Below are 144,179 nucleotides of genomic sequence, written 5' to 3' on the forward strand. Positions count from 1 at the left end.
TCTCAAATATTTAGACTTTTATATCTAACTTTTTTTTTTAAATTAACCCATACATGGGTCTCACAACTAGTATAAGATTAAACAAAATATAATTAAATTGTTTTATCAACTAAAGTGAATAAGTGATCATAGACTCATATTTTCAGTTCTAACCAAAATTTCTTCTTATATAACAAAAGTAGGCATATGTGTTCACATATAAACACCGAATAGTTTTTTATGAAACAGATGTTTCAACGAACTCTTCTTTATAGACGATGTGGGTGTGTGTGTGTTTGTGTTTTTTTTTTGCCAAAGCCTCATTTATTCAATCTTCACCTTCAATTAGAATGACCATACTGTTTTTTCTTATTATATAAAATGAGTATTTCTTAAACTATATAATGGTTTAGTAAAATATGTAGGAAGGAAAAATACCCACGATGCTAGAAGAATATATAAACGAAATATCGTTTTTATATTGAAAGTGATTATCAACTAAAAAGAAACGAATAGCGACTGTGATGTCCACATTGATAGCTTCGTGTTCTCAAATCTCAATTTGATTCTAGGTGGCCAGGTGGGTGGTCTCAAATAAACCTTAAATATCTTCAAGACTAAATTGCATAAATGGTCTGCATGGTTCGTTGAAAATCACAACTTGAGTCCATATTTTTTTCTTACACTAATCGTCCTTTAGGTTTGTTTTTCTACCACACTAGTACAAAAATGACCTACGTCCACATGTGGACTTCATAAGAACTTCTAAAAACTTTACATTTTTGTTGTTTTAGCATATTAACTTGATTTTTAAAAATTTATAACATACATTATGTTATTTTGAGTTAAGAACTTCATAAATACAGTAAAAACCAACATACATATAAATACATACATATATATATATATATATATATATATATATATATATATATATATATATATATATATATAATTTCATTTTCATGCATACAAATATACATATACATAAATATACACATACCAAATACACTTTTTACATATATATACACATACCAAATACCAAATATACATATACACATACCAAATACATATTTTACGTACTGTTTGATCCATTCACTACCAAATACACACAAATATATACTTTGACCACAATTAAGCACAACATATACATATTTATACATTCACAGATTCACACATATATATAAACTAATCAGTTTCAATATATATATATATATATATATATATATATATATATATATATATATATATATATATATACCAAATACAAACACATACATGTACACTACATATTTAACAACAAAGGGTGGCCGGAAAAGTTTACTAGTGGCCAGAGAAATGCAAAATCCACCGGTGATGATGTGGTGGTGGTGGTCACTGGAAAACAACTCTGATGTGGCGGTGGCTGTAATGGTCCTTGTAACATAATAAGCCATGAAATTAGGTTCGAAATTGTAACATCCCGATGTTGAGGTAATTTCAATTTTAACCCTCTGTATGAAGAAATATTGCATTTTGGCCATTATGCATGAGAAAGAGTGCAAAATGGCCCATAGTGGCATTTTGGAAATTTCTAGATGGAACTTAGTACGTTGGGCGTACGCTTCGTAAGCAAGGCTTACATGCAAGAGCTTAATACGTTGGGCATACATCGCGTAGACAGGGCGTACGTGTGGGGGTTTCAAACCCTAACATTTAGGGTTTGGACCATATTTAAACAAGTTTATTGCCCCAAGACCTTCACCCTAATCAGCCTCCACCTGAAAATGGTCCCTCTAGCTAAATCTAAGTGAGGAGACTGCATTTTGAGCTCGTTTGTGTGTTTTGGTGGTGTTCTGGAAGAAGAAGGTGGTAGAAGGACTTTGGAGCTTGAGAGAAGCTTGGATCTGGGATTCTCTACTTGCTAGCAACCTCTAGGAGGTAAAAAGCTCCTAGCTTGATCATATTTTCTTATGCATCTAGTTATTGCTTAATCTAGGGCATTTTTGGTCCCAACCTTTGTGATTCTTGATTATGGCATGCTCTTGACCCAGTAAGTCGTCCTTTTAGACTCAATGAGGGGTCTTGAGTCATAAAAATGAGGTCTCGATGCCTAGTTCCTCCCCATGCATGCTCTAGAAGGTCTTTAAGTGTTAAGAAGTTAAGTTTGTTGGTATTAAGCACTTAATGGGCACGCAAAGTCATAAAGTCGGAAACTTTATGACTCTAAATGATATTTTAGCCTTGGATCTGCATTTGGACGTAATAAGTCATGACATTAAGCTCTTAAGTGATTAAGAAAGAAATATGTGCGTACGCTGGGCGTACCAGATGGTACGCTGCACGTACGTAGTTTGAGCCCCGTCGTCTTGGACCACGAGTACGCCTTGCGTACAAGCCCTGAGTTAACTCAGCTGAGTTGACTCGATTGGGTTGACTCGGTTATCTTGTTGATTTTGACCAGTTTTGACCAAGGGTATTTTGGGAAGATGTTATTAATTTAGAATGGGAAATGTTTTGATATCTAGGAGTCGGGTCAAGCTGGTTGTCAGAGCAGGGATTTATTCAGACCACATTCAGACTGAGAGGTGAGTCTTCCTCACTGTACCCGTGGGTCAAATGCACCAATGCCGGCCTACTAGATTATTTATCCTGGTTAGGATAGTATTATGCTAGTTGGTACCTGATTAGTATATCTGTATGATTATATGAAACTGTTGGTTCCGTGTTATGTTTATGTGTTTCATATGTCGACATATTGTGTTTGGTTGAGGCTGTACTGCTTTGTGCGGTAGCCAACAAACCCGGGAGCAATCCAAATATGAGCTGAAGGCCCGATTGGCATGCCAGACTCATACTGTAGGCTCGGGAGAAATCCAAATATGAGTTGGGACCCCGAATGGCATGCCAGACTCATACTGTGGGATTGAGGGTAATCCTGTCTTTTTAGCTGTGGACCTGGTATATGTTGTTATATGTATTTGAGTGTTGGTACTTTGGGGGAAATCACTAAGCTTTGGCTTATAGTTTTACTTTATAGTTTCAGTTACTTCAGAGGATCGTGGGAAGGCGAACACGTGATCGTACACAACTTCCTGTTTTGAAATAATGCTTTTGAAACAATGAATCTTTTTGTAAACAATGTTGATTAATGGTTGATTTTGAAAATTTTAAATTTATTGTGATTTTTGGAGTTTTACAAGTTGGTATCATAGCCTTGGTTTGAGAGAATTGTATGAGCATTCGTGTGAATCCAGACTCAAACTAACGAGCTACAAAAGTTATTAAACTGGTTTTCAAAAAATTGTTTTCAAAAGTAACCAAGGAAGGATGCGAAGTATACGACCAACCGGAGCAAGAAAGTTTACCCTAAGTTACCACACTGTTATTTGATGTTATGTTATGTTAGAACAACATGCTAGTGTTAGGCTAGGGATCTTCAGGAATTGCATGATAGAATTGCATGATATATGATGCATGATATCCCAGGGTTATTTGTTGTATGAAATTAACATCATTACTGTAGTTGTTTAGTATATGCATCATAACTGTACACAACTAAGATTTTATAGCCTAAGAATGTTTGGTTTGGCCTTATTTCTTGTTCCTTGTTTGGTTGTGGGCTTAGGGTAGAATCAAGTATTCGACTGTCTATGGATCCAGTGTTATGTATGATTAGCATACACGAGTGCTACAGGGTTGGTGGAAGTTTCATGAATGAGTTGTGTGCAAGCAGCCAATCAGTTGAGGAATGTCTAGCCTTTCTTTAGGGAGAGAGAATAGGATGTATGTGCATGCTGGTGTGTGCTGTTAGGGTTGTTGTGATGATCTTTGAGACAAACACAGGTAGGTGTGGAAGGTAGTATGGGCCCGTACTACCGGAAGCATAGGACCCATACGCGTAGCAGGGAAGTCACAAACCCTAGGGTTTCATTATTTGAAATAGCTCCTATGGTATAAATTGTGCATTATCTGATAGTTTCTGGTTTATTTTCAGTATGGTGTTCACGTGGGGATCAGGATCAGGAGCTGGAGCGAGTGACCAAGATAGGCCGTGGTTAACTGAGGAGGATATAAGGGCATTAACTTCTAATGAGGTTGTGACTGTCACCCGAGGGCAGATACTAGAACTATTTGGGTCTATCAAGACCGCCATGATTGAGTACTTTGATGACCGTTATGCTGCTCTCACTGAGGTTGTCGCTGCTGTAGGGATTGGCAGGGGGAGAGCCTTCCAATATCGGGACTTCGACAATACGAAGCCCCCAGTGTTTGATGGGGTTCAGGATCTGATCATTGCTATGAGGTGGCTGTTCGATGATGAGGGATGTTTCTTTACTTGCTCCTGCCCAGCTGACTAGAAGGTCAAGTGCACCCTGAACCTTCTTCGGTCTAGAGCGAAGGTGTGACATCCCCAAATTCACGGTCATTTTATAAATTTTATTTATGCTTATTTTAAAATCAGAGTATCCTTTTTGAAGAATAATATTGCGAAATTTGTTTCCAGAAAACATGATAATGATATTATCAAAGCATTTCCGAAGAAATGTATTTTATTGATATTAAAACGTTGGGATGTCATCGTCAATACATAAACATAAGCATAAGCAGACCTTACATTAATTTACACTAATGATCTGCATCTCTTTTAATCTCTTAGTGTAATGTATCTTCGCATCGATACCTGTGATACAAATAAACTGAGTGGGTCAAGTTGAGAAACCAGGTGAGTACATAGGGTTTTCAACCCACAATAATATAATTATTATGTTTAATCAATAAACAATTAACCTAATTACCCATCACCATTATCTTATTTATTCTTAAGTATCCTCCCTAGGAACCATCTATTCCTCAATAATTATTCCTAAGGATTGTCCTAAGGAATAGGCACGAAGTCCATCGCTGCCAGAGTTTATCTAACAGGCACTAAGTCCATAGTTGTCGATGTTATCTATTAGGCACAACTGCCAATATTATCCTTTAGGTGCATCTGTCAAGATTATGATGTTATCTATTAGGCACAACTGCCAATATTATCCTTTAGGCACAGCTGCCAGGATTTTTAGATACATCTGGTGAACACGTAGTTCAAAAATAACTACAGGTTGTGGTGCAACTGCCAATGTTCATCTATAGGGCACTATGTCCATAGCTGCCAATGTTCATTTATATCATCTTTCATCTCTCATCATTCATCTACCCATCTTTACCCAATATTTTTATAGGTATAAAAATACGTATACAGTTTAAATCAAGTAAAACATGTATAAATCGTTCATCTAGCATAAATATCAGGAACACATATAATAAGAATATATAGCATGTATTAATTAAATAATTCATATCTATGTATAAGATGAAAGTAACTATGCACTCACTTGTTAAAGTGATGACTCCAAACTCAGGCAACGCTTCGCTTCTAACAATTTTATTTTCCTTCGACGAAACCTAGTCTTATTACCACTAGATTTTAGTCTAATATTTATCGTGACTATTTATGATCGTTATTATTTTATAAGTGTTAAACAATACTTTTCAACCACTATGTACAGACAGGGGCCATACATGAAACACCGGAAGGCAGGACCATTTTGGCCTTATAGCACTTCTGAAATCCAACAACCCTATGCGGCCCTTCAAACCAGATTCCCCGTACCGCGAGTAGTTAAAAGATATTATAATAACACTTTATATTTTATAATACTTAGCAAATATATTGTTTATAGGTTCATAATAATGACTTATGACTATAAATATAAGTTACACTGAAAACAGAATAGTGTAGCTTAACTTACCGGGTTTTTAACGAAAACCGGGAAATTACGCCGGCAGAACTCCGACTCTAAAAACTTCTTTCGTCGGCTTTTTGATGACTCAGAGTTTCCCTATTGCACCCTAAAACTAGGAGAAATTGAACAAGAAAGAAAGAAGGATTCTAGAGAGAGTTTAGAGGAACGGAGTAAGGAAATATGAAGAATTCATCCTCTATTTATAGGGGTTTGATCATAGAGTAGACCCTAAGTTTCGTCCGTATCTTTTGCGTACGAGCTGCATTTTCTACGTTCTTTATATCCACGCGTAGGTATTTCCGAGTACTACAACTTTCATTTAGACCCCATCGGCTAACTCTCATTCTATATCAGATTTACAAATCTGTATCGAATTCATCGCGCTCGTAGAGTAGAGACTAAGTTTCGTCCATATCTTTAAAATACGAGCTCTATTATCAAGGTTATTTATATCCATGTGTTGGTATTTCCTAATGCTACAACTTTCATTTAGATTCCATCGGCTAATTCTTATTCTATCTCAGATTTACAAATCTGTATCGAATTCGCCGCGCTCGAAGAGTAGAGACTAAGTTTCGTCCATATCTTTCGCATACGAGCTTCGTTTTCGACTGTATTTTTATCGTTGAACTCCTATTAATGAGATCTTCAATTCTCATTTAGGTTGTGTCATCTAAAAATTGATCGATTTAAAATTCGATTTTCGGGCTATGTATTGCTACGCTAAATCTTAGAAAAATCATAACTTCTTCAAACGAAGTCAGATTTGGACGTTCTTTTTATGTACGTTCTTGGTTTAACATCTATTTCTATGGCTAAAACGTAATTTATCAAAAATTCACTTTTTATGTTACGGGGAGCCGTGCCGATTTAATCGCAAAACTTCGACGGGTCATAACTTCTTCGTTATAAGTCGAATTTTAGCGTTCTTTATATGTACGAAATCCTTGTGACATATTCTATACTTTGGCTAAGATTATTTATTATAAATAATCTTCTATAAAATATTCATTTCTAACGCTTATTATTTGTAAATTGACTAGCTCGAATCTGCGGGCGTTACAGAAGGATTGGTGGAGATTGGCTACTAGCTCTTACACTCCGGAGCAGAGAGCTGTTGTATCATGGGAGCAGTTCTCTAAGTTGTTCTGCTTGAGATATGTTCCACTATTTGAGAGGGAGAGATTGGCCCAGTAGTATTTGGACCTATGGTAGGGGACTGAGTCGGTGACATAGATCACTAAGATGTATACTGAGAGAGCTCTATTTTGTCTTGAGTTTGCTGCTTCCGAGCAAGCTCAGATGACTCGGTACTTGAGCATGCTCAAGAAAGATATCCACTAGTTTGTGTCAACTCAGCGGTATGGTAAACTTGTAGAGCTACAGGAGGCCGCTAGGAGGTGGGAGATTGAGTTGGAGCTCTAGGCGAGGGATCGAAGACACGCTCCGGGGCAGGCGCAACCTTTGGTGAAGCAGTTTAAGGTCAATGATGTGAGATGGGAGTCAGAGGGGCCGCACTTTTGGCAAGTGCGGCAGGGTTCATGAGGGTCCTTGCCGATATACTTTTGGGTGCCACAAATGTGACAAGGAGGGGCATTATGCTAATGACTGTCGTCAGCAGGTTCTAGTATCGACCACCATGATTTGTTTCCACTGTGATCAGGTTGGCCATGTGAGGGCTATCTGTACTTTGCTCACTGCGGTACCGGCACAGGCTCTTGAACCAACTACTTTGAGGATCACCGATGGGCGCCAGGGTCGGGCGGAGCCCTCGAGGGCTCGAGGTCGCGCTTTTCAGCTCACGGCAGAGGAGGCTAGGGCGGCGTCATACATTGTTACTGGTATGTTTCTATTTATCATTATTTCGATTATATTATGTTATTCTTATGTTTATGCTTCTGATAGGTACATTCTTAGTGAATTCTTTGCCTGCTCTTGTGTTATTAGACTCAAGCGCGAGTCGGTCCTTTGTAGCTCAGTCTTTTAGTAGGGATTTCGATATGGCCCTTGGCTAGTTGGAGAGTTTGTTGGGGGTTTCCTATCCTTATCTGATTGACCTGATCCCTATCCCTATAGGGATGTATGCGTAATAGTAGGGATGGATTGGTAGATCGGGTTTGGTGCTATGATTGACTGCAAGGGTCAGCGAGTGATAGTTCGAACCTCAAGTGGGGGATAACTGGTCATCTATGGAGAGGGTACCAGGACTGGATCACGGTTTTGTTCTGCTGCAGAGGCTCGACAGTATATTCACCATGGTTGTATGGGTTATCTTGCCTATGTGGTGGATACATGGGTTGGGGAGTGGGCGTCGGTTTAGGATGTGCTGGTTGTTAGGGAGTTTGCTGATGTGTTTCCGGAGGAGTTACCCGGTGTGCCTCCCAAGAGGCAGGTTGAGTTCAGGATTGACCTAGTGCCATGTGTAGCTCAGATTGCCAAGGCGTTGTACCGTTTGGCATCGCTTGAGATGCAGGAGTTGTCCTCTTAGCTTCAGGAGCTGTTAGGTAAACAGTTCATCCGACAGAGCAGTTTACTGTGGGGAGCACCAATATTGTTTGTCAGGAAGAAGGATGGTTCACACTGGATGTGCATTGATTACCGAGAGCTGAACAAGTTAACGTGAAGAACTGTTATCCCCTTTCGCGGATTGATGACCTCTTCGATCAGTTACAGGGTGCGTCTTGGGTATCCAAGATCGATTTGAGGTCAAGTTATCATCAAATTAGGGACAAAGAGGATGATGTGGAGAAGACCGTGTTCTAGACTCGTTATGGTCATTACGAGTTCGTGGTGATGCCATTCAAGCTCACCAATGCGCTTGCAGCTTTTATGGATTTGATGAATCGGGTATGCATGCCGATTCTTGATTGATCAGTTATTGTTTTTATTGATGAGATCTTGGTATATTCCAAGACCAGAGAGCAGAATGAAGAACACCTTCGAGAGCCTTTGGGAGTGTTGAGGCGAGAACGACTATATGCCAAGTTCTCGAAGTCTGAGTTTTGGTTACGAGAGGCCAGTTTTTGGGGCATCTTGTTAACCAAAACGGGATTTTGGTCGATCCGGCCAAGATTGAGGTTGTGATGCTGTCACACCCCCAAAGCAAGGATGGCGGAAACGTCCGGGGTGGAGGACTTCATGTATAGTATCACAACAATGAGTATAATAGTGCTCAAAGTAAATACAACCATCATAAATATAATTGAGAAAACGTTACACCATAGTATGTGTTTACAGGTTTCAAATCAGTTACACTATGATGACAAATGAAAAGTTTGACGATTTAACGTCCCATCCTCAAAAGCTGTTGATTTACTGTTTCACTGATTTCCTGAGAATACAAGTAGTTTTGAAAGAGTGTCAACAATTAAGTTGGTGAGTTCATAAGAGTTTTATTTGAGAAATAAGCCGTTTTCCTTGTAAAAGCGATAGAGTATGATTCCAGAAAATTAGATATTTTCCTTATTAAGCGTGAAATGAACGCTCCTATGTTATGCAATAATATACCCTAAAAAGACCCGTAGATTCCTTCTATGATCACACAACGTATATAAGTTATATAAAATTTAAGTTAAATAAACTGTCGAATATAATGGGTCTGCCCTAAGTCCACAACCAAACGAGGAACAGTAGTAAGGCGGGCCCACCAATTGTAAGTCGATTGTGACTAAATTATTATATAACTCTAACATGTACACTTAGCAATTATAGCCGAAGTCTAACAATTCTAGATGAAACGTAATTTTAATATCATGAAAGCCATTTAGTGTAAACCTGGTACTTTGTAAGGGATTTTTCAAGAAAAATCCCTTATTTCCTTATAAAAGTTATGTAGCCTTAAATCCCAAAACCGAGAATATGTGTGTGTTTTGTACTTATAATGTTTATAATAGTAATGCGTTTCCAAAGAAAATCCAATATTTTCCTTATAAAAGTTATGTAGCCTTAAATCCCAAGACCGAGAATATATGTGTGTTTTGTACTTATAATGTTTATAATAGTAATGCGTTTCCAAAGAAAATCCAATATTTTCCTTATAAAAGTTATGTAACCTTAAATCCCAAGACCGAGAATATGTGTGTGTTTTGTACTTATAATGCTTATAATAGTAATGTGTTTCCAAAGAAAATCCAATATTTTCTTTATAAAAGTCATGTAGTCCTAAATCCCAAGACCGAGAATATGTGTGTGTTTTGTACTTATAATGTGTTTGTAGTTTTAAATAGATAAAACCCCTTTTTAAAGTAGAATTTTCCCCGTAAACTTGAAAGATTGTTAACTCCCTATGTGAGTCGATATAACCATACTATAATGAGAATTAACCTGTAACAACGTTTTTCAGACGTCAAGATCCTATGACTTTTGTCACCCGTAGACCTGCAGGTCCGGCTGTAGCTAGCAGCGAGGTGTGGGGTGTCAATCCCAATATAGATCTATACACAATTATCACGCTCTCCCTACAAGAGACTCTGGTTATAACTTACAGGAATTTGAACCCGTACTCTAAGAGTACGATGGAAGAATTGTCTCACAACTTACGTTAACTAGTTTACATATAATTTGAGTATAAAACCTCTTCCGTGGTGGAAGTGAAATCACCTTTTATGAAAATAAATTAGTGATATGGAATCCATAAACTATTACTATTATAGTTTATCATGTAGTATATGGAAAACCCATTTGTGTTGAGAGTAAAACCTTTTTCATGTAGTATGCTTTTATCGTAAAATCCATAAACTATACTTATTTTGGTTTATTGTATGTGTTCGAAATGAATGAAAAATCCTTATCATGAATGACTAAATTTTTGTTTATGATGATAAACTAACAAGAAATACATTCAACATTCAGAAACTTATTGTTATGCACTTTTCTCAACATCCTACAAAGTGTTGTTAATATTGTAAGCTATGTAACTAGTTTTTAACCTTTCTGCACTGTTTTAAAAACATCATAGAAAAATCATAAGAAGTCAAAAACTAAATCTGTAAGCTCTGAGAGTTTAGAAAATGTGTGTAGTTTATTCATAATTTTTATTATGATTTTTAGAAGTCTCTAACGTGTGTGAAAATGTTCATATTACAGACTGGTCCGAATTCGTTTCTGAAATGATAGGCAGTTTTGTAAAAATCACCATAAATTGTAGACAAATAGTATGGAGATGTGCAAGTATTCATTTTAAAGGTGTGAAACTGAGCTATTTGCATATTAAACAGTTTTTACAGATATTAAGTTTAAGATGGTCAAAACAGTCCGTGAATGGAACTAAACTTTCCTGTTGAAAGCTGATGTTTGAGTTTAGTTAAGTTTTTAGTATTTTAACTTGTATTCTCCCCCCTAAAACTTGAAGAAAACATGAAAATGTGGGGGTATGAACTCACCTTGAGTTATTCTTTGAGATGAAGGTGGAAGAAGAGAGGTTTCCAAGTCAAGAACACTTGGGAGTTGCTTGAAGGTTTGAAGATTCTATGAACAAATATGATGATATTTGTGTAAGGATTCCATGATTTGGGTGCAAGAGTGTAAGATAATTAAGTGAAAGATGAAATTACTTACCAAAAAGTGAAGGAGAATGCTCAAGAACAACCTTGAATTTCGAGTTTAGAGAGAGTGAGTGAGAGAGAGAAATGAGTTTGTTCTTTGGTGAAGGAGTGAATAATGTGGGAGTAGTGATGAAGATCTTCAGCCCTTGAATCAAGATCTTTGATGGAGAAAGAGGGTGAAAAGACAATTAGTTGACTAGGTGGGAAGGAATAGTGACTGAGGATGGTCATAAAGTGGGTATGGGAGGTTGCTTGTGTCATAGCTTTATGGAAAAGTCAACACTCCACCTTTTGTACTTTGCCTTTGCTCTTAAGAAAAGTGTGGGTTTTAACACAAGAATCCTTAGAATATGCATACTTTATGATCTTGGAAGGTTAAAAATAATAAAATATGGATTTATACGAAAATCCCGTGTGAAATCATCGAAAACGGGCTTAAAACGAGATCGGGGTCGAAAACCGGGAAGAAAGGGTGAAATTCCGAAATCAGGCCCAAGGTTCGGTCCTTAGAGGGTTAGAACCGAGGGGAGGGTTCGGTTGATGGATTAGAACCGAGAGGAGGGCTCGGTCCGGGCAGTCTCGCAGGCGAACATGGAAGAGGGACCGAAGGTATACTGAACCGAAAGTGCTTGTTTCAGACCGAGAGGACTTAACCCGAATCGAAGGTGAGTTCGGTCCTATAAGAGGAGTTCGGTTCTAAGAGGTTTCGGGTCTAGGAGGTTTTGGTTCCTTAAGGGAGGTTTGATTCCTAAGAGGTTTCGGTTCCTAAGAGGTTTTAGTTCCTAAGAGGTTTCGACTCCTAAGAGATTTCAGTTCTATATGGCTGATTTTCCGTTTATCTTCCCGTTTCGAGTTGTTTTTGACTAAATTAAGGGTCGGGATGCCCCGAGTGATTATAAAAAGTTAAGAGAGATTTGGGAGAGATTTCATATTCTTGGAGAGATTTCACATACTTGGAGAGATTTGGGAGAGATTTCACACACTTGGAGAGATTTGGGAGAGATTTCACATACTTGGAGAGATTTGGGATAGAGAGATAAAGCGAGAGAGATTTAGAGAGGCTTTGTTTGCGACCTTTGCGAGTGTTTTAACTTCGAAATGCAAGGTTTGTAAACCCCGTTTTGCCTTGTTATGAGCGTTATACGCCCCCAAAGGGTATGTATTAATGTTTTATTGAGTTGTTCCATCAGTTACACTGATTAGGGTTTAGATTTTTTTTTGAACACATGATGACTTAGAATGATACTTGCATTACGATGGTGTGTTGTACAATAGTAAGCACGATGTAAACCCTAATATACAAAGGTTAATTGTGTTGACCGGTTTGACTTGTTGACTTTCTTTGACTTTGACTTGACCGGAAATTGACAGTTGTCACATCATCCCCCCGTTAGAAGGAATTTCGTCCCGAAATTAGCACCTTGACCGGGACTTCGAGAGTTGGGGAAAGATGCGGGTATTTTTGTTTCATCTAGGTTTTGCGTTCCCAGGTGAACTCGGGTCCTCGTTTTACGTTCCAACAGACCTTCACAACAGGGATGCGACTTTGATTTTGTTCTTTTGATCTTTCGATCCATGGTTTCTATCGGTTTTTCCACGAAGTGGAGACTCTCGTTGATTTTGGTTTCATCGGGAGGTATCACAAGAGTCTCGTCAGACATACATTTCTTTAAATTTGACGCGTGGATGGTTGGATGTACATTATTAGGTTCTTGTGGCAGTCGGAGTTTGTATGCTACCGGGCCAATCCTAGCAAGGATTTCGAATGGCCCGCTGTACCTTGGATTTAGTTTCCCAATGTTTACCGAAACATATCTTTCTTTTCAACGGTGAGGCCTTTAGTAGAACTCGGTCACCAACCCGCAATTCCGAGGGTTTGCGTCGCTTATCTGTGTAGCTCTTTTGTCGGTTTCGAGATGCTTTCAGCCTTTCTCGAATTTGTACTAAGTCATAAGTAATAACTTCACCTCGGAGTGCTGCATAGGGCCTGCTTTAGTGTTTCTCGTTTGATTAGATCGGTAGGAGCATATAGGTTTGGTTTACGCGACTAGACTTATTCGGACGGTAAAACGTTCACTTGAACTCCTGGGTAGCCTTGTCCCGCAGTTCCCGGTAGGATTCGTACCTGGTCCATCTATCTTTAACTTGCGCATAAAGGTCGTATGTAATTAAGGTTGGTAAGGCAGTTGGATGGGTGACTCTGCCCCAAGTCCACAACCAGACAAGGAACAGGAAATAGGGCGGAAACACACATCCAATGTCCGTAGAATCTTAATTATATATTGTCCTCGCGTATACACTTAGTAGTGATAGACTAACCGTATTCGTCCCAAGCTTCTGTGCTTGATCTTGTCCTGCTATACGAGTGATATTCTTGAAGGGTTTACTAGGAATAATTTGAAAAGGTTCGGAGTGTATAATACTCCTCTGGTGAGTGTTTTGGGGTTTCACAGCGAGAGATGACCCGGAGATCCGTGTCGGATTTGCGTTTATGAAAGGCGAGAGTTTCGATATTCAGTGCGTTAGGTGAAGGGTCTTTTCGTAGCCGTTTAATCGTGAAGGTGAGGACTATACCAATCGAATTCAAATGACGACAACAGATCTTTTAGGTAAAACATGTGTTAAGTTGTATTCATAAGAGATATTCGCTAGAGTGATAGTGCATCCTGTGTTTCTTTTCAGTGTGTTCCGTTTTTATTGGTGTTATTGCTACTGCAAATGATTCATATCACAACAGCTAGTACTGGTAGTAAGTGTGTTCTGATAGCTAGTAATGATACCTTATATCATGATCCCCGAAAGGTCACTCTATGATCGAGCGGTATATGCAAGTCGTATGTAATTTGGTATTGATGAAATCGTCGAGCGAGTGGCTCTATCCTAACCCCACTACTAGACATGGAACAGGAGTCAGGACAGAATTATTCTCTTTAAGTCTGTAGTATTCAATTATAATTAACCCTGATGTATACACCAAGTCATCAGAGCTCACCGGTAATGATCCTAAGGTCATATATGGGTGTCTTTGATTTGATTTGAACGGGAGAGTATTTTAACTATTTTTTGAAAGGCGGTAATTTTAGCAAACATACCAAATTCATTACAAACATATGGTACTTAAAAGTTTTTGTTGTTGGAAACATTACAAAAGTCCTAATAAGGTTCCTTGTTGCTCCTGCTGGTTTGTTTGTCACACTCCTCCTGCTCCTACATCATTCCTCTCAGTTGGACAGTCTCTCTTGAAGTGTCCCATTCCACCGCAGAGGTGGGCTACTGGACTTACACTGGTATTGGTGATTGAAGCGATGCGCTGGGTCTGGGTCCTGCAGAAGCGGGAAGTATGTCCGTTCTTGTTGCAGTTTTTACAGTGCGGCACTCGGAAAACCCCATTGTGATGGTAGCCACACTTGTTACACTTTGGGAGTGCTCCCATATATGGTCTGACCGGTGCTTGAGTGATAGGCGTTGTGGCTAGTGTCGAGGCATGATTCGTGACTGCTGTTGTAATTACAGGGGCAGCCATGGTTTGTTGTCTTTTAGCGCGTTACTGAGATAGGTTGCGCTTCTTTTTGTCCCCAAATTCTCATTTCTTGTTCTTAGGTTTGTGGCCTGAGGCGCCTTCGTTGGTGGACACCCGCTGGTGTTCTTGACTGTTACTGCGGTTAGTATAGTCGATCCCACCTTCACCTTTGATGGCGTTGTTAGCATTGAGTTGCGCCATGACGGCTGTCACGGCTGCCGTGACCGCAACTTGAAAAGTAGCAGAGTCTATCTGCAGGATTGCTGCCTTGCTTGTTGGCTGGTTACCTTCTTGTGAAGACATAACCCTGTTGCATGGGGAGAAACGATGTCGTGAGTGGGGATGCTTATCTCTAGTTATATCCTTACCATTTATATACACATATATAAATTTCGCACTTTACTGAACTATTCTTGATGTTTCTGCTAACGTTCCTGAGACGGAGTTATGGTAGTGGGTAGAAGTAGGTTTTGTACGGGCGTTAAGTTTTTCCCATCCTAGGATTATGTTTGTCCAAACACACTTAGCTGAGGAGTTTTGATGGGATCCGGTGCATTAGTGTTGGTATGATCGCACCCTATTGGCCTACGAAAAAGGCACCTCTCACTTATGAGGTTTTAAAAAGGTGAGATGATAATGAGTCTTGAATAAGGGTTTATATGTCGGGAGTTATCTCACTAAGGTTATCTTAGTTCTGAGTGTATCGTGTTCCAATTTTTATGGTGTTCTGAAAACAATTCATAATGAGAGTCTATATATAATAAACTTACGAATTTTTCGTAGTATTGCTCCCAATGAAATAATACGCATGCCCATTTCATTTGTATGATTCTAGTATATTTAGTTTTAGAGAAAATTTTGTGCCTGATGCAGGTCTACACCACATCACTGCGAGGAAAAGTTTGGACCGCAAATAAATCCCTCGACTAGTGTAATCACTAACTTGCAGGGTCGGGCCTACACGTGGAGGGGAGTAGCACCAACGCATACTCACAGACCTAATCTAAAAGGTCTTGTGAGTAAAATGAACTCTGCTCGCAACAATACGTCCCCAGTGGTGCGTGAAACGAAGCCGATGCGTCCTATAGTTCTGCCAACCTACGCTCGGCTGCGACCACTCTCTCTTTGAGTGTCGAGTGTCTATCCTGACGCTCTTTTGCCTTCGCTTGAGCGGCGATAAGGTCCTTAATGAGTTGGTCTCTGAAATAGTAGTCTCTTTCCAAGTCTCGAGTTTGTGAGATGGTAGCGCCTGTAGTAGCACGCGGTTCCCGAACTCGATTCGCAGTCTCCCTATTTTGGTCCCCGATGGTTGAGGTTACTGCAACCTTGTTGGTCCCCAAATGGCGATTTCTGTTGCTGATGGCGACTCCACCCCTCGATCAATGCTGCCCAACGGGGTACAAATTCGATGTAATCGAAATGGTTTGTGAGAGCCCTGGCTATGTAAGGGGAGTTGACGACCTCTGGCTCCACTTCCGACTCCTTTCCTAATCACCCCCTAATTCTCTGGGTTCGGAAAGTAGGGGTCTCCTGGTAAGTAAAATCTTGCCATGATGTCCGTGCGAGAATAGGGGTGAGGTAAGAGACATATAATAATCATATTCCTAGACATACTTATAGGGGTTTGATCCTCCTTAGTTACTTGTATAATGACATGGTGCATACCCGTCACATATAACAAAAGATATGATAGACCTTTGAATAAGTGATCATACTCCAAAACCACAACCAAACAAGGAACATGAAGTAAAGCAATGATCACAGATTCTAAGTCTATGATATCTAAGTTATATATAACCTTAGCATATCCACTTAGTGATTGTAGATCTACTAGCAAGAATCTGTTTAGTTTTCACATATGTTATAGTACCACAAAATACTCCTATAGTATTTTAAATGTTATATTTGGTTCTTAACGATTTTCTTATATGGGTGTCGGTAAGTTGATAGACTAGTTGTCCACTATGACTATCCCCCGGCACATACTAGTCACTTCTCGGACGAATATAGTTGATCATGCTATATTCCTCCCAGACTTGATTGCATATCCCATGGCATATTCACATTTCACAACTCCTATGTTTTTAACTTTTGTGTTTTCCTTAGACATGACACTATACCGGTATGCATGTATGTATTTTTAACAGGAAACTATTTATTTCTAAAAGTATAGTTATTTGAAAATGTTTAATCAGAGACTTTAGTCCCAATGCATTTATAGTTTGTATATCTTATGTGGTTCGATATACTTAGCTCACTATAAACAATGCTCTGATACCAATCTGTCACACCCCCAAACCAAGGATTGCAGAAACGTCCGGGGGTGGAGGACTTCATGTATAGTATCACAACAATGAGTATAATAGTGCTCAAAGTAAATACAACCATCATAAATATAATTGAAAAAAAGTACCACCATAGTATGTGTTTACAGGTTTCAAATCAATTACACTATGATGACAAATGAAAAGTTTGACGATTTAACGTCCCATCCTCAAAAGCTGTTGATTTCCTGTTTCACTGATTTCCTGAGAATACAAGTAGTTTTGAAAGAGTGTCAACAATTAAGTTGGTGAGTTCATAAGAGTTTTATTTGAGAAATAAGCCGTTTTCCTTGTAAAAGCGATAGAGTATGATTCCAGAAAATTAGATATTTTCCTTATTAAGCGTGAAATGAACGCTCCTATGTTATGCAATAATGTACCCTAGAAAGACCCGTAGATTCCTTCTATGATCACACAACGTATATAAGTTATATAAAATTTAAGTTAAATAAACCGTCGAATATAATGGGTCTGCCCTAAGTCCACAACCAAAAGAGGAACAGGAAGTAAGGCGGGCCCACCAATTCTAAGTCGATTGTAACTAAATTTTTATATAACTCTAACATGTACACTTAGCAATTATAGCCGAAGTCTAACAATTCTAGATGAAACATAATTTTAATATCCTGAAAGCCATTTAGTGTAAACGTGGTACTTCGTAATGTATTTTTCAAGAAAAATCCCTTATTTCCTTATAAAAGTTATGTAGCCTTAAATCCCAAGACCGAGAATATGTGTGTGTTTTGTACTTATAATGTTTATAATAGTAATGCGTTTCCAAAGTAAATCCAATACTTTCCTTATAAAAGTTATGTAGCCTTAAATCCCAAGACCAATAATATGTGTGTGTTTTGTACTTATAATGTTTATAATAGTAATGCGTTTCCAAAGAAAATCCAATATTTTCCTTATAAAAGTTATGTAACCTTAAATCCCAAGACCGAGAATATGTGTGTGTTTTGTACTTATAATGCTTATAATAGTAATGTGTTTCCAAAGAAAATCCAATATTTTCTTTATAAAAGTCATGTAGTCCTAAATCCCAAGACCGAGAATATGTGTGTGTTTTGTACTTATAACGTGTTTGTAGTTTTAAATAGATAAAACCCCTTTTTAAAGTAGAATTTTCCCCGTAAACTTGAAAGATTGTTAACTCCCTATGTGAGTCGATATAACCATACTATAACGAGAATTAACCTGCAACAACGTTTTTCAGACGTCAAGATCCTATGACTTTTGTCACCCGTAGACCTGCAGGTCCGACTGTAGCTAGCAGCGAGGTGTGGGGTGTCAATCCCAATATAGATCTATACACAATTATCACGCTCTCCCTACAAGAGACTCTGGTTATAACTTACAGGAATTTGAACCCGTACTCTAAGAGTACGATGGAAGAATTATCTCACAACTTACGTTAACTAGTTTACATATAGTTTGAGTATAAAACCTCTTCCGTGGTGGAAGTGAAATCACCTTTTATGAAAATAAATTAGTGATATGGAATCCATAAACTATTACTATTATAGTTTATCATGTAGTATATGGAAAACCCATTTGTGTTGAGAGTAAAACCTTTTTCATGTAGTATGCTTTTATCGTAAAATCCATAAACTATACTTATTTTGGTTTATTGTATGTGTTCGAAATGAATGAAAAATCCTTATCATGAATGACTAAATTTCTGTTTATGATGATAAACTAACAAGAAATACATTCAACATTCAGAAACTTATTGTTATGCACTTTTCTCAACATCCTACAAAGTGTTGTTAATATTGTAAGCTATGTAACTAGTTTTTAACCTTTCTGCACTGTTTTAAAAACATCATAGAAAAATCATAAGAAGTCAAAAACTAAATCCGTAAGCTCTGAGAGTTTAGAAAATGTGTGTAGTTTATTCATAATTTTTATTATGATTTTTAGAAGTCTCTAACGTGTGTGAAAATGTTCATATTACAGACTGGTCCGAATTCGTTTCTGAAATGATAGACAGTTTTGTAAAAATCACCATAAATTGTAGAAAAATATTATGGAGATGTGCAAGTAGTCATTTTAAAGGATGAAACTGAACTATTTTCATATTAAACAGTTTTGAAAGATATTAAGTTTAAGATGGTCAAAACAGTCCGTGAATGGAACTAAACTTTCCTGTTGAAAGCTGATGTTTGAGTTTAGTTAAGTTTTTAGTATTTTAACTTGTATTCTCCCCCCTAAAACTTAAAGAAAACATGAAAATGTGGGGTTATGAACTCACCTTGAGTTATTCTCTGAGATGAAGGTGGAAAAAGAGAGGTTTCCAAGTCAAGAACACTTGGGAGTTGCTTGAAGATTTGAAGATTCTATGAACAAATATGATGATATTTGTGTAAGGATTCCATGATTTGGGTGAAAGAGTGTAGGATAATCAAGTGAAAGTTGAAATTACTTACCCAAAAGTAAAGGAGAATGCTCAAGAACAGCCTTGAATTTCGAGTTTAGAGAGAGTGAGTGAGAGAGAGAAATGGGTTTGTTCTTTGGTGAAGGAGTGAATAATGTGGGAGTAGTGATGAAGATCTTCAGCCCTTGAATCCAGATCTTTGCTGGAGAAAGAGGGTGAAAGGACAATTAGTTGACTAGGTGGGAAGGAATAGTGACTAAGGATGGTCACAAAGTGGGTATGGGAGGTTGCTTGTGTCATAGCTTTATGGAAAAGTCAACACTCCACCTTTTGTACTTTGCCTTAGCTCTTAAGAAAAGTGTAGGTTTTAACACAAGAATCCTTAGAATATGCATATTTTATGATCTTGGAAGATTAAAAATAATAAAATATGGATTTATACGAAAATCCCGTGCGAAAATCATCGAAAACGGGCTTAAAACGAGATCGGGGTCGAAAACCGGGAAGAAAGGGTGAAATTCCGAAATCAGGCTGAAGGTTTGGTCCTTAGAGGGTTAGAACCAAGGGGAGGGTTTGTAACATCCAAAATTCTGGTATGTCCTGAAACCCTAAGAAATGATAATTTTGCATAATTGGTCCCTTAAGTACGCTGGGCGTACTTAAGTGTACGCTTAGCGTACCGCATGGAAGTGGTCGCGGAGGATTCAGGGTACGCCGGGCGTACCTTGAGTTACGCGGGATGTACGCGCCAGGGATGCAAAACCCTAAATTTCCGAACTTGAGGCCTATTTAAACAACTTTAAGTCCCTTGGACTAAACCCTAGAGAGCCTCCACAGTCTTATAACGTCCATATACTCCTGGAAACCTTGTGAGATCATTCTTAGGCCTTAAAGAGTGCATTTGTGGCCTTTTGTGTGTATTTCAAGAAGAAGGGGTGGTCAAGCAAGCTTGGATCAAGAGGGTGCTTCAAGATCCTGCACCAAAAGCATCTTGCAAAGCTTCTGGAGGTAAAAAGCTTGCATCTTTCCTTTCTAATCTTTGGATCTAGCTAGGGTTTTGGTGGTTTGTCCCTTTTATGGACTTTGGACCTCTTTTGTTGAGTTAAGCCTTCCCTTTTGATATGAAAGTCAGATCTGAGGTCCCCTAGTCATTTAGAAGTATAAAAATGGAAGCTTGATGAAAGTTGTGACCTCATGCTTGGGTAAAAGACCTTGAAAAGGTCTTAATGGGGTGGTTGAGGGTGTTTGAGACATGCAAGGGCATAAAGTTGCCAACTTTATGCCTTGGGACATCTTTTCAATCTTAGATATAGCTTTTGGTCGTGAGGGATTTGAGCATTAAGCACTTAATGGGAAAAGTGCTTAATACGATTGTACGCTGGGCGTAACTGTCTGTACGCAGCGCGTAGTTGCTAGACCCTCAGTACGCTGCGCGTACCAGGGAGGTACGCTGGGCGTACACAGCTCAGTTGGGCCCTAAGCTGTGTTGGGCCTTTGGGTCTTTGGGCCTCATTGGCTGATGAGCTTGCTTGGATTCTGTAAGATTGAGGCCTTTTCATCTGTTTGGGCCGAGGACTTATTGGTTGGGCCTTATTGGGCCAAGGGGCCCATTAAGGATATTGGACTTGGATTTTGGGGCCCAATTTGCAAGAAAGGAGTAATTGGGCCTTGGGGGTAGAATTTGAAGGTTGGGCCTTTCCTTGGGTAATTTAAGGTTTTATCATTGATTATATATATTTGGTATTATTTCAGCTTGGTAGGTTGCGGATTATTGGGAGGGCAGTAATTGTATTCATCGGACGGAGGTGAGTCTTCTCACCATACCTATGGGTCTACGACACCAAGGCCGGCCCATTATGTGATCATGTTATGTGTGTGTTATTCATTTATGAATTGATACGTTGTGTGATATTATGTTGGTATGGAGACCCCGGGGTGAAGCCCGTGGCATTGGATATAAGACCATGTGGGGTAGCCCATGGCTGTCCTAGGTAAAGACCATGTGGGGTAGCCCATGTCATTGGATGTAAGGCCATGTGGGGTAGCCCATGGCGGTCCTAGGTAAAGACCATGTGGGGTAGCCCATGGCACTCTTGTTGAATCGTATTGCATAGTTTCTGTGGCATGTTTATAGCTTATTTTTAGCTATCAGGATATGTGTATGTGAATGCGTATGGTATGCTCTGGGGAACTCACTAAGCATTTCGCTTACAGGTTGTTGATTTGTTTCAGGTACTTCTGAGCCTAAGGGCAAGGGCAAGGCGTGATGACGTGGCGTGCACTCTATCTCTCTTTTGATGTGTTTGGGACCCTCTGATGTTTTAAAAAGGAAAACAATGAAGTAATGAATGTTGATTTGAAAACAATTGTTTTGGAATTTTATGGTTTATGAGATTGGCTTTGGTTAATAAAAAAAATGATGATGAAAATTTTCTTTGTAAAATTGGGTTGTTACAGGGTTCGGTTGATGGATTAGAACCGAGAGGAGGGCTCGGTCCGAGCAGTCTCGCAGGCGAACATGGAAGAGGGACCGAAGGTATACTGAACCGAAAGTGCTTGTTTCGGACCGAGAGGACTTAACCCGAACCGAAGGTGAGTTCGGTCCTATAAGAGGAGTTCGGTTCTAAGAGGTTTCGGGTCTAGGAGGCTTTAGTTCCTTAAGGGAGGTTAGGTTCTTAAGAGGTTTCGGTTCCTCAGAGGTTTCAGCTCTTAAGAGGTTTCGGTTCCTAAGAGGTTTTGGTTCTATATGGCTGATTTTTCGACACAAACTCCATGAGTTTCATCTACATCTGAATTCACTTTTCAAGACAAAACAAAACTAAAAAAAACTTAGCACACAATATTTTTGGATTTCTTTTTTCATATTTTCTGAGAAAAACAGAAACAAAAATATTTTTGGATTTTTGATTTTCTGAACAAAAATTAAAACAGAAATAACACTATTTTTGGATTTTTAATTTTTCTGATTTTTGTTTGATTTTTGAATTTTTTTAATTCTCCCCCTAAATTTGTGCATAGAGGAAAACTATGAACAAATTTAACAAAAACAAAAATATTTTGGATCAAAGTTGTCAAGCAATCCAATATCGTTTATCAGCACACGCCTGCATGTCTAGATCCGGTCAATCACCGGTATTGTGGTCCACTAAAACACAAAGGATGTTGACAAATTGGACAGATTATAAGTGACAAGTCATTGTGATATATATATATATATATATATATATATATATATATATATATATATATATATATATATATATATTCCTAAATGGACATTTAGCTGACGACGACCAAGGATATTGTTGTCCACTTATATTAAGCAGCAAGATCTACAGACAACCTATTAGATGGTTCAATTTTAGATGTACTAAAACATGTTTCCCACTTCCCGATATACCCTGGTAATCAAGAACTTCCGAAGAACTCCTTACTTTAGGTGAGTATTCAATCATGAAGAAATAAGTCAGATATAGAAGTGCATATGTTGTATCCCAGGTCGGATATCTTCCAATCACACAGAGGGAACAACATATGACTAACAGAGATAGAGGGATTGAGATGTAGAATGTTGCATATGCTGTGTCCCAGGTCGGATCTTGCGATCACGTAGAGGGGACAGCATATGACTAACAGATAGAAAGAATTTCATAGATAAGGAGGCGCGTAGAAATAGAGTTGCATATTGTGACATCCCCATTTTCACGGCCAGAAAAGACCGATTTTGTTTATGCTTGTTTAAAAATCAGAGTAACATTTTACACAAAAGTGTTGCGGAATTTGTTCCCAAAATAAAAATATGATAAAGATTTATCAAAGCATTTCCGTAGAAATGTATTTCATTAAAAAGACTCGGGATGTCATGTTCGATACAGATCAAAAGCATAAACAGTACAATATAAGCCTTACTACATTATTTCATATCTACAGGCCTATATCCGTAATCCCTCATCCAAAACATCACATCTATGCTCGAACGCCACTACCTGTAATACATGAAACTGAGTGGGTCTGGCTTGGGAGCCTGGTGAGCACATAGGGTTTTCAACCCACAATAAATAAATTTATTAAATTCATCAACCAATAATAACCCGATTACCCGTTCCCGTTATCCTCACATTACGTCCCTAAACACCTATCATAAGGGAGATAGACTAAGGATCATCATCGGGATGGACACCACTGCTAAGGGGGTTCCTCAGCAATAAATGTGCTAAAGGCAACCATGAGGGGGATTGAGTACACCGGTGAACACATCGTTCACAAACACCTACAGGTTGCGAGCCTGCTAGCGTTCCACTGGACTGTCTAGAAGAGTCCGTGGTCGTCATCTATACTCCGCTAGATGACTGGATCACCAACAACATCGAGGCCTCTCATCATTTTATCACACATCGTCTTATCACATCTACCCATGTTTTACCCCAACATTTTTGTAGATATAAAATACATATACAGTTTAAATCATTTAAAACATGTATAAAAATCTTTCATCAGCATAGACAACAAGTATTCAGATAATATGCACACATAGCACGTAGTTTATATTAAATACTTCATATCTATGTGTAAGATGAAAGGGACTATGCACTCACTTGATTAGGTGGTGACTCGGCACTTGAACAGCACTTCGTTATCTCAAAACAATTTTTTTCCTTAACCAAAACCTAGTATTAATACCACTAGGGTTTAGTTTTAATGTTAACCGCGACTAATTAATAGTCTAGCTATTATTATTATTATATAAGCGTTAAATAACACTCAATATAACTCATAATAATAGCCCAAATAATTATTTTAAGGACCTAATAACATTACTATAATTATTTAAAAGTTATATTAAAAATTGCGTAGGCGTAGCTCACTTACAGCGGATTTTAAAGAAAACCGGGCTTTGCTCGGAGCAGCGTTTCCGAACCGAAAGACCCTTTTTCTCGGGACTCCGGGAACCTCGGGGCTTCCTTTGGGTGCTAGGGGTTTTATCTAGGGTTTAGGGGTGGTTTAGGGTCTTAGAGAGAGAAAGAAACTAGAGAGAGAAAGAGAATTGGTGTGAAAATGTGTGAAAAACTCGGAACCCTTTGCATGCCTTTTATAGGCGCCTGATCTCAGATTTACGCTGGGCGTCGGATTCAGCTACGCTGGGCGTAGCTCGGATAAGGCTCCAGCTCGCGTACAGCTGGCTCGCACTCGGAAGAGGATAAGGTCCGAAGGTACGCTGGGGGTACCAACCTTGGACGCGGGGCGTAGGGCGAAGCGAGGCGACGTGGCGTGATCCGAAGGGTGCTCTGCGATCAGCGATGGACGGCTGCGATGAAGCCACGTCATCTATCTCGCATCAGACTTCGTGATTTCGATTCCAAACTTCAAAAATTCGTATCTTCCTCGTAAGAGCTCCGTTTTCGACGTTCTTTATATCCACGCGTAGACGGGAACGTACTCTACAACTTTCGTTTAGATTCCGTCGGCTAATTTTGACTTTTATTTTAAAAGTTATATTTTTAACTGGCCGGGACATGATTGGTCCGTTAAAAATTCATAACTTCTTCATCTGACGTCCATTTTCGTCTGTCTTTTTATCGTTATGCTAATAATAACGAGATCTTCGATTCTCGTTTAGGTTGTGTCGGCTAAAAACCATTCGATCTAATATTCGAACTTCAGGCTGTACACTGCTAAGCCGAAACTTCGAAAAATCATAACTTCCTCATACGAAGTCAGATTTGGGCGTTCTTTTTATGGACGCTCTCGGTTTAGCGTATTCTACGACTTTTGTTTAGATCGCTAAGGCTAAAAGTCGCTTTATCGTAAATTCACTATTTACGCTTCCCGTGCCGTGCCGGTTCCGTCGCAAAACTTCGACGGGTCATAACTTCTTCGTTATAACTCGGATTTCGGCGTTCTTTATATCCCCGAAATCCTTGTTTCGACCACTACAACTTTATGTAAAGATATCGGGCTTATCGCATACTTTAATTTTGACGCTTATTTTTATTCTTTATTAATTATACATTTATAATTAAATAATAAGCATATAAATACACATAATTCACATAGTACTCAAATGTTTCATCTTTATTACATCAAAAAGAGTTGCAATAGTTGACCTAGACTATTACATCGTCTAAAATGCTTAGCCCCGAAACCCGGGCGTTACACATATGTTGCATTCTAGGTCGGATCTCTTCCAATCACGCAGAGGAAGCAACAAATGACTGACAGACAGAAAGCAAGAAAATAATTTCCTACATACCTACTTTATCAGAACCCCCCAGTCGCCCTATCAGAACCAGAATTAAGGACATAAGTCCGTACATCAAGGAAGAGTTAAGCCACAGTTCTAGATGCGTATTAATTTAGTGTATCTCGTGGGTTCCCGTTTTTATCTTACTGCTCAATCTACCCGAGCATCGTATGGTCAGTCCAAATGAAAATATCTAAGTTCATATTAGACAAGTCCTTTCAATTTTTCAAACTGAGTCTAGTCCTTTTGAATCATTTGTGCCTACCAGCACATTGAATACAGCGTCTAGACAATTCGGCTTTAGTGCATTACACACATCATAAATTGCCCTTTAGCACTATACTTCATATCACTTCCCAACAGACACCTACTAACGAAAAACTATAAGAAAATAAAATATTGTCTTCAAAACGAATCATTGTAAGATAAACTCAGGAGTATCGAGAAGAAAAATCAAACCGTAAGTCACCGATTGAATTTGCATCCAGAAGGTCTGAGAACAACATGCATAATCTCAGAACAGATCCGAAAATTCTTCATGTCATTAAGCACATAACCCCATTTGTGATCCTCTCCTTCGTTACTTCCTTTCCCGCAAAGGACACATACTCTCAAGCAAAGTTCTAAATGTTGTACAGTTGAGAGATGTCCCCTATCTTGTGCCTGGAACATCCACTACCAACAAACCGAAGTCTGATGATATGCCTCCATAGCTGCTCCGACACAGAGCGAGATCAGTTGGTCTTTGGAACCCAGTCAATTTTGAAACTGGGTTCACCTTTATCATCTTTGCAAGGTACTCTTTCCCATGACATGTCCTGTTTATCACAAACAGAAGATGAAGAAATATTAGAGTCATTGGGTGATTTGGGAGATTTAACCTTTGGTACCCATCTGTAGTCGGGTTTAACCCATTCCTTTTTCGAGCGGATGGGTGCCTCGGCACTTGTTTTTAAGCTTGATGTCGGCCGTTGAGATGAATTTGACCTAGCCGGTCTTGGTTTCACTGGAGCATCTCTTAGATTGGACTTTTTGGCCGACTTTCCCTTCTTGTCCTTGGGATTTTGATTTTTCTCCTTCTGCGCGTTCCAGTTACCATTGCGTGATTGTGACCTTGAAGGGATGCTTTTGGGGTATCCCCCTCTTGGCGCATTCTGCCAGCCTTGTGCGTAGTACGGAACATATGCACGATTTGGACAATTTCGGGCAATGTGTCCAGGTGTTCCACAGTGAAAACATGTCTTTTTCTTCACTGGGAAGTTGTTTCTGATGGGTTTGAGCCATAAGAACTTTCCTATGTGCACATACAAACCCTAATGCTTGGATCTAGGTTTCTCTAATTGAACATGCAATGTATCCAAGGCTTACAATTCTAGATCTAGTGAAAACAATTGAATTATAACATATGAAATCAGATCTAGAAGAATACCTTAAGTTGCTTGCTTGAATCTTCTTGTTCTTGGAGCTTAGAGTCACAATTGTCACTCCTCTAATGGCTTACAAACACCAACTAGCAAGAGGATGATTTGGAGAGAGGAGAGAGGTATAGAAATCGGCTCTAGGGTTCCCAAGGAAGCAAGGTGGCCGATTTCTCCAATCCTAAGGGTCTATTTATACTATGAGCTACTAGGGTTACATCCTTAACCCTAATTGAATGACTTAGGCCCTAAGCAATCCAAGGATCCTTCTAGATCAAGGCTTGGACGAATTCAAGGAGTCCATAACCCTAAATTCGGCCACCCTATAATCTATAAGGATTCATAGCCCAAAAACACGACTATCACACATTTGACAGTTTAAGCCCCTTTATTCAATTAATCTCTTTTAATCATCTAATTAATTCTTAATTAATCTATGACTAACATTAATCAAATAATATTATTATTCCTTTAATATATTATTCTCACAATATATTAATATAATAATATCTCTTCTGTCTTTATAAATCACCCTATCAAGTTGCTAAGGTGAAGGCAACCCAAAAGGACCTTGCACAACCGGGTCAAGTACTTACCAAATATAGTTACAAGCTTAGACACTAATACAACAGTCTCCCACTTGGATAAGTCTAGTAACTATAAATGCAAACCTAATCCGATTAGCAATCGTAGCTCCTAAAGACGCTGTCAAACTCTGATCTTATCAGTAACGTGTCTTTTAGATAAGGGATCGTATAATCCTCTGTTCTAGATATTGTGCGGACAATTACATGGAACATTGTCATACTTATTGTCCAACAATTGGTTTCTCGATCTCAGATTCATTTGACATAGAACTTAATTGAATACATCAATTCAGTCCTGACCGGGCCCGACACATAAGTCAAATCAAATCATCGAGGGGACCTGATATCGTTTTTACCCTCTTAGGATAAAAGGAACAGATAAACTTTGACTTATATGCATTTATTATCCACTAATCAAATCATACATAATAATGCGTTTTATAACATCAAGTTACTGATGCGTTTATGCATTATCAATGCACAACCAATTAGCAAACAATAAACCATATATCTAGGTTTTAAGACCATATGATATTACCATCTTGCGATCACTCGTGATAAATTCCATGAAGTGATTCCAGCAAATGTGGGTTTATTCCAATGCTCAAAACAAGTTCATAAGCACTCATGAACGTTGTAGCAAACCTTTTCTATGTATAATACACTTTATACAATCTACACACCAATTCATGACAGTCTTCATTCATATCTACTTCCAACATATCAACGACTGTGGACCGTTCGAATAATTCGATTATTATCAAATAATTCAATTATTCAGGAAGTCAAAACATGCAAAATGAAACAATAGGTAAATGATTAACATAAGACAGTAACTTTACTAATAAATAATACTCTTTTATTTAATCATCAAATGTTAATAACAACTTATCTATTACATGTTTCCAAACTATCTAATCTAAACTAACATCGTCCTTTAGCCCAATGCTCCTAGCGTGCTGCAAATGCTTAACCCTGCTCAGTCCCTTCGTAAGCGGATCTGCTGGGTTATCCTCTGACGATACCCTCTTCACTACGAGGAGTCCTTCTTCCACCCGATGTCGAATAAAGTGATATTTTCTGTCGATATGTCGAGATCTACCGTGATCTCTTGGTTCCTTGGTTAAGGCAACCGCTCCTTCATTATCACAGAAAATCTCCATGGGCTCCTTTATGGCTGGCACAACTCCAAGGTCTCCAATGAAGTTCTTCAACCATATTTCCTCCTTTGACGCTTCGCTTGCTGCAATGTACTCTGATTCGCACGTTAAATCAGCTACAGTTTCCTGCTTGGAACTCTTCCAAGTTACTGCTCCTCCATTGAGGGTAAAGACCCAGCCCGACTGCGAACGATAGTTGTCCCTGTCGGTCTGAAAGCTGGCGTCACTGTACCCTTGCACCTTTAAGTCATCACTCCCACCGAGGACTAGAAACCATTCCTTGGTCCTCCGAAGGTACTTAAGAATATTCTTGACTGCGATCCAATGCGCTCTGCCAGGGTTCCCTTGATATCTACTGACCATGCTCAAAGCGAAGGCCACATCAGGGCGAGTACAAGTCATAGCGTACATGATTGAGCCGACTGCGGAAGCGTAAGGTACTCGGCTCATCTCTGCTATCTCGACTTCAGTATTCGGACTCTGAGTCTTACTCAACTTGGCATTACTCTGGATTGGTAACTCCCCTTTCGTTGAATTCTCCATACTAAAACGTTTTAGTACTTTGTCCAAGTAAGTATTATGACTAAGTCCTATTAGTTTCTTACTTCTGTCTCTCACTATCCTTATTCCCAGAATATAGGAAGCCTCTCCGAGGTCCTTCATAACGAAGCACTTCCCGAGCCAGGATTTAACCTCCTGCAGGGTCGGGATGTCGTTTCCTATGAGTAGTATGTCATCGACATACAATACGAGGAAGCTTACTACACTCCCACTGGCTTTGACATATACACACGATTCATCTTCGCTTCGCAGAAAACCGAATTCTTTGACATTCTCGTCAAAACAAAGATTCCATCTGCGAGACGCTTGCTTAAGTCCATAAATGGACTTCTCAAGCTTACACACTCTATTGGGATACTTCGCATTGACAAAACCCTCTGACTGAGCCATGTAAACATCCTCAGCCAAGTTCCCATTAAGGAAAGCGGTTTTGACATCCATCTGCCATATTTCATAGTCATGAAATGCAGCAATGGCCAGCATCACCCTGATAGACTTTATCTTTGCAACTGGTGAGAAGGTTTCGTCGTAGTCAACTCCAGGAGTTTGAGTGAAACCCTTCGTAACCAATCGCGCCTTATAAGTGTGCACGTTTCCATCCACGTCAGTCTTCTTCTTGAAGATCCACTTGCACCCGACCGTCTTACTGTTGGATTAGGTGTCTAAGCCCATAACTATTATTGGTATGTATTCGACCCGAGAGTAGCATGGTCCATTTGGGTTGCATATCATCAGGACAATTTGTTAGGATGGACTTTTGAGACAAGAGGTTATATATGATTTATTAATATATTATAAGTTCTAATATATTAATATGAAATCATATGTTTTAATTAGTATTGATCAAGAATTAATTTGGAATTAATTTAGTGATCAAAAGAGACTAATTAAAACTATGGGGACTAATTATGGTAATTAGTTATATTTATATGTGTTGGGCTGATGATCCATGTTGGACCAAGTTTATGTATGGATACATAAAGAGTTGGGCCACATGAACCATGGATCATAAAACCCATGGATATGGGTTTGGGTTATACCCATGACTCTTAGAATTCAACACATATAAATACATATGTTATGACCTAAAAACGTGACCACTAGTGTGTGTGCATGTTCTTGGAGTTCATGAAGGTTTTAGAGTGCATGAAGATTCTCTCTCAAGTCCTACCTTTGTCCTTGATGTGTTGTGACTTCATTTGAGGCTTCCACACTATTGGGGCAAAGTTCTTAAGGCCAAATACATCAAGACTTCCAGCCACACAAAAAGGTATGTTACTCTATCTAGTATTTTATGTGGTTTGTATGACAATTGCATGCTAGCTATAGGTTCAATACCTTGGAAACCATTTGCATGTATAATTAGTGAAAACATAGATCCGAGGTATTTAGGGTTGTATGTGCACCATAGGATGTTGTATTATACCAAAACCCAACAGTGGTATCAGAGCCAAGGCTTGTTTTCATGTTATACTTGCTGAAATGGCTGAAAAATCGAAAATTTTGGCTGTCTGGGCACTGGACTCGCCGAGTCCACTGATGGACTCGCCGAGTCCATGAAGAAATTCATCCAACTCGTCGAGTTGGTTCATGCACTCGACGAGTAGGACCCCCTGACAGCATATTTTCGACTTTTAAGGCTGGAATTAGACTAGAAACATTACCCTAAGCTGTTTTTGGTCTTGTAAAACTGTTTTTGATGTGGTAATGTTCATGCTAAACCAATTTCAAAGATAATTGTCAATAGATTCATGTTTTGTATTAGTTTAATGGTTAGGCTAATTTCATGAAAATTGTTTGATTTGAATTATCTTGTTCTTATGAGTTAGTCTAGATTAATAGAAAAGTTATGTGATAATTTGTTTTCGATCCAAATTAATCTTGAAGTTGTTCATGAAATGTGTTTTTGTAACTTGTCCTCAAGTTATATGAAAAGTCACATTTATGATTTTTAAAACTCATAAGATTTCCATAAGTTAGGAAAAATGAAGAGTCTTATTTTCTTAAATGATTTTAAAGTCTTCCATAACTTGTCCTCAAGTTATGGAACTTGAAGAGTTTATCCATTAAACTACTTTAAACTCATAGGTTATGAAAATGAAGAGTCTTTTTCCTTAAATGTTATTTTAAAGTCTTCCATAACTTGTCCTCAAGTTATGGAACTTGAAGAGTTTTCATTAAAACTACTTTAAATTCATAAGTTATGAAATTGAAAAAGTTTTTGAATTGTTCAAAACTTGCCCTCAAGTTTTGGAATTTGTAAAGTTTCCACCCATGGATACTTTAGTTCCAAGTTAAACCCTTAGAATTTTAATAGTTTAAAATTCAACCCTTATACTATTATAATATTATAGGTTTAATATTTATATATATGTATAAGAGTAAAAGTCAGTCTTACCGTTAGTAGGCCCCATTCACGAAGCCGGTCTATAAGGTTACTGCCTATAAAATGACAGTTTAATGGGTGTCCACTCTCACCCACCGCTTCCTTGACTGGTGGAGGGTCGTTAGCCGAACGGGTTTGACAGGACTATAATTCTCCCTTCATTAAAAGTATTAATGAAAAATACTAAGTAACTAAACACTTATAAATTCCCAATCTTAGTTACTTAGGAAAATGTGAATTTGGTGCTAACCCATGAAATTTACACTTTGTACCTTACCAAGTCATTAGTGGAGCGTGTGTGGTTAACCGGCACACTAACATGGACTAGTAAGAGTGGCGAAGGGTAACTTAATGTTTATCATAGATCGGTGGAGCGTGTGTGGTTAACCGGCACATCGATTAGGTGATAATATTAAGGGTACCAAGTGAATTTGCATGGTTGTCCACACCTTGTTTTGTGATCCTCGGCATCCCAGTCACAAAATTTGAGAGGGCACAATCGAGATTGAAACATGCCATTGAAAAGTTCAATGAATCTCAAAAGATATAGGAGTTTCAAAACCAATTAAAACCTAATAAATTATTTCGTCATCCGCCTACCTTCAAATGTTTTATAGCTTGGATTACGGCATCCCTCTTCCAAGTTGTAAAATATTGTGTTGGGTCATAGCCTTAATATTTCATATTGGGTGTTATATTAAGGACTTAAATCGACTAACTTGAATATCTCCCATTTTAGATGTCTGGTTCAGACAACTATGATCTTCCCAAATCTGTTTCCTCCACCTCCTCCAATTATTCTCCCTAACCCACAAGTTCAAGGTCACTCAAGCCGTATTGGCAAGCAAAGTCTATGTGTGCTCTCGTCTTGGAGATGAAGTCACATATTGACAAGCCGGGAGAGTTGGGTGTCAAGGTCTTGAGGAAGTTGATTGTTGACTCGGTTCTTCAATCACTCTCTAAGTCACATAGTGAGTTCCTTTAGAGCTACTATATGACAGACCATGACATGACCTTAATGATCTTACCTATTTGCTTGGTGATGCTGTATCAACGATGATTTGGAGCACTGGTAAAGAAAATTTGATTGGAAGATCGACTTCCCAAACTTCCAAGGACATTGATAATGGTAACATTGGAAATCCAGAAAAGCTTTCTCTTCCCAATGAAAAGGGATCGGCCATAGTCAACTCGGTTGACCAAATGGTAAAGAGAAAGGCTAAATCTGAGATAGTCCCGTGTACCATTCCCAAAGAGTCCATAGGTTTCTATTTCCAAAGGAAGGGGCATTGGTTGCGAAGCTGGACAAATTTACCTGATAGTCTGTAAGGATGGTAAAGTCAAAGGTTTTGACTCCACTTCAGGTAAAGTCCATTATCTAACTCTATTAAGTTCCTATTTGGAGATTCTTATTACATGATGTGACTAGATCACATTTTGATGTTTTAAGAATCAAAGTGAAGAGGAAGCTTAAAGGAAGAATTTTGAGCTGTTACTTAAAGAGTTGTGATAGATTGCTTAGGAATACATAACAACATAGTTTTTCACATGCATTCGCATTGTAAGGATAAAGTTTTCCGCAAAGTTCTAAAATAAAAGGAAAGTTTTTTTTATTTTATTTATTTTAAAATATCCTTACAGTGGCATTTGTGAGAAATTGTTGTTTATATGTTTCCATTGATAGCAATATTGGAAAATGGATTTGATTCTTTCGACTGTGGTAGTGTCATAATTTACCAAATTAAGAAAGATTCTCATCACCCAAGTTTCAGTTGGGTAGAAACTTGGAATCATGCAAGTTGTATGATGAATGAGAATTTTCATCTTTGGAAAGTTAAGACTAATTCATTGATCACATGTATATGTGAGTCAAGTGAATGATTAGGGGATCGGGTACACTTGAGTGTGCGCTGGTCAGTCCACCACAGAGAACGATAAGACTATTCGCCATGATTTGCTAAAATTTAGTAAATATGGTTATGCTTACAAGTTTAAGTGTAATTCTGAAACATTGGAAAAGTTTCAATGTAAGGCAGAATGGATGAGAAGAATCAAATTAGGCAGAAAGATAAAAGTTTCTCCAATCTGAAAAGATGGGAGAGTACTTGAGTATCTTGTTTATGATTATCGTAGTTATTATGAAACCATATCACAATTTATTCTCTAAGGACATCTTAGTGCATTTGTTTGGCTAAGAAGAGGAATCGTGAATTGTTGAAATGGTTAAATCAAGAAGATGAATCATACTACGTTCCAAAACAACTCTTAGAGTGATGCTCCATGATTGTAACTTGAGTGACATAATATTTAGAAGGTTTATAACACTTGTCAAATGTAGAATAAGATGTTTTTATTATTGTACATTTGAAGTTGGTAAGTTGTGATGTCTTGGATAAGACAAAGACCAACTGAGATCAATTGTGTGAAGTGTTATCTTGATAAGAATCCGTACTAACTCTTGAATATTTGTTTGTCAAGGAATGGTTCTTGGCAAGAGAGTCTTATATGTCAAGAGGACAGTGGGAGTCTAAAAGATCCTGAAAGAGTTTCAAGATCTAATCAAGAATAAAAACTGTAGTTTTTCACTAGCACACGACTTGAGGTTTATAACCTATCGTGTTGACATATTCCTATTTCTATGACCATTCCAGTTAAAGTTGGTTTTGCATTGGTTGCATAACAACTTGGAAGACATGGTAGGCCCTTGTGCTGCCAAGTGGCAAGAAGTTAAGATTGCACAAGTTCGGTCCATATGAGTTTGGATTTGTCACTAACCTTGTCTTGTGATTATGGTTTGACAAATTCACATGGATAGGAACACATACACCATAAAAATCTAAGTGTCATAAGGTTTCTCTCCGATTCATGAAAATGATGGTAAGGAAACGCTTTCACTAAGTAGATTTTAGGTAGATAGCAATTGTGATATTTGCATTCTCAAAGTCGTTAATGGAGCGTGTGTGGTTAACCGACACACTAACATGGACTTGTGAGAAATGGAAATGGTCTAAACAGTTAAGACTATGATTACGACATCCCTTTTCATAGTTCTAAAAATTGTTTAGACACTCATATGAGTTATCTAAGGAAAGGTGTATGTTTTTTGATAAAGTTTTATCAAAAGATCTCGTATCAGAAGTCTGAACTTTGGTAAGAAAGTCAATAAAGTATTGATTTCTAGAAGTCCAACTGATTTCTGGATACATGTCAAAGCTAGTGGGAGCATAAGTGTTATGCTAATAATTATCATGTAAGTGGGAGCATGATCATTATGTTAAGTGTTAATTATAGAAAACAAAAGGTTTCAATTGGGAAAAGTTCTTTTGCTATAATTAAGGGAGAGGAAATTATACTTCATTTCAATTCTAAAAGCTTAGATTGAGATTTTGATCATCTTTAGTCAAGGATATATATATATGAATATTATGTTGGAATGGCCAAACATAAGGAAACTCTATATATATTGCGTTCTCAAACTTCGATTATGATTACGACATCCCTCTTCATAGTCAAATTTTGAAAACATGGCAAATAAAAAATATTGTAGCAAAAGACTGGTCTATGACCACGTCTTTATGTGAGACATCATGAATCGTGTCCCATATGCTTCGGATATAGGATCAATTGCATGTGCTATAATATTCATCCTTTCTAAATTTTCCAAATGCTCAGGGCATTAAGAAGGGAAAAGTCTAGAATTGGATATGACTAAAATGATTAAGCAATTGTCAAGGACAATCTAAGGTTTACCAAAGATTGGTTGCTCACGGACAGTTGGAAGTATATTGTTAATTTTGGTGGGTCCATATTAATATATTCTGAAAAGAGGCAACTCTTGTTTAGAAGTGATAGTCAAAATGGGAATCTGGAAAGGTTTCCATAGGTGGAAGTTGTTCTTCAAATCTGTGTAAGATTAGAAAGCTTAATGCAAGAAGGATGTTCAAAGTAATGTACTTTGAATTTGAGACTTCGTTTCCATGGAATTGATCTCCATTGGAATACTCTGTAATGTCTGTTGACAAGTCTTTGTGACTTTGTGCATAATCATTACGAGAGGATCAATGCATATAAGTTTAGAATCTAACAGATTTCGGTAAATGGCAGGAATTTGGAATTCTTACACTTACAATGAGGATTTGGGATTGTGAAATGAGCATCATTGGAATCATGTTCAATTGGTCTATTTCACACAGTAAGGATCATAGACAAATATAGTGTGCATGCTTGGAGCATGGCATGGCTATTGTTTTGATTCAAGTATAAAGTTGATTATTTGAAACATTATACGATGAATAATGAGTAATCAATATGGTGTTTAAATAAAAGGTGTTTTATTTACTCTCAAAGGTGCTTGGGACCATAGAGTGATTAGTATTATTCTTGTGTTTCACCTTGCATGTTTTGACTTCCAGAATAGCTAGGTTATTCTTCCCGAATGACTAATTTATTCAAACCATCCACAGTCGATAATACGTTGGAAGTAGGTATTAAGGCAACACTGTCATGAATTGGGTTTGTAGATGTCTAAGGTGTTGGACATAGCAAAAGTTGTTGCAACATTCATGAGTGCTCCTGGAATGAGATTCGAGTATTGGATTAAACCCACGCTCACTTGTATCACTTCATGGATTTTATCTCGAGTGATCGTGAGATGATAATATCTTATATTCTTCAAACCTAGAGATATGACTTGTTGCCTATGAGTTGATTATACATTGATTGCACGTAAACGCATTTGGTAACTCGATGTTATAAAACGTGCCTTTGTGTATGATTCAACAAGTAGTAGAACAAGCATATGAGTCGAAGTTTATCCATTCCTTTTACCCTTGGAGGGATAAAAGCGATATCTGTGGGCCCCTAGATGATTTAGTGATGACAAACGTAAGTGCTCGGCTGGGCCTGGACTGATTTGATTTGTTCAATTAGTCAGTCGTCATAAATCGGAAATCGGGAAACAACAGATGGACAGAGAGAATGATTATAATCCATGTCTCAGTCCATATGATATCTAGAATGGAGGAATATATGATCCCTTATCTAATGGACATGTCATTGATTTGCTCAGAGTTCGACAGCGGCTTTAAGAGCTACGATTGTTAGTCGGGTTTTGGAGTCATACACAATAATAGTTTTAGACTTATCCAAGTGGGAGACTGTTGGATTAGGTGTCTAAGCCCATAACTATTATTGGTATGTATTCGACCCGAGAGTAGCATGGTCCATTTGGGTTGGATATCATCAGGACAATTTGTTAGGATGGACTTTTGAGAGAAGAGGTTATATATGATTTATTAATATATTATAAGTTCTAATATATTAATATGAAATCATATGTTTTAATTAGTATTGATCAAGAATTAATTTGAAATTAATTTAGTGATCAAAAGAGACTAATTAAAACTATGGGGACTAATTATGGTAATTAGTTATATTTATATGTGTTGGGCTGATGATCCATGTTGGACCAAGTTTATGTATGGATACATAAAGAGTTGGGCCACATGAACCATGGATCATAAAACCCATGGATATGGGTTTGGGTTATACCCATGACTCTTAGATTTCAACACATATAAATACATATGTTATGACCTAAAAATGTGACCACTAGTGTGTGTGCATGTTCTTGGAGTTCATGAAGGTTTTAGAGTGCATGTAGATTCTCTCTCAAGTCCTACCTTTGTCCTTGATGTGTTGTGACTTCATTTGAGGCTTCCACACTATTGGGGCTAAGTTCTTAAGGCCAAATGCATCAAGACTTCCAGCCACACAAAAAGGTATGTTACTCTATCTAGTATTTTATGTGGTTTGTATGACAATTGCATGCTAGCTATAGGTTCAATACCTTGGAAACCATTTGCATGTATAATTAGTGAAAACATAGATCCAAGGTATTTAGGGCTGTATGTGCACCATAGGATGTTGTATTATACCAAAACCCAACACTTACGACCTGGTACATTGTCAACCAAATTCCAAACCTGGTTGTCATACATGGATTGGATCTCGCTATCCATAGCCTCTTTCCATTTCGCAGACTACGGGCCTGCCATGGTTTCCTTATAGCTATTAGGTTCGTCCATATTCACTAGTGTACTATCACTAATGAACGTTTCCCCTTCCATAGTAATATGAAAACCATAAAACTGGGGCAGAACACTAACCCTTTCGGAACGTCTAAGGGGTAAGGACTCGTCAATCGGTTCAACCGGAGTTTCCTCCTCGGGTTGAGCGCCAGTGTTAGAGGTTCCTTCATCGCTCGACTCTTGAAGCTCTTCAAGATCGATCTGCCTCCCACTGTCTCCTTGGCTTATGAGTTCTCGCTCTAGGAAAACCCCTCTCCTCGCAACGAAGACTACATTGTCACTCGGTCTGTAGAAGAGATATCCAAAGGATTTCTATGGATAGCCGATGAAAATACATCGCTCACTTCGAGGTTTGAGATTGTTATGAGTATCTCGTCTTACGAGAGCCTCGCAACCCCAAACCTTGATATGTGCTAACGAGGGAGCTTTCCCTGTCCACATCTCGTGAGGTGTTTTGGCAACCTTCTTCATAGGTATTAAGTTAAGGATATGGGCGACAGTCTCTAAGGCATACCCCCAGAATGAGATAGGTAGTGAAGCATGACTCATCATGGAACGAACCATGTCTAGCAAGGTTCGATTACGCCTCTCAGCTACACCATTAAATTGTGGTGTCCTAGGTGGCGTCAATTGTGAAACTATTCCACATTCCTTGAGGTAGTCGTGGAATTCAAGACTTAGGTACTCTCCACCTCGATCAGATCGAAGCATCTTGATTTTCCTGCCCAATTGATTCTCCACTTCTTGTTTAAACTCTTTGAACTTTTCAAAGGTTTCTGACTTGTGCTTGATCAGGTAGATATACCCATATCTGCTATAATCATCTGTGAAAGTCACATAGAAGCGATTCGCGTCCCTTGTGGTGGATCTAAAGGGTCCACATACATCTGTATGTATGAGATCCAATAAACCCTCACCCTTCGCATAAGTGCCAGTGAAGGGTGACTTGGTCATCTTTCCAAATAAACAAGACTCGCAAACGTCATCATCCCTAAGGTCGAATGACTCCAACACTCCATCCTTTTGGAGTTGGGTTATGCGTTTCTTGTTGACATGTCCAAGACGACAATGCCACAAGCATGCTTTATGCATACTATTGGAAGAATCCACACATAACACATCATTTCCTAAGTTGTCTACAATCATCACAGTTTCATATACTCCATTACAAGACAATGCTTCAAAATATAAAACATTATTAAAATAAGCACAAATAGAACCCTTTTCATTATCAAATGAATATCTAAAGCCTTGTTTATATAAACCATGAAATGAAATGATGTTTCTATCCATATCTGGCGAATAGCAACAATTATTCAAATTTAAATCTAAACCATTACTAAGTACTAAGGAATAAACTCCAATCTTGGTCACATGCGACGATCTTCTGTTTCCCATGATCAGATTCATCCTTCCACACTCCACATCCCTATTTCCTTTTAGTCCCTGCAAATCAGAACATATGTGAAAACCACATCCTGTATCAAGAACCCAAGAAGTAGCATGTGATAAAGTATTAGATTTAATTGTGTAAATACCTGCGAAAGATGGCTTGATCTTTCCATCCTTGATGGCTTGCAGATATTCTGGGCAGCTTCTCTTCCAATGCCCTATCTTGTGGCAGTGGTGGCACTCTGACTCTTTGGGGTTTGAGTTGGGTTTAGCATTCATAGTCGCGAGCATGATGCAATGGACTTTCGTAGCATCACGCTCGTGGGCCTCGTAGGCCGTGATCTCATCGGCAGTAGCATTTTCGATATCAATCTCCTTTAGCTTCTCGTCGAGGACATATTCTTTGTCTTCGTAGCGAGTGACCATGCGAATGTTGCGGATCCAGTTACTGAAATTGGTCCCATCGAAGATCACTTTCCCACACAAGTTCATGAGTGAGAATGAACCAGAGGAGTTTGACCCAGAAGCATTGTTGTTTGCATTCGACATCTAAAAAGGAAAAAAGAACAAAGTTGATTAGAAATGAATTTCCCAAATTAATCACCCAAATGAAAAATTAGGGCTAGGAACCAACAACATTATTCACAAATTAGAAGAGGGATGCCGTAATGTAATAAGTAAATAATTTGAAGGCAAGTGAATGTCGATTCAGTAATTCTCCACCATGAAAAACGAAAAAGAAATTAGGTTTTAAATGTATTAAAAAAACTCCTAGATCTTTTGAGATACATTGAACTATTCAATGGCATGTTTAAATCTCGATATGCCCCTCTAGTTTGTGACTGGGATGCCGAGGATCACAAAGTGGGTGTGAATAACCATGCAAATGTACATGGTGCCCTCATTGTTACAGTTACCTATTCGATGTGCTGGTTAACCACACACGCTCCATCGAACTATAACAAACAATGAGTCACCCTTTGCCACCATTTCTTAGAACCCAATTAATGTGCCGGTTAACCATACGCGCTCCATTAACGTCTTAGCAAGGGTACAAAGTGTAATTTCATTGAATTGCATCAATTCACTTTTTCCTAAAGTAACTAAGATTGGGAATTTTTGTAAAAACATTTAGTTACTTTATATAGATTCATTATACTTTTAATGAGGAAAGGTTTTCCCGATCCTACCCGTTCGGCTAACGACCCTCCACCAATCAAGGAAGCGGTGGGTGAGAATGGACACCCATTAAACGGCCATTTTATAGGCCATAACCTTATACCCCCTTATAGACTGGCTTCGTGAATGAGGCCTACTAACGGTAAGACTAGCAGTTTAAGTTATACATATATATATATATATATATATATATATATATTAATCTTATATATAAGATTAATATATATATATATATATATATATATATATATATATATATATATTAATCTTATAATATTATAAGTATAGGGTTGAATTTTAAAACTTGTAAAATTCTAAGGTTTGAAATTTAATTAGTTCAAATTAAACTTTTAATCACAAAACTTAAATTTCAAAACTTGAGGACAAGTTTTTGAACTTTTCAAAACATAGAGGATCAAATAGCAAATAATATAAAACAACTAATTAATTTAATGATTATCTAAATTTGACCTAGTCAATATTACTTGCAAGACAATTTACCAATTAATTCAAATAATCAATTATTATCAAATAAGGGAATTATTATTTAATCAAATGGTAATTATCTTTTGTTTTGTCAAGGATATATTCAAATATATGATAAAATTCGGATTTTAATGACCCAAAACAATTAAGGCAAGTATCCTCAAGCAAAACAACAAGAAATCCCGAAATCTGCTCTGACTGACGCTCGGACTCGCCGAGTTCTATTATGGACTCGCCGAGTTCATGCTACTCGCCGAGTCCACAATGGGACTCGCCGAGTCTGTCAGTCAGGGGCACAAAAAAATGATTTTTCATGTAAAAAACAATCAACCAAAGCATCAATTCAATAGAAATCAATCTAAGCTCTGATACCACTGATGGGTTTGAGCCATAAGAACTTTTCTATGTGCACATACAAACCCTAATGCTTGGATATAGGTTTCTCTAATTGAACATGGAATGTATCCAAGGCTTACAATTCTAGATCTAGTGAAAACAATTGAATTATAACATATGAAATAAGATCTAGAAGAATACCTTAAGTTGCTTGCTTGAATCTTCTTATTCTTGGAGCTTGGAGTCACAATTGTCACTCCTCTAATGGCTTACAAACACCAACTAGCAAGAGGATGATTTGGAGAGAGGAGAGAGGTATAGAAATCGGCTCTAGGGTTCCCAAGGAAGCAAGGTGGCCGATTTCTCCAACCCTAAGGGTCTATTTATACCATGAGCTACTAGGGTTACATCCTTAACCCTAATTGAATGACTTATGCCCTAAGCAATCCAAGGATCCTTCTAGATCAAGGCTTGGACGAATTCAAGGAGTCCATAACCCTAAATTCGTCCACCCTCTAATCTATAAGGATTCATAGCCCAAAAACACGACTATCACACATTTGACAGTTTAAGCCCCTTTATTCAATTAACCTCTTTTAGTCATCTAATTAATTCTTAATTAATCTATGACTAACATTAATCAAATAATATTATTATTCCTTTAATATATTATTCTTATAATATATTAATATAATAATATCTCTTCTCTCTTTATAAATCACCCTGTCAAGTTGCTAAGGTGAAGGCAACTCAAAAGGACCATGCACAACCGGGTCAAGTACTTACGAAATATAGTTACAGGCTTAGACACTAATCCAATAGTTTCTTCCTGCCCCTGGTGGCGTATCCTTGCATTGTTTTTGGTTGTTCCCACATGCACACATACAACAGGCACTCTGTTTCACTGGAATTGGTGGCCTGTATTTCTCAACCGCAGGTTTGTTAGGAGTAACAAAATTAGAAGCAACAGAGTTCGAAGCAACATATTCAGAGTTCAATGAGTCATTGGATTGTTCAATAGTTTTCTCCTTGTTCTCATCCTCTACTACTTTACCTGCACAGGAAGTAGAATCATTAGTATCTTTCATCTCAACACCCTCAGTTACCTGTTCAGCAGCTGGTTTACCGTATACCATAAATGGTTCTCGGTCAATCTCTTCCTGAGTCAAGGGATTAACATAATACGAATGATTAAATGGAGGAGGGACACTCTCATATCCTAAACCCTTGGTTTGATTATCTTTAAAACTCAATTGTTTTTCAACTAAGGACTCGACTGTCTTACTTGACGCGTATAATTTTTGAAACTAACATCTGTTTTTCCACACTTAATTTTGAAAGTGTCAATTTCTTCAGTTACAGCAGCAAGTTTGCTTTTAATATGATCATAGTTTACACACTTGTTGCTGTAATCTTCTTGCAATTTCCTGAAGTCCTTAGTTTTGGCTTCTAATTTTTCTTTTAAGGGTTTTTGTTCTTTCCTAATGGTATATCTCTCATATTTTAGATCCTCATTTTCTCTTTTAATCAACTCGATTTGATCACGCAAAAACTTAACAGTAATACAAGATTGGGAACAAGATACTTCATTGACCGGGATGTTTGAGGAACTCATGTTTAAAAATATGCCCTTTGACTTAAAAACCGAGAAAGTCAACCTTAAAAGTCAACTTTAAAAAGTCAAACTTAAAAATCAAATTTAAAAAGTCAAACTTAAAAGTTAAAACGAAAAGCTAAATTTGAAATTTTGAAAGTCAAACGAGAAAGTCAAAGTCAAAATTTGAAGTCAAAAGTCAAAAATAAAAGTCAAAAATTTAAAACTAATTTTTTTTTTGGTTGAAAATGGAATTTAAAATTAAAAGGAAATTGATTTTGGGTTTAAAAATGTCAAAAAAGCGAAACTTGGTTGCAGCAGCGAAGCCTTTTGAATTAAGTCGCGAAGGATTTGAACAAGGTGCTAGCTAGTTGAGTTGGAAAGGCGCTGAAGTGAGCAATCAGGAGACCCGGGTTCGATCCCCGGCACCCCCAAAATCGATTCTTTTTTTTTTAATGGAAGCAGGCTGCGAGGATGCTGAGATGCGAAGCGAGGACGAGAATGAAGTGAAGCCGAGCCGTAAACGTTCGAAGCGAGGCTGGGAACCAATCCGAGGCGAGGACCGCATACCCCGACCGTACACGTGCGATGCTGCTGCTGGCCGTGAACCTCGGAACGTACACGTGCGATGCTGCTGCCGGCCGTGAACCTTGGACCGTAAACTCCGGCCGTAAACTCTGCTTCAGATGCGAAGAAAAACGACGTTTTTCACACTTTTCGCTCCAAAACTCGATCCAGAACTCGTTTTTATGAAAAACACGAAGAACAAACCCCCCTTATTTTGCCAAGATCTATCCAAAAGCATAGAAATCCTTCAAAAATAAGATCAAATAAGCTCCAGATCTGACAAAAATGATTGATACAATCCAAGCTCTGATACCACTTGTAAGTCCCCAATCTGCTTGTGTATCAATCAGATCCGTTTGATGGTGCGGAATCCCGATCAAACGGATGATGCCAGATCAATAGAAGAAGAAGCAGAAGAAGAATAACTTGAATCTATGATGTATTGAATGAATATGAATGAATATCCTTACAATAGATTCACACACACTATTCTTCTCTCTAGTTTCTCTCTCTACAATATGCTCTCCCCATCTAGCCTCTCTACCTCACACATGCACTCCTCACCCTATATATAGGAGACATGGACCGTGAATGGGTTTACGCCCGTAAACCTGTTCACGGCCGTAAACACAGCCGTAAACTCATATACGACCGTAAACACCAAGCTGTTTACGGTCCTAGACATAAAAATACATTTTCCTAGAAAAGTAAAGTATAAACCATAATATGGTTTATACTTTACTTTTCTAGGAAAATGTATTTTTATGTCTAGGACCGTAAACAACTTGGTGTTTACGGCCGTATATGAGTTTACGACTGTGTTTACGGCCGTGAACAGGTTTACGGCCGTAAACCTATTCACGGTCCATGTCTCCTATATATAGGGTGAGGAGTGCATGTGTGAGGGAGTGAGGCTAGAGAGAAAGAGTGCATATTGTAGAGAGAGAGAAAGTTATAGAGAAGAACTAGAGAGTGTGTGTGTGAATCTTGTATCTGGATCATTCATTCTAATCAATTCATACAAGATTCATCATCTTATTCTTCTCCTTCTTCTTCATTTGATCTGACATCATCCGTTTGATTGGGATTCCGCACCATCAAATGGATCTGATTGATACTCAAGCAGTTTGGGGACTTACAATATCCTACTCGTGATCCAGAGTTGGGAGCGGTAGTGTTTGCTCTCAAAATTTCGCGACACTACTTGTTTGGGGTCCGGTGTATCATCTACATGGATCAAAAGAGTTTGTGATATCTTAAGGAGTAGCCGAACCTGAACATGAGGCATTGAAGGTGGCTTGACATGGTCAAGGATTATGACTGTGAGATCCTTTATCATCCGGGTAAAGCGAATGTGGTCGCAGATGCTCTGAGCCGCAAATCGGCTGGATATTCGGTTGGGGGTATGTGTATGAGGATATCCATTGATTCTCCACTTTTCGATTTGATCAGAGGGGCACAGGTAGAAGGAATTAAGAAGGAGAACTGGAAACATGAGAGAAATAGGGTCTAGATCAAAAAAATTTCACTGATTGTCGGGGATTGTTGACCCGGTGTGGTTGGTTTTGGGTTCTGGTTTCTGGCAGAGTTAGGCAGATAGTTTTGGAGGAGGCACATAAGTCTCGCTTTTCGATACACCCGGGAGCCACCAAGATGTATCGGGATTTGAGACTAAGTTACTGGTGGTCATGTATGAAGAGGGAGATAGTTTGGTACGTTGAGAGGTGCTTGACATGTAGGATGGTCAAGAACGAGCACCAGAGGCCACATGGAAAGCTACAGCCTTTGGAAGTTCCCATGTGGAAGTGGAAACATATCACCATGAATTTTATCACCAAGCTACCGAGGGCTGCCAAGGGTTTTGATGCTATATGGGTCATCGTGGATCGATTGACAAAGAGTGCCCACTTTTTAGCCATTCGGGAGAGCTCATTGGCCGAGAAATTGGCCGATGTGTATGTTCGGGAGATTGTTGTTCGACATGGGGTTCCGGTTTCCATTATTTTAGATCGAGATGTTCGGTTCACTTCACTTTCTGGCAAAGTTCCATGAGGAACTAGGTACGAGACTACATTTCATCACTGCTTATCATCCGTAGACCGACGACCATAGTGAGTGGACCATCCAGACACTTGAGGATATGTTACGGTCTTATATCATAGATTTTGGTGGGAGTTAGGATTCCTACCTACCTCTTGCAGAGTTTTCCTACAACAAAAACTATCACTCCACCATTAGTGCACCGCCTTTCGAGCGTTTGTGTGGTTGGAGATGTCGTACCCCAGTTTGTTGGGGGGAGATTCGTAACAGAGTCATGGGAAGGACTAAGGTAGTCCTCCAGACTACAAAGTTCATCCAACAGATCAAGAAGAGATTGCAGACAACTCAGAGTGGGTAGAAAAGCTATGCAAATCGGTGTCGATCAGAGTTGTAGTTTCAGGTCGGGGATATGGTGTTGCTGAAGGTGTCACCCTGGAAGGTAGTGATACACTTCAGGAAGAGGGGGAAATTGGGTCCCCGGTAAATTGGACCATTCTGTGTGATCGCACGAGTAGGAAGGGTGGCCTACCGATTGGATATGCTGAGTGAGCTTAGTCAGATCCACAACACTTTCCATGTTTCGTAGTTGCAAAAGTGTGTGTTAGATGATGAGGCAGTGGTCCCTTTGGGTGATATTCTGGTCGATGAGCACCTGAATTATATTGAGAGGCTGGTAGTGAATTTGAAGAGAAAGATGATGGTCCTCCGCAACAAGGAGATACCATTGGTAAATGTTCAGTCGCAACATCGAAAAGGCTCTGAGTGGATCTAGGAGTCGGAGACAGAGATCTAGGGGTATTATCCTGAGTTGTTCACAGTAGCGGACTTCGAGGATGAAGACTAGCTCAAGTGGGAGAGAATTGTAACATCCCTATTTTGAGGTAATTTCAATTTTAACCCTATGTATGAAGAAATATTGCATTTTGGCCCTTAAGCATGAGAAAGAGTGAAAAATGGCCCACAATGGCATTTTGGTAATTTCTGACCGAAATTTAGTATGCTGGGTGTACGCTTTGTACGCAAGGCGTACACGCGAGAGCTTAGTATGATGGGTGTACATCGCATACTCAGGACGTACGTGCGGGGGTTTCACACCCTAAAATTTGGGGTTTAGACCCCATTTAAACAACTTTATGGCCCCAAGACCTTCACCTTAATCAGCCTCCACTTGAAAATAGTCGCTCTAGCTAACCCTAAGTGAGAAGAGTGCATTTTGAGTTTATTTGTGTGTTTTGGTGGTGTTCTTGAATAAGAAGAAGAAGGTGGTAGAAGGACTTTGGATCTTGGGTGAAGCTTGGATCTAGGATTCTCTACTTGCTAGCAACCTACAGGAGGTAAAAACCTCCTAGCTTAATCATCTTTTCTTATGGATCTAGTTATTGCTTCATTTAGGACATTTTTGGTCCCAACCTTTGTGATTCTTGAGCATGGAATGCTCTTGACCCAATAAGTTGTCCTTTCAGACCCAATGAGGGGTCTTGAGTCATAAAATTGAGGTCTTGATGTCTAGTTCCTCCGCATGCACGCTCTAGAAGGTCTTTAAGTGTTAAGAAGTTAAGTTTGTTGGTATTAAGCACTTAATGGGCATGAAAAGACATAACGTCGGAAACTTTATGACTCTCAATGATATTTTAGCCTTGGATCTGCATTTTTACGTAATAAGTCGTGGCATTAAGCTCTTAAGTGATAAAGAAGGAAATCTGTGCGTACGTTGCGCCTTCACAGTTTGAGCCTCAACATCTTGGACCACGAGTGCGCCCCACGTAGATCTGGAGTACTCCCCGCATACGAGCCCTGAGTTGACTCGACTGGCTTGGCTCGGTTGACTTGTTGATTTTGACCAGTTTTGACCAAGGGTATTTTGGGAAAATTTTATTAATTTAGAATGGGAAATGTTTTGATATCTAGGAGGCGGGTCAAGCCGGTTGTTGGAGCAGGGATTTATTCAGACTCAGAGGTGAGTCTTCCTCACTATACCAGTGGGTCAAAGGCACCAACACCGGCCCAGTAGGTTATTTATCCTGGTTAGGATAATATTATGCTATTTGGTAGCTAATTATTAGATCTGCATGATTATCTGAAATTGTTGGTTCCATGTTATGTTTATCTGTTTCATATGTCGACATATTGTGTTGGGTTGAGGTTGTGCTGCTTTGTGCGGTAGCCAACAAACCCGAGAGCTGTACAGATATGAGCTGAGGGCCCGATTGGCATGTCAGACTCATACTGTGGGCTCGAGAGCAATCCAGGTTTGAGTTGAGGGCCCGAATGGCATGCCAGACTCATACTGTTGGCTCGGGGGGTAATCCAGTCTTTTTAGTTGTGAACCCAATATATGTTGTTATATTTATTTGAGTGTTGGTACTTTGGGGGAACTCACTAAGCGCTGACTTACATTTTTAGTTTATGATTTCAGGTACTTAGAGGATCGTGGGAAGGCGAAGGCGTGATCGTACACAACTTCCTATTTTATGTCACCGGGTCTTGAGAAAACTCTGATTGGAAATAAAGCTTTTGAAACAATGACTCTTTTTGTAAACATTGTTGATTAATGGTTGATTTTGAAAATTTTAAATTTAATTTGATTTTTGGAGTGTTACAGATATTAGGGCCAAAAGAGAAATATAAAGAGAAAGGTGGGATGTAGAGGACGTTACTGTCACCGGAGATGGCCGGAGGAGCTGATTTTTGGTCGTCCGGCGACATAAGTGATCGATGACAATCCAAAAAAATGAGTGAGAGTGGCACCACCGGTGAAGTGCGTGGCAGATGAATTGGTGAAAAGCGTTGCTCTTTTTTCCGGTGAATGGGTCTAGTCGCTGGAGAAATTGTAGAGAAGAAGGAAACATAGTGACCCAATTGTGGGACGAACGGGGAACAAAAGGGCTTAACCTTTTGGGGTGATGCCTTTAGTGGCGACCATAGGCAATTGTGGCGACATATTGAAGGGAATTACACGCGCCTTTTCTATGTGACTGTCGGCTGTCAGATTAGTGAAAAAACGGGGGGCCAAGATCTCTTATGTTGTTGGTCACATGGAACGATGGAATTAGCGGTACTTTGTCGTCGCAATTACCTTCGTCCCTATTTCTACATACGAGATTAAACCCTAACCAATGGATCACTCTACAAACGGACGTTCACAATGCAATGTCATGTTGGACACCCGTATCGCCGATGGGAGACTATTAGCGACGACAAAGGGTTTAGCGACGACATACACCACGTTTTTTTGGTGTCGTCGCTAAAAGCAGCGTCACTAATAGTCTTATTTCTTGTTGTGACACTTTTCCTGAAACCGCCCTGCCACACTTCAATTATTCGAGTGGCTAAAGCTGAGTAGTGAAAATTTCGCCTAGTGTTAGCCACCTTTTATTTACGATCCGTGTGAAGATTATATATACTTTCGAAAATATTAGCTACTGTTTTAGATTAAAAATGTGACAATTGCTAGCCACACTCGAAACATGTGACCGAATGTGGCCAATCGCCATGATATGTATTTGGTATTTGGAATGTGTTTGTGTGTATGTGTGACTGGTTTTATATGAGGCAATACGTAAGTATATGGTCACATGAAACAATTGTTTGTGTGTCTAAATCATAGAATTGAATTAACCACATGAACGTGATGTGGCTAAAAGCAATACATATGGCCACATAACATATTTTGTGTGATGAACAGGTGGTTTTTATTAGCCACTTAGTAAAAGAAAGTAATGTAGTGACTATAAGTAATGTATGGTGAAATATTACATTTTTATGTGTGTCTAAAAGTTTACAAAAGACACGGTAAAACAAAAAACATGACTGTTAGTATTTTAGGGTCACACTTTAATTGCTTATATGTGTTGACAAGTAAAAATTGTTAGGGTGTGAAGTCTTGTCCAACATGGAGCATTTGGGTCATGCTCATGGAGAATTTGGAGCACTTGGAACTCAATGGAGCACTTGGGGTTCATGGAGCATGTGATAAAGTAACGGATCATCCGATAAGGGAATGGATCGTCTGAAAAAGGTACATATCAAGTGCCAAAGGAACGGATCATATAGAAGGGGTTTTAGAGCACCTGGAATTTCAAGAGAGTAATCATTGTGAGGTTGAGAACACTCATTTGGAGCAGTTATTAAGCAAGAGAGATTCTTTTGTTTTGAGAGCTCAAGTGAGGTGTAACCTTTGTGTGTGATTGTACTTGTTCTTGGAAGTTAATAAAATCATCTCTCTCTCTCTCTCTCTCTCGTATGCCCGTGGATGTAGGTCACCTTGACCGAACCACGTTAAATATTGTGCTCACTTAATATACATTTTTCAGAAGTTTTATTTCTACAAGTTCACCGAAGTTTGTTTTGATATTTGTCTGGAGTGTTTAACTTGTTTTGTTGTCACCCAACACATTGGTATCAGAGCTATGTCTGAAGAAGGAAAAGTTAAGATCGAAAAATTCAATGGGCACAATTTCGATTTTCGGAAAATGCTAATTGAAGACTCCCTATACCAGAAGAATTTACATGAACCATTGTCCAAAAGTAAACCTAAAGAAATGAAGTAAGAGGATTAGGAATTGTTAGATCGCAAGGCACTTGGTGTGGTGAGATTATCCTTTGCAAAGAATGTAGCATACAATATTGTCAATGTGAATACTACTCATGAGTTGATCAAGGCACTATCTACAATGTATGAAAAACCTTCAGCAAAGAACAAGTTTCACTTAATTCGACAATTGGTAAATCTGAAGACGAAGGAGGGTGGCTCAGTGACTGATCATGTTAATGAATTTAATTCAATCATCTCAAGGTTGATGTCGGTTGATATTTGTCACACCCCCAAACCGGAACGGCGGAAACGTTCGGGGGTGGAGGACGTCATGTATAGTATCACAACAATTGAATAATAGTAATCAAAGCAACAACAACCATTATATTAATAGTATAATGTTTACATTATTTTCGAATCATAAACAACTGACACCAAAAGTAAATAACAAGTAAAGACTCGAAGCTACTATGCTCCATCTTCTTGAACCCGGCGCGTGTACCTGCCTACTAATGTCCTGAGAATACAAGTAGGCTTTGAAAGAGTATCAGCATTAAGCTGGTGAGTTCATAAGCGTTTTGTTTTAGAAAACAGGTTCTTGTTCTTTCGAAAAGTTCGTTGTGTTTCTCCAGAAAACCTTATATTTTCTGATGTAATGAATGTTAAGTAAAAATGATTCTTACTAGTTCTTCCTACGAGTACTTAGTGTATAAAAATAATATACAATCCAGATCGAACAAACAGTCGATTGTGTGGTTCTGCCCCAAGCCTACAATCAAACAAGGAACAGGAAATGAGGCGGAGGCAACACATCCCACTGGTTGTCGGATCCTCATGTATATAACCCTGATGTATTCACTAGATACTTACAAAGTTAACTATATTGATCCTTTGAAATATGTTGATGGTATTCCTCAAGAAAATCCAATATTTTCTTATTGAAAGCATGATTAAACCCATTCCTTCTATAACTACTTAGTTCATACTAGTTATGTATAAACCAATATCGAACAGACGGTTAATTGTGTGGATCTGCCTTAAACCCACAACCAAACAAGGAACAGGGAATGAGGCGGAAACCACCCATTCCACAGTCTATCAGATATTTTTCATACATAACCCGACTGCATAAACTAAGGAATTATTGAATTAATAATGAATATTTGTTAAGTGAATAATAATCCCACTGTTTGTAAAGTACTGATGTTTACCCTGGAAAATCCTATATTTTCCCTAAGTGTAAGTTATTGAATTATCTGTTCCAAATCGAAGAGTACGAGTATCTACCATACTTATGTTGTTTAAACATTGTTCTATATGAAAACCCTGGCTACCACTAGTGATGTATAGTAGTTTTATTACATAAATAAAACTAGTTGAAAACGTGTTGTTCTGTATACTGAAAGTGTTGTTAATACCCTCCGGTGATCACTTAGTACATACGAGTTATAGAAATCAAGATCGAACAGACAGTCGATTGGGTGATTCTGCCCTAAGCGCACAACCAAACAAGGAACAAGGAATGAGGAGAAAGTCACACATCTCAATGAACGTCGGATGTTAATTTCATATCACCCTGATGTATATACTAAGTAATCCTCTAGTTATTAACCCTGATGACTGATTGTTAAGTACATTATTACGTGAACGAGTTGTTGTTTCCCAAGTGAGTTCTTATAACCATACTATGGACGATAAACATTACGACGTACTTTGGACGCCGTGAACTGAATGACATTTGTCACCCTAGGTTGACTGTAGCTAATAGTCAGGGTGCGGGATTGTCACTCCCGTATAGATCTATACACAAACTCACGCTCTCCTCCAGGAGACTCTGGTTACAAGGGGTAGACTTCCCGGAAGACGTGTCTCACATTGTAGTTCTCTCAACGAATTCACGAATAATACTATGAAAACCCTTTTTGTTATTAACATGAATCCTTATAAAATAGTACCTTTTATTCCATAATTCATAAGTTTGTTTCCTTTGTTTTGAAAACCGTATTTGTAATGTTTGTATCTTAACATGTTCTGTAAAACTGATTTTAAGTCTAGTTGGAACAATGTTTACCATGTTTAGTATGTTCTACGTTCAATGTATGCTAATGATAGGAAAATATATTAAACCAAATTATATTTTCAAACACAAGATTACTTGTGATTTTACTTGTATTCCCCCCCTTTAAAAACATTAAAAACTCGGAAAAATATAGGGGTATGAACTCATCTGATTGTGAATGACTTGAACGAATAACAAAGGTAGGATGCTTGGTATACTAAGTGAAGTCACGAGCACAGTCGGATCCTATAAGGCATACATTCACATATATGTGCATTCAATTAGTGGTTATAACTACTAACAAGTATAGGAAACCACCTAAGATTGTAGAAAAACCCTAAATGAAGTGTTAGGCTCACAAATGGAAGATTGGAAGGGGTTTACGACCACCCATGGATGGGTTTGCGGTCGTAAGGAGTTCACGGCCTCATGAGGTTCACGGACTCATGAGGTGTTCACGACCCTTATGATCTATGAAGGGTTCACGACCCTTATGAAGGGTTCACAGCCATGATCCCTTCAAGCTCATGAAGATGATGATGAAAAAGTGATGAATCAAGGCTAGAATCAATGGGTTTCTAAGCATGAACAAGTAGGGAATGAAATACTTACGTTTTGAGGTCTTTAGGAGAGCTTTTGTTCGATGAGTCTTGAGAGAGTCTTGAGGAGTTTTCGGCCAAGGAGAGAAGAAATGAGGGGTAAATGAAGGAAGAACATATATATATATATATATATATATATATATATATATAGAGAGAGAGAGAGAGAGAGAGAGAGAGAGGGTGGTTCACGGCCCAAGCATGGGTTCACGGCCGTGAACCTAGTTTGCGGCCGTGAACACCCCTAGATGATGTTTCTGGCTCGAATGCATTCTTCCAATCCCGAACTGACACTTCCCAACCTTCAATCCTTAAGTATACTAGTCTTAGAGACTCTCAAACTGATCTTAAACACAATAAGACCGAAGCGAAAACAAGTGTGACTTCCTACTGATTGCGTTGACTTATAGGTACAGATTTCGGGTTGTCACATCATCCCCCCAATAGAGGGAATTTCATCCCAAAATTCGGATTCCAAGTTTTTGGTCAAGGATAAAGAAATGAGGTGGGTAATTTGGTTCCATTTAAACCTCACGTTCTTCAGTGAATTTAGATCCTCGCTGGGTGCTTCAGCGGATCTTGATTGTTGTGTCTGCTATTCTAGTCTGTGAGGGGTGTGTGGGTTTGACTTGTTTGTCTATGTTCATCCAACTGGTAGGATGTCCATTCGTAGTCCTGAGCAGCTCTTGTTCTGAAGTTCATGGTAGGAATCATACCTGGTTCATCTATCATTTGTCTTGTGTATACCAGTCGTATATAATTAAGATTGATAAGACGGTCGGATGGGTGGCTCTGTCCTAGGTCCACCACCAGACAAGGAACAGGAGATAGGACGGAAACAAACATCCTAGATCCATATAATCTTAATTATATACCACCCTCGCGTATACACTTATCATTGATAGGCTAACCGTATTCGCCCCTAGCCTTTGTGCTTGAACTTGACTTGCTGCGAAATTGGTATCTTCCAAGTGATCTGCTGGAAATACTTAGGGAAGGTTACAGGAGGATACTGTAACGCCCGTGTTTTTAGGGTAGGCATTAATATTGACATAATGGTCTAGGTTAACCTTTGTAACTGATTTGGAAGAAATGAAAGGGAATTATGTGAATATTATGTGTTTTATGCTTAATTATTAGGGTTTAATTAATTAAGAATAAAAAATGAGCGTCAAAATTAAATTTTAGATAAAGCTGATATCTATTAAGAAACTTGTAGTGGGCGTGACAAGGATTACAGATATATAAAGAATGCCGAAATCCGAGTTATAACGAAGAAGTTATGACCTGTCGAAGTTTCGCGACACAACCGGCACGGGGCCGAATGTCGTAAAAAGTGAGTTTTTGATAAACTACATTTTAGCCTTAGTGATTTAAACTAAACTCGTAGTCTTCGTTAAACCGAGAGTAGGTATAAAAAGAACGCCCAAATCTGACTTCGTATGAGGAAGTTATGATTTTTCGAAGTTTCAGCTTAGCAGTAGACAGCTAAAAACTCGAATTTTAGATCGAGCGATTTTTAGCCGACACGACCTAAACGAGAATCGAAGGTCTCGTCATTAGTAGCACAACGGTAAAAAGTCTGACGAAAACGGACGTCGGATAAAAAAGTTATGAATTTTTAACGGATTTCCTGTCCCGGTCTGTTAAAAATAATAATATAAAACTTAAAGTCAAAATTAGCCAACGAAGTCTAAACGAAAGTTGTAGAGCGTAATTTTACCTACGCGTGCATATAAATAATGTCAAAAACGGAGCTCGTGTTGTGAAAGTTATGGATTTTAGAAGTTTTGGCGCGAAAATCGAGGAATAATGCCAAAACCGGGAATTTTCGCACACGTGGACTTCGGCCACGTGTCCTCGCCTTGCATGTGCCACCTGTCCGGAATGTTGCTGAGTCATCCGACGCGTGCCCTCTTTTCTTTGTGTCCGAACCCTCGCAGAAGCCACCAGCTTCCCTCATCGGACCCGGACTTCGGTCCAATCAGATCATGCCAGCGAGGGCCTCGCATGCGCAGCCACGTGCGAGCCTATGTCCTGCGAGCTTCAGATCTTTGCCACCTGGAGGCTTCTCATCCGTCCGATCAGATGCTTCCCCCTATAAATAGAGGGTTGCGAGACTTCCCGGGTAATTTTGGGATTTTGCCCTTTTTCACCCCTAAACTCATATTTTTAGCATTTTGACCTCCCCCGATGCCCCGAGATCATTTCCAACGCCCGGAACACGTCCCGGAGTGCCCGAAGAACCGGAAAATTTATTTTTTCGGTTTCGAAGCCCGACCCTCGCAGAGCCCGGTTTCTCAATAAAACTCCCGACTTTATTAGAAACGATCGTTTTAGGCAACGAAGTGCTGCCCGGTTATCGTTAAATCAGGTGAGTGTATAGTCACTTTCACCTTACACATAGATATGAAGTATTTACCTTAAAATACGTGCTATGTGTAAATATATTAATTGTTTATTTGAGGTGACTGTTGAATTGATGTTTTATACAAGTTTTAAACTGTATATATATTTTTATCTACAAATATGTTGGGTAAAACATGGGTAGATGAATTATATGATGTGTGATGAAATAAAAGTGATGAGAGGTATCGATGTTTAAGATGATCTAGTCATCTAGCAGAGTATAGACAACGGCCACAGACTATTTTAGATAGCCCAGTGGAACGTTAGTAGACTTGTAATTGTTGGGTTTTGAGCAAACTAACACTCCTAAGGTGTTCATGCAACCCTAGAAACCTTGGATCTATGTTTGTCTAAAATACATGCAAAATAATTTTCCAAGGTTCATAACCTATCTAGCATACATGGGGTACTTTTAAACATAAAAGATACTAGAAGAATTACATACTTTTGTTAGTGAGTTGATTCCTTGGGAGTTTGAGAGCCAAGCACCAATAATGTGAATGCCTCAAATGGAAATCACAAATCACCAAAAACTTGGAAAACTTATGAGAGAGCACTCTAATACTCTAGAAATCGGCCACACCTTATGTACACACACATAGTGTCTTTTCAAGCACTATAAGCCTCTTTATATAGTGTAGATGATTAGGGTTATGAACCATGCAAACCCTAATAACCCATGTCTTTTCCTATTCCAAGGATCCATGGGTTAAAAGCTCCATGGATCATCCATAGACTCCCATTCAAGCTTAGCCTATTTCCTTATGAGTGTTAGCCCACACTATATAAGTACAATAGCCCATTATTTAATTAGTCACCTTATGATCACTAAATTAATTCATAATTAATTTAAGATCAATACTAATTAAATAATACAATTTCATATTAATATATTATAACTTATAATATATTAGTAGGCCGCAAATATACTCTTCTCATAATGTTATCCATATAAATAGTTCGGGTGAAGTGCAACCCAAATGGACCATGCCGGGTCGGGTCAAGTATATACCAAATAAGTTATGGACTTAGACACCTTATCCAACAGTCTCCCACTTAGATAAGTCTGATAACTGTATTTGCCTATATAGCTTCAGGAACCAACCGGCAATCGTAGCTCTCGAAAACTCTGTTGAACTATGAAGCGCCATTTTAGATAAGTGATCACATAATCCTCTGCTCTCATGATATCAGCCGGACAAATACATGGAACAATGTCTTACTTATTGTCCAACAGTTTGTTTCCCGATTTCCGATTTGTTTGACAAAGAACTTAATCGAACACATCAATTTAGTTCTGACCGGGCCCGGTACATAGGTCAAAACAAAATCATCGAGGGGCCCAGATATCGCTTCTATTTCTAGAAGGAACAGATAAACTTCGACTCATATGCTTGTTCTACTACTTATTGAATTGCACACAAAGGCACGTTTTATAACATCAAGTTACTGATGCGTTTACGTGCAATCAATGCACAACCAACTCATAGGTAACAACTCATATCTCTAGGTTTGAAGACTTATATGATATTACCGTCTCACGATCACTCGAGATAAATTCCATGAAGTGATACAAGTGAGCGTGGGTTTATTCCAATACTCATAACTTATGAGTACTCATGAATGTTGTAGCAACCATTGCTATGGCTAAACACCTTTAGTCATCTACAATCCCAATTCATGACAGTCTTGATTCATACCTACTTCCGACATATGACCGACTGTGGAGAGTTTGAATAAACTTATTGTTCTGGAAGTCAAAACATGCAAAGCTGAAACAATAGTAAATAATTAACAATGATAGCAACACCTTACTCATAAATAAATCACAACTTTTATTCATCATCAAACGTCGATTACATTTTACAAGTTTCAGTAATAACTATCTAATCTGTAAAACTAATATCATCCCTCAGCCCGATGCGTCTCGCATGCTGCAAATGCTTTACCCTCGTCAGTCCCTTCGTAAGGGGATCCGCAGGGTTCTCATCTGACGATACCCACTTTGCCACGAGGAGTCCCTCTTCTATCTTGTGTCTTATGAAGTGATATTTTCTGTCAATGAGTCGGGATCTGCCATGATCTCTTGGTTCCTTGGCTAAGGCAACCGCACTATTGCTGTCACAGAAAATCTCCATAGGCTCCTTAATAGCTGGTACAACTCCAAGGTCTCCGATGCAGTTCCTCAGCCATATCGCCTCCTTTGCCGCTTCACTCGCTGCTATGTACTCTGATTCACAAGTCGAATCAGCTACAGTCTCCTGTTTGGAACTCTTCCAAGTGATTGCCCCTCCATTTAAGGTAAAGACCCAGCTCGACTGAGAGCGGAAGTTATCCCTATCAGTCTGAAGGCTAGCATCACTATACCCTACTACTCTCAAGTCATCACTCCCACCAAGGGTAAGGATCCAATCCTTAGTCCTCCGCAGGTACTTGAGAATATTCTTTACCGCAGTCCAATGAGCCTTGCCAGGGTTCCCCTGATATCTGCTGACCATGCTCAAAGCGAAGGCCACATCAGGACGGGTACAAGTCATAGCATACATGATCGAGCCAACAGCGGAAGCATAAGGTAATCGACTCATCTCAGCTATCTCATCTTCTGTACTCGGGCTCTGAGCCTTGCTCAGTTTGGCATTGCTTTGGATCGGTAATTCTCCTTTCTTGGAATTCTGCATGTTGAACCTTTTCAACACCTTATCCAAGTAGATACTCTGAGTAAGTCCAATTAGTCTTTTACTCCTTTCTCTTAATATCCTTATCCCTAGGATATAGGCAGCTTCTCCAAGGTCCTTCATAGCAAAGCACTTCCCAAGCCAGGACTTAACCTCCTGCAAGGTTGGGATGTCATTTCCTATGAGCAGTATGTCATCCACATACAGTACCAAAAAGCTAACTATACTCCCACTAGCTCTGACATACACGCAAGACTCATCTTCACTTCTTGAGAAACCAAACTCTTTGACCTTCTCATCGAAACAAAGATTCCAACTTCGAGATGCTTGTTTCAATCCATAAATGGATTTCTCAAGCTTGCACACTCTATTGGGGTACTCTGCATTGACAAAACCTTCTGGCTGATTCATGTAAACATCCTCAGCCAACTTTTCGTTAAGGAAAGCGGTTTTGACATCCATTTGCCATATTTCATAATCATGAAATGCAGCAATGGCTAGCATAACCCTAATAGACTTAATCTTTGCTACTGGTGAAAAGGTTTCATCATAATCAATACCCTGAGTCTGAGTAAAACCCTTCGCAACCAGTCGAGCCTTATAAGTGTGCACCTTCCCATCCATGTCGGTCTTCTTCTTGAAGATCCATTTGCACCCGACTGTCTTACGGCCTGGTACATTGTCAACCAAGTTCCAAACTTGATTGTCATGCATGGACTGTATCTCGCTGTCCATAGCCTCCTTCCATTTAGCAGACTTTGGACCTGCCATGGCTTCCTTAACACTGTTAGGTTCATCCAGATTTACCAGTGTACTGTCACTGATAAATGTATCACCTTCCGTAGTAATATGAAATCCATAATAAAACTCAGGTGTGTTCCTAACCCTTGTGGAACGCCTCGGAAGTATAGACTCGTCAGCTGGATCAACAGGAATTTCCTCCTCAAGTTGATTGCTAGTGTCTGAGGTTCCTTCACCAATTGAGTCTTGAATTTCTTCAAGGTCAATTTTCCTCCCACTGTCTCCTTGGTTTATAAATTCTCTCTCTCGAAAGACCCCTCTCCTTGCCACAAAGACCACATTCTCACTGGGTCTGTAGAAGAGGTAACCAAAGGATTTTTGTGGGTAGCCGATGAAAATACACCTTTCACTTCGAGGTTCGAGCTTGTCATGAGTCTCGCGCCTCACGAAAGCCTCGCAACCCCAAATCTTGATATGGTCCAAATTGGGAACTTTCCTAGTCCACATTTCATGAGGTGTTTTGGCAACCTTCTTTGTAGGGACTAGATTAAGGATGTGGGCGGCAGTCTCTAAGGCATACCCCCAAAAAGAGATTGGTAGCGAAGCTCGACTCATCATAGAGCGAACCATGTCCAACAAAGTTCGATTACGCCTCTCAGCTACACCATTCAGCTGTGGTGTCCTGGGAGGTGTCAATTGTGAGACAATCCCACACTCCTTAAGATAGTCGAGGAACCCAGTACTAAGATACTCACCACCTCGATCGGATCGAAGCATCTTAAGTTCCTGCCCAATTGATTTTCTACTTCCTGTTTAAACTCTTTAAACCTTTCAAAAGTTTATGACTTATGTTTGATTAAGTAGACATAACCATATCTACTAAAATCATCAATAAAAGTCACATAATAGCGATTAGCATCCCTTGTGGCGGTTTTGAATGGTCCACATACATCAGTATGTATAAGGTCCAACAAACCCTCACCCCTTGCACAAGTACCAGTGAAGGGTGATTTTGTCATTTTTCCAAGTAGACAAGACTCACAACTATCATCCGACTTGAGGTCGAACGACTCCAAGACTCCATCCTTTTGGAGCTGGCCTATGCGTTTCTTGCTTACATGTCCAAGACGACAATGCCACAAAGATGCTTTATCCAAGCTAGTAGAAGAATCAATACATAATACATTATTTCCTAAATTATCTACAACCGATATAGCTTCATACACACCATCACAAGGTAATGCTTTAAAATAAAGAACATTATTAAAGAAAGCATTAATACTACCAACTTCATTATCAAAAGAAAAGGTAAAACCTTGTTTGTACAAAGCATGAAAGGAAATAATATTCCTCGCCATTTCAGACGAGTACACACATTTATTCAAATCTAACTTTAACCCACTATCTAGCAACAAAGTATAAACTCCAATCTTGGCAACAGGTGCAACCTTCTTGTTCCCCATGATTAAGTTTATCTTTCCGTGCTCCACATCCTCACTTCTTCTTAGGCCCTGCAAGTCACAACAGATGTGAATACCACAACCTGTATCAAGAACCCAAGAATTAGAATATGGTGAGTTATTAGACAATATAGTGTAAATACCTGCATGGGATGGTTTCACTTTCCCATCCTTGACATCCTGCAAGTACTTTGGGCAGTTTCGCTTCCAGTGCCCCTTATTTTGACAGTAGAAGCATTCAGCATCCTTAGGGATGGCAGAAGGAGTGATAAAACCACCTTTGGTTCCAGATGAGGAGCCTTCAAGGGACTTTCCCTTGGTACCCTTTGAAGGGTGCTTCCTCTTCTTCCTTTTGCCTTGCCCGATAGCCAAAACAGGGGTAGTAGTAGGAGTAGGAGTAGTAACCGACTTACTCTTAAGACCACTTTCGGCAGTCTTCAGAAGTCCTTGAAGCTTATTGAGTGTGACTTCCTCCTTATTCATGTGGTATGTCATACGAAATTGATCATAACACGAGGGCAAGGAGTGCAAAATGATATCAATTGCCAACTCCTCAGGGAAGTTCACATTCAGTTTCATTAGACGGTCCACATACCTTTGCATTTTCTGCATGTGGCTCGTGATTGGTTCGCTATCCTTCATACGGGTAGTGATCATGGAGGAGATTATTTCATACCGCTCTTGACGAGCACTCTGATGGTACCTTTCCATCAGATCCTGATGCATCTCAAAAGGGTAATAGTCCTCATAGGACTTTTGGAGTTCAGCAGTCATGGTGGCCATCATGATGCATGCCACCTTGGTGGCATCTCTTTCATGTGCCTGATACTCAGCGACCTCCTCAGGAGTAGCAGTGGACTCATCAAGCTCCTTTAGCTCCTTATCGAGGACATATTCCTTGTCCTCGTAACGAGTGACCATCCTGATGTTCCGGATCCAATCCATGAAGTTGGAACCATCAAAGATGACCCTCCCACAAAGGTTCATGAGGGAATAGGAGCTAGTAGGGTTAGAGCCCGAAGCATTGTTGTTGGAAGACATCTGAAAAGAAGAAAACAAGTTTAGATTAGATATATCGAATCCTTAATAATACACCCAAATGTAATATTATGGCTAGGATCCAACACAATATATTATAACTTAGAAGAGGGATGTCGTAATCTAAGCTATAACATATTTGAAGGTAGGTGAATGACGATTCACCAATTTCCACCATGAAAACGAAATGAATTATTAGGTTTAATTGGTTTTGAAATTCTCAGATTCTTTTGAGATTCATTGAACTTTTCAATGGCATGTTTTAATCTCGATTGTGCCCTTCAAGTTTTGTGACTGGGATGCCGAGGATCACAAAACAAGGTGTGAATAACCATGCAAATTCACTTGGTACCCTTAATATTATCACCTAATCAATGTGCCGGTTAACCACACACGCTCCACTGATCTATGATAAACATTAAGTCACCCTTCGTGATCCTTACTAGTCCAAGTTAGTGTGCCGGTTAACCACACACGCTCCACCAACGACTTGGTAAGGTACAAAGTGTGAATTTCATGGGTTAGCACCATATTCATATTTTCCTAAAGTAACTAAGATTGGGAATTTATTTAAGGTTTAGTTACTTTATAATATTCATTATACTTTTAATGAGAATTTAAAGTCATTGTTCTACCCGTTCGGCTAACGACCCTCCACCGATCAAGGAAGCGGTGGGTGAGAATGAACACCCATTAAGTTGCCATTTTATAGGCAACAACCTTATACCCCCCTTATAGACCGACTTCGTGAATGAGGCCTACTAACGGTAAAACGACTTAATCTTATACATATATATAATAATTAACCATTAATGTTATAAATAGTATAAGGGTTGAATTTTAACTTTTAAAACTCTAAGGGTTTGGAATTAAAGTATATTAAAGTGTGTGTAACTTTACAAATTCCAAAACTTGAGGACAGGTTTTGAAACTATTCAAAACTTTTCATTTCATAACTTATGAATTAAAGGTTCATAAAATGAAGACTCTTCATTTTCATGTAACTTATGTGTTTTAAGTGTGCATAAATGAAAGTGACCTTCGGAAATCCATAACTTGAGGACAAATTATAGACTCCATTAAAACACATAAATGATCAAGAATTATCAATAAACAATTTAGCAAATAATTCCTATGATCTAACAATAATTCATAAGAACATGAACATCATATCAAAAATTCCAAGAACATATGAACACATATCATCATGCAATTTTTATATAAGCCATTGTAAATGGATTAGCATAAACATTACACCATCTAAAATAGGTTTTATAACACCAAAACAGTTTAGGGTAATGTTTCTAGTCCATTTCCAGCAGCAAAACTCGAAAATCTGCATTCTGAGGCTTCTACTCGTCGAGTGCACGAACCTACTCGACGAGTAGGATGAATTTACTCATGGACTCGGCGAGTCCCCCCATGGACTCGGCGAGTTCATACTGCAAAATGCAGAAAACTTGAGTTTTTCAACAAGTTTGCATCAAGTATCAAACAAACAAGCCTAGGCTCTGACACCACTGTTGGGTTTTGAGCAAACTAACACTCCTAAGGTGTTCATGCAACCCTAGAAACCTTGGATCTATGTTTGTCTAAAATACATGCAAAATAATTTTCCAAGGTTCATAACCTATCTAGCATACATGGGGTACTTTTAAACATAAAAGATACTAGAAGAATTGCATACCTTTGTTAGTGAGTTGATTCCTTGGGAGTTTGAGAGCCAATCACCAATAATGTGAATGCCTCAAATGGAAATCACAAATCACCACAAACTTGGAAAACTTATGAGAGAGCATTCTAATACTCTAGAAATTGGCCAGACCTTATGCACACACACATAGTGTCTTTTCAAGCACTATAAGCCTCTTTATATAGTGTAGATGATTAGGGTTATGAACCATGCAAACCCTAATAACCCATGTCTTTTCCTATTCCAAGGATCCATGGGTTAAAAGCTCCATGGATCATCCATGGACTCCCATTCAAGCTTAGCCCATTTCCTTATGAGTGTTAGCCCACACTATATAAGTACAATAGCCCATTATTTAATTAGTCACCTTATGATCACTAAATTAATTCATAATTAATTTAAGATCAATACTAATTAAATAATACAATTTCATATTAATATATTATAACTTATAATATATTAGTAGGCCGCAAATATACTCTTCTCATAATGTTATCCATATAAATAGTTCGGGTGAAGTGCAACTCAAATGGACCATGCCGGGTCGGGTCAAGTATATACCAAATAAGTTATGGACTTAGACACCTTATCCAACAGTAATCGATACGTATGTTTGAACTATATGTTAATTAGGTATTTTTGAACTATGTGTTCATCCATTAGTTCTTCCTTTTGACACTATTACGTGTCGGGGTACGGGAGCGTACGGGAGTACTTTATCAGTATTTTCCCTATACTTTTATTTGGAAGAGCTTTGGAGTCTTTGTTCTTTTATGAAGTGATCGGACGAGCTTCATGAGTTAGTGATATAGATCATGAGTTGAAAGTGAGTGGTGAAATATGGGAAAAGCTTTTACCCAAATGTTGGCGTGAGTGGTGCAATATGAGAAAAGCCCTTACCCAACGTTGACCCCCGTCATTCAGCAGAGTAGGGATGACAACCATGGACTGTTCTAGACGGTCTGCGGAACACTAGCAGGCTCGCAACCTGTAGGTGTTAATGGACTTGAGTGTTCATTCGCTGTACTCTAAGACCCCCGTCATTCAGCAGAGTATGGATGACAACCATGGACTGTTTTGACGGTCTGTGGAACACTAGCAGGCTCGTAACCTGTAGGTGTTAATGGACTTAAGTGTTCATTCGCTGTACTCTATTCCCCTCATGAGTGCCTTTAGGGCATGTAAGGCTGGGGAAACCCCTTAAGTATGTTCGTCAGCTGTATGGAAAACCCATTGACATGTATTGCGGGGGGAAACTCCTGTGGGAAATACCGTCGATGAATAAGAGCTATGGACTAGCACATGGCGACGATGTGACTTCGTGCCTATTTGACATAAATTGCTGAAGGAAAGCAATGTTGTCACCCCGGTGTTTATCTTATTTGACATATATTGTAGAGGGAAGCAATGTTGTCACCTTGTTGGTTGTTTTATGTTAGGATGTCTTGTTTGACATAAATTGCTGAGGAAAGCAATGCTGTCACCCCTTGTGAAAATCATTAGGCGAGGTCCCTTGTGATAGTTGTTTTAGGGACGTAAAGTGAAGATAATGGGAATGGGTAATTAGGGTTACTTGGTTGATGAAATTAATAAATTTATTGTTGATTGAGAACTTAATAAGTTTATTATTTATTGTGGGTTGAAAACGCTATATGCTCACCAGGCTCCCAAGCCTGACCCACTCAGTTTATTTGTATCACAGGTATCGATACGAAGTTGCCTTACACTAAGAGATTAAAAGAGAAGTATATCACTAGTGTAAATGAATGTAAGTTTTGTTTATGCTTATGTTTTTGTATTGACAATGACATCCGAATGGTTTAAGTGAATAAAATTCATTTCTTCGAAAATGATTTGATAACATAGTTATCATGTTTATCTGGGAACAAATTCCGCAACACTTTTAATCAAACAAATTCTCTGAAATTATTTTAAAAGCATAAATTAAATCGGTCTTTTCTGGCCGTGAAATTGGGGATGTCACAGATACCGTACTCCTCGTATGAGTACTTTGGAGGTTTGAAGCGAGAGATAATTTCGAGGTTCGCATCTAGTTTGTTGTTATGAGTGACGAGAGTTTTGTTATTCGGTCGGTTTAAGGCGAAGGGTCTCGTCAGTGACGAGTGGGTTCGGTATAGCGTGGAATCAGTTAGAATAGGCGAGATGACGTCGTAGGATCACATGTTAAGTTAGTTCGGAAGGAGCGTTTTGACCTTGTTATTACTATCGTGAATGTTTTGTACTGCATTAAGTGTACTAAATGAAAGATTGTTCTAGTGAATGATACTTGATATTATGATCCCCTTCCGGTTCCTCTATAATCTCTTGGTGTCTACAAGTCATATATAATTACGATTGATAAGACGGTCGACTGAGTGACTCTGCCCTAAATCCACAACCAGACAAGGAACATGAAATAAGGCGGAATCATGCACTCTAAGTCTTTTGGTTCTTAATTATATATGACCCTAATGTTCACACCAAGTCATTATAGCTTACCAGAAAGAGTATTTAGTTTCTACATATACTATGTGCTTTGTTTAGACGAGGAAGAAATTTCTATAGCTGGGATTTAATTGGGAAATGTACTGCTGTTCTCAGGTGGTTCTAGGGTAGACTCTCATGCAGTGATCATTAGCACTCTTCCCTCTTCACCGAGGTTTCTGTCCAATGGAAAATCTCTCCTGTAGTGCCCCGTTTCACCACATTCGTAGCAGGTCTGACTCACTTCCTCAAATGGAACCTGAGAGATTGGTCGTGTCGGTGCCCTACAGAAGCGGATGGTGTGTCCCCTTCTGAGGCAGTTCTTACAATACAGCTTCTGACACCTTCCGGTATGATGAAAGTTGCACTTATTACATTTAGGGAGAGTTCCAGCATAACGACTGCCAGGTACTGATGTGGCTGGGGTCGTGGCAGCATAGGTCGTACCCCTCTGTTGTCTCTCGGAGGGCTCTTGTGTTGATTGCCTCTTCTTCCCGCTCTCGGACCTTTGTTTATCATCACCTCCTTTGCTTGACCCATGAACGGGGTCCATTATGCCTTGGCGGATCCCATAGTCCACCAATGTTCGAGCCAGGCGTTTGGCACTGTCAAACGTAAGAGGTTTCGCTGCTAATATGTTTCCTTGGATTGGAGAAGGTAGTCACCAAATGTATCTCTCTACCTTCTTGCTCTCCGGGGTAACCATCCCCGGGCATAGTGCAACTAAATCGCTAAATCTATCGGTGCATGTTGCAATGTCTGAGCCTTCCATGGTAAGATTCCACAGCTCATGCTCTAGTTTCTGTACTTCACCCCTCGGGCAATACTCTTCCAGCATCATCTCCTTTAGATTTTCCCAGCCCATTGTGTTTGCTATTGGAAGAGTCAATGATTTGACATGGATATTCCACCATGTAAGGGCTCTGTCAGAGAAGGTGCAGGCAGCAAACTTCACTTTGCTCCCTTCTGGGCACGCGCATAACTCAAAAATCGATTCTGTCTTCTCAAACCATCGCATTAGAGCGATAACTCCTCCACCTCCATCGAAGGTTTTGGGTCCACAAGTCATGAAGTCTTTGTACGAGCACTCCTTTGTGTGTCCGTGGTTAAAGCTGTTGGTACCACTACCCGATCCACCAGTACCACTTGTGTTGATTTGAGTCATGACAGCTATCACTGCGGCTGTTACTGCCGCTTGGAAGACAACCGGGTCATACCGAGGAGGTGGCGGTGGTGCGTTGTTCTTGTTTTTGTTCGACTTCTTTGGTGGCATCTTTCTGCCATAAGGTTTAAAAGATGAAATGAGGGTAAGTCCTTAGTGGTTACAAGTCGAGTGTTATCTGAATCGGAGTTATCTCAGTTCGGAGTGTTTCATGTTCTGGCTTTTTGAAGTAATTCATAACAGAGGTCTATGCAACATAGACTTATGAATTTGATAGTGACTAACCTCTTAATGAAGTTATGGTTTCTGGTTTACTGTTACTAGCTGACATGATAAAGGCGATAAACCTAACACATAGTTTGAGCAGTGTAATGACTAACTCACTAGATGGAATTAGTTAGTTAATTATTAGTATGACGTATATGGTGCTCTACCACCTTGCGCACCTCGGGAGGGGTTTCCTGTCCTAGTTATGATGGTCCTGAATTCAACTGTTGGAATTTGTTGTCTTTGGACTCTCTTATGGTTTTCCTATCCTCTGTAGATCATGCTTCGGGTTTTACCACAGATCTTCATCACTTCCTGATGGAAGATTTGCCTCCTCGTATGATTCCTCATTGGCTTCTCTTTTGGTGGTTGTAGTGGAGCGGCTATCTATGTCTAGGTTGTTCGCGCGAGAATGGGAATGTCTAAAGAATCTTATGAGATTAAGTAAATCATTTCTTCTGTAGCTATTGATGATCCAAATTGGGTCCTCCTATAGTCAAGCAGTGCATGCAAGCTGTATATAACCAAGATCAAATAGACCTTCGAATAGGTGATCCTACTCTAAAACCACAACCAAACAAGGAACAGGTAGTAGAGCGAAAATCACCAATTCTAAGTCTATAAGATCCCAATTATATATAACCCTGGAAGCATGCACTTCGCAACTACAGACCTGCCAGTAAAGGTCTTTTAGTTTTTCATATAAGTTTGTTATGGTGCCTAAAATACTCCTATAGTATTTTATCTTTATGTTTTGTTCTAAGGATCTTTCATTCTTTTGTATACAGAGTTAGGTAAGTTTAAGACTCGTTGCAACACCACCATCACTCCCAAACACATGTTGGTCGTATCTCAAATAAATATAGTTGATCATGTTATATTTATTTCAGATATGATTACATAACTGCTCAGGTTTGACTGTAGTATCCAACATCTAAATACTTCTGTTTGTTTTGTTCCTATTGGTTCTTATTGTGATACTTGTTCTTAGTAAGTATGCTCATTAGTATACTTCTCGTAAAATACTTATATTTTAAAAATATACTTTTAGTCAAAGCACTCCGGCCCCATTGTATTTATAGTTGTATATCTTTTACTGGTTGATATACTAAGTTCACTATAAACAATGCTATAATACCAATCTGTCACACCCCCAACCTGGAACGGCGGAAACGTTCGGGAGAGAAGGACGTCATGTATAGTATCACAACAATTGAATAATAGTAATCAAAGCAACAACAACCATTGTATTAATAGTATAATGTTTACATTGTTTTCGAATCATAAACAACTGACACCAAAAGTAAATAACAAGTAAAGACTCGAAGCTACTATGCTCCATCTTCTTGAACCCGACACGTGTAACTACCTACTAATGTCCCGAGAATACAAGTAGGTTTTGAAAGAGTATCAGCATTAAGCTGGTGAGTTCATAAGCGTTTTGTTTTAGAAAACAGGTTCTTGTTCTTTCGAAAAGTGCGTTGTGTTTCTCCAGAAAACCTTATATTTTCTGATGTAATGAATGTTAAGTAAAAATGATTCTTACTAGTTCTTCCTACGAGTACTTAGTGTATAAAAATCATATACAATCCAGATCGAACAAACAGTCGATTGTGTGGTTCTGCCCCAAGCCTACAACCAAACAAGGAACAGGAAATGAGGCGGAGGCCACACATCCCACTGGTTATCGGATCCTCATGAATATAACCCTGAAGTATTCACTAGATACTTACAAAGTTAACTATATTGATCCTTTGAAATCTGTTGATGGTATTCCTCAAGAAAATCCAATATTTTCTTATTGAAAGCATGATTAAACCCATTCCTTCTATAACTACTTAGTTCATACTAGTTATGTATAAACCAATATCGAATAGACGGTTAATTGTGTGGATCTGCCCTAAACATACAACCAAACAAGGAACATGGAATGAGGCAGAAACCACACATTCCACAGTCTATCGGATATTTTTCATACTTAACCCGGCTGCACAAACTAAGGAATTATAGAATTAATAATGAATATTTGTTAAGTGAATAATAATCCCATTGTTTGTAAAGTACTGATGTTTACCCCGGAAAATCCTATATTTTCCCTAAGTGTAAGTTATTGAATTATCTGTTCCAAATTGAAGAGTACGAGTATCTACCATACTTATGTTGTTTAAACATTGTTCTGTTTGAAAACCCTGGCTACCACCAGTGATGTATAGTAGTTTTATTACATAAATAAAACTAGTTGAAAACGTGTTGTTCTGTATACTGAAAGTGTTGTTAATACCCTACGGTGATCACTTAGTACATAAGAGTTATAGAAATCAAGATCGAACAGACAGTCGATTGGGTGATTCTGCCCTAAGCCCACAACCAAACAAGGAACAAGGAATGAGGCGGAAGTCACACATCCCACTGCATGTCGGATGTTAATTTCATATCACCCTGATGTATATACTAAGTAATCCTCTAGTTATTAACCCTGATGACTGATTGTTAAGTACATTATTACGTGAATGAGGCGTTGTTTCCCCAATGACTTCTTATAACCATACTATGGACGATAAACATTACGACGTACTTCGGACGTCGTGAACTAAACGACGTTTGTCACCCTAGGTTGACTGTAGCTAATAGTGAGGGTGCGGGATTGTCACTCCCGTATAGATCTATACACAAACTCACGCTCTCCCTCCAGGAGACTCTGGTTACTAGGGGTAGACTTCCCAGAAGACGTGTCTCACATTGTAGTTCTCTCCACGAATTCACGAATAATACTATGAAAACCCTTTTTGTTATTAACATGAATCCTTATAAAATAGTACCTTTTATTCCATAATTCATAAGTTTGTTTCCTTTGTTTTGAAAACCGTATTTGTAATGTTTGTATCTTAACATGTTCTGTAAAACTGATTTTAAGTCTAGTTGTAACAATGTTTACCATGTTTAGTACGTTCTACGTTCAATGTATGCTAATGATAGGAAAATATATTAAACCAAATTATATTTTCAAACACAAGATTACTTGTGCTTTTACTTGTATTCCCCCCCTTAAAAACATTAAAAACTCGGAAAAATATAGGGGTATGAACTCACATGATTGTGAATGACTTGAACGAATGACAAAGGTAGGATGCTTGGTATGCTAAGTGAAGTCCCGAGCATAGTTGGATCCTATAAGGCATATATTCACATATACGTGCATACAATTAGTGGTTATAACTACTAACAAGTATAGGAAACCACCTAAGATTGTAGGAAAACCCTAAATGAAGTGTTAAGCTCACAAATGGAAGCTTGGAAGGGGTTTACGGCCACCCATGAATGGTTTTGCGGCCATAAGGAGTTCATGGCCTCATGAGGTGTTCACGACCCTTATGATCTATGAAGGGTTCACGGCCATGATTCCTTCAAGCTCATGAAGATGATGATGAAAAAGTGATGAATCAAGGCTAGAATCAAGGGGTTTCTAAGCATGAACAAGTAGGGAATGAAATACTTACATTTTGAGGTCTTTAGGAGAGCTTTTGTTCAATGAGTCTTGTGAGAGTCTTAAGGAGTTTTCGGCCAAGGAGATAAGAAATGAGGGGTAAATTTAGGAAGAAAATATATATATATATATATATATATATATATATATATATATATATATATATATAGGGTGGTTCACGGCCCAAGCATGGGTCCACGGCCGTGAACCTAGTTTGTGGCCGTGAACACCCCTAGATGTTGTTTCTAGCTCGAATGCATTCTTCCAATCCCGAACTGACACTTCCCAACCTTTAATCGTTAAGTATATTTGGCTTAGAGACTCTCAAACTGATCCTAAACACAGTAAGACCGAAGCGAAAACAAGTCTGACTTCCTACTGATTGCGTTGACTTATAGGTACAGATTTTGGGTTGTCATAATATTAAATTTGAAGATGAAGTCATGACATTGCTACTATTATCATCTTTGTCTGATAGTTGATCCAGTATAGTGATAACAGTTAGCAGCTCAGCTGGGGGCGCTAACCTGACACTCGAAGGCATTCACGATCTAATCCTTGGTGAGGATGTATGCCGACGGAGTGCTGGAGAAGCTTCCAGTAGTCTTCTGAGTATGGAAGATAAAGGTAGGGGGTCCAACAGAGGGTGTGGGGGTAGTGAAAGATCGAAGTCGAGAAAGAGAGGTGGACAGAACAACAGGAGGGACGTGACATGTTGGAACTACAAAGAGAGTGGTCATGTCAAAAGTCAATGCCCAATGCTCATGGAAGATAAATGCCAAAAGGGGATGAATATGACAACATATTTTAAAGGTGACACACTCATTTGTTCCATTGAAAACTGGATAGAATCCTGGGTCTTGGATTCTGGTGCGTCATGTCATGCCAGTCATTCGAAAGAGGTGATGCAAAACTTCAAGCATTACCAAGGGAAGGCTAAGATGGCAGATAACAAGTGTCTGGATATCATGGGTGTTGGAGATGTGGTTCTCAAGACGACTCTAGGTACGGATTGGACTTTGAAGAATGTAAAGTTCATTCTAGATCTAAAGAGGATGTTGATATCAGTTGTACAACTGGATAAGAAAGTTCATCATGTTACATTTGGTGATCACAAGTTGAAAGTGAAGAAGGGAAAATTGATCATTGATAAGGGTCAGAAACATGGTACACTATATATGGTGGAGGTTTCTGAAGAGGAAGCAAACACTATTGATGGAGTTGGAACATCCACTTTATGCCACAAAATATTTGTTCATATGAGTGAGGAAAGAATGAGGAAGCATGTATCCAGTGGGAGGATACCAGATTCGATGAATGTGACAGATGCTTCTAAGCCATGTTCTATTGGCAGACAGAATAAAGTCAGCTTTGCGAAGATAGGAAATCTTCCTAAGTTTGGGAAGTCGGGTTCAGTTCATTCTGATGTTTACAATCCAACTTCAGATTCTTCAGTGGGAGGAAGCCAGAATCATGCAAAACCTATCTCTGATAAAAGGATAGGCAGATGTTCAAGAAGCAGTGGGAGCACTGATAAACCTGAAAATAGTGGAAGCTCTGGTAATAACGGTTATAAGGGTGGAGCTGTAGGCGCTTTAAAGATCAAACCACATATTATCCAGAGGACCATGAAGTAAAGTACTCTAGTGAGGTATTTTCCATCAACCAATGACATGTTGATGTGTGAGAATGGGTCAAAACCAGAGGCGTTGAGGATGAACTCCATATAGTGGGAAAAGGCTGTGGATGAAAAGTTGAGCGGACTGTGAAATAGTAAGATGTTTCAAGTTAAGGATGAGATAGATAGCGGTAAAAATTGCAAGGGAGGATTGTCGATCAAGGGAATACAACAGAAGGGAGAGGAAGATTCTCCAGTTAGGTAGATGACTACAATCACTTCTATGTTGAATGCAGTGGCCTCTAAAAATTTCCATCTAGAGCACCTAGATGTGAATACAACTGATCTCCATGATGATAAACTCAAAGGAGAAATCTTGCAGGCATAACCAAAAAGTGCTCTTATAGCTGGTAAGAAAAAGTTGGTGTCCAATAAGAAATAAAACTTCTATCGCATGAAGCAAACTTCTAGGAAGTGGTACTTAGAGTTTGATAACTTCATGAAGAGGAGTGGGTTTAGAAGACGTGAGGTTGATCACGGTTGTTACTTGATGAAGTTAAGATCCTCATACATCATCCTCGTATTAAATGTTATTGTTCGTAGATTGCTGGTTCCAACACGCAGAAGATCAATGAGCTTAAGATGCGGCATACCAGAGAGTTCAAGACAATGAACCAACGAGCTATCAAGCTGAAGAAAGTCCTTAGTAGGTAGAACTCAGCAGATGAATATACTAAGGTGTTTACCAATGAAAATTTGAAGCCAAGCATGGCTTCAACTGCCCTTCTAATATTTTGAGGACGGGGGTTTGCGTAGAGAGAGAGAGAGAGAGAGAGAGAGATTAAGAGAATGATGAAGACTTTGAATGACAGATGAAGTTGTTCAATCCTTCAAGTGGGAGATTGTTGGGTGTGAATTCTTATCCAACATAGAGTATTTGGATCATGCTCATGGAGAATTTGGAGCACTTGGAAGTCAAGGGAGCACTTGGGGTTCATGGAGCATGTGACAAAGGAACGAATCATTTGAGAAGGGAATGGATCATATGACAAAGGAACAGATCAAGTGCTAAAGGAACGGATCATATCGAAGGGGTTGTGGAGCACCTGGAAGAGATTTGGAGCAATTAGGAGTGATATGGAGAAACAAGGGGACCTTGTTGCGCTAATCTGATAAAGGGATGGGCCATGAAGGATGTTGTTGCGTTATAAGTATTCCTTCTTCCGCCATGCTGCTCGCTCTTGCGACATGAGGTATCCCTCTTGTGTCATGGGGTTTCCTCTTGCAACATGGAGTATACTGTTGCGCCAAGCATGTTCTTATTGTGCCAAGGCGGTGATGTTGCTCCAACCAAGAAGTTCTTGTGCCACACCTGAAGCCTGTTGTGCCATCCTTGCACATGTTGCGCCATCATGGTGCAAGATGGCTCATTTTGGTTCCTTGATGAGCCATGGTATCCCTGATGAGTCATGTATGCTATGAAGTCCTCTGTGATGCTCAAGATCGTTCAAGGATGCTCAAAAGTTGGTATTGCTCAATAAATACATCTGGTTGTTCCACCATGATGGATGTTAGGCCATTAGTTTTCATGATGTGCCACCTGTGCATCATGATGCTCCACTATGGTCAAGGTGGTCCATCATGTGAGTTGCTGATGCTCATGGGTTGTATGACATGGAAGAATGTTCCAAAAGATGCTGCATGGTAGGATATGATTGGCTGTCACTATTCATGGGCCTATAGGCCAATGTGCTTGGCCCATTAGGGTTTTAGGTCTGATCCCTCAAGTATAAACTGACTCATATCTCCATCATCATATGTGTGCAGAAATTTCAAGAAAGTAATCATTATGAGGTTGAGAGCACTCCTTTGGAGTAGTTAGTAAGCAAGAGAGATTCTTTTGTTTTGAGAGCTCAAGTGAGGTGTAACCTTTGTGTGTGATTGTACTTGTTCTTGGAAGTTAATAATATCAGGTCTCTCTCGTTCTCCCATGGATGTAGGTCACCTTGACCGAACCACATTAAATATTGTGTTCACTTGATAAACATTTTTCCAGAAGTTTTATTTCTGCAAGTTAACCGAAGTTTGTTTTGATATTTGTCTGAAGTGCTTAACTTGTTTTGTTGTCACCCAACAACAATATTAACCCTAAAGGAAAAAACGTGTAACTATACATAATTTATCGTCATTGTTTAATAATAATAATAATAATAATAATAATAATAATAATAATAAATGTACGAGTATAAGTAATTTATGGTGATGGTTTAAGTTTTTGTGTGTGTCTAAAAGTAAACAAACGTCGTGCTAAAACATAAAACATATGACTATTAGTAGTTTATGTCACATTTTAATTGCTTATGTGTGTCGAAAGTAAACAAAACTAATGCTAAAGGAAACATGTGACTATCAGTAATTTATGATCATTGTTTAATAATAATAAAAAGTACGGCTATAAGTAATTTATGGTGACAATTTAAGTTATTATGTACGTCTAATAGTAAACAATGATCATGGTAAAAAAAATATGTGTGACTATTAGTAGTTTATGGTCACACTTTAATTGCTTATGTGTGTCGAAATTAAAAGAAAACAATATTAGTATAAAAGGAAATAACATTTGACTATAAGTAATTTACGATCATTGTTTAATGAATAAAATACGGCTATTAATAGTTTATGGTGACAGTTTAAGTTATTACGTGCGTCTAATAGTAAACAATGATCATGGTAAAACGAAATATGTATGGCTATTAGTAGTTTATGATCACACTTTAATTGCTTATGTGTGTCGCAATTAAAAGTAAACAATACTAATGCCAAATGAAACAATACGTGACTATAACTAATTTATGCTCATTGTTTTACAACTATAAGTAATTTATGGTGACAATTTAAGTTATTATATGCGTCTAATAGTAAAAAATGGTCATGTTAAAACAATATATATATATATATATATATATATATATATATATATATATATATATATATATATATATGACTTAGTTTATGATCACACTTTAATTGCTTATGTTTGTCGAAATTAAAATCAAACAATACTGATGCTAAATGAAACAACATGTGACTATAAGTAATTTATGGTCATTGTAAAATAATAATAAATTTACGGCTATAAGTAATTTATGGCGACAATTTAAATTATTATGTGCATCTAATAGTAAACAATGGTCATGTTAAAACAAATTATATATGACTATTAGTAGTGTATGGTCACACTTTAATTTCTTATGTTTGTCGAAATTAAAAGTAAACAATACTAATTCTAAAGGATACAACATGTGACTATAAGTAATTTACGGTCATTGTTTAATAATAAAAAAATATGGCTATAAGTATTTTATAAATTGACAATTTAAGTTATTATGTGTGTCTAATAGTAAATAATAATCATGTTAAAATAAAATATATATGACTGTTAGTAGTTATGGTCACACTTTAATTGCCTATGTGTGCCGAAAAGTAAATAATACTAGTGCCAAAGGAAAAATATGTGACTATAAGTAACTTATTGTCATTGTTTTAAAAAACAACAATGTACAACTTTAGAATAAACAAATACCACATCGAAACGGTATTGATTATCCATTTTGAATTCCTTTTTGTAGTGGAAGATTGAACGAATGATTAGTTGTTGGAGTTATGACAACCGTCAAATAAACAAATACACAGAGAGTCGATTGAGCACGTGGAGTTATGACAAAGATGCATGTTTCCATGGGACATCATCAAAAATGTGTTTTGTTTATTATTTAGCATAATACATTAATGGTCCATGTTGATACTAAAATTTTATAAAATTTGTATGTTTAAAGAAATTTTTAGGAAATTGACAATTAACAATATCTAACAATTTTTCATTAAGAATTAGTAACTTACATTAGGGAAAAACGAAAGAAAACAATGCTAACGCCAAAGGAAAATTCATGTGACTATAAGTAACTTATTTTCATTGTTTGACATTGACTATCGATGTCGGTTGGGGGCGTATTTCTTGGGTTGCCACATCCTCCGCCTATTGAAGGAAATTTCGTCTCCGAAATTCAAGTCGTAGTGCTTGACGTGAAGGTACTTGGTTGGGAGTACCTTAATGGATTTTAGCTTTCGGAAATCATTCCTACGACGTAGTCTTGGAGGAGTATTCTATCCTATTTAAGGTTTCTTTTGCAATGAGGTTGGGATCCGTTTTGAGTTCTGTTGGGTATTTGTTGATTGGTGAAGAAGCTAGAAGTGTATTCCTACTTTTATTTTGTTTCACATCAAGAGGAAATCCATTCCTATTTTGTTTTACACTAAGAGGAAACCTAAAGGTTCTACCGATCAATCATGCTAAGGTTTCCTTAAACCTCTATTTTTTCGCTTCGCTATCTCGTCCTTTCTATTTTAGGAATGTTAATGTGTTTGCTTTTGATTTGGGGTTTTATGTTTCTTTTCTAAGCTGTTTTTATGCTAGACGTGGTGGTTCTACTTATTAGTTTATCTTATGCTAATGTTACATTCTGGCACTTGGCCTATCTTAGTTGGATCTTGTAGAGTTTGCTCAAGGTTTTACCCCTAACTAACTGGTGTGGGTTCTTTTGAGACTTCAGGGATGTACTTAACCTAGCAGTTTGCCGCGATCTTCCTAGTTTTTTGTTATATTGAATGACTAAATATATTTCCTGACCAACCCTACGGGTAGTAGTTATTCATGATTAGAGTTGGATTCCTATGGCTTCTAGTTGTACGGCTTTTTGCGTCATGAGTTTTTGGTTTATATCCTTGTTGTATGGTTGTGTGGGCATGAGTTTCAATGGTTTCTAGGGTTACTGTGTGTCTTAACCTAAAATGACATGTTTTATCCTAACTAGTTAGAGTCTTCTTAATCCTAAGAGATGTTCAAGTCCTTGGGTTTCTGTTTCTTTGGGTGCTTTTCTCGCTCCACAATTTCCTAGTATTGTCGAGTGGGTGACGTTTATACTTATACTGGTTTTGGCAAGTGTTTCCTATTCTTGGGCTATTTATGTGGGTAAAGTTCTACTATTATCCAATCATGCTTACTTTGCTGAAGGGTGCAATATTTATCCCTAAGATATAAATTTTAGTACTATACCATATAGGTGATCACCTTAACCTAACTCTTTCTTAACACTGTTGTGGGTTCGCAAGGTGGCTTCTATTCCTTAGTCTAAGGGTTTAAGCAAGTTCTTCCTTTGTTCTATTGGACTGATTTTGATCAGTTGCTAAATGGATTTCTGGTAGCCATTTCTTGGTTGCTACTCTGCTAAATATATCTTCCTAAAGTCTTGAGGTTGGATTTAAATGTTTGGGTTTTTATTTGTGAAAATTAAATTTCTTAGCAACCTGTCTTCTTATCACCTTCCACGTAGAATTGTTCATTCGTTTTGTTGTTCGTTTATTCCCCTTTTTGGTGCATCTAGAGCTCATTTTATATTGGGTGGATGAGCATTCTAGGTAAATTTATAGGGTTTCCAGATTGGAAGGGATCAAACTAAATACCTTACAAAAAAATTAGGTTTCTTGGATTGCGCGTCAGGCATGCGGGTGCGCCGCGCGCAAAGGGGGCCAAGTATAAAGTTTGCGCACTGGTCCCCCCTTTTTCGACGTGCACTTCCGATTATGTTCCACTTTTTGTGATTTATGGGCCCCACATAAGGTTTACACGCCACGATTTTCAGGTTTTGTCGTTTTCTCCCATCTGATTCCCCTTCCTTCCAGCTACACGTGTCCTAACTTTTAACATCTTTCCATTTATAACGGGTTCCAATTTCTCGTTTTTAGGTTTTAGAGAAATTTGGGATTTTTTTTTTCTGATTTTTGTATGATTATACGAAATTGATAGGTTAAACAACTAGTAAATGTACCGATTTTAGTAGTTATATGGTTGATTATTATTAATATTCATTAATTTTCCCCCAATTTGGTGTTTTTCAAGTTTTTGGGAAAAAATTAGGTTTTGGTTCGAATCTGTACTTGTATTGTGTTTTGAGCCAAATTGGTGTTTTATTAAGCTTGTAGAGTACCGATTATCGAACCCTCGTGTTTCCTAGACCAAAATTTGGATGAAATTGCGCCCAAATCGAATCTGTTCTTCATCGTGTTCTTGAGGCCCGCGGCGCATATGAAGCTGCCTGGGGCGCATCTTCACATGCACGCTGTACATGAAGAAATGCATGCAAGGTGTAGTTTTGCAGATTTTGTCATTTTTATTCTATTTCCCTAACATTCTTAGTTGATTATTCCGGTTTCACAATGAACAGACGACATAAGGTCAGGCCTTTTCCTCATGATTGGTTGACACGCCTATTCTTGTCTTTCCATGCTACCCTTCCTGACTGAGAGTATTATATATGGAGGGGTTCGGAGCTACTGACTAAGCATATCACTATCCCGCAGTCTCTTGACTGGCGTGTTATGGGCGATTTGGGTTTGATGTCGCTACCGGAGCGTTTCTCACGCGATCTCTTCGCGATGAGACAGGTCTCATGACTTTCGTTAGTCACGTCTAGCGTCACGTTTTGGGATTCCGGGAGATTATCTTTAGGGAGCTCGTTATAGAGTTCCTTTCTACTGTCTGGTTCAACTGGGATGTCAGGGTTTGATCGGACGACCCAACCTTGTCTTTCAAGGTGGGCGTGGTTACCCGATTTTGCAGTTTGTTAGAGTTGGGGCATCGATTAGAGATATACCTTCTCGCGGATATTGATCAACCTTTCTTGGAGGCCTTCTTAGACAGTTTTATTCTCTCGGAGCCAAGAGAATTCAATCATTTGAGCGTCTGGGCCCTTGCTATCGGAGAGTATACATCAAGGTCGGCGAAGGAAAGCAGATTCAGGTCTCCCTTGCAACGATTCATGCACCGCCTTATCGTATCCACTATTCATTATCATGAGGATCACGATAAGGTCCCTTCAGGTGACCTTTTCCTGATATGGTGTTTCCTTCATACTGACGTTCACTTCCATACCCCTTACACCATTGCTTCATTCCTTTCCTCCGGTCTAGCTCTGGGCTCTCAGCTACTAAGCAATATATGTGGCGGCCATTTAATTTTTGGCTTGGCTCGGTCCTATGGGGTTGATACTCATGGTATAAGTCATTATCCCCTTCGAGATTTGGATGGGGAGGCTCTGACGCATCTTCGAGCGGTTGTTCCTGGTCTAGATCGGGTTTTGAGGATTCCTCCTGACGATGTTGATGTGCCCATCCGTCAGGTGGATCCAAAGCACAGAGAGGAGAGAGAGTTTTAGATGGGTTATCGTCAGCAGCGTGTTCGACGTGCTCCCCTTGGTGCTTAGCGAGTTCCGCAGCCCGATATGGATATAGCTCATCTCTCTGGGCGTATGAACGAGCTGACTAGGGAGGTCCATGATGCCCGCCACTACCAGGAATGGATGTTGGGAGCCATGAGTGATTGGTTTGCTTTTCAGGGATTTTCCAATCCCCCTTATCATCGACCGAGCGATGGGGCGGGTACATCTAGGACGCGTCATGACGACGATGATGACGCTAATGATGACGACGATGGTTGCGATGGTGGTGATGAGGATGATGAGGAATATATTGGCTAGTTATGTTTATTTGTTGTTACTTTTTAGGTATGTAGATTTCTTTTATTTTTGTATATTTTAGCGGTGATGTATGGGTGTATACGCTTCATTTTTGGTAGACAACTCCATGATGTATCTCTGTAGATTTTTGGTATTGTATGTATATTTTACGTTATTATCGGTTCATCGTTGTATTTGTGTTACGCCTTTTTGGATTGCTCAAAATTTTACTTTGCTATTTACCATATTTAGGTTGAGTAGTGCATTAGACTTATCCAAAATAAAACACAGCTGATCTGTTCTATGTCTAGTCTTGGCTTGGCCAATGTACCATTAAACTTATTTAGGGCACTTAACCTAAAATTTTGATTTCCCTTGTATTTAAGTTTTGGTTTTGTACTTCAAGACTATTAAGTAAGGATCAGCCAAATGAGAAATACCGGAGGGAAGGACCATTTTAGCATATAGCTGTTCTAAAATCCAGCAACCCAAGCGATACTCCAAACTAGTCACCTCTCCCATAAGTAGTGAATCGGTAGTGTATTTTAATAATACTCTTAGTTGAAAATCTGAGTACAGATCTTTATAGAGTATATGTTCCTTGGTTATAGTCGTATTTCCTAAAGAATTACTAATTTGCTATAACCCTAAGCTCTGATACTAGTCTGTCACGCCCTCGGCCTGGTGGCGGAAAATACTGAGCGATGCAACTTTCAGAATTGTTGGCTTTTTGGAAGAGGTCTTTGTGTCGAGTCTCCATTCCATTTGATAGTATGACAGTCGTCTGTACTATGTGGTTTAATCTTTTATCTCTGTAGGTTGACCTAGGAATACATGTGATTTTGAGAGGGTCAACATAATGTTGGTGAGTTCACAGGTTTGGTAAGTGTGAAAATACTTTGTTGATGTACTTAAGTTAGCACTCGTTGTAACCTCAACTCAGGTTAGCATGTTAGCGTATCTTCAAGCGTTTTGGTAGTAAGAACCAGACAGTTTAATGACTAAATCTGAATCCTGATTTGGATAGAAGTTGTATATTTTACTTGTTACCTTATCTCAAGGTTAGTGTTTTGGATTATGTCATCCTAATATTCCTTTTTATCATATTGTAGGCACTACTTCTTAAGTTGTTCCTCAAGAAAAGTGTTTGAACTCGTTTCCTCGAGTTTATGTGGAATATAACTGCATATAAGAGTGATAGATAGTCTATTTTTAGTTGAACCTAAACTCGTTTCCCAGAGTTTGTGTAGACTATCACTACTTCCATAGGTAGGTTCCTAGTGGGAGTCTAAGACAGTTAGAAGTTGGTTGACCTAAACTCGTTTCCTCGAGTTTTTGTGTAGTATCACTACTTAAGTAATTCTTATTAGTAGTTTTTCATAGCTAGTTTTAGTTTGACAAAGTTACGGTGAGTTCCTATAATTGAGCTATAACTGGTTATCCCGAAAATATCGCGACACTTCATCGGACGTCATTGTGTTTCGAAAGTTATGCCTGCTTCGACTTGCCGTCAGGTTATAGCTAGCAACCACAGGTGGGAGTGGCAATCCCATATAGATCTATACATCTCTCTCTCTCTCTCACTTAAGAATTAATGATTATAGGTAGAGTGCTAGCTGAATATCTATCAGCGTGTTAATGAATTGTATCTCATCTAACTCTTGTGGTGGCGGCCTCCCCTTTTCGTTCGTGTTGTTATTCGTGTTATATTTTATACGATATACTTATTATATATATTATTTATCCCATACATATATATATATATATATATATATATATATGTGTGTGTGTGTGTGTGTGTATATATATATATATATATATATATATATATATATATATATATATATATATATATATGTGTGTGTGTGTGTGTGTGTGTGTGTGTGTTTAGCGTAGCCGAGAATTTGGGCATAGTAACACTAATTAGTAATCTTATCCAAAGGTGGCTATAATAACGAGTTTCAGCGTTTCCTGGAAACTGTCCAACGTGACAACTAGGTATGATCTTATCTATCATAGTGGGTCAACATAACAACTAGGCATAAAATTAGCTAAAGAGTTTGGGCAAAGTAACTACCTAATATCCTAATGCTATGGGCATAAATATCTAACTCTAATTAGTGATAACCATGTAAAGTTGTATTTTAGACATGCACCCCCACCTTCCGAAAAGAGTTGAAAATGGGGTCGTGAACTCACCTGAGAGTTATGAAAACGTTGTTGTAGGGTAGGAATCCACAAACTAGTACTTCGAGAGACATTCGGGATAGCGGCACTAGAATTAATATATAGAGAGAGAATGAATGAGAGGGGTGAGGAAAATGGTATGTCGAAGCTTGCTATTTATATAAGGTTTTAGTGTGTGCGTCGTGCAATTGCACGCGAATCGTACAATGATGCCACATGTTGTCTCCTTAGTGTGTCACGACATCCCGTATCTCGATGAAATCGTGTGTTAGTGCACACGACGTAGCGTATCTTAATAATTAAACTTCGTAAATTCGTAACTCTCGCATACAAACTCCGCTGTCGAAGACTCTTATATATTTGTGTTGATCTCTTCACACTCTACAACTTTCCTTTTGGTCGTTTTGGCTAGTTTTGACTTATGTTTTTCGACTAGTTTTTATTATCGTTAAAAATCATATCTCACTCATATGACTTCCTTCTTAGGGGTTATTTTCTCCATAACTCCTACTTTAAGTAGTACTACGTTTTTCTAGTTGGCCACTTTTCCCAAAAGTTGACCAATCTCCTCGTAGTTTTCGACGTTGTAATTTTTTAAGTACGACATACATTTATTTATTATAAATGTCGTATCTCGCTAATACTTTGTCAGATTCTTGTGAAATATATATTTTTGGAATTGCGGCATCGTGTAGAATCCAAATACGTTAACCTGCTCACAAAGTGACGCGACTTTTTGCGCACTTATTTTAGAGCCTATGGTTTGGCGTTAATAAGAGTGATGATTGAAATTTTTGGCATTTATAGGATTGTATTATGCTCTTTTGACGTTCACTATCGCTGTCGGTCGGGGGCATATTTCCAGGGTTGTCACAGACATAGGTGACCGAAGACCATAGGATCACTAAAGGAAGAAAGAAAGGACCGAAGATTCATACCAAGACCGATGTTGAAACTCGAAATTTTTGCAAGAAATGCCAAAAAACGCAGGTACATCAATAGTTCGTGAACAAGGTAGCGTCACACTTTAGTATCCTAAACTGAAAAAAAAACTACACCTCATGGTCAATCTTGGTTGAAAGTGTGTTGAGAGCACATGGCCTTGGGAAGACGGTACTTGGAGAAGATGAGGAAGAGAAGAGGAACTATACTACAAAAGCTATAATTTATCCCACTCTCCCAGAAGATATTCTTTTGCAAGTTGCTAAATACAAGGATGCACAAGATGTTTGGGACTTCATTAAGATTCGGTACTTAGGTACCGAACGGGTGAAAATGGCAAGGTTGCAAACATTAAGGGGTGAGTTGGAGAGGATAAAGATAAAGGATGGGGAAACAATCAATGACTTTTCGGGAAAGATAACTGGATAGTTGAGAAGTTTAAAAGTCTTGGTTCATGTCTCGATGAAGAAGTGATTGTTAGAAAGTTCCTTAATTATGTTCCAAAGAAGTATTTTCCAATTGTAGCTTCGATTGAGCAATACTCCGGCCTTGAAAGTATGCCATTGGAAGAAGCGATAAGAAGGTTGAAAGCCTAGCAAGATAGGCACAAAATTTGTGATGAGAAGGAAGAAAAGCGAGATCAACTCTTGATGGCAAGTGAACAAAGGTATGGTGAAAGTAATGGATGTGGAAGAGAGCATGGAAGGAATTATGAAAGAGGTGGAAAAGGCTGATGAAGAGTAAAAGGTCGAGGTGACAAAAGTGGAATTCAGTGCTATGATTGTGGAGATTTTGGGCACTTTAGCTATGAGTGCACAAAGTGGAAAGACAAAGACAATAACAAAGAACCAAACTTGATCCAAGAGGAAGAGCCAACTTTGTTGTGATGAAAAAAATGGGTCAAGATCATCAAGATTATGGGGGTGAATGTTGGGTAATCTTGATAGGTTAAGTCCATTTTGTTTCATGGGTCATGTAGTTCATTATGCATGTTATTTGAATAAAATAGATTGATAAAAGCTATGACCGAGTCTTAGGGAGTGGTAGAAGAAGTCACTTTCATTTACCAGATTTTTAGGATAGAATAGTTTAGTTTAATTGTTATCTTTTGGGGTTTCCTGTGTGATGTATGGAAGGCTATATATATAGCCTTTATTTTCATATGAATAAAACATAAGAGTAGTCCCATTTATGCCTTTTATTATCTTTTACCCACTGTGTATCCTTCATGACCTAAAAGTGAGAGTTCTAGCCATATTTAATCAAATTCACGTAAGTACAAGGACGTGATTAGTTTCTACTAATAAAGTTGTGAGGTCCTGATTTCCAACATCATCGCGGATACCGTTGCCTTGACTTATCATCCAGCAAAATCACAATATTCCGTCATGTGGTTTTGACAAAACCACGTTTCTTTTCGGTTCTATCACCGATAATGATCCATCCTCTAACATTTTTCTTGATGAAACATCTGATCCCTCACCTCTTATTCGGCCATTCCTCAACTCCAACCTCACACGACCGTATACCTCCTCTCCTAACTTTGGTCTCACGTCAAAAAACTCTTCCCTGGTGTTTATTGGTTTGCCAATATGCTACTCGCATTGGCTTTCAACATAGTCTCATAGACCTGTCTCTATTCATACTCAAACATCCATTTCCACAACTTATGTCTTAATATATGTTGATGATAATACCCTTACGACTACCTCCACATATATTTTATATTGTATTATTTCACATGTTAGCCATGAGTCTTCTATGATAGATCTTTGCGACCTACACCACTTCTTTGGTATTTATGTTGTTCGTACCACCAAAGGCCTTCTTCTATCTCAACATAAGTATGCCACATACATTTTGGAGAGAACCAACATGATGCACTGCAATCCCTGCACGAAATCCTTCTGAGCCACTTAATAAGCTAGACCCGACTGGTTCTCTAATATCCGATCTGATTCTCTATTAAAGGCTTTGAGAGGCTCTTCATTATTTAATATTCACGAGTCCTAAAATATCATTTGATGTGCAACAAATATGCATATACATGCATGACGCTAAAGAAACCCACATTCATGCTCTCAAACAGATCGTACGTGCATTCGCGACACTCTTGATCACGGACTTCAAATTCACGCTTCCCTATCCATGTTACTCATATCATATTTTGACGTTGACTGGGGTGGATACCCTGTAACACCGTAATTTTTCAAAACAATTTTTCACTTTTAAAAATATAATTTCATTCATACATATTCTCAAATCTCAATGTATCACATATCAAATCCATAAAAACACATCCCAAGATCAAAATGTGTAAAACTCCAATAGTGTGTACTGATCATGTGGGCGCCTTCCCGCGATCCTCACTGGTACCTGAAACACATAACACAAAACACTGTAAGCATAAATGCTTAGTGAGTTCCCCAAAATACCACATATAACACATATTAGCCACTCGAGGCTATAACTCTGTGGACCCTCTTGTCCTAACTCTGTGAACCTTCCGGTTCTAACTCTGTAACTCTGGAACATACACGGCATGAATCACATAGAAATAATGCAGTGTATCACAATCACATAAATAGCATACAAGATACTCTGTCACATAACTCTAATTACCACTCTAGGTAAAGTACAGTGAGAAGACTCACCTCGGGTAACTCGGTAAACCTCGAAATCTGAAATACTGCACTAGTCTTCGCCTAATCACATAATTAATTACTCTAATTAATACAACTTCTAAAGGATAGGACAACCCCTCTCTATAAGTTCTCTAAGAAGGGTAAAAGACCATTCTACCCCTCTAATGGCTCATAAGTTCAAACACTGACTAAACCCTAAAAGTCAACAAAAGTCAACGGTCAACATTGACCGGACTCGCCGAGTGCACTAGAGTGACTCGGCGAGTACATGCCTGTCCTCTTCGCCCCTGGTCCTTACTTGACTCGCTGAGTCAACCCTATACTCCACGGGTCGTCACAGGTCGCGAGTCGCGGGGCAACCCGACTCGACTCGTCGAGTCCCTTATGGGTTCGGCGAGTTCCTCCCATGACAACACTCATCTGACCTCTTGAGGTCAGATCTGCTTCTCTAATCTATAGATCTGACTTCCCCATGACCAATAAACACGTAAAGGTCGAATCTTGCTACACATGCAATGCTCCCAAGGCTTATTTTGGTGAAATCCCTTCTAACATGGCAACCTATGTCCCATTCCTCCATAGAACCACAAAAAGCAGCATGGTTCAGGCTCTCTGGACCTCAAAAGGTCCAGATCTAGAGTTTAGCACTCAATGGGACACTATACACAACTAAACAAGCCATAAAAGGGTATAGAAAACCCTAAATTCAATGCCCTTAAGCAAAACAGAAGGATAGGATCAAATAGCTACCTCAAACTTGAAGATCCAAGCTGAAAACCCACTGAAATGCTATCCTCTTGACCTCCCCTTGCTGGAAACACTTTCTCCTTTGCAAAATCACACCAAAAATGATCAAAAAGGCTCAAACTCTCTCACAACTCGCTCACAATCGCTAGGGTATCTCTCTCTGGACTGGTAGCCGCAAATGGGGGCCATAAAGGCCTTTAAATAGGGCTCAGGCCTTGAGATTTAGGGTTTCACTTTACAGCACTGACTCGTCGAGTCCACGCATCTACTCGTCGAGTCCCTCATTAATCCAGACAAGAATTCGCGATCCTACTCCGCGAGTCTGAGCGCCTACTCGCCGAGTCCCTCCCTAAAACTCAAGGTAAATACTTAAAATAAGATACCTGGGAATCCGGATGTTACAATTCTCCCCCACTAGAATCAGACTTCGCCCTCAAAGTCTTTCTCAGCAAACAACTCTGGATGCTGCTCCCGCATTTCCAACTCCGGCTCCCAAGTCAGCTCGGACCCTTTTCGATGTTGCCACTGGACCTGCACCAGGGGCACCTCCTTGTTCCTCAGAACCTTGATCTTCCGATTCTGGATCGTGATTGGCCTCTCAGCATAATTCAGGCTCGCATCCACCTGAATATCCTCCAGCGGCACTACCGCCGACTCGTCGGCTATACACTTCCTCAACTGAGACACGTGGAAGGTATCATGAATTTGGCTCAACTCTGCAGGTAGCTCCAACCGATATACTACCTTGCCAACCCTCGCGGTTACCCTGAACGGCCCGATATACCGGGGCCCCAGCTTGCCCCTCTTCCTGAATCGAATCACTGCTTTCCAAGGAGACACTTTCAGGAGCACGAAGTCTCCCACCTGGAACTCAAGCTCGGATCGTCGCCTATCCGCATAACTCTTCTGGCGACTCTGAGTCGTTGACAACCTCTGTCTAACCTGCTGTATCTGCTCGGTAGTCTAAAGCACTATCTCAGTGCTGCCCATCACGCGCTGCCCTACCTCTCCCCAGCAGATGGGAGTACGGCATCTCCTCCCGTATAACAACTCGAAGGGAGGCATACCAATACTCGAATGGTGGCTGTTGTTATAAGAAAACTCAGCCAACGGCAGATACGTGTCCCAACTTCCCTCGAAGTCCAACACACATGCTCGGAGCATGTCCTCGAACCAAACTCCTCATGGAACTTCTTCCAGAACCTGGAAGTGAAACGTACATCTCGGTCTGACACAATCGAGATCGGTACTCCATGCCGCGATACCACCTCCCTCACATACAGCTCTGCCAATCTCTCTGTAGAAGAGCTCTCACTGATAGCAAGGAAGTGAGCGCTCTTCGTCAGCCGGTCGACAATCACCCAAATCGCATCGACACCCCTCGCGGTCCTTGGCAATTTGGTGATAAAATCCATGGAAATCTGTTCCCACTTCCACTGGGGAACCTCAAGTGGCTGCAACTTGCCGTGCGGACGCTGGTGCTCAACCTTAACCCTGCGACAGGTCAAGCACCTCTCAACAAACCATGCTACATCCCTCTTCATAGAGGGCCACCAGTAATCTTTCTTCAGATCCAAATACATCTTAGTGGCCCCGGGATGGATCGAGAACCTCGATCGGTGCGCCTCCTCCATCAAAGTGGTGCGCGTCCCGCCTGCATACGACACCCAAATCCGACCCTGGAAGGTCATAAGCCCATGGCTATCGGTAACGAACTCAGGTACCTGTCCAATCACCCGCTCTCTCTTGCGGTTCTCCGGTCTAACGGCCTCTGTCTGGGCTTCCCGAATGGTGTCCAACACCGGAGTCATCACTGTCAATCTCAAACAAGCATCTCGTATCGGGGCACTCTCCGTCCTGCGACTCAGGGCATCAGCTACAACATTAGCTTTGCCCGGGTAGTACAAGATCTCATAATCGTAATCCTTTACCACGTCCAACCATCTCCTCTGGCGCATATTTAGATTGGGTTGATCCATCAAGTACTTCAACCTCTTGTGGTCCGTGTATATGGTACACCGAACCCCATATAAATAGTGACGCCAGATCTTGAGGGCGAACACCACTGCCCCCAACTCCAGATCGTGGGTGGGATACCTCGTCTCATGAGGCTTCAGCTGCCTCGATGCATACGCTATCACATGCCCCCTCTGCATAAGTACTACACCCAACCCTGATATCGATGCGTCACAATACACCACAAAATCCTCCATCCCTTCCGGGAGGGCTAACACCGGGGCTTCGCATAACCTCTGGCGAAGTGTCTCAAACGAGGTCTGCTGCTCTGGTCCCTACGAAAAAGCCACACCCTTCCGGGTCAACTTGGTGAGAGGCACAACGATCTTGGAGAAATCCCTGTTAAATCTCCGATAGTAGCCAGCCAACCCTAGAAAACTCCTGATCTCGGTGGGGGATCTCGGCACCTCCCAACTCATCACCGCCTCAATCTTGGCCGGATCGACCAATATCCCATTCTGGTTGACGAGGTGTCCTAGAACTGGACCTCTCGTAACATGAAATCGCACTTGGAGAATTTTGCGTAAAGCCTCTCCGATCTCAGAACTCCGAGGATCTCCCTCAAATGTTCCTCATGCTGCTCTCTGGACCTCTAATACACCAGTATGTCGTCGATGAATACAATCACCGATCGATCCAACATCGGTCTGCACACCCTCTTCATGAGATCCATGAACACTGTCGGTGCGTTGGTGAGCCCAAAAGGCATCACCACGAACTCGTAATGCCCATAACGAGTCCTGAACGCCGTCTTCTGGATATCCTCCTCTCGCACCCTCATCTGGTGATATCCAAACCTCAAGTCTATCTTGGAGAACCAAGATGCTCCCTGCAACTGATTGAACAGATCATCAATCCTCGGCAATGGGTAACGGTTCTTGACCGTTAACTTGTTCAACTCCCGGTAATCAATGCACATCCGGTGTGAACCATCCTTTTTCTTGACAAAAAGGATCGACGCTCCCCACGGCGAGCTACTCGGTCGAATAAACCTCTTCCCCAGCAGCTCCTGAAGCTGCAAGGATAACTCCTGCATCTCTGGCGGCGCAAGGCGATAAGGCGCCTTGGCGATAGGCACTGCCCCCGGAACTAAATCGATGCAGAACTCTACCTGCCTCTCGCGAGGCACGCCCGACAACTCCCCGGGGAAGACATCCGGGAACTCACGCACTATCGGGACCTCATCGACCGAACTCGGTCTCTCTGTATCTACTCTCGTATCCACCACATAAGCCACAAACCCACTACATCCCTGCTGTAGGCTCTGCCTCGCTCTAGCGGCCGAACAAAATGCTGACCCAGAACGGGTACCCTCGCCATAAACCGTAAGAAATCCCCCACTAGGGTCTCGTATGGTCACCAACTGTCGCTCGCAGTCGATAACCGCTCCAAACCTGCTCAACCAGTCCATGCCCACAATGACACAGACATCTCCCATCGCAATCGGGACCAAATCAATCGGAAACTCAACGCCGAAGATCTCGAGTACACATCCTCGGATCACATCAGTGGCATACACCGCTCTCTCGTCAGTTATGGAAACTCGCAAAGGTCGACTCAACGCCTCTCGACAGATACTGATGTGCTGACTAAAGGCTAACGACACAAAAGACCGACTCGCACCCGAGTCAAATAACACCAAAGCAGGTACAGAACTCACAAGAAACGTACCTACGTATATCATAATATAAGCATAACACCATAATCTCAAAATAAATAGATGAAAGAACACATACCCGCCACAACATCTGGCACTGCACGGACCTCCTCCACTGTCAACTGGAAGGCTCTCCGGCGAGCCCTTGGCGCCTCGGCCTTCGCTGGCCGACTCTCTACAGCTCGAATGGCAGCAGGGGCAGATCCCTGTGATGCTCCCTGGGCTGACCCCCGCAGCTGCGGACACTCGGCCTTCCGGTGTCCAGTCTGGTTGCAGTGGAAACAAACTGCAAACCCCTTAGGGCAATCCTTGGCCATGTGCCCTCCTTGCCATACTTGTAGCAAGACCCTGCTCTGCAAACCCCCTCATGACTCTTGCCGCACTTGTCGCAAGTGCGGATCTTCTGGTTCCCTGATCTCGAATCGGCGGGCTTGGCCCGCTTGGCTGCCGGCTGGGACTGTGCCGGTGGCCGATCTCTTCCTTGAGACTCCGCCTCCTCCCTGGCCTGAGTCTCGAGCTCAATCTCCCTCTTCCGGGCATTGGCCTGAAGCTCGGCAAATATCCGGTACGACGAGTTCGCCACGAACTCACGGATGTCTCTCCTCAAAATGCTCAAATACCGACTCATGCGTGCCTGCTCGGAAGACACGTGCTCAGGGCAGAACATCGCCCTCTCATGGAACATCTTGGTGATCACTGTAACAGACTCAGTACCCTGCTTGAGGGTCAAGAACTCCTCGGCCAAACGTTCCCTTTCCACCGGGGGAACATACTCATCACGAAACATAGCGGTGAACCTCTCCCAAGTCACCACGGCAAAATCTGCAGGAGAGTAGTGCGCTGTCACAAACTTCCACCAGTCCTTCGCTCCCAAGCGAAGCTGGTTCAGCGCGAACTGAACTCTCAGATGCTCTGGACAAGAACACGTATAGAAGCATCCCTCAATGTCAGAAATCCATCTCATCGCAGCGATCAGATCCTGCGTCCCATCAAACTCTGGTGGCTTCGTGTTGCTGAACTCTCGGTACAGCAACGAGTCACCCCCCTGTGGTCTCGCAGCAGCGATGGCTGCGGTGGCTGCAGCAACAACAGCCTCGGTAAGAGCAGCGTAACGCTCGTCAAAAGTCTCGATCAGGGTGGTCTTGATAGACCCAAACATCTCTGGTATCTCGGCTCGGATGGCAGCAGCCACCGCCTCATGAATCAACCTACAGATCTCCTCATCACTGGTACCACTGGTACCACTGCCTCCTGGGTGGTGGCGCGTCCCAACCATGATGTCTCTGAAATACAACACAAAAGAAATCAGAGACTCGCTCGAGTATACTCGCACTCGATGCCCAACCCTACTTGCCCTTTAGTACCCTAAGGATTCTTACTTGGACTGCTCACCGATCCGGTGTTTCCAGTAGTACAGGCCCTTATACTACCTTCCACCACGCATCGGTATTCACCCCAAGTCCTCCTCCTAGGATCCCAAATCACAAGTACTCTATATCTCTCTAAACTCAGGCTACTCTCCAGTAGACCACTCATAAGCTCCTCGCTGCTACCTACTTACTCTCGAAGTATCTCATAGTAGCAATAACTCCTAGGCTAAGGCATCACAAATCAGGCCCACTCTAGTCCTAACCATGAATACCTAGCCTACTCTAGCATGCATAACATATCACATAATATCTCATAACACATAATGTAACGGCATTTTGGGAAATCACCGTTCGGGCGCTGGCTGATCGTACACACTGCTCTGCTCTGCTCTTTTCAAAATCCTTTTACTCTTTTAGAAAGATTTTGTTTTAATTCGAAAAAAATTCGTCAAATCCTCAGTTTGAGTTCAAATGCGCCCGAAGGTGCATCCGAATCCCTCAAACCAAGGCTCTGATACCAACTTGTAACACCGTAATTTTTCAAAACAATTTTTCACTTTTAAAAATATAATTTCATTCATACATATTCTCAAATCTCAATTTATCACATATCAAATCCATAAAAACACGTCTCAAGATCAAAATGTGTAAAACTCCAATAGTGTGTACTGATCATGTCGGCGCCTTCCCGCGATCCTCACTAGTACCTGAAACACATAACACAAAACACTGTAAGCATAAATGCTTATTGAGTTCCCCAAAATACCACATATAACACATATTAGCCACTCGAGGCTATAACTCTGTGGACCCTCCGGTCCTAACTCTGTGGACCCTCTGGTCCTAACTCTGTGAACCTTCCGGTTCTAACTCTGTAACTCTGGAACATACACGGCATGAATCACATAGAAATAATGCAGTGTATCACAATCACATAAATAGCATACAAGATACTCTGTCACATAACTCTAATTACCACTCTAGGTAAAGTACAGTGAGAAGACTCACCTCGGGTAACTCGGTAAACCTCGAACTCTGAAATACTGCACTAGCCTTCGCCTAATCACATAATTAATTACTCTAATTAATACAACTTCTAAAGGATAGGACAACCCCTCTCTATAAGTTCTCTAAGAAGGGTAAAAGACCATTCTACCCCTCTAATGGCTCATAAGTTCAAACACTGACTAAACCCTAAAAGTCAACAAAAGTCAACGGTCAACATTGACCGGACTCGCCGAGTGCACTAGAGTGACTCGGCGAGTACATGCCTGTCCTCTTCGCCCCTGGTCCTCACTTGACTCGCTGAGTCAACCCTATACTCCACGGGTCGTCACAGGTCGCGAGTCGCGGGGCAACCCGACTCGACTTGTCGAGTCCCTTATGGGTTCGGCGAGTTCCTCCCATGACAACACTCATCTGACCTCTTGAGGTCAGATCTACTTCTCTAATCTATAGATCTGACTTCCCCATGACCAATAAACACGTAAAGGTCGAATCTTGCTACACATGCAATGCTCCCAAGGCTTATTTTGGTGAAATCCCTTCTAACATGGCAACCTATGTCCCATTCCTCCATAGAACCACAAAAAGCAGCATGGTTCAGGCTCTCTGGACCTCAAAAGGTCCATATCTAGAGTTTAGCACTCAATGGGACACTATACACAACTAAACAAGCCATAAAAGGGTATAGAAAACCCTAAATTCAATGCCCTTAAGCAAAACAGAAGGATAGGATCAAATAGCTACCTAAAACTTGAAGATCCAAGCCGAAAGCCCACTGAAATGCAATCCTCTTGACCTCCCCTTGCTGGAAACACTTTCTCCTTTGCAAAATCACACCAAAAATGATCAAAAAGGCTCAAACTCTCTCACAAATCGCTCACAATCGCTAGGGTATCTCTCTCTGGACTGGTAGCCGCAAATGGGGGCCATAAAGGCCTTTAAATAGGGCTCGGGCCCTGAGATTTAGGGTTTCATTTTACAGCGCAGACTCGCCGAGTCCACGCATCGACTCGTCGAGTCCCTCATTAATCCAGACAAGAATTCACGATCCTACTCTGCGAGTCTGAGCGCCTACTCGCCGAGTCCCTCCCTAAAACTCAAGGTAAATACTTAAAATAAGATACCTGGGAATCCGGATGTTACATACCCAGTCGCCCACATATCTACTTCCGATTATTGTGTCTTTCATGGTGATAATCTTATCTCCTGTTCATCCAAATGACAGGGCATCATTTCTCGATCTATTGTTGACACAGAATATCACGGCATAGAAAATGTCATCGCGACAACTTGTTGTATCCATAATCTTCTTCAAGAGTTGCATTGCCCCACCAACAAGGCAACTATTTTCTATTGTGATAGCCTTACTGTGGTATACATTTCCTCCGATCCGGTTCAATATCAGACAAAACATATAAAGATTGATATACACTTTGTTTGGGACAAAGTTGCACGTGATCAGGTTTGAGTATTTTTTTTCCTTCATCTGCTTAATATGAAGATATCTTCACCAAAGGCTTCCCCAAGTCTCTATTTTCTGACATCCGTTTGTCACCTCCGGATAAAACAGCAGAAGGATGTTATTTCATATTGTATAATAGCTTAACCTATTTTGTATTGAGCCGTTGTATAGGCATATGCACAATAATTAGCCAAAGTGTATCTTATATGTGTTTATACGTATTGAAACCTTGTTAATCTGTCAGTGAGAATTATCATTCCAGATAAACAAGCATACAATTTGGATTATCATAAGATCTAATGAAAAAGGACCGAAGGATGGTGAATTATTTGGAAACAAATTCTAGTAAATAAGATAAGAACGAAGATGAGATGAATTGACGATTAATAAAAGATCAACATGAACTTATAGGTCTAACTAAAGGAAGGAATGAGAAACTTAAATCATGTTACCAGAGGAAACATTTTTGTTCTATTAGTTTTAAAAAATAATCAAATGTGAATATAAGAGTGATTATTATCAATCTCCAATGAATTATTGATTGTTTAGTATATTGATATTTATAATGAATACAATAGTACAAGATATGGTTAATTCAAATACAACAATAATCCTATGTACTAGGAGTAGAAAGACTTAATCAATCTTATCGTTAATACCCTCGTCAAGCTAGAAGGTGGTGGAACAATACCTAGCTTGGACCTAAAATGCTCAAATAATGGTCGTAGAAGACTTTTAGTAAAAAGATCTACCACCATACGTGTAGTTGGAACAAAACGAGTAAGTAGCTTGCCATAGGTGACCAATTCTCTTACAAAGTGATAATCAATATCAATGTGTTTGGCACGTTTATGGGCAACAAGATTTTGACTAAAAAAGACTACATTATTGTTGTCAGAATATAGAAATTGCGTAGGGGAGATTGGAATGTGAAGCTCTCGTAAGAGATGAGTAATCCAAATGAGTTATAAAGTTGTGTTTGCCATAGCCCTATATTCTGATTCATAACTAGAACGAGACACAATAGGTTGTTTCATAGCACTCCAGGAGACAATATTACCACCAAGGAAGATAGAATAACCACAGGTTAAGCATCGTGTCTCGATACAACGTGCGCAGTCATCATCCGAGTAGGAAACCGGAGGAATAATGGAAGATCTTTTGTAATGAGGACTAAAGGATAAGGTTACTTTCACATATCGAAGAATATGCTTGACTGCCTGGAAATTAGTTGTTGTAGGTGCATGCAAGAACAGACTAACTTGATTTAATATGTAGGATATATCAGGATGAGTGATGATGACGTATTGCAAAGCACCCACCAGAGAACGATAAAGTATGGTCGTGAAACGGGTCACCATGACTAGTTAATGCCTCTGAGGTAGAAAGTGGAGTATAAATTGGTTTTCCATCCAACAAAACTAGCACTGGACATAATATCTAAGGCATATTTATATTGTGTGAGAAAAAACCCGTTAGTAGTGTAAACAACCTCCAGTCCCAAGAAATAGCTGAGTTTACCAAGGTCTTAATTGAAAATTCCTTATGTAATCTAGCAATAAATGCTACAATAACCGTCCGATTATTTCATGGTAAAATTATGTCATCGACATAAACAAAAAGAAATAGAATGCTTGAGCCTCTTTTAAACATGAACAAAGAAGGGTCTACACGACTGTAAGTGAAACCAACTTGGATTAGAAAGGAATTAAGGAGTTGAAACCAACCTCTTGGAGCTTGTTTCAAGCAATAAAGTGCCTTTTTAAGACGACACACATGATTTGGAAACTGTGAGTCAATGAAACCACGTGGCTGTTCCATGAAGACAGTTTCATTCATATACCCATTAAGAATTGCGTTATTTACATAAAGTTGATGTAAAATCCAATTTTGATGAACTGCAAGAGAAAGGATGATATGTAAAGTCGAAGCTCTCACAACCGTGCTAAAAGTATGAGAATAATCAAGACCCGATATTTGAGTGAAGCCTTGGGCGACTAATCGTGATTTGTATCGATATATAGAACCATCAGACCGATACTCTGTGCGAAAGACCCATTTGGATCCAGCAATGTTAGATGTAGTTGGTCTAGGAACCAATTCACATGTTTCATTATTTCAAGGGCTTGTATTTCAACATTCGTGGCGTTAAGCCATTTGGAATGCTTGGAGGTTGTTTTGAAATCCTTTGGTACTTTATGAGATAATAAAACCATGTGTAAAGCACTTGATGTGAGAGCTATGAAGTCTAGGAATCCATGAAGCTTGGAGATTCCAGCCTTACCTCGTGTAATCATGAGATGTGTCGAGGCAGCAAGAGGAGGAGAGTCCGTAGCAACAGGTGCATGAGAGACAGACTCAAAGTTCGTTGGAGGTACATCGCCATCAGGTGTTGAAGTGAACCTGGGAACAAAGTTGTCGAAATCAGGACACAAACGACATGGGCTTGGGCTTGTTGAGGTAGCATTGTGAGTTCGAGGAGGTGCATCGTTAGAAATTTATTGGGCCAATGGTGGTGTACTTACTTCTTCAAAAATTGATAAATACATGCTAGCATCAGACAAAGAAACATCGTTGGTGAATGGAAATCGAGTCTCATTAAACTTAGCATGCTGAGTGGTGTAGATCTTAGAAGTAGCCATATCAAGACACTGGTAACCTTTGTATTGGGTGCTATACCCAATGAAAACACATGGGATGCTACGTGGAGCAAGTTTATGATGAATACAGGGGCGGATTTAGGCCGGGTCACCGGTGGCACCGGCAACCCCTAACTTTCTGGCGGCAATGGAAATTTTTTCGAAATCTTTTAAAATTTTTATTTTTTCTATTATCGTGCAACCCCTAACTTTCCCCTGAAATCCTATGTGAAATCCTGGGTTTGAACAAATGCCAAAAAAGTTTTAAGAACCGTTGCTAAGTCATATTTGTGCTTCAAAGGGTAGAACCAAGTAAATCGGGAGAAGTCATCAACAAAAATAGCATAATAAATATAACCATCAGTAGATAAAACAGGTGCAAGACCCCATAAATCACAATGTATCATATTCAACACATGAAAATATCATTTTTCATTTAAAGGAAACAAAAGCTTATGACTTTTAGATATCTCACAAGATGAGCAAACACCAGGTTTAGGTAAAAAAGAAGTAACAAAAATGTGGCCTAGTTTATGCAATAAAGAAATAGTAGGTAACGAATCATGTCCTAGACGACTATGATAGAGCTCATAAGAAGCACGAAGCCAATTGGATTTAAGCACATAAGCCCATTATCAACTTTGCCCTTTGCTAGCACCTCCTTGGTGAGTCGTTTCTTAATTGCAAATTTTTTATTAGAGAATAACACGTCAACAGGAGAGTCAGATGTTAATTTACTTATGGAAAGAAGATTCTTGATAAGTTTTGGAACCACAAGAGCAACTGCTAGATTAATATCTTTTGTAAGAGATGCATTACCAATTTGAGATATATTGAGATTATTACCGTTTCCAAATGCGACATGTTCATTCCCATTGTATGGAGTAGATGTGGTAAGATTAGTAGTCGATGGTGTCATATGTGCAGAAGCACAAGAGTCAACATACCAATCATAGGAGTTATCATGAACATTACACTTAGCAGTGAAGGCATAGGCTAAGTTGACATCAAGTGTAGGACCTTGGGTTGCAAAAGTAGAAAGATTCGGGCATTGAGAAGCATAATGTCTGTCTTTCCGGCATAGCTGACAATGGGGAGGGCGACAACCACGCCCCGTCCACCAGAGCGACCACCACGACCACCACGAGAGAAAGAGCCATGGGTGGAGCTACTAGAGGATAAAGTTTGTAGGACATTAAAAGAAACTGGTGGTGTAGTGGTATCATGGATAGAATGAAGAAACAATGCATGCTCTTCAGCCTATAAAAGAAGATCACAAAAAGGAGGTCTCGGTTTGACATCCCTGTGTGCTGTTGAGAATGTCTCAAAGGAAGGACCAAGACCATATAGAAACCAGTGGGATTTATATGATAATTCCACCGGTTGTCCAATTGTTGCAAGATGGTCACAAATTGATTTAAATTTCTTTCGATAATCAGAGATAGTAGACGAACCTTTTTGAAGTTACCTTAAAGAATCTCCGAGGTTTTGCATTCTTTCAACTGAGTCATGGCTGTAAGTCGACTCAGAGGGTAGTCCACACTTCTCGAGCAGTCGAGAGATCTAAGATCTCTTCCATAGCCTCTTTGGTGAGTGAGGCCTGAAGAATTAGGAGTGCACGTTGATCAGCTTCATCCCAAACTGTTACGTGGGAATTAGGAGAAGGCTTGTCTTCAATCAGTCTCAGAGGGACGAATGGAAGCACCAATGACATGTGTGAATAGGTCTTGATGTTTGAGAAGGGGAATGATTTGGTTTTTCCACAAAAGATAGTTTGATGAAGAAAACTTAACAGTAAGCATGTGCAAGATAGTATTGAGGGAGAGGGTACCATCATTGGAGGTATTGCTGTTAGCCATGGTGATCAACAAGAGAAGTAAGACCGGTTTAATGAAGATGGATAGGAAAGGATCAGAATATGGAAGATACCATATAAGAGTGATTATTATCAATCTCCAATGAATTATGGAGTGTTTAGTATATATTGATATTTATAATGAATACAATAATACAAGATAAGATTAATTCAAATACAACAATAATCTTATCTACTAGGAGTAGAAAGACTTAATCAATCTTATCGTTAATAGTGAACGAAGTAAATAACTTTAAGTCTATGCAACAATAATAGAGTTTTAAGGGGTATCTTTGGATTGAAAAACTATTTTTTAGCTTATAACTTAGTTTATCAAAAAGCTAGTTTATAAGAAAATTTAAGCTAAGATAAGCTACTTTTGTGATCTTACCAAACATGATACTATGATAATATAGAAGAGGACGTCATAAGATTAACGTAAACTCTCTTGATCACATAAATTAATAAACATGTATTAATGCAGTCGTTGATGACTGGATCACATACACGAGTAAATATGAGAAATTCCATGCATTCAGGTTTCAAAAGATTTTAAAATCCAAACACTGGAGTATACTTGGTGCTAATATATAAATTGCTTAAATCTATCAGATTCGCAAGTACTGTAACTGAAACAGATCGATGGAGCAATTGTTTAATCTCCAAACACATGTATACAATTAAGCCTACACACATATACCACATATGCTATCCTAATCATTCCTTGATTCAGTAGTATTCAGATCAAGTGGTAATTCCTACTTTTCAAACTAAAAAATCGATGAAAAAGAGGGAGCTAAAGATTTATATGGAAATTGAAGCAACTGAATGAGCCCAGAATCTTAGTAGACCTTTCATCTCCACATCATTTCTACAATTGTTCATTGTCAACGCCATGAACTCATCTTTAGGTGCCTTGGGCGACGGTGTTGATCCATATTCTTCCTTATAGGCATCGGGAATCCGAATTGATGGTGGGTTTGATGTAAGAATCTGTTGTTTGTACCAGTATGAATCTAAGAGGTTGTAGATGTATTCTTCGCTTGACGTCATTTTGATGGTGTGATGTGGTGTTACGTGATATACTGATATTCCTGGTATGTCTTGTCGATGTATTCTTTGCTTCTAGATTTATAAGGATTGGTTTACGCCTAAGTCTTGATGAAGTTGTGAAACGTGGACAAATGGTTGCGTCTGGACCTTTCATCATGTTTTCATAAATATATTAAGAAAAAAAAAAGGAAAAGGAGGCGAATGGACAACAATATTGTCAAGTTGTCGACAAAGCACCTGCGTATTGTGATGTGCTGTGTGCACACTGATATTTCTGTTCTCAAATCTCAATTAGGGTAAATTAACGAAATGGTCCCCATGGCTTGGTCCATTTCGTAAGTCTCGTAAGTTCCTAGAACTTTTCTCTTGAAAGCTACTACTAAATACTTATACGGTTTTTCTTCCCTCTCACTCTTTTATTCTTCAGTTTATTTGATCGACTAGATTATCCTTATTAGCTGATTTATTTAATTGTTTCATCGACATAATTTTTTTCCCAGTTAAGAGGAGGTAGGTTTTATGGAAACCTTGAGTTTGTTTCATGAATTGCGCATTTGCAGAGCCTTTGGTTCCACCATTGATACCGTTTTCGAAATAGTATTTTGCTCTGATGATGCAAACCAACTTTGAACCTAGAAGACCATTTCTTTAATTTATTTATTTATTGTTTTATTTTTGGCATGTTAGTAATAGTGGTGGTGGCTATGGCGGTCAAGGTAATCAATATATTGGGATGGATACAGCTTCATAGCTTCGTCAAATAACGGGAGCTCAGAGTGAATTTAACATCAATTTTCATATTTTAGCTAGAAAATTTGCAGAGCGTTTCAAGAAGTAGTAGACAACATCACAAAATATGTATAAATATCATTTTTGAAAGTTAGATGGAACCTACAAAATAAACCAAACTACAGAGGACCAATTCTGTAATTTACTCTCTCAATTATTTGAATACAGATTTACAGGTGGTTGTTAGTGCGGGCAATAAATATCTTAAATTACAAAAATGGTCCTTGTATGTATGTGTTTTTTCCTGAATCAAGTCTAGTCGTTTTAATTTGGACAAGAAAGTCTTATATATGAATGTTTTCTTCATGTGAATGGCCCCTGCACCAGACGCCCTTTACTTTGCTCCGTTTAAATAATACGAAATGACGGTTATACCCTAATAAGTTTTGATATACAAACGGTTCTCATATTAATTTAGAGTTTTATGTTGAGGTAATTTGATATGCTATGTTTGATTTTATAGATATTGGGAATTTTAGAGTAAAAGATGTAACTCTATCTTGTTGTTTATAGTGAATTCAAGGGTTTTGTGGGTTTTTCTTGGTGAAGAGAAAAGAAGTAGAAAACTAGAAACATGGTTGCACTTGCACGGGTAATTGGGATGTTCACCGGAGGAAAGGGTGAGGAGAGATATCGGGTCACGAGGAAGGTGTATGGTGGTAAGATCTGTTTTAGTATATAATAGTTAAATACCAAAGTAGCCTCTCACCATAACTCTATTTATAGGCACAATTTTGGCTTTAGCCTTTGATTGGATCAAGGTTTGAGGTAAAACTAATGTAATTATGTAATTGTGATTTTGGAAAACTGGTGCCAAAGTCATGTACAAATTAGCATCTCGCTAGAGTTTTTTTAAACAGATTTTCTTGTGTCCAAAAAAAGTTAAATACCCAAGTAAGGACATAATAGTAATTTCATATGACTTTAACGAGGCATGCTTAACGGCATCCAGCGTAAGGACCATTCGCATGACAAAACAAACCTCAGAACATTAACGTTGAAATTGAAAAAACTGGACTTGATTAAAAAAATACGAACCACATGGACCATATTTTTTGTAACTTGCTCAAAATAAAATTCGCCTACTTATTTTCCATCAATTATAAGATTGAAAATAAAAACACAAAGAAACTTCAACATTTATTTGAATAAACTTACAAGATAACTCACTACATATTTCACTCGAACACTACATAAAATTGCTCTTAAATATCTAAGGAATTGTTTGGTTCAGGAATTCGAATCCAATTTCATATGTTGTTTGGTTGACAGGAAATAAAATTTTAATTAATTCCAAATTATGTTTGGTTCTCAGGAAATGCAATTGGAATTCATGTAAAATGACACAATTACCATTTTTGCATGTTTTGGTTAATTTACCTTGTTTTCTAACTTATATGTAAAGATACATTATATAAAATTATAAAAATAGTAAAATTTCGGCGATGGTGGCAGTGGTGGTGGTGGTGGCGGTGATAGTGGTTGGTGGCAGAGATGGTAGCAGCAATAAAGGTGGGTGGCGGTGACGGTAGCGACGACGATGGTCGTGATGGTGGCGGTGGCATTGATTGTGGTGGCGGTGGTGGTGGTGATGGTAGCAGTAGCGGCTGGTGGTAGCGAAGGTGGTGGTGGCAGCGATGGTGGTGGTTGTGAGTGATGGTAGTCGCAATGTTGGTGGTGGTGGTGGAAGTGGTGATGGTGGAAGTGGTGGTGGGTGGTGGTAGTGGTGATGGTGATGGTAGTGATGGTGGTGGTAGTGTTGTTAGTGGTGGTGGTGGTGGTGGTGGTGGTGGTGACGGTGATGGTGGTGGTGGCGTTGGTAGTGGTGGCGGTGGCGGTGATGGTGGTGGCAACATTTTTAGTGGTGGTGGGTGGTTGGCTGCTTTGGTAGTGGTGGTGGTGATGGCGAAAAGTGATCGGTAAGACAAGAGGATGAGTCTGAATGAAAAACTTAGGTCTGCTACCCTTTACCCTAACAACAAAACGCGCCCGCCTGTTTTTCTTCCTCTTCCTACACATCGAATATTGTCCTCCTTCATTCTCCCTCTTCAACGCCTCTCCACCTCCCCCTTCGCCGTCTCCCCCTAAGTCGGTAAGTTTTCTGCTCTTTTTCTTTTTGGTCTTTTTTCAGGCCAATATTTTTGGTTGATTTTTCCGGCCCTAAAAACTTGTCCTTCTCTATTTGTATGAAATTGGCGTTCTATCTATGTTCTTGCTCCTCGATTTTTTTAGGGTTGGTGTGAAATCAATTTTTTTTTTTTTTTTTACTTTGTTCTTGTTGCTTTGAAAAATTGAAAATAACAAATGTGTTTGTGTTTGCTTGAAAATCTGAAAGTGTGTTTGTGCTGAAAATCTGTAAATGTTCTTGATGTTTAATCTATGGACTATTGTAGATGATTATTTGTGTTTATGAAATATGAAATGTGCATTGAAATTGATATGGTATTTCTTGGGAGTGTGAGATATCACTGTGTGTTGAACGTCAAGTGTCCAACCTTGATAATCAAGAAGTCGAAAACCTCTCATGCAACATCTTGAAGTTGTATTTTATGCATCAAAGTTTTTATATGTTTATTGTTTATGTTTTATGTTTACCGCATTTGTTATTTGTATCTTTGTTGCATTTGTTATTTGTATCTTTGTTATTTATATCGACATTGAGCTCATGTATATAGTGAAACATTTTTGGCCTCAAAGCTTGAATGGTTTCAATGACATGGCACAAATGACACAAAATAGGCCTAAAATTAATTGGAAACAATTAGAAGGTTAAAACGGTCATTCTCATCATTAAGAGACTCACATGCTGATGTCCAACCAAACATCAATTTATCATTCAGATAGAGATTCATACAAAGCCTCTCATGATTTTGTCTCTACATCATTCACATATGAATCATCCAAATCTACCAAATGAACGCTAAGATTGTGAGGAAATAGACATTATTTCTAACATTAACAAAATACAATCAATATCTTTTATTTACTAAAGTGAACAAGTGATCATAGATTCATATATTCGGTTCTAACCAACATTTATTCTTCTATAACAAAAGTAGGTGTATGTCTGTGCGTATAAAGACCAAATAATTCTTTACGACGTTCTAACAAACAATAAAGAAAAGTGTTTTTTTTTTTTTGCTAAAGCTTCATTTATTATTTCTTCATCTTCATTTAAAATGATCATATCTTTATTTTCTTGTTACATAGAATCACTATTATTAAAGTATGACATGATATAGTAAAGTATATACTCGGATGCTAGAAGAATATCTTCTTAGTGATTATAATCTAAAAAGAAACCGTGTGTATATCGTGTGCAAAGTAATATTTTCTGATTCTCAAATCTGAATTATTTGATAATAGGTGGATGGTCTCAAATAAACCTTAAATATCTTGAAGATAAAATTATACAAATGTTCTCCATGGTTTGCTGAAAATCCGAAGTTGATCCCAACCTTTGTTTTTTTTGCACGAATCGTCCTTTAGGTTGGTTTTTCTACCACCAGTGGTTCGTGGGTCGTTATATCTGATAGTTCTGATAATCTTTCTTAAATGCCGAAATTATCCTCAAATCAAATCTGTAATTACTCAATAATGTTACTAAACTTTACCCTGCCCCAACCCCACCCTTTCCCCATTATCCACCGGACGGACGCCCTTTGCCCATTAAATTGCGACTCCTATTCCTCATTCTCAAATTCTTGATCGGGATGCCTATAATGCATATGTTAATTCTATTTACTTACATGCTACCCATTCCCATATGTAAACAAATTAAATTCAATATGATACAGAATGTTAGAGTGGTGGAAGCTAAAAGTTCGAGTATTGGAGGCAAATCGGAGGAATTTGGTGAATGACATTCAATTATGGGAGGTAGGGTTGAAACAATCTCCATCGCCGCCGTCAAGACTCTAGTTGGTCTCATGGAAGTGGTGGGTTTTCTGGGATTTCTGATCTAGAAATTGACGACGATGATGGAGAAGGGAAAGAGGAAGGGCGGTGTGGTCGGGTAGGTAATGGATGATACATAAAGATGTGTAGGTTCATCGACGACGAGGTTGACCTGTTGAGGTTTAGTCAATGTTACAGTCCAATTGATCTTGTTGACTGAAATTATTTATCATCTTGAAGACGAAATCTGTGTGCGCAAACAGTGTATTGTGCTCTGAACAACGCCTCCATGTCGTGAAAGTCTCAGTTGATTCTTTCCTCACTAGCTGACCTCTCACAACTGCTCAAAGCTTCACAAGCAATTTCAGTGCTTTTATGCTTCCTATATTGTTGAATCCACAAAATTTAAATCGATTTATTGGAATTCTCTATTTTTTTTTTAGATTTTTTTATGGCAAATTGTTTGTTGATAAGCGAAGCTGCCCGGGATTTTCATAAAAAAAGGCTAAGCTGAATCCACTGCTTCCATAAGCGATCAAGAACTCAAATCCTGGCACAAATTCTAAGATTTTTTATTCGGGTTCAACAGTTATCCATTGCTTCAGGCTTTGATCTGCAATCCGTCTTAAATGCGCTAGTGGCCTGTAAACTCTTAGAACACCATGGCTACAATCGACATACCTACCCATCATCCATAAAGATTAAGTAATCCTTAATCAATAAGAAAATTAAGCACATTGTTAATCGATCCGACTGCTTAGAAATCGAGAATCCATGTTCATTTAACCTTTGCTTACATGATTTTCAAATATCTTATTTTTTCAACTTCGTGAATGACATTTTCATGAAAATTTGTGTTGCAAATTTAGGGGTGTTTGTCTAAGCTTATGACTTTTCATAAGCACTTTTCAACTTATAGCTTATAATATATAAGGTAATAAGTTAGGGGGGAGTTACTTATAGATTTTGACTTATTTCCGCTATGAACATTAATAAGTTATTTCTATCAAAACACTCATTTTAACTTATACCGGTGTGAAATTGATAATAAGTTAAAAAATGAGCTTAAATAAACTTAGCCACACACCCTCTTAGTGACTTTTGATCCGCCGTGGCCATCAAAACCATCAAACACAAAAAAGGGCAAGTTAAAATAAGGGATTTGATACATTTATGGATTTTTAGAGGAAAATGACAATTATGGCCCTCAATTATATTTAGAGTTCAATTAATTATTCAAAGGCATATTTTAAATAAAACCATTCCACCAAACAACAAACAAGACTTCCCACAAATTATCACCACGTACCAGCCCATGTGTCTTCCTTGGATACCCATCCAATCATCGTGGATACCGTTGCCTTTGACTTATCATCCTGCAAAATCATAATTTCCTGTCATGTGGTTTTGATAAAACCACATTTCTTTTCGGTTCTATCACCTTTAATGATCCACCCTCTTACATTTTTCTTGACAAAACATTTGATCCCAATACAAATAATATGTTATTTAGTGGCATACAACAAGTGCCACTAAAAACCCAAATAAATGCCACTAAAGGCATCTCAAATGATCGGCGGCACACATAATAAGTGCCACTAGAAACGCTCCCACTAAAACCTTTTAGTGATACTTTTTGTTTTTGTCGTTGCAGTTTTTTAGGCTTTTAGTGACACTTTTATTTGTCACAATAGAAGAATAGTTTTTTGAAGTACATATTTTATGCCATTAAATGTTTATTTGATTCAAAAATTTGTAATATTTTTAGTGGCACATTTTAGGATTTTAATGGCACTTTTTTATTTGCCACAATAAAAAGATATTTTGTGCCACAAAAAATATGTCGGTAAATACTCATGAGATTGTATACTTTAGGCTATTTATATCTACATACATTTTATCTATAATGTAAAATAAAATAAATAACTAAATTGTAACATGTAGAAATAACAAAATACATAAAAATATTATGAAAAAATGTAATATTTCACCTAATAAGAGTAACAAAATAGAAGTCAAAATCTCACAAATAGTAATATAATATTCTTCTCTTAGATTCTTTACAATGAAAATGTGGCAGCATCAAACTTATCTTTTATAAGAACCTGATTAGTTAGCTTAAGGGAATTCCTACAAAATATAATTAAACATTAATATAACAGAATATGGAATTCAATAAATTTGTTACTGAAAGAGATTAAAAACATCTATTTGAAAGAGGAATCTGGAGATTATCCATGAATGCTTCAGGGAACCTCTCAAACTTTTTGTGGACAAAACTCAAATACTTAATATATATAAGCATTAAGAAAATATTAATTTGTTTTTAGTAAGTATGACACATACAGATTGTGAATTAGTTTTTTAATAAGTATGCATGTCTTTCTACCGAGGTTCACACATTATGTGAGTACAGAAGGACAATGTAACACCCCAATTTCAATTGTTCAATGAAGGGCCAAAAGTGTAAATTCAGGAAAGGGACTCGACGAGTAGGTCCGCTTACTCGCCGAGTCGGAGCGGGATTCTATCGCGGTTCAAGTGGCCAACTCGCCGAGTCGGCGGCTTGGACTCGACGAGTTGGTGCTGAAGAGAGAAAACCCTAATCCCGGGGGTTGTGCCCTATATAAAGCACATTATAACCCACTCTCAGCCTCTTTGCTACCCTTTTGAGATCCAGGAACCCTAGAATCGAGTGAGCTTCCATTAATAGAGAGAATAGAGCTTTGGAGGAGAAAATCTTGGAAAGGGGCTTGAAGATCAAGAGTTTTGCTGCAAAGGAGTGGTGTAGATCCGGGATCTATTTCAGTTGGAGCTTATTTTGGAGGTAATAATCTGTTGCTTGGGCTATTTTGCATCTAGATCTATTATCATTTGAGATTTGGGGCATTTTTTTGTATGATTGAGAGCTATTTCGAGTTAGAGGCTTAGATCTGAGGTTGCTACTTCAGATCTAGGCTTGTGATGGTCCTTAATGTCATAAAGTTCATGTCTAAGAGTTATTGGTGAGGCCCCTTTTTCATAAACCCTAGCCCTAGAGTGTTTTGGGCATATATCTCCTTGGTTTCACGTAAAGTTTGCAACTTTATGTGAGGGTTCGGCTGTAGAAGAGTGGATCTATGGATTGGAGCCCCTGCATGGCTCAAAAAGCCTCTGTATGGATTGAGAACTGAAGAGACTCGGCGAGTCACATGGGTGTACTCGACGAGTTGTATGTGTTGGATTAATGTCTAAGTCCATAACTATATTTGGTATGTACTTGACCCGACCCGGCATGGTCCATTTGGGTTGCACTTCACCGGCACAATTTATATGGATAGTCTTTTGAGAATAGTATATTTATGATTTATATTAATATATTATAATTTCTAATATATTAATATGGAATCATATTATTTAATTAGTATTGATCAAGAATTAATTTAGAATTAATTAAGTGATCAAAAAGAACTAATTAAATATGGACTCTTATATATATGGAATGGGTCAAGTTCATTTAGGTTGGGTTAAGCTTTCATGGATGGTCCATGGAGCTTTTAACCCATGGATCCTATGTAAATGAAAGGTCATGGGTATTAGGGTTTACATAGATGTAACCCTAATCCTCCATAATATATAAAGGGGTCCTTGGCTCACAAAATTGGCACAAGTGTGTGAAAAAAAGTGTGGGCCGATTTTAGTGTGCATACATATTCTCTCAAGTTCTTCCAAGGTGTTTTGGTGATTTGTGATTCCATTTGAGGCTTCCACACTATTGGGGCTAAGCTCTTAAAGCTTGAAGACATCAAGCTACATCAAAAGGTATGTCATCTAACTAGAACTTTGTAGTATAGGTGCTTCATAATATGCTAGTTAGGATGAAACCTTGGAATAGTTAATATTTGCATGTATAATAGAGAAAACATAGATCCAAGGTTTATAGGGTTGCATGTACACCATAGGAGTGTTAGAATGCTCAAAACCCAACAGTTGTATCAGAGCCTGGTTGTTTTCTGTTATATTGATGCAAATGTTTTATTTTTAAAGTTGGGAAAAAAAAACATGACGTTTGTCAAATTTTAAGATAATTACTTGTTTTTGTGAAAAACTAATTATTTGTAAAATTTGAATCATTTGCTATATGAGTTGAATTAGGTCAAATTTAGTAAAAGATAAAATGATATGATTATTTTATTAGTTTTAAAAGTTTGATCCAAAGAGTTTTTTGAAACCTCCATTAGTTATGGATATGAAAAGGTTTTTTAAAAAAATTGATTCAAAGTTTTTTATGGAGTTACAAAACTTGGTCTTAATGTTTTAAAGAATTCCATAACTTGTTCTTAAGTTATGGAACATGAAAAGTTTCATCATAAAACAAGTATTTAACTCCATAAGTTATGGAATCCAAAAGTTTTCAAGAGTTACAAAACTTGCCCTCAAGTTTTGGAATTTGGAAAAAGTTTTTTTATGATAAAAAAAAAGAATTGAATTCTAAAACTCTTGGGTTCATAACTTAAACAATTAATTAAATGGTTTTAATTTTGAATTTAATAATTGGAATTATGATGTTTTTATTGAATAATTCAATTAACTCTTATGGACTTTATTAATAGATAATTAAAGTGTTTAATTAAAAGAGAATTAATAATTCCATAATGACATGGTTTAAATTTAATTAAATTAAGAGTATAGTTTAATTAATAGATTAAACCACCAAGTAACCCTTATACTATTATAATATTAAAAGTTTAATATATTATATGTATAAGAGCAAGTCGTCTTACCATTAGTAGGCCTCATTCACGAAGCCGGTCTATAAGGGGGGGTATAAGGTTACTGCCTATAAAATGGCAGTTTAATGGGTGTCCACTCTCACCCACCGCTTCCTTGACTGGTGGAGGGTCGTTAGCCGAACAGGTAGGACAAGGACTATAATTCTCCCTTCATTAAAAGTATTAATGATAAATACTAAGTAACTAAACTTTTTATAAATTTCCAATCTTAGTTACTTAGGAAAATGTGAATAAGGTGCTAATCCATGAAATTACACTTTGCACTTTGTTTAAGCTGTTAGTGGAGCGTGTGTGGTTAACCGGCACACTAACCTAGACTTAACAAGGTAGGCAAAGGGTAACTTAATGTTTATCATAGTATCGTTGGAGCGTGTGTGGTTAACCGGCACATCGATTGAGGGGTAAATATTAAGGGTACCAAGTATATTTGCATGGTTACTTCACACCTTGTTTTGTGATCCTCGGCATCCCAGTCACAAAACCTGAAGGGCACACTCGAGATTGAAACATGCCATTGAAAAGTTCAATGAATCTCAAAAGAATCTCAAAAGAATCTAGGAGTTTCAAAACCAGTTAAAACCTAATAATACATTTCGTTTATCTTGGTGGAAATTGGTGAATCGTCATTCACCTACCTTCAAATATTTTATAGCTTGGATTATGGCATCCCTCTTCCAAGTTATAAAATAGTTTGTTGGGTCCTTGCCTTAATATATCATATTGGGTGTTATATTAAGGACTTAAATCAACTTTACGTGAATTTCTCCCATTGTTGATGTCTGGTTTAGACAACAATGATCTTCCCAAACCAAGCTTTCCTAATGAATATGACTTCCCGAGTTTGGCTCATGGAAATCATACTTCTCTTCCTCCACCTCCTCCAATTATTCTTCCTAAACCACAAGTTCAAGGTCACTCAAGCCCTAATGGCAAGCAAGGTCTATGTGTGATCACATCTTAGAGATGAAGTCACATATTGACAAGCCGGGAGAGTTGGGTGTCAAAGTCTTGAGAAAGTTGGATGTTCAATCACTTTCTAAGTCACATAGTGAGTTCCTTTGGGACTACTATGAAACAGACTATGACATGAACCTTAATGATCATATCTATTTGCTTGGTGCTGCTGAATCAGCAATGATTTGGAACGATAGTAAAGCAAATTTGATTAGAAGATCAACTTCCCAAAAACTTTATGGACAGTGACAATGGTGACACTGGAAATCCAGAAAAAGCATTCTCTTCCCAATTGAAAGGGATTGGCCATAGTCAACCCGGTTGACCAAATGGTAAAGAGAAAGGCTAAGTCTGAGATAGTCCCATTACCAAAGGGTCCATATGTTTATTTTGCCAAAGGAAGGGGCGTTGATGGAAAAGCTGCCAAATTTACCTAAGGATATTAAAGTCAATAAGTTTGACTGTACATCAGGTAGAGCCCATTATCTAACTATGTTAAGTTCTATTCTGAGATCCTCATTACATGATGTGACTGGGTCACATGTTGATGTTTTAAGAATCAAAGAATAGAGAGAAATCTTAAAGGAAGTATATGCTGATTCTGATCGCGAAGGTGGATTTCGATCGCATCAGAATTTTGAGCAGTTGCTTAAGAAGTTATGATATATTGCTAAGGAATAGATAACAACAATTTTCCATGTGGATTGTAAGGATAAGTTTTTCTGCAAAGTATTAAAATAAAAGAAAATTGTTTAATTTTATTTATTTGAAGTATCCTTACAATGGCATTTGTGGAAAATTGTTGCTTATATGATTCCACTGACAGCAATATTGGAAAATGGATTTGATTCTTTCATTTGTGGTAGTGTCTAAATTTACCAAATCAGGAAAGTTCCTCATCACCCAAGTTTCAATTGGACCGAAACTTGGAATCATGCAAGTTGAATAGTATGATGAATGAGAACTTTCAAGCATTGGAAAATCAAGAATAATTACTTGTTCACATGGATGTGTGAGTCAAGTGAAGGACTAAAGGGATCGAGTACACATTCTTGTGCACTGGTCATGTCCACCACAAAGCTCGTTAAGACTATTTGATTTACTAAATTTTAGTAAATATGGTTATACTTACAAGTTTAAGTATAATTCTGAAACATTGGAAAAGTCTCAATGTATGGCAGAACGAATGGGAAGAATCAAATTAGGCAGAAAGATAAAAGTTTCTCAAATCTGAAAAGATGGGAGAGTACTTTAGTATCATGTTTGTGATCATCTTAATGATTTAGAAATCATATCACAATTAGTCCTCTAAAGGTCATCTTAGTGCATTCTTATGACTAAGAAGAGGAGTCATGAATTGTTGAAATGGTTAGATCAGGAAGATGAGTCATACTTTGTTCCAAAACAATTCTTAGAGTCATACTCCAAGATTGTAACTTGAGTGACATATCTTAAAGAAAGGTTTAAAACACTTGTCAAATGTAAGAGTAAAAGTGTCCTACTCTTGTACATTTGAAATTGGTAAGTTGTGATGTTTTGGATAAAACAAAGACCAACTAAGGCCAATTGTGTGAAGTGTTTGTCTTGATAAAGAATCCGCACTATCTCTTGAATATTTGGCAAGATAGTCTTATATGTCAAGAGGATAGTGGGAGTCTTAAAGATCCTAAAAAGAATTTCAAGAACTAATCAAGAATAAAACCTGAGGTTCTTCACTAGCACACGACTTGAGGTTTATAACCTATCGTGTTGACATATTATGTGCCCATTCCAGTTAAAGTTGGCTTTGCATAGGAGTTCTGAAAGTTCTCAATTGGTTGCATAACAACTTGGAAGCAATGGCAGGCCCTGTACTGCCAGGTGGCAAGAAGTTAAGATTGCATAAGTTCAGTCCATATGAGTTTGGATTTGTCATTATCCTTGTCTTGTGACTATGGTTTTGACGATTCACATGGATAACAACACATACACCATAAAATCTAAGGGCCATAAGGTTTCTCTCCGATTCATGAAAATGATGGTGAGGAAACACTTCCACCAAGTAGATTTGAAGCAGATGGCAAAAGGTCTAAACAATTGAGACTATGATTACGGCATCCCTTTTCATAATTCTGAAATTGTTTAGATACACATGCATGCTATCTAAGGAAAGGTGTATGATTTTGATAAAGTTTTATCAAAGCATCTCGTATCAGAAATCTGAACTTTGGTAAGAAAGTCAATAAAGTATTGATTTCTAGAAGTCCAGCTGATTTCTGAGTACATGTCAAAGCTAGTGGGAGCATAAGTGTTATGCTAATAATCATCATGTTAGTGGGAGCATGATAATTATTGTTAGTGTTGCAAGTTAGCAATGTTAATTATAGAAAACAAAAGTTTCAATTCGTGAGGCTGCAGGGATTGAAAAAGTTGTTTTGCTATAATTAAGGGAGAGGATATACTTCATTTCAGTTCTAAAGGCTTAGATTGAGACCTTAATCATCTTTAGTCAAGAATATATATATGAATTTCATGTTGGATTGGTTCAACTTAAGGAAATTCTATATATTGTGTTCTCAAAATTCGATTATGATTACGGCATCCCTCTTCATAGTCAAATTTTTGAAAACATGGCAAATAAAAATATTGTAGCAAAAGACTGGTCTAGAATCATGTCTTTATGTGAGACATCATGAATCGTGTACCATTTGATTTGGGTACAGGATCGATTGCATGTGCTATAATATTTGTCATTTCTAAATTTTTCCAAATGCCCAGAGGCATTAAGAAGGGAAAAGGTCTAGAATTGGATATGACTAAAATGATTAAGCAATTGTCGAGGACAATCTGAGGTTTACCAAAGATTGGTTGCTCAGGGACAGTTGGAAGTATAGTGCTAATTTTGGAAGGACCATATTGACATATTCTGAAAAGAGGCATCTCTTATTCAGAAGTGATAGTCAAAATGAGAATATAGAGTTGTCTCCATAGGTGGAAGTTATCTGTGTAAGATTAGAAAACTTAATGCAAGAAGCATGTCCAAAGCAATGTACTTTGAATATGAGACTTAGTTTCCATGGAGTTGATCTCCATTGGAATACCTTATAATGACTGTTGACAAGTCTTTGTGACTTTGTACATATTCATTACAGGAGGGTCAGTGCATATAAGTTTAAAATCTAAACAGATTTCGATAAATGATAGGAATTTGAAATTCTCACATTTTTCGATAAGGATTTGGGAGTGTGAAATTAGAATCATTGAAATTATGTTCAATTGGTTTATTTCACAAAGTAAGGATCATAGACAAACATAGAGTGCATACTTGGTGTATGGCAAAGCTATTGTTTAAGAAAAACATAGTGTACATGCTTGGAGCATGGGACAACTAGTGTTTTTAATTCAAGTATAAAATTGATAAAACCGAAACAATGAATAATGAGTAATCAGTATGGTGATAAATAAAAGTGTTTATTTATATTCATAGGGTTTGATACCATATTTGATTCATTTATTCTTGTGTTTCACTTTGCATGTTTTGACTTCCAGAATAACTAAGTCGCTCTTCCTGAATGATTAAGTTATTCAAACCATCCACAGTCGGTCATATGGTGGAAGTAGATATGAATCAAGACTGTCATGGGTTCGTTTGTAGAGGTCCAAGTTGGTGGACAAAGTGGTGCTACAACACTCATGAGTGCTCATAAGTTTTGAGTATTAGATTCAACCCACGCTCATTTGAATCACTTCATGGATTTTATCACGAGTGATCATGAGACGATAATATCTTATATTCTTAAAACCTAGAGATATGAGTTGTTACTATGAGTTAGTTATACATTGATTGCACGAAAACGCATTGGTAACTTGATGTTATAAAACGTGCCTTTGTGTATGATTCAACAAGTATTAGAACAAGCCATATGAGTCGAAGTTTATCCATTCCTTTTACCTTCGGGATAAAAGCGATATCTGTGGGCCCCTCGATGATTTAGCAATGACACATGTGAGTGCTTGGCTAAGCCAGGACTGATTTAATTTGTTCAATCAGTCAGTCATCATAAATCGGAAATCGGGAAACAACAAATGGATAGAGAGAATGATTATAATCCATGTCTCAGTCCATATGATATCTAGAATGGAGGAATATATGATCCCTTATCTAATGGACAAGTCATTGACAAGGTCAGAGTTCGACAGCGGCTTTAAGAGCTACGATTGCCAGTTAGGTTTTGAAGTCATACTCAATAATAGTTTTAGACTTATCCAAGTGGGAGACTGTTGGATTAATGTCTAAGTCCATAACTATATTTGGTATGTACTTGACCCGACCCGGCATGGTCCATTTGGGTTGCACTTCACCGGCACAATTTATATGGATAGTCTTTTGAGAATAGTATATTTATGATTTATATTAATATATTATAAGTTCTAATATATTAATATGGAATCATATTATTTAATTAGTATTGATCAAGAATTAATTTAGAATTAATTAAGTGGTCAAAAAGAACTAATTAAATATGGACTCTTATATATATGGAATGGGCCAAGTTCATTTAGGTTGGGTTAAGCTTTCATGGATGGTCCATGGAGCTTTTAACCCATGGATCCTATGTAAATGAAAGGTCATGGGTATTAGGGTTTACATGGATGTAACCCTAATCCTCCATAATATATAAAGGGGTCCTTGGCTCACAAAATTGGCACAAGTGTGTGAAAAAAAGTGTGGGCCGATTTTAGTGTGCATACATATTCTCTCAAGTTATTCCAAGGTGTTTTGGTGATTTGTGATTCCATTTGAGGCTTCCACACTATTGGGGCTAAGCTCTTAAAGCTTGAAGACAGCAAGCTACATCAAAAGGTATGTCATCTAACTAGAACTTTGTAGTATAGGTGCTTCATAATATGCTAGTTAGGATGAAACCTTGGAATAGTTAATATTTGCATGTATAATAGAGAAAACATAGATCCAAGGTTTATAGGGTTGCATGTACACCATAGGAGTGTTAGAATGCTCAAAACCCAACAGTATGAACATGTGCATGGACTCGGCGAGTTGGAAGAACAACTCGGCGAGTCTGTTGAAGATTGCCTTAGACTCGGCGAGTCTGTTCTTGAACTCGGCGGGTCAGGTCGCAGAACCCCTAACCTCTTCTGGTTAAGACGCAGATCAGTGAGTCGAGGGGTGACTCAGTGAGTTGGACAGGATGGCACTCGGAGATCGTAGGACTCGACGAGTCTTGGGGTGACTCGGCGAGTTGAGTCGTGTTGTGGGAGTTTCTGAGTGTAGGAACTCGACGAGTCGACGGGTCGACTCGGCGAGTAGAATCAAGCAGGAAGGTTGACTTTGACTGAGGACTTTGACTTTGACCAAGAGTTGACCAGTTTGATTTCCAAGGGTATTTTGGTAAATTTGGTATTTATGGAATTGGTTCTTTTTAGTGTTCTGTGGTGAAGTTCGTGTTGGTGGTCGGAGCAGCTTGGTCTTATCTCTTCAGTCGGTAATTACAGGTGAGTTATCCTTACTATATCGACAGGGTCTACGGCACCAAGGCTGGCCCTTTATCAGATGGAAATCCGGGTGTTGTTTGTTATGCTATTGCTTTGCTAGATCTGCATCCTGGTATTTAGGATGGTGTTATGTTAGTGACCTGGTTAAGGTCGGTACCCGGTATATAGGGTAATGTTATGCTAGTGACCGGTTAGGTCGGAATCCTGGTTAGGATGTTGATATGCTATGTGATCTGTTAGACTGTTTGTCTGGTTAAGGATTGTTATGTGATTAATTGTTTTATGTGCACATGGTTGTTTGACGGGGGTTGGGTTGAGGCGGGTCCTGCTTTGTGTTGTAGGCCAACATACCCAGGGCGGACCAGATATTCCGAAGGCCCAGCGAGCAGTCCGGATAGGCTGAAGGCCCCAAGAGGGCGGACCAGACGTGTCGAGGCTCGGAGAGTGGACCAGGCCGACTGAAGGCCCGATATGGGAGGACCAGTCATACTGTAGACTCAGAGAGTGGACCAGGTGGATTGAAGGCCCGGTGCGGGCGGACCAATCACACTGTAGACTCGATGTACATGGCTAGACTCGGAGGGTGGACCAGGTGGACTGAAGGCCCGGTGCGGGTGGACCAGTCACACAGTAGACCCGATGTGCGTGGCTATTCTATTTATGATATGTTATGAGTATGTTTATGTGTGGTTGGTATTTTGGGGGTAACTCACAAAGCTTTCGGGCTTACAGTTCAGTGTATTGTTTCAGGTACTTCAGGAGATCGTGGCAAGGCGAAGGCATGATCGTACCGCTCCTCATGTTTTATGATTTATGTGATATGGTTCTGGGGGATACTCTGATGTTTAAACTGTTTGAAAACAAGGTGTATGAACTTAATGTTTTTTTGAATGAATTAAAATGTTTTAATTTGGCTCAAATTTTATGGGTGTTACAAGTTGGTATCAGAGACTTGGTTTGAGTGAATTGGAAGAACATTCGTGTGAATCCAGTCTCAAATCAAGGAGAGATTTTCAAAAATAGTTTTCAAAAGGTTTTCAAAATAAGTAAAGGAGGACGCAGAGGGTACGATCAGCCGGAGCCAGTAAGTAGACCCAAAATACCATGCAAGTTATTTGATTATGTGATATGTTAGAACAACATGCTAGTACTAGGCTAGGGATCTTCAGGAATTGCATGATAGAATTGCTTGATTACATGATGCCTACTAGCCTAGGGTTTCCTTTATATGAGATTGACATCATTACTGTAGTTACTTGTGTATGCATCACGGCTGTGTATAATTAAGATCTTATAGCCTGAGAATGTTTGATTTGGCCTTATGTTCTGTTCTTGTTTGATTGGGAGCTTAGGGTAGGATTGGATATTCGAAAGTCTATAGGGTCCAGCGTTATGTATGGCTAGCATACACTAGTGCTGCAGGGTTGGTGGAAGTTTCATGGATGGGTGGGTTGTGTGAGGCTGGGAGGCCAGTTATGAGATATTGAGCATTCGTTGTGTGATGTATATTATTAGGGTGTTGTGGTGATACTTGAGACAAATATGGGTAGGTGTGGAAGGTAGTATGGTCCCGTACTACTGAAAGCACATGACCCATACGCGTAGCAAGGAAGTCACAACCCCTAGGTTGTTGGTTAGAGGTTAGTTCTCGGAGGTTATGCGAGGTATATGAGGATCTTGTTGGTGTATTGCAGTATGGCGGATGTGAGGCGTGTCGTGACTGGATCCGGATTGGGATCGGGACAGGGTGAGCAGGAGGCCCCAGTGGCACCTGAGATTATCGGCCAGGAGGGGCAAATGTTGATAGAGGATCGGGTCAGGGAGATCATCTGCGAGGAGGTGGTCGAGATTGTCCGGGGTCAGATCCCGGAGTTGTTTGGGACTATTAAGTCCGCTATGAGGGAGTACTTCGATGATCGTTATGCAGTTCTTACTGAGACGGCTGCCGCGACAGCTACAACGGCTGTAACAGCGGCAGGGGGTGGAGCCGGTCGGGGCTTTCAGTATCGGGATTTCGATAACACAAAGCCCCTACCTTTGATGTAGTTTCAGGATCCTATCATTGCTATGAGATGGTTGTCAGACGTGGAGGGTTGTTTCTTCACGTGTTCATGCCCTGCGGATCAGAGGGTAAGGTGTGCTCTGAACCTTTTGAGACTCGGGGCGAAGGATTGGTGGAGGTTGACTACGGGATCTTATTCTGATGCGCAGCGGGCTGCAGTTACTTGGGATCAGTTCTGGGAGATGTTCAGTACTCGTTATGTTCTGCGGGTAGAGAGAGAGAGGTTGGCTCAGGAGTTCTTGGAGCTGAAACAGAATTCAGAGTCGGTGACGGAGATCACTGGGATGTTCACTGAGAGGGCGATGTTTTGCCCGGAGTTCGCGTCGGAGCAGGCTCAGATGTCCCGGTATCTGAGTATGCTCAAGAGGGATATTAGACAGTTTGTGTCCACGCAGAGATGTGATACCTTGTTAGAGTTGCAGGAGGCCACCAGGTGGCGTGAGTTGGAGATTGAGTTGCAGTTGCGAGAGCAGAGGCAGGCCCCGGTGCAGTCGCAGCCGGCGCCGAAACGGTTCAAGACCGTTGACTCCAGGATTGGGGGTCAGAGCAGCCACGCTTGTGAGAAGTGTGGGAAGGGTCATACCGGAGTTTGTAGGTCCGGTGGTACGTACCGCAAGTGCTGGAGAGAGGGGCATTATGCGAGGGATTGCCGTCAGTCAGCCCCGGTTCAGGATATGAGGATTTGTTATCACTGCCATCAGGTTGGGCACTTGAGGGCCAACCGCCCACAGTTTGCTGCAGGATCGGTGCAGGCTCCAGCACCGGCCACTTTGAGGATTACAGGTGGAGGTCAGGGAGGAGCGGAGCCTCCGAGGGCTCAGGGACGCGCCTTCTAGCTTACAGCAGAGGAGGTCAGGGCAGAGCCGGATGCAGCTGCGGGTATGTTTCCATTTTGATATCTTGTTATCTTGTTGATTATGTGGTACTGTAAATCTGTTCGCCTTTTTTGCATGATTCATGGTATGATTGGGGATCTTAGTAGTTATGGGTTGTAGTCGGTTAGAATCCAAGAGGATAGGTGATCGGAAGATAGGATATATGATCTCGTTGCTAGGAATAGCAACTGCGATGCAAGAAGTGTTAAGTTGGAATTCGAACTTCCTTGGAGTTTGGGAAGTGCGATGTCGGGAGAGTGTTCTGTGGAGGTTGCTCACTCCGGAGGGATTTAGTTCCGAGAGATGAGGAGGGAAACTTTATCAAGTAAGGTCGATCGAGTTATGCCGGTTTGTCAGCGAAAGTTCGGAGAATTGGAAAATTTTCCGGTAAAACAGCAAGTATTCAAGGCTGGTTAGCTGTTTAGATTTATCAGTGTTGTTAGCCGAGAGTGTGGCATGATTGGAGCAAGTGATAGACAAGTGGGGCAGGGAACAGACCATGGTTTCAGGGAAGGTATTTGGTCGATGTGTGGCCTGGGTTTAGGCCATGGAAGGGATTCCGGGAACGGAACTGGAGTTCAGAACCCGAAGAGGGCTAGAACAGACTGCATGGGAGAGATTCCCGGGAAGGACGGTTCAGGGTGACGTACGATAGTTTTGAGCGGTCCGGATAGACTGAAGGCCGGAAGGCGTACCAGTCAGGCCGAAGGCTCGGGGAACGGTCCAGACAGGCTGAGGGCCCAGGAGGGCGGCCCAGACATGCTGAAGGTTCTGAGAGTGGTCCAGATAGGCTGAAGGCCTGGAAAGGCGGTCCAGTCATGCTGAAGACTCTGTATGTGATAGTGGATCGATATGAGGAGAATAAGTAAATATGTAGCCATGCAATAGTAATCGATATGGTCTGGCCCCAAGTATTGATCATGATGATGGAGTCGGCCGGAGGCCATGCGTGGGCCTAGTTAATTATGTGATCGGATTCGGAGTATATGGGAGTTCGAGAATAGCAGTTGCTCTACATGGATAGTGTAGAGTGGAGTTTAGCTCAGTGGCACTTATAAGTGCGGTAAGGGTTGTTGAGTAGACTTCCTGGAAAGGAAAGGTATGTAGCTCCGGAAGGAGTGTGGGTCCTCTGAGAGGGAGGCAGCAGAGTAAAAGGATGATCGAAAGGGCTTCGGTTACTGGTAGTAAGCACTGGGATTGTACCAGATATATGGAAGCACATACGGGTTGGATGCCCGTTGAGGTTGTGGCAATGTTGGATGATGCGTAGGCATGTTCTCAGTCTCCTTGGAAGAGGAGGAGGATAGTGGTTCCAGATTGGAGATTGGGACAGAGGAAGGTGAGTCAGCAGGATAACAGACTCGGGAGTAGTCTAGACCGGTGTTGAGGACTGTATAAGGATATTACAGTCAGAGTTCAAGGACCTAGAGATCGTGATAGGGAGGTGTGAGTGGGTTGCACTCCGTTGTGTCGAACCGAAGGGTTCGAGGGTGACGCAAGGACAAGGTCCTTAGTTCCAAGTATGGATGTAGGCTTGAGTTATGTATGTGGAGGTATTTCAATCTGGGGTATTCCATCATGAGGATGACCGGAACCTATGATTGATTGAACCTGGTGTTTTTGGTATTCCAGCCCGAGGCTGTTTGGGCCAGGTACGAGTGGTTACGCGATATGTTTGGCTGATGGGTATGGGAGCTGAGGGATGCAGTATCCTGTCAGCGCGTAAGGGATAGAACCAAAGGGTGGAATAGGATTCGTTCCAGGTTGAAAGTTATCAGGGTTATCGCCAATTTTGGGCGAAGGAAGATGGATTAGTGTCTTGGCAGAGCTCGGTGGGTGTTTGTGGTATCTAGCGTTCGCAGGGCGCGAAGGTGTGTTCCTGATTTGAAGGGATGGTATCATCGGGTTATACGTGGTTAATATGTAGTGCTATTGAGTTGAAAGGCCGATGGTCGGCTTGGAGTAGTGGCAAGGATTCCACGTGAGAATACGCCATTTTAAGAGAGATGCAGAAGTAGGGTTTGTAAGAGTATGAGTTGATTGGGAAGTCGGAGTCTGCAGTGCAAGGGGTTCGTTCTGAGGTGTATACTGCAGTAGGCTTCGAGGACGAAGCCTAATTTAAGTGGAGGAGAGTTGTAACACCCCAATTTCAATTGTTCAATGAAGGGCCAAAAGTGTAAATTCAGGAAAGGGACTCGATGAGTAGGTCCGCTTACTCGCCGAGTCGGAGCGGGATTCTATCGCGGTTTAAGTGGCCAACTCGCCGAGTCAGCGGCTTGGACTCGACGAGTTGGTGCTGAAGAGAGAAAACCCTAATCCCGGGGGTTGTGCCCTATATAAAGCACATTATAACCCACCCTCAGCCTCTTTGCTACCCTTTTGAGATCCAGAAACCCTAGAATCGAGTTAGCTTCCATTAATAGAGATAATAGAGCTTTGGAGGAGAAAATCTTGGAAAGAAGCTTGAAGATCAAGAGGTTTGCTGCAAAGGAGTGGTGTAGATCCGGGATCTATTTCAGTTGGAGCTTATTTTGGAGGTAATAATCTGTTGCTTGGGCTCTTTTGCATCTAGATCTAGTATCATTTCAGATTTGGGGCAGTTTTTTGTATGATTGAGAGCTATTTCGAGTTAGAGACTTAGATCTGAGGTTGCTACTTCAGATCTGGCTTGTGATGGTCCTTAATGTCATAAAGTTCCTGTCTAAGAGTTATTGGTGAAGCCCCTTTGTCATAAACCCTAGCCCTAGAGTGTTTTGGGCTTATATCTCCTTGGTTTCACGTAAAGTTTGCAACTTTATGTGAGGGTTAGGCTGTAGAAGAGTGGATCTATGGATTGGAGCCCCTGCATGGCTCGAAAAGCCTTTGTATGGATTGAGAACTGAAGAGACTCGGCGAGTCACATGGGTGTACTCGACGAGTTGTATGAACATGTGCATGGACTCGGCAAGTTGGAAGAACAAGTCGGCGAGTCTGTTGAAGATTGCCTTGGACTCGGCGAGTCTATTCTTGGACTCGGCGGGTCAGGTCGCAGAACCCCTAACCTCTTCTGGTTAAGACGCAGATTAGTGAGTTGAGGGGTGACTCAGTGAGTTGGACAGGATGGGACTCGGAGATCGTAGGACTTGACGACTCTTGGGGTGACTCGGTGAGTTGAGTCGTGTTATGGGAGTTTCTGAGTGTAGGAACTCGACGAGTCGACGGGTCGACTCGGCGAGTAGAATCAACCAGGAAGGTTGACTTTGACTGAGGACTTTGACTTTGACCAAGAGTTGACCAGTTTGATTTCCAAGGGTATTTTGGTAAATTTGGTATTTATGGAATTGGTTCTTTGGTAGTGTACTGTGGTGAAGTTCATGTCGGTGGTCGGAGCAGCTTGGTCTTATCTCTTCAGTCGGCAATTGCAGGTGAGTTATCCTCACTATATCGACAGGGTCTACGGCACCAAGGCCGACCCTTTATCGGATGGAAATTCGGGTGTTGTTTGTTATGCTATTGCTTTGTTAGATCTGCATCCTGGTATTTAGGATGGTGTTATGTTAGTGACCTGGTTAAGGTCGGTACCCGGTATATAGGGTAATGTTATGCTAGTGACCGGTTAGGTCGGAATCCTGGTTAGGATGTTGATATGCTATGTGATCTGTTAGACTGTTTGTCTGGTTAAGGATTGTTATGTGATTAATTGTTTTATATGCACATGGTTGTTTGACGGGGGTTGGGTTGAGGCGGGTCCGGCTTTGTGCTGTAGGCCAACATACCCAGGGCGGACCGGATATTCCGAAGGCCCAGCGAGCAGTCCGGATAGGCTGAAGGCCCCAAGAGGGCGGACCAGACGTGCCGAGGCTCGGAGAGTGGACCAGGCCGACTGAAGGCCCGATATGGGAGGACCAGTCATACTGTAGACTCAGAGAGTGGACCAGGTGGATTGAAGGCCCGGTGCGGGCGGACCAATCACACTGTAGACTCGATGTACATGGCTAGACTCGGAGGGTGGACCAGGTGGACTGAAGGCCCGGTGCGGGTGGACCAGTCACACAGTAGACCCGATGTGCGTGGCTGTTCTATTTATGATATGTTATGAGTATGTTTATGTGTGGTTGGTATTTTGGGGGTAACTCACAAAGCTTTCGGGCTTACAGTTCAGTGTATTGTTTCAGGTATTTCAGGAGATCGTGGCAAGGCGAAGGCATGATCGTACCGCTCCTCATGTTTTATGATTTATGTGATATGGTTCTGGGGGATACTCTGATGTTTAAACTGTTTGAAAACAAGGTGTATGAACTTAATGTTTTTTTGAATGAATTAAAATGTTTTAATTTGGCTCAAATTTTATGGGTGTTACAGACAAAATGTAACATCCTAATTTTCAAGTCCAAAAATTTCTTTTTAATTAACCGACTTATAAAAATATTCATAAGAAAATACTGTGAAAACACATCATCTCATAAATAATGAATCATGTCTGAAAACCCAAGTCATAAAGTAATAACATATCAGAGTACAATCCCAGAAAACTCCATGCGGAAATCATGTGTGTGTGTGTGATGCGATGCTACGCCGCCGGCTCCTTCCCCTTAGACGAAGAGGTACCTGAAACCAAAACCGAAACCGTAAGCACAAAGCTTAGTGAGTTCCCCCATCATACCACATACCAGGCAATATCATCGGTATCTTTCAACCGGTAATCAACATCGGTATCTTTCAACCGGTAACCCTCGCCGATATCTTTCAACCGGTAATCATCATCGGTATCTTTCAACCGGTAACCATCATCGGTATCTAGCAAATGAACAAGCAAGTTAGCAACTTTATACCTTCTGATAGCTGAAGATGAAGCACAAACTCGAAACCTTCTGGTCTCCTCTTGTTTCCTCAAGCCTTTCTCCTTCCTTCTTAAGACTATCAACACCAAAATCCACCAAAATGGCTTAGATTGCTTCAACAACGGCTAGGGTTTTCTATAGAGGGTTTTTGGGAGCATAAAGGGGCGATGGAGGCTGTATAAGGTTGTTTAAATAGGGTGCAACCCTCAGATTAGGGTTTTGTCCATACAGAGCCTACTCGTCGAGTCCGGGACCCGACTCGACGAGTCCATCACTTAAATCCCGCGTCTCATCCCGCTTCTACTCGGCGAGTTGGTCCTTCAACTCGCCGAGTCCAAGGCCAAAAATGCAAAAGTACTTAAATAAAATACATACAAGGAACTAGGTGCTACAAATCTCCCCCACTTATCTTAGACTTCGTCCTCGAAGTCTGCTGCTCGATCCTGGAATAGCTCTGGGTAATGCTCCATCATCTCATCCACCGGCTCCCAGGTCCATTCTGAGCCCTTCCGGTGCTGCCATTGCACCTTCACGAGCTCCACCTTTTTGTTCCTCAGATCCTTCGACTTCCGGTCGAGAATCGCTACAGGCCGCTCAATGTAATTCAGGCTGTCATCGACCTGAATATCCTCTAGTTGTACCACCACCGAGTCGTCCACCAAACATTTCCGTAACTGGGAGATGTGAAAAGTGCTATGAATCTGACTAAGTTCGGCTGGGAGATCCAACCTATAGGCCATCTTGCCCACCCGGGCTATAACCCTGAAGGGTCCAATATACCTGGGACCCAACTTGCCCCGTTTCCTGAATCGGATGACGCCCTTCCATGGCGACACCTTCAGGAGAACCATATCCCCGACCTGAAACTCCAGGTCCGATCGGCGCTTGTCAGCATAGCTTTTCTGCCGACTATGCGCAGTCTGAAGTCTGCTCCTGACCTGCTGAATCCGTTCGGTCGTCTTGAGCACTACATCGGTGCTCCCCATGACCCCCTGGCCAACCTCGCCCCAACATATCGGGGTCCTGCACTTCCTCCCCGTACAACATCTCGAAGGGAGGTCGATCGATACTCGCATGATAGCTATTATTATACGAGAACTCCGCCAACGGAAGGTAGGTATCCCAACTACCTCCGAAGTCTAAAACACATGCCCGCATCATATCCTCTAGCGTCTGGATGGTCCGCTCGCTCTGACCATCCGTCTGCGGGTGAAAGGCGGTGCTAAAATGCAGACGAGTACCCAGCTCGTCATGAAACTTCTTCCAAAATCTGGAAGTAAACCGAACATCTCTGTCTGAAATCACTGACACTGGCACCCCGTGCCGCGCCACCACCTTTCTGATATAAATGTCGGCCAGCTTCTCGGCCGAAATGCTCTCCTGAATCGGAATAAAATGAGCGCTCTTGGTCAATCGATCGACGATGACCCAAATCGAATCCACCCCTCGCGCGGTCCTGGGAAGCTTTGTGATAAAATCCATCATAATATCCTCCCATTTCCACAGCGGGATATCCAACGGCTGCATCTTGCCGTGTGGCCTCTGGTGCTCGGCCTTGACCTTCCTGCAGGTCAAGCACCGCTCCACGTACCATGCTACGTCCCGCTTCATGCAGGGCCACCAATAATCAGGATGAAGATCTCTATACATCTTCGTCGCTCCGGGATGGATAGAAAATTTGGATTTGTGTGCCTCCTCCATCAGGATCTGGCGCACACCTCCATGATAAGGGACCCACACCCTATGGTTAAGAGTCAATAACCCTCGGCTATCATAGTCGAAGGAGGAAACCTGCCCCACAAACCGCTCGCTCTTCCGATGATCCTCCTTCATGGCCTCCTGTTGGGCCTCCCGAATCCGCTCCAACAGCGGAGTCACCACCGTCATCCTCAGACAGATATCCCTGATCGGCGCTGCCTTGCGGCTAAGCGCGTCGGCCATCACATTGGCCTTTCCCGGGTGGTAGAGGATCTCACAATCATAATCCTTTACCACATCAAGCCACCGAAACTGCCTCATATTCAGATTTGGCTGGTCCATGAGATACCTCAGGCTCTTGTGGTCCGTGTAAATCGTACAACGAACCCCATATAGGTAATGACGCCAAATATTGAGGGCGAACACAACATCCCCCAGCTCCAAATCATGCGTCGGGTAGTTCGCCTCGTGAGGCTTCAGCTGCCTCGAAGCGTAAGCAATAACATGCCCTCTCTGCATCAATACTGCGCCCAAGCCCGAGATGGACGCATCACAATACACGACGAGATCCTCCATGCCCTCTGGCAGGGCTAAGATTGGCGCCTCGCACAATCTCTGTCTCAGTGTCTCGAATGCAGCCTGCTGCTCAGGCCCCCAACGAAAGACCATGTCCTTCCTCGTTAGCCTGGTCAGGGGTAAGGCTATCTTGGAAAATCCTGGATGAATCTCTGATAGTAGCCGGCTAATCCCAGGAAACTCCGAATCTCAGATGGAGACCTCGGAACCTCCCATCTCATCACGGCCTCCACTTTGGCCGGATCTACCGAAATCCCGTTCTGGTTGATAAGGTCCCCAAGAAACTGCACCTCGCGCAACCAGAACTCACACTTGGAGAACTTAGCATACAAGCTCTCCCTCCTCAAAGTCTCCAGAACCTCTCGCAGATGCTCCTCATGCTGCTCTCGCGTCTTGGAGTTAACCAAGATATCATCGATAAACACTATCACAGACCGGTCTAACATCGGTCTACACACGCGGTTCATGAGGTCCATGAACGCGGCAGGAGCGTTGGTGAGCCCGAAAGGCATCACCACGAACTCATAGTGTCCATAACGCGTCGGAAACGTCTTCTTCTGTACATCTTCCTCTCTGACCCTCATCTGATGATACCCTGAACGCAAATCAATCTTGGAGAACCAAGATGCTCCCTGTAGCTGGTCAAAGAGGTCATCAATCCTCAGGAGTGGGTAACGGTTCTTCACCGTTACCTTATTCAGCTCCCTATAGTCTATACACATCCGATGCGACCCGTCCTTTTTCTTCACGAACAGAATCGGGGCTCCCCAGGGAGAACTACTCGGTCTAATGAATCCCTTGTCTAACAGCTGCTGCAACTGTGTAGACAACTCCTGCATCTCGGGAGGAGTCAACCGATACGGTGCCTTGGCTATCGGAGCCGCACCAGGGACTAGGTCGATCCTGAACTCCACCTGTCGCTCCGGAGGTATCCCAGGCAGCTCCTCGGGGAATACATCCGCGAACTCTCGCACCACGGGCACATCGCCCACTGTCGCCTTACCCGCCTCCTGGGTATCCATAACATAGGCGACATAACCTACGCAACCCTGTTGGAGGTAACGCCTAGCTCTCGCTGCTGAACATAAAGCTGGTCCTCGCTGTGGCCTCTCGCCCTGAATCACCAACTCTCCCCCACTTGGGGTCCTGATCCGCACCAACTGTTGCGCACAGTCAATCACTGCCCCATTGGGGCTCAACCAATCCATACCGATAATAACCTTGTTCCCCCGCAAAGGTATGGGAACCAGATCTACCAGATAACGCTCCTCAAACAGTCGTAGGACGCAATCTCGGTAAACCTCCGACGCTCATACCGACCGGTCGTCTGCAATCTCGACCTCCAGAGGGCAATCCAGCATGCCCGAAGACTCAGGAAACTTCTTGCTAAGCGCAAGAGAGACAAATGATCGGGTGACACCCAAATCAAACAATACCTGAACTGGGATACCGTTCACATGGAACGATCCTAAACAGTGCACATACATAACATATCAAAATCACAGCGCCATATCATAAAAGCATAAGAAAGGAACCATACCCGTCACTACATCAGGTGAAGCGCGTGCCTCCTCGGCTGTCCACTGAAATGCTCGACTCCGCACCACTGGAGCCTCTGTCTTGTCCCTCCGGCCATCTGCAACACTCACTGTCGCTGAGACCGGCGCCACTGCTGGCGCTGCTGCTGACGCTGCTAACAATCTCGGGCAGTTGGCCTTTTTCTGGCCCCTCTTATTGCAATGGAAGCAAATTAGGTCTGTCATCTGTACCGCAGGAGTAGGGGCGGTACAATCTCTGCCAAAATGCCCAACCTTGCCGCACTTATAGCAGCCTGAACCCGGCTCAGTGCGGCAAGCTCCCTCGTGTGACCGACCGCATTTCCCATAGCGGTCCCGCCCAGACTGGCCTTTCGGCCTACCATCGGATCCCTTGAGCTTCTTCCCCGAAGCCCCCGTCGTCAGCCCCTCCGCTGCCTTCCTCTTCCGGATGTGCTCCAGATCAATCTCCCTTTCCCTAGCCCTGGCAATCATGGAATCCAGGGTAGGGCAAGCTGAGAAACTGACATGCTCCCGGATGTCAGCTCGTAACATATCATGGTATGGGGTCCTCCTCATGTCCTCATCACCCGCATACTGGGGCACCAACAACGCCCTCTCCCGGAAATTGGCGGTGATCTCCGCCACAGTCTTCGTAGTCTGTCTCATGTCCAAGAAATCCCTGGCCAGCTGCTGAAGCTCCACAGCTGGCGCAAACTCCGCCCTGAATCTGGTCACAAAGTCTGACCAGGTCATAGCCTCAACAACCGAGGCTCCCAATTAGTCACCAACAGACTCCCACCAATCTCTAGCTCTGTCTCTCAAACACCCTGCTGCATATCTCACCTTCGACCCCTCGGGGCAGAAGCTGGTCAGCTGCGCATACTCGATGTCTGCGATCCATCTCCTAGCAGCAATGGGGTCTTTCACCCCATGGAAATCTAGCGCACCACTCCCACGGAAGTCCTTAAAGGACAGTGTGCGCGTACTCGTCTGGCTAGACGCTATATCACTCCTGAATGCCCGGAGGCGATCCTCCATCAGCTTAACAATCCCTTCCTTGATTGACCCGAAAATAACCGGCGTCGCATCAAGGAAACCCCTCGTGATCTCGGACGCGATGAACTCGCGTAACCCATCATCAACCTGCTCGGATCCTGCACCCGAGCCCGATCCTGATCCTGATCTGGAACCTCCTGCTCCATGTCGTGTGGTCACCATGCTGAAAATACACGCATAAATGTCAGGATCATACATACTTCCGAGAGGCCTAACACACTCTCCAAGGTTCCCGGTTCCATCTAGGCCCTCCTTGATTCGAGTACGGGTCCTCTGCTTTCGGTAGTACGGGCCCATACTACCTTCCACATATACCCGTACTTTCCCCAAGGATTGCTTCGACTTCACCAAATCCCTTTTACCGATACCCTTTCCACTGACCTCATCCTAGGCTTCCCTAGGGCACTCTCCGACCTACCCTCTGCCATCAGCTGCACTAGGAGTCCCCACCACTTCCCCCTAACTAACTTGTGGATACTGTTACACATCCGTTCATTAGCTAGTTGAAAATGGCCAGAACCCCCATAACACAAAGCAAGCAGCATTCGTGCATTGGGTAACCAATCAGGCATAACCTACACAGGCCATCCTACTGCTGACTAAACAGTCCTAGCATACAGCTCATAAAACAGGCATATAAGGCATCCTCCTAGATCCTTAGCCCTAACTAGCATGCAATTCTCAGAATCATATATCAGCCACACAAGGCATCCTCCTAGATCCTTAGTCCTATTCTAGCATGCAGTTTTCTAAATCAAAACCATATAGCATAACATATCAAGTATGGGTATCTTGGGGGAAAACTTACTTGAGCCCGACCGGTCGCATGCATCACACACTTCGTCTTTCTTAAAATCCTTTCATTTAGATTTTAGAAAACTATTTTCCTTGTAAAAACCTTTTTGCCCCTCAGTTTGAGTCCAGACACCCCCGAGGGTGTGTCCGAATCCCTCAAACCAGGGCTCTGATACCAACTTGTAACATCCCAATATTCAAGTCCAAAAATTTCTTTTTAATTAACCGACTTATGAAAACATTCATAAGAAAATACTGTGAAAACACATCATCTCATAAATAATGAATCATGTCTGAAAACCCAAGTCATAAAGTAATAACATATCAGAGTACAATCCCAGAAAACTCCATGCGGAAATCATGTGTGTGTGTGATGCGATGCTACGCCGCTGGCTCCTTCCCCTTAGATGAAGAGGTACCTGAAACCAAAATCGAAACCGTAAGCACAAAGCATAGTGAGTTCCCCCATCATACCACATACCAAGCAATATCATCGGTATCTTTCAACCGGTAATCATCATCGGTATCTTTCAACCGGTAACCCTCGTCGGTATCTTTCAATCGGTAATCATCATCGGTATCTTTCAACCGGTAACCATCATCGGTATCTTTCAACCGGTAACCGTCATCGATATCTTTCAACCGGTAATCATCATCGGTATCTTTCAAGCGGTAACCATCGTCGGTATCTTTCAACCGGTAACTGGGGACTATTCCACTCCCCTACCACTAGCATACAACAGCAAGGTATAAACACGCAGTCAGGCATATCCGGGTACTGACCTACCCTACGGCCCTAAGGGTCGCTGTCAGGGAACCTAATCCCCACAATACACGTAACATATCATGCAGATAATACTCGTGACCAAAGCACATAACCAAACCATGATAATTATCACAAAGACAATCATCTTTCGAATACTCATCTTTGGTGGGCCGGCATTGTGGCCTTAGACCCACCCCTACTGGAAGGTAACTCACCTCGTACGAGTAGCTGCTGATAATCTGTGCGGGAAACCTCCGTCCGCTGCTGCTCCGGAAATCCTCCGACTACAATCCCCACAAACACTCAGTTAGAACTGATATCTACTCTTAGGGTAAAATGACCATTTTACCCCCAACCAAGTCCAAGTCAAAAGTCAACTTCTAGTTGACCGGACTCGCCGAGTTGGGCCGTCAACTCGTCGAGTCCCTTCCTTTTACTCGTCCTTATCCACGACTCTACTCGTCGAGTTTAGCGACGACTCGACGAGTTCCTCTCCGATATGAACATCGATTGAGCCTTCATCCGACTCGCCGAGTCTGATGAACACTCGTCGAGTTCATCTTCAACTGATGAACAAGTCCTGACCTTGACTCGCCGAGTTGTATGAACAACTCGTCGAGTTCATCTTCAACCATAAGAAGATTGCCTTGGACTCGCCGAGTCTGTTTTAGCACTCGTCCAGTCCCATGAACTCCAGGTCTAAAATTAAGTCCAATGCGTTGGGTCACTCTTTTCTGTCTTGTTATAACCCTTCTAACACCCAACTGAGTCCTTTTGACCCTCAACAGATATGGGACTCAAAGCCTTAGACTCATCGAGTTCCAAGAACGGACTCGCCGAGTCGATGACATCCACACACTAAATCCTCGATTTCTGAGGTACAACACTTGACCAAAAGGTAGATCTGGGATCCTACAATCGTTCTAGCACGTAAAGTTACAAACTTTACGTGCATGCATGGGACTTTGAGTCCAAAAGGTCCTACTTTAAGCTCTTGGGTTGCATGGAGTCTTTCTTGGGTGTAAAAGCACCCACTTTCTGCCTTGTGACCCCTTTAAGGACCTAGATCCGAAGCCTTGTCCCCAACCACGCTTGCATTCATGGTTGGCTACCTAAAATGGCTTTAAAAAACCCTAAATCTCCACAAAATGGGATCTAGCAAATGAACAAGCAAGTTAGCAACTTTATACCTTCTGATAGCTGAAGATGAAGCACAAACTCGAACCCTTCTGGTCTCCTCTTGTTTCCTCAAGCCTTTCTCCTTCCTTCTTAAGACTATCAACACCAAAATCCATCAAAATGGCTTAGATTGCTTCAACAACAGCTAGGGTTTTCTATAGAGGGTTTTTGAGAGCATAAAGAGGCGATGGAGGCTGTATAAGGTTGTTTAAATAAGGTGCAACCCTCAGATTAGGGTTTTTTCCATACAGAGCCTACTCATCGAGTTCGGGACCCGACTCGACGAGTCCATCACTTAAATCCCACGTCTCATCCCGCTTATACTCGGCGAGTTGGTCCTTCAACTCGCCGAGTCCAAGGCCAAAAATGCAAAAGTACTTAAATAAAATACATACTAGGAACTAGGTGCTACACAAAAATATAAATTTACCTCACCAATAGGAATTATAGCTCCAAGCAACAAACCAACAACATATATAATTTGTGTAAAATATGTGGATTTCTAGAAGATAGATATGCAATTCAAACATATACATTAGCATGAAGAGAAAGAAAGTATGAAAGAAAGCAGAACGAAAACAAAATGATTAACTTACACAAAATACAGGGGACCACAAGCTAGCAATAGTCAAGGCATTATCTGCCTTTTTGGTGTTACTAACACCTTTTCTGCATTAATAACAAAATCAAAAGATTAGTGATATTGAATTTTGATAGTTGATACACATGAAAAAAGAATAAGGTGTTGTTCCTTTTTCCCATTAAGTCATGTATAAAGTGGTTGAATGGGTAAACACTGTTGTATACATAAGGTAAGGTATGTTTTCTTTCTATGAATTTTTTCTAGTCTGATGCATGAGACTAAATAACAATTTTACCCTTACATTCTAGAATACATCTTTCACTATCCGTCAAACTATAACATGATAGGAGTTGGGGGAGAAAAAAGTAGGGAAAATTTTGGTAACTGGTTTGTGTCTTAATACATTAATCCATTAAACCATTATTGTACAAATTAAATAAAAAAGAAACAACCATGTATAACTATGTGCTTAACCAATTAATTCAAGAAGAAACAACCTCTAAAACATGTTACTTACGTGGAGAAAATATGCAAATGAGATTTTACCCCCAATACAAGAAGCAAAAAAAGCATATGCCTGCATATCCAACATTACCAAAATACCTCCAGTAAAGTTAAAAGGAAAAAGAATTAGAACAAAGTAAAGGGTAGAAAAGTCATTACAATATATAATCAGTTGTTGCTTCATACATGCCACGTCCAACATAATAATGTTCTTTAAAAAAAAAACTTTAGAAAGTCATATTATTGTAATAAAGTAGAGGATTATAAAAAGAATATGAAGCTAAAAGTCAAAGGTTGTCAAAGAAAGCTATACAGTAAAGTCAATGTCATGACTGCCCAAAAAAAGATCATAAGATGAATATGTTTGACTGTCGTGATGGTTTCAAGAGGATAAATGAATTTGTGTCAAATAGGCAACCAAGTTTAAGGCGAATTTAGGATCTTAAAAAACATAGATGGTGTGAAACATGATAAAGAATAAAGCATCATTAAAAATGTATTTAGAAGAGCAAATTGGTAATAACAAATGAAAGTATGTGTCTATTATGGTAAAAAATGTAAGTACGTCATCAATATTGTTAAAAAAAGGAAAGTATGTTGCTATTTCCTATAACAAAGCTTACCAGAAGTACTCATTGATATCAAAATAATTTCTCCATGCAGAATGAGGTGCTTTCCCATTTTCATTGTTATCAGCTTCCTAAAAAAATCAAGACTTTTCACATAAAAACAAAATTCTTGAAATGGCAAAGTTGTAAATACATGTACAAGACATACTGCATCAATAACATCATAAATAAGGCATACGGCTTGTTCAAGAAATGAAACACCATTTTCAATAATACTACTAGTGGTTGGCTTTACAAGTTGCTTGCTCATTAAGCCACACAATTCGTCTCCAATCTGTTTTTAAAACTTTGAGTTAAACCTTCTAGAACATATGAATGGCTTTTTATACACCTACATATTAAAGAAAATATCTTACAGGATGAAATATATAGCATACAAATTCCATAGAGAATCGAACATTGGTAGCTTCACCCCATATCAAAAAGTATAAAGAGATAAAAAGAATATTTTTTTTCTTTTATTGGTACCTGAACTGTAAAAGAAAAAGAAAGAAAAAGCTAAGGGGTTTGTTCTCTAGCTAACCCTAAAAAGACGTAGGGGTAGAAATGTCATACTCGCTTCATATTATTCGGACGTTTAGGTAAGTGCACAACAACCACCAATTGTTGTAGTTATCAAGAGACTTCAATAATACTCTCACCATAGCAGCTTCATCTAGTTTATAAAACAAATTAAAAAAATGTCATTTATAACAGAAAGAGTTAAATAGTTACTCACTTAGCAAAAGACAAAGAGTCCTTAGTTTCCTTGATCAATTCTTAGAAGTGCCATTCACAATAAATTTACTTAACTGGTTAATCTATGTCCGTGCTTTATAATTGTTGACCTAATTTTCAATCAGTTCTTATTTTGATAGTAAAAATGAGGTAATTTTGATAACAAAATTTAGGTAACAGGTTAATCTATGTGCCTCTTGTTGACTTATGTTGATTTGATATTCATTTTGATAATAAAATTTAGGTTTAGATTCCATTTTAATAAAATAAAATTAACAAGAGAAAAAAAATTCTAGCATTCACGTCAAACTCCTAAAACTAAACGGCATGTTAATTTGTACAGTATCAACAATTTTGGTTAATTGAAAGCTAACAAACAGATAGATAATCAAATTCCAAGTGAGATGTAAGAAAAATTGACCGAAAATATACTAACATCCATAAAAATCATGCCAAATTTAAACTTTTTTTAAAAACATTTCAAAACCAATGATTATTACAAAACTTTTTTCCAAAATAATATAGTGTCAGAGTATCCCAGAATCAAATCATGAAAACATAAGGATGTGTGTGATCATGCGTTCGCCTACCTGCGATCATCAGAATTACCTGAAACAAAATCAATAACTGTAAGCTCAAAGCTTAGTGACTTTCCCCAAAATACCAACGTCATGCAATCATAATCATATCATATAAACAAACAACATGCACAATGAGCTTTCAGCCTGACTGGACCGCCTCGCATGCCTTCAGCCTATCTGGACCGCTATCTGAGCCTTTGGCACGTCTGGACCGCCTCGCAGGGCCTACAGCCTATCCGGACCGCTCGTCAGGCCTTCGCCCTGACTGGACCGCCTCGCAGGGCCTACATTCTATCCGGACCGCCCTAGGTATGTTGGCCTTCAGCAAAAAGCAGGACCGCCTCAATCCAACCTCCAATCAAACAATCATGTGCACATAAATATCATACGCTAGAATATATAACAGTCAAACTGATCTAACAGATCACTAAAGATAGCAACATCCTATAACCAGGACACAGACCTAACCGGTCACTAACATAGCATCATCCTATATACCAAGATACCGACCTAACCAGGTCACTAAGCATATCACCATCCTAACTACTAGGATGTAAATCAATAAGCATATCATACAATAACCCGGATACAAATCCGAAAAAGGGCTGGCATTGGTGCCTTAGACCCTGTTGATATAGTCAGAAGAACTTACCTCACAAGGTGCTCGAAGTGATAAAGTCAACCTCCACCAAATGCAGCTCCAAGTCGAACACCTACATCCACCAATGATCCACTTCCATAAATTACCAAATTACCAAAATACCCCCAGAAGTCAACTGGTCAATCCTTGGTCAAAGTCAAAGTCAATAGTCCATGTTGACCAGACTCGTCGAGTGCCGCTAGCAACTCGTCGAGTTCCTTAAGAACTCAGAAATCACCAAAACCCTAACTAACTCGCCGAGTTTCCAACCAACTCGTCGAGTCCATGCGTGTCTAGATGTCGGGGAAAACCCTAACTGACTCGTTGAGTCCTCTTACTAACCTGCCGAGTTCATGTAGAGTCAAATACGGACAATATTCATCCGAATCGTCGAGTCGGCTATGCGAATCGTCGAGTTCATGCAGTCCATTTCCTATCCAGACGTTTTTAAGCCACCCAAAGCTCCATATTGCAGATCTATCCTCCTAGGGCATGGTTTCCATGTAAAGTTGCAAACTTTACGTACATGCATGGTCCTAAATGCCAAAACCTAGCTTAAGGAAAGGTTTAACCCAAAGAGAAAGGCCCAAGCTTACTAAATCAGACAACTTTATGGCTATAGGGACTTAGAGAAATCCAGATCTGAAGTTACAACTTCAGATCATGACCGATACCCAAAATGGTTCACATATATGCCAAAATGGCCCTAAACTTAAGCATGGAGAGATCTAGCTAGTGGGAAGTCAAGGTAACGACTTGTTACCTTCAAAATGATGCCAAGATGATGTAGAGTCAGATCCACATGCTTTCCTTTGCTCCAATCTCCTTAGACTTCAAGTCTTCTTCACAAGAACCACTTTCCAAGCTTTTTCACACACATAAATGGAGGGTATTCGAGATTAGGTTTTTCTGGAATCAAGGGGGACGCTAAGGGAGGCTGAAGGAGGCTAATGACCCTTTAAATAGGGTGAAAAACCCCGTAAATTAGGGTTTCATTTTCCATCTCCTACTCGTCGACTCAGGGTCCTCCAACTCGCCGAGTAGGTTCAATAATCCCCACGGGCTAACCCGCCTCTACACGACAAGTTGGGGCAACTAACTCTTCGAGTAGGTCCACAAACATGTATATAAGGCTTTAAAACTGATACGTGGGAGTCGGGGTGTTACAATTCTTCCCCACTTGAACTAGACTTCGTCTCGAAGTCTGCTACGGTGAACAATTCTGGATAATGCTCCCGCATCTCTGCCTCTGGCTCCCATGTCCACTCGTATCCCTCCTGTGCTCCCACTGTACCTTTACCATAGGTACTTCCTTGTTCTGTAGAACCTTTTCCTTCCTCTTAAGAACGGCCACCGGCCTCTCCACGTAATTCAGGCGCTCATCAACCTGAATTTCATCTAACAACACTACCGCCTCCTCATCCAGAATGCACTTCCGTAACTGTGAAACGTGGAAAGTGTTGTGGATCTGACTAAGCTCCTTAGGAAGATTTAGTCTATACGCCACCTTGCCAACCCTGACAATGATCCTGAATGGGCCAATGTATCGGGGTCCCAACTTCCCCCTCTTCCTGAAGCAAATCACACCCTTCCAGGGTGAGACCTTCAGTAGTACCATGTCACCGACCTGAAACTCCAACTCAGATTGGCGCCGGTCAGCGTAACTCTTCTACTGAATCTGTGTGGTATGCAATCGCTGTCTGATCTGCTGAATCATCTCGGTAGTCTGCAGGACTACCTCGGTCCGACCCATCACCCTGTGACCAATCTCGCCCCAACAGACCGAGGTGCGAAATCTCCGTCCATAGAACAACATATAAGGTGGAGCACCAATACTGGAATGAAAGCTGTTATTATAGGAGAACTCTGCAAGCGGTAGGTAGGAGTCCCAGCTCCCAGCAAAGTCAATAACTCATGCTCTCAGCATATCCTCGAGAGTCTGTATGGTCCACTCACTCTGGCCATCCGGCTGCGGATGATAAACTGTACAGAAGTGCAGTCGTATGCCCAACTCCTCGTGGAACTTCTGCCAGAAACGGGAGGTAAACCGAACATCACGATCTGACACAATAGAGACAAGAACCCCATGACGAGAGACAATCTCGCATATATACACATCGGCCAGCTTCTCGGCCGATGAGCTCTCCCGAATGGGTAGAAAAATGAGCACTCTTGGTCAATTGATCCACAATGACCCATATAGCGTCGATCCCCTTTGTCGTTCTTGGCAATTTAGTGATGAAGTCCGTCGTGATCTGCTCCCATTTCCACATGGGAATCGCTAGAGGTTGCAGCTTGCCATGCGGCGTCTGATGCTCGGACTTAACTATCCTACAGGTCAAGCACCTCTGACCCCTAATCCTCTCAAGCTTCCAGTTCGCCTGTCGCGTACCCTTAGCCTGAGCTTCCCTGATTAAACTCACCAGTGGAGAATCCATAGATATCCTCATACACGTCACTGGGGCAGAAGATCCAGCTGACTTGCGGCTTAGAGCGTCCGCAACCACGTTCGCTTTACCAGGATGGTAAAGGATATCGCAGTCATAATCCTTGACCACGTCAAGCCACCTGCGCTGCCTCATGTTCAGGTTCGGCTGATCCATGATGTGCCTCAGACTCTTGTGGTCCGTGTAAATGGTACAGCGGACCCCATAAAGGTAATGTCTCCAAATATTGAGAGCGAATACCACCACTCCCAACTCTAGATCATGAGTAGGGTATGATGCGTAGGCTATCACTCGCCCTCTCTGCAAGAGGACCGCTCCCAGTCCTATGATAGATGCATCATAGAATACCACAAAATCCTCAACTCCTTCCGGGAGAGTCAAGACTGGAACCTCTCATAGTCGCTGCCCGAGGGTCTCAAACGCCCCTGCTGATCAGGGCCCCACCAGAAATCCACCCCCTTCCTCGTCAGATGAGTGAGGGGCACTGCAATCTTGGAGAAATCATGTATGAATCTTCGGTAGTACCCTACCAATCCCAAGAAACTCCTGATATCTGAGGGAGATCTCGGAACCTCCCACTCCATAACAGCCTCGATTTTGGCCGGATCGACCAAAATCCCCTCTTGGTTAACGAGATGTCCAAGGAAATGAACCTCCCGTAACCAAAACTCACACTTCGAGAACTTGGCATAAAAACGTTCTCGCCTCAGAACTCCCAATAACTACCGTAGATGCTCCTCATGCTGCTCTCGGGTCTTGGAGTACATCAAGATATTGTCTATAAACACGATGACCGAGCGATCAAGCATCGATCTGCAGACCCGATTCATCAGGTCCATGAATACTGTCGGCGCGTTAGTGAGCCCAAACGGCATCATCACGAACTCGTTATGTCCATAACGAGTCCGGAACACGGTCTTCTCCATGTCCTCCTTTCTAACCTTGACCTGATGTTACCCGAACCTTAGGTCTATCTTGGAGAACCAGGATGCTCCCTGAAACTGATCGAAAAGATCATCTATCCTCGGTAGTGAATAACGGTTTTTCACGTTCAACTTCTTCAACTCCCAGTAGTCAATGCACATCCGGTGTGAACCATCTTTCTTCCTAACGAAGAGAATCAGTGCTCCCCACGGAGAACTGCTCGGACGAATGAACTGCTTGCCTAGCAGTTCCTGCAGCTGTAATGATAGCTCCTGCATCCCCGGTGGTGCCAACCGGTACAACGCCTTGGCGATAGGGGCCACACCTATCACTAGGTCGATCCTAAACTCGATCTGCCTCTCCGGAGGCACTCCGGGTAACTCCTCCGGGAACACGTCAGCAAACTCCCTAACCACTGCAACCTCTGATACTGAAACCTGATCCGTGACCAGCGTATCCACCACATACGCTCTATAACATGCACACCTGTGCTGAATGTACTGCTTAGCCCTGGCAGCTGGACAAAACCCTAGTCTCAATCTGGTGCCCTCGCCGTAGACAATCAGTTCTCCCCTACTTGGGTTGAAACTACCACTCGCTGACCCTCGCAGTCAATCATGGCATCGAAGCGACTAAGCCAACCCATACCCATGATCACACACACATCCCCCATGGGAATCGGAATCAAGTCTATCGGGAAAGACACCCCGAAGATCTCCAACACGTAACCCCGATATACTGAAGAAATGGAAACCCCGTGTTCGTTGGCGATAGAGACTCATAACGAATACTCTAGCTCTCCTACTGGCACACTGAACCCCCTACTAAATTTCTGAGAGACAAACGGCCGACTCGCCCCCAAGTCAAATAATACCAAAGCAGGTAAGGAGTTCACTAAAAATGTACCTAATCACATGTACAAACATATAAGCATAAAACAGATATAATCAGTAAGAAAAGGGATAGAAACATACCAACATCCACGTCTGGTGCTGCCCTAGCCTCCTCTGCTATAAGCTGGAAGGTGCGTCCCTAAGCCCTTGGGGGCGCTGCTCGACCCTGACTCCCATCAGTAATCCTCAGTGTAGCCGACGCTGGAGCCTGCGTTGGCCTGGCCGCGAGCTGTGGACAGTTGGTCTTCACGTGACCAACCTGATGACAGTGGTAGCAGATCCTCATATCCTGAACCGGGCTGTCTAGCGACAATCCTTCGCATAATTCCCCTCCCTGCCGCATTTACGGCACACGCTGCTCAATCTGCAAACCCTCGAGTGACCCTTCCCGCACTTGCCACAAGTGCAGCCTTGTTGTCCCCCTGACCTAGAATTAGCGGTCTTAGACCTCTTTGGCGCTGGCTGTGACTGTGTCGGGGCCTGCCGCTGCTCCCTCAACTGCAACTCAATCTCTAACTCACGCCGCCAAGCGGCCTCCTGCAAATCCAGAAGCGTATCACAACACTGGGTCGCCACAAACTGTCGAATGTCAGTCTTGAGCATGCTCAGATAACGTGTCATCTAATCTTGCTCAGAAGCAAACTCCGAGCAGAACATCGCCCTCTCCGTGAACATGCGGGTGATCTCTGCCACCGTCTCACGATCCTGTATCAAATCCAGAAACTCCTGAGCTAGCCGCTCTCGCTCGACCCATGGAATGTAGTGAGTGCGAAACATATCCCTGAACTGCTCCCAAGTAACTGCAGCTCTCTGATCATTAGAATACTATCCAATCATCAATCTCCACCAATCCCTTGCCCCAGACCTCAGTAGGTTCAGGGCACATCTGACCTTCTGGTTAGTAGGACATGAACACGTGAAGAAACAACCCTCCACGTCAGATAGCCACCTCATGGCTTTAATGGGGTCCTGAGTCCTATCAAAAGTAGGGGGCTTCGTGTTTTCGAAGTTCCGTTACTGAAAAGCCCGACTGGCTCCTCCCCCTGTCGCTGTCACAGCTGTTGTAGCTACCGCGGCAGCCGTCTCAGCAAAGGCTGCATAGCGCTCGTCAAAATACTCAACCATGGCAGTCTTAATAGACCCAAACATATCCAGAAGCTATGCCTGGAATAGAGTAGCAACCTCATCATGCAGGATCTCTCAGATCCTGGAGTCCAGCTCATCCGCCCTTATTTGGTCAACAACCTCGGGCACTGCCGGTCCCTCCTGACCTCCATCTCCTGATCCCTGATCCTGATTCGGATCTAGTCACAAAGCGTCTCGTAACCACCATACTGAAAATATACTAGTAAAATATCAGATAATCCGTATGAATAATAGGGAACCAACTCCCAACTAAACCCCAGGGGTTGTGACTTCCTTGATACGCATATGGGTCCTGTGCTTTTAGTAGTACGAGCCCATACTACCTTCTACACCTACCCATATTTGTCTCAAGTATCATCACAACGCCCTAACAATATACATAATTATAGAGAGCGCTCGATCCTCACTCCTAGAGGAATGCTAAATATCTCATACTGGCCTCCCGACCTCGCACAACCCTCACATGAAACTTCCACCAACCCTGCAGCACTCGTGTATGCTAGCCATACATAACGCTGGACCCTATAGACTTTCGAATACCTGATCCTACCCTAAGCCCTTCATCACACAAGAATAGGAAATAAGGCCAAACCAAACATTCTCAGGCTATAAGATCTTTATTATGTACAGCCGTGATGCATACACTAAGCAACTACAGTAATGATGTTAATTTCATATAAGGAAAAACCCCAGGCTATCAGGCATCATATAACCAGACAATTCCATCATGCAATTCCTGAAGATCCCTAGCCTACTACTGGCTCCGGCTGATCGTACACTTGCATCCTTCTTTCTTATTTTGAAAACCTTTTGAAAATCATTTTAAAATTCTTCTCCTCAGTTTGAGATTGGATACACGCGAGTGTTTCCTCCAATTCACTCAAACCAAGGCTTTGATACCAAATTACAATATCCATAAAAATCATGCCAAATTTAAACTTTTTTAAAACATTTCAAAACCAATGATTATTACAAAACTTGTTTCCAAAATAGTATAGTGTCAGAGTATCCCAGAATCAAATCATGAATACATAAGGAGGTGTACGATCATGCATTTTCCTTCCCGCGATCATGAGAAGTACCTAAAACAAAATCAACAACTGTAAGCCCGAAGCTTAGTGAGTTCCCCCAAATTACCAACGAAATACAATCATAATCATATCATATAAACAAACAGCATGCATAATGAGCCTTCAGCTTGACTGGAACGGCTCGCAGGCCTTCAGCCTATCTGGACCGCTCTCTGAGCCTTCGTCATGTATGGACCGTCTAGCAGGGCCTACAGCTTATCCGGACCTCTCGTCGGGCCTTCGGCCTGACTGGACCGCCTCGCAGGGCCTACAGTCTATCCAGACCGCCCTGGGTATGTTGGCCTTCAGCAAAAAGTAGGACCGCCTCAACCCAACCCCCAATCAAACAATCATGCGCACATAAATATCATACGTTAGCATATATAACAGTCAAACCGACCTAACAGATCACTAATCATAGCAACATCCTATAACCAGGATACAGACCTAACCGGTCACTAACATAGCATCATCCTATATACCAGGATACCGACCTAACCAGGTCACTAAGCATATCACCATCCTAACTACCAGGATGTAAATCAATAAGCATATCATACAATAACCTGGATACAAATCCGTAAAAGAGCCGACATTGGTGCCTTAGACCCTGTTGATATAGTGAAAAGAACTCACCTCACAAGTAGCTCGAAGTGATAAAGTCAAACTCCACCAAATGCAGCTCCAAGTACAACACCTACATCCACCAATGATCCACTTCCATAAATTCCCATTACCAAAATACCCCCAGAAGTCAACTGGTCAAGCCTTGGTCAAAGTCAAAGTCAACAGTCCATGTTGACTCGACTCGTCAAGTTCCTTAAGATCTCAGAAAACACCAAAACCCTAATTGACTCGCCGAGTTTCTAACCAACCCGTCGAGTCTATGCGTGTCCAGATGTCGGGGAAAACCTGTAACGTCGTAAATTTTCAAAACAAATTTTCATTTTTCAACATAGATAAACTCATATAATATTCCCAAAAATCTCATGTATATCAAATGTCATCACAAATAAACAATCCCAGAATCTCAAATATAAACCAATGCCAGTGTGTACAAATCATGACGGCGCCTTCCCGCGATCCTCGCTGGTACCTGAAACACATCACATATAACACGGTAAGCATAAATGCTTAGTGAGTTCCCTAAAATACCACATACAGCATATAAACCACTCGGGCTATAACTCGGTATGACCCTCCGGTCAATGTGTCTCAGCGGGACCCTCCAGTCCCGTAGCTCATTGGACCCTCCAGTCCGGTCTAGCTCGTTGGATCCTCCGGTCCGGTCTAAATCATTGGACCCTCTGGTCCGGTCTAAATCGTTGGACCCTCCGGTCCGGTCTATATAACACATATCATACATATATCTCAATGCACATAATCTCAAACATACTCATAACACATAAGACCCTCCGGTCTACACATAAATACCACCCTAGGTAATGTATAGTGAGAAGACTCACCTCGTATGCTGTCTAGTAACTCACGTGCTCGGTATCCCTGAATCTCGTAACAATGACCTAGCCCCGCCTAAACACATAAAGTAATCATCTCAAATCAATAACGGTTCTCAAGGCTAGACTAATCCCTTCCTATGTTCTCTCAGAAGGCTAAAAGACCATTTTACCCCTCTAATGGTCCAAAATTCCAAGCGTTGAGCAAACCATAAAAGTCAACGAAAGTCAACTGTGGAGAGGTACGCTGCGCGTACCAGATCTGTACGCGGGGCGTACTTTGTGTCATCCAGAATCGGGGAACTCGATGCCCTACGCGGCACGTGTTGGGATTACGCCCAGCGTAAGTCCCAATTCCCTACTTCCTTCATTTTTGGTCTGAATAGATTAAGACCTAGGCTCATATCTCAGATCTAAGCTCCATACTGTCTCTTAAGTCATAAAGTCGAAACCTTTAAGCCTTTGCATGGCTGTAAAGGTCACCAATCACTTCAAACATATATCCTCTTTCCCCATTAAGCCCTACTCTCATGCATGACTTAATCTCAACGTCCAAGATTGGATTTTTATGAACCTACAACACATATTACACTGAAATAGGGCAGATCTAAGCTTATGGAGACCATTTGCTCATAAAGTCTCCACCTTGGGACCAAAAACCCTAAAAATTGGTCCATAAAGCACAAATCAAGAATGACAAGGAAAGCTTTGAGCTTTTTACCTCCAAGTGAAGTTCCAACCTCTATAGAACTTAGATCTAAGCTTTCCCTCCAACTTCTAGCTTCCACAATGGCCTCCTCTTATTCTTCACAACCACCAAATGGCACTTTCAAGCTTAAGAACACACACATAAGCTTAGAACGAAGTTTTGGCTCTCTAGGATTTCACTCTCTGGAAATGGTGGCTGGGGTAAAGACCATATCATTCCTTTTATAGTCCTCAAGTCACATTTAGGGTTTTGCATCTGGGCCAGTTACGCCCAGCGTAACTTTGGTACGCCCAGCGTACCTAATTGGGTCCGCGTCCATAGTAAGCGCATGCGTACGTGCAACGTACTCGTTTGCAACATCTTTCTTTTTAGGGGCTAAACTTGACAACTTGGTAAAGAAGAATGGTTAAAGAGGTGTACCTGAATTTCGGGATGTTACAATTCTCCCCCACTAGAACCAGACTTCGCCCTCGAAGTCTCATTCTGCAAATAACTCTGGATGCTGCTCCCGCATCTCCGACTCCGGTTCCCAAGGCAGCTCGGACCCTCTTCGATGTTGCCACTGGACCTGAACCAGGGGCACCTCCTTGTTCCTCAGAACCTTGATCTTCCGATCCAAGATCGTGATCGGCCTCTCAATGTAATTTAGGCTCGCATCCACCTGAATATCCTCTAGAGGCACTACCGCCATCTCATCAGCTATACACTTCCTCAACTGGGATACGTGGAAGGTATCACGGATCTGACTCAACTCCTCAGGTAGCTCCAGACGATATGCTACCTTAGCCACCCTTGCGGTCACCCTGAATTGACCAATGTATCGGGCCCCCATCTTGCCCCTCTTCCTGAATCGGATCACTCATTTCCAAGGAGATACCTTCAGGAGTATGAAATCTCCAACCTGGAACTCGAGCTCGGATCGCCGCCTATCCGCATAACTCTTCTGACGGCTCTGGGCTGTCAGTAACCTCTGTCTGACCTATTGTATCTGCTCAGTCGTCTTAAGCACTATCTCAGTGCTACCCATCACTCGTTGCCCCACCTCTCCCCAACAGATGGGGGTCCGACACCTCCTCCCATAAAGGAGCTCAAAGGGAGGCATACCAATACTCGAATGGTGGCTGTTGTTGTAAGAAAACTCAGCCAAAGGTAGGTATGTGTCCCAACTTCCACCGAAGTCCATAACACATGCGCGAAGCATGTCCTCGAGCGTATGTATCATCCGCTCACTCTGCCCGTCCGTCTGTGGGTGATAAGCAGTACTGAAGTGCGATCTCGTACCCAACTCCTCATGAAACTTCTTCCAGAACCTGGAAGTAAAATGTACATCTCAGTCTGAAACGATCGAGATCGGCACTCCATGCCACGACACCACTTCTCTCACATACATCTCTGCCAGTCTCTCTGCAGAAGAGCTCTCACTGATAGCAAGGAAATAAGCGCTCTTCGTCAGCCGGTCCACAATTACCCAAATTGCGTCAACACCCCTCGCGGTTCTCGGCAATTTGGTGATAAAATCCATAAAAATCTGTTCCCACTTCCACTGGGGAACCTCTAATTGCTGCAATTTTCCATGCGGACGCTGGTGCTCGGCCTTAACCTGACGACAGGTCAAGCACCTCTCTACTACCCATGCAACATCCCTCTTCATACAGGGCCACCAGTAGTCTCTCTTCAGGTCCAAATA

This window comes from Lactuca virosa, chromosome 4 (assembly GCF_052849685.1).
Source record: "Lactuca virosa cultivar CGN04683 chromosome 4, Lactuca_virosa_CGN04683_v6, whole genome shotgun sequence".
Lineage (NCBI taxonomy): Eukaryota > Viridiplantae > Streptophyta > Magnoliopsida > Asterales > Asteraceae > Lactuca > Lactuca virosa.